The sequence below is a fragment of the Stenella coeruleoalba genome, assembly GCF_951394435.1.
Source record: "Stenella coeruleoalba genome assembly, chromosome: 2".
In the NCBI taxonomy this organism is placed as follows: Eukaryota; Metazoa; Chordata; class Mammalia; order Artiodactyla; family Delphinidae; genus Stenella; species Stenella coeruleoalba.
The window spans coordinates 8,292,724-8,436,902 of NC_137147.1; the positions used below are offsets into that span (position 1 = coordinate 8,292,724).

General features: G+C 46.7%; 1 protein-coding gene across 1 annotated transcript; it reads right to left on the reverse strand.

Moving 5' to 3' along the window:
* Window positions 1-58,143: 58,143 nt before the first annotated feature.
* LOC307181751 (uncharacterized protein C14orf132) lies at window positions 58,144-113,667 on the reverse strand. Its single transcript, XM_079912557.1, has 2 exons — window positions 113,429-113,667; window positions 58,144-65,219 (listed from the first exon to the last, which is right to left on the reverse strand). Exons 1-2 carry the CDS (start codon window positions 113,453-113,455, stop codon window positions 64,995-64,997), a joined length of 252 nt encoding a protein of 83 aa, XP_079768683.1. The 5' UTR covers window positions 113,456-113,667; the 3' UTR covers window positions 58,144-64,994.
* Window positions 113,668-144,179: the final 30,512 nt, after the last annotated feature.

A 144,179-nucleotide genomic window follows, 5' to 3' on the forward strand; every position in this document is an offset into this window, starting at 1 on the left:
CGTCCAGCAATGCCTCATTGTATAGAATTTCCATGGCAATGATAAAATAGACCGAAGGGCCTCAGAAACATAGGTAATAGTAAAATGTAGTAAAGTAATTAGGAAATCATGGCTTTTGAGTATTTTCTACCATTAAAAAAATGTAATTTACTTAATTATAAGCTTATATAGCTTAATGTTTGATTATATCCTGCAACACTTGTGAAAATTTAATAACCAGCTGTCATAGGCCAGTAAAAGCTAGTCATCATGTACCACTGGGTGGAAGCCCAGGCAGAGGGATTTTTCCTAAGCTTCCCAAGTGATTTTGATATCTAGCCATTGTTGAGAACCACTACCCAGGGCAGATGTCTTCAAACTTTTTTGCTGGTTGTTGGGAAGGGGAAATTTTCCCCATTACCTCCCTTGAGTTCTTGTGGCTGGACTAATAATAAAACTGACCACAGACAGATTAACAGGAGAAAAAGAAATACATTTTAATTTGTGCACATGGAGGTCTCACAGAAATGGTACCTAAGAAGTGGCCAAAGCTTTTATACTTTTTTAGACAAAGAAACAATAAATGTGTGAGGAACTGACAAGACAAAGAATCTTAGGCTTTGCCTGCTTAATTAGTGATAAATCTAAACAGAGTTTAGTCCTGGGGGAGTCAATGAAAGAGGTAACAAGGTTTGTTTATACGGGCTTCTCAGCTCCAAGTTTCCTGTCTCTGGTGATAAGGGTGCAGGTGACCGTAATTCTCTCTGAGCATGGGCATTAAGTGCTAGAGAAAGCCTTCTGAGTTACCATTATGACTATCACCAGTTCACAATTGATTCAGGAACAGAACATTTTGGTAAATTACGTTAGTTATTAAACAAAAAAGTAAAATGTTCTTGGAAATGCACCTCCATGTATAGAGATGTATAGAGATTTCTCTGTTAGTTCATGCTCACGAGTGTTTATTATTACAAGAATGCAGCAGGGGCCAGCATCAGTTCTATTTCTATCTTCCACTTTTATAGATGTAAGTTCTGAGAAGGCTTTCTCACATAAACAAGTAGGTGGGAATAGGAGAGGGTTTGCTTCAGACTTTACCCAATTCTTCGATTTGTTAAAGAGAAAAGCCACAGGCCCCAAATGGCCACTTGTTCTAAAGCCCATGATACTGATGCTGAAAACTCAACCTCTATGCACCAGTGCCAAAGCAAATCTTGGAGACAAAGTTGTGGGTGAAGTAGAAAAGAATAGCTTTATTGCTTTGCAGGCAAAGGGAGACACAGTGGGCTCATATCCCTCAAAACGGTATGTCCCAACCCAGGGGGATTTGGTGAGGAGTTTTATAGCAATGGTTCAAGGGTGGAGTTGCTGATAAGGATCAGGGTGTGTGCAGGGCCTGCACTCCTTTAATCTGGCCTCACATGGTCTCCTGATGAGCTTCTCTGGTTCTCCAGAAATGAAGAATGCTTTATCAAGTAGTTAAAATCTTCCATTTGCTGGGGGTTTTAGTTCTGTAGATGAGCTCAAAGATACTGTTATATGTATCCCCTGAGGCAGGACCAGGGCCTGCCCCAAGGCTGCATTATTGTTTCCTGACTGCTCCTGCGTTGTCTCCGCATAACCTCCCTTCCCTGACTAGCAACTGTATGAACCTGCCCTTTGGAACTCAGGGAAGGTCAAGAGATGGGGGACACAGAAAGGCTTTTGTGCCCAGGAGCCCCATAGGGTCTGCTCAGTTTCAATACCAAACCCGAATTTAATACCTGACCTAATTGCAGTTTCAACCTTCTCCTAGAAGGTAGTCTTAATTGGCCAGTCCAGAATTTTCTGGTCAGCTCTGATGAAGTTATCTGTCACAGGAGCCCTCTCTATCTCCCAACGGAAGAAGAGGTAATCTGCATGGTAGACCCTCACCCTTCCCCCAAAAGAAAGTGACCAGGTCTGAGACAATCTTTTCTTTTGTTAATAACTTCTTTGCCCCGTCCATCTTCTATGCAAACCCTCCATTTTGTACAGCTCCTGAAACACCTCTCCGGTTGCTAGGTAGGATGTTCCCTGATCTGTGAATCACTGAATAAAGCCAAATAGAGCCAATTTACTTGGTTGAATTTTTGGTTTTTAACAGATTGTTTTCCAAGTTGTGTGCCAAAATTCCCATAATTATCTCTCATCAAAAATGACTTTTAATACTCTATCAGAACAGTTAGGTCCATCTTCAATTTAGTTGGAAGAATGGAAACCCTCTGACTAACACAAAGGGTATTTAGACGTGGGTATTTCTAACTGTCCCTTTGTTTCGCATTCTGAGGTCTTTTACACCCCAAGTGTTGACTGAAAAAAAAAAAGCACAACCTAAAAGTTGAGCATTATGCTTCACTTGGCAGACAAAATTGAGGACATGAGCCCGGGACACAGCCTCTCAGATAGCTCTGAGGGACTGCTCTGAAGAGGTCAGCGGGGAGCCAGGATATATAGGAGTTTTTGCCGCAAAGACCAGGCAGTCAGAACATCAAAAGATGACTGTTAATTAAAGAAAACCAGACATCTCAAGTTAAGGAATTTAGCGCTTTTCTTTGTATGGGAAGTTGCAAGAGTCTGGGCTCATTGAAAGCATTCCTTTGAAATGTACCCCAGCTCTCTGGGGCCAGCGTCCTGTGCTTTCTCATCCCAAGTCTCTAGTCAGGGTGCACCGTTGGAGAGTGGCTGCAGTGGCTGACTGCTAGGTGGTGGGCATCCTGTTTCCATCCTGAGTTTCCTCAGGGCTCGCCGTGGGGGGTGGCTGTAAAGAGATGGCTTGATGGCGACATCTTTGTTCACGGATACGGCAGGCGACAATTTTTCATTGACACAAGGAATTCACCACAGGAAAGGGGTGAGAGGTCTGCCTGCCCTCGGTGAGGTGGGAGAAGGCTGGAGGAGAGAGGAGGAAGCTGCCTGCCTCTTGGACTGCAGGCTGGGCTCTGGGGCAGATGGGCTTTAAGTAAGAGTCAGCTGGAAATGGAGGAGCTGGAGGTTCATTGCCATAAATGACGCGCGTCTCAATATCCTTTTGGTGAGTCTTCCTGTGCCCCGATGGGCATGTGTGGCCCTGTTTGAAGACCATTGCTCTAGACTCTCCTAGAGAAACCAGGGGAGGCCCCCTGGAACTCCCCAAACCCAGCCACAGCTGCGCCCTGTGGTGCCAAGGATCCAGTGGTACCTGCAGCTGGGGAGGGGGTGGGCTGGCTGACGTTGCAGCATCTTCTGGGAGGACATTAGAGCTCCAGCTCTGCCCCAGTGACCGTGGCTTCCTGGACCATTTTCCATGGAAGGCAAGAAAACTCTGCTTCTAGCAGGAGCCGGAGCCATCAGGTCCCTGCGCCTCAGTTTTCCAATTTGAAAATGGAATTTGCAACACCAGCTTCCCAGAGTTGTCGTGGGATGAAATGAGGCAAAGAATAACTAATGCTTTGGAAGCATCAGGCATGAAACAGCTTAGGGAAGCGGTTCTCGCCTGGACAGAGCCCAGGAGCAGTGAGGATCCAGGGTCAGTGGGGGAAGAGACTCCACAGTTGTAGGAACTTGCTCTGCACTCTTCAGAAAAATTACCCCACACTTGAAAGTAAGGTAAGTTGTGGGGTTCGGCAGGTCTTTTCAACATCCTCCTGGGACCTCGATTAATAGGCTCGCCCAAGAAGAGCATACCTGTCTTCGACTTGACTAGCGCATGTACCGTTTGTGAAGTTACACACAGGTTTGTAGATTTCTGTCTGGCAGAAATGCCAATTTTTTGGTTCAGTAGAAAAGATAACTCCAAAGATTATGCCTTTATTGACATGGATCAGTTTTGTATCTAGTCCAGCAATTTTATTCTTATTCTAACTTAAATATTTATCTATATAAACTTATATATATTTATAGATTTAAATTATACAGTCCCTCAAATGCTCCTTGAATCTGTTCTATTACTTTAGTGGTTACCTCATTAATGAGTTGAACATTTCACGTGTTCATTCTATATATTTTTTCATTCTACATGAGAATCACGTTTTAAACTTCTTGACGGTTACACTTAGGGCTCAGGACTGGTTATATATATAGATCATTTATATATATAATTTCTTTGGATCTTGTTTAATTCTCTTGATAATCTTGGAAATAGACGTTATCATCCCCATTCTACAGTTGAAGAAATGGAGGCTTGCAGAGGCAATGGTGCTTGACCAAGCTGTCCCAGATGGTGAGAAGTAAAGGATGGATAGTGTGAGGGGGATGTGAAAACTAAACTTTTAAGGTCTTGGGGTCCTTTATTTACTTTTGGCTGAAAACAGGTGAATTTTTAATGCCAAACTCATGTCCCTCCCCCTCCACCCTACCATCCCCCCAGCCTGCCAGGCCCCAGGCTGTGTGAACTTGCCCTTCTCTGAGCTCCTCTGATTCTAGCTGTGGGATTAGTCCACCTACAGTCCTGCAAACTCTATTCCTCAGACCAGACCAGTGACGCAGTGGCCCCTGAGGTTGGCTCGCTGGCTCCAGAGCCCCTTTGAGTCCAATTCCTAGGGGCTGAGCCTTTAGGTGCATCAAATTACCTAGGAGGAGGTGAGGACCCCCTCTATGAGGTCCACCCCAATCCAGAATCCCCTAGTCTCCAACATCACAGGTGGCTGCCTGGCAGGGAGGACTGAGCTACTGAGCAGTGAGAGCTCCCTAGCCCACCCGTAGCCACTGCTCCCACTAGGGGGGCCCATCAGCCCTGGGGACCAGGGGCAACCAGAGCCCCTGATGGCACGTGTGGCAGAAATCTCCCTTTCCAGCCAGGGATCGAGGGGTGTGTGTGTGTGTGTGTGTGTGTGTGTGTGTGTGTGTGTTCATTTTTGACCAGTGATTAAGTGGAAACAAGTTGACAACCCACAGAATTTCCCTTCCCAGCCCTCACTTTCCAGGTTTACTTTTAGACCATTGTCCTGGTTACAGAAGACCCGAGAAGGATCCAGTAGTAGCTGAGAAAGAAGAACATTCAGCGTGTGGTCTCAGGACTGGTTAGGGTTTAAGAAGTAGAAAAGGTCTAATGCCTTAATCATGATGATGAGATGCTCTAACCAGCAAGATTACTTTGACAATGAAATTCATATCAAGAATAATTATAAAACTCTGATCCCTACAGAATGTTATTAAATAATTAAAAAATTTTAAATGGGATTGTATGAAATTTTAGATCCTGTCACCTGCTCTTTGCACTCAATAACAAAGTATAAATATCATTTCGTTTGATCACATTCCCTCATCTATTCATGCTGCATAACGTTCCATTGTTTGCATGGTCCACAATTTATGTAATAAATCCCTATTGATGGGCATCAAGGTGGCTTCCAGTGCTTTCCCCTCACTCCTTCTGCCTCCTGACTGCCCCTGGGGCTTCCCCCCCGTGACCCTACATGGCAGGACATGCCCCTTCCTCTTGTAAGTAATAAACTCTTCTTTCAAGGCTGTTGTCTTACCATACCTGATTAAAACAAAATCCTGGGTACATTTTAAAACAACAAGGAGGCCAACTGGGCTCTGGTTAAGGACATGGGCCGCCCACCCTAGCTTTTCCTTCTGGGCCTTCTGTCTGTTCCACCCATTCCCAGACATCTGCCTTTCTCTGCTGGACTGTCCAGTCTCCTCCCTGTTGGCCTGGCCAATTCCCCCAAGTCTGTCAAAGTCTAGACTATGATGCTTTGGGCTACATTTGTTCAGTTTCCAAAACACTGCTTCTGGGTGCCCTGGGATGCTTACTCTGTTGGTACTCACTTCCCATCTCTGAGAGTTTTACACAAAAACTCAGAGAAGGAGAACAATGGCGTTCCTCTTTAAGGCAGTAGGGAGCCTGAGTGGACTGCGCTGTCTGGAAGGAGCAGAAAAACCAAGTTCAGTTGCGAGGGAAGTATCTTTCAGGAAGCTGACTTATTGCAAGGTTCCATAGAGGACTTCCTTCCAACAGAGATTTCAGACGTTGAGAACACCAGACAGTGCATGGTTTCCTAAATTAGAATGTCAAAGGGCTTCCATGAGGCTTTATTTTGAAATCAATAGCCTCCGTAGCCTGTTGAGAATTTCTTGAGAGAAATTCTTTTTGTGAAATCTAGAGGGGGGAAAAAAAGTGCCAGGAAAAAAATGAAAACTCAAGATGCAAAAAGATTCAGGGTTTTTCCTCAAGGAAAAAACCAGACGGTCCTCGAGTTGAGTTTCAACAGGCTCCAAAAGCCTTGTGCACACCTGTAGACCAGGTGGCTCACATAGGGAGAGGCACAGTAGGAAAAACTAGAAAGGCGGAAACATTTAAGAGGTCCAAAATGGGGTTGGGGACCATTCTATGTTCTTTCTGGAAGCTTCATATACTTGGAGAGGGGGAGCAGTGTGCTGGAGATGGCTTGCCCTGGCTCACAACGCTGGTTATGCCTCTCTTCCCAACTCCGCGTTTGATAATGTCAGGCGGGCGGCTTGAAAGTGGCCATGGTGGGAATATTTACACCATGGCAATCAGCAGTTGCTACAAAGCAGGACCTCTTTTTTTTCCCACAGAGATGGCTGTTAAGCATGTATCAGCACATCACTGGCAACAGGTAAGGGTAGTGGGAAGGCATGTAGGAAAGAGGGAGACCCCTGAGCCAACTAAAAACCAATTGTAACCCTGGCCTGAAAGAGAGATTCCTGTTGTTTGTAAATGCAGTATCAAATCGTGGGAAGAGTATGGGCTTATGAGTCAGACAGGTCTGCCCGGGTTTGGACCCAAGCTCTGCTACCTATCAGCTTGTATCCTTAGGTACTTTGAGCTTCAATTTCATTTGTATGAAGAGGAGATGGCAGTGGTATCTGTCTCTTCAGGGGGTGCATCTGAAGGCAGCTCTTTTGCCCCTTTCTATTCCCGTCTAACCTTGAAAGAACCTAATTATAGGAATGAGATCACTAGGCAATTTACCCTAACTCCTGATTTATGTTCTCCTGAATACACACCATGCCTTGTTTAACCTGTTGATTCTTTTCCTACATAAAAAGAAGTAAGAATGAAGAATTAAGCAGTTAAAATAAAATGACTAGGTTTCTATCTCCAAGAGCCCCCTTAGCAATCCTGAAGGCAGATCACACAGGCAAGATAACATCTGAAGAAAGAGTCAGCCAGTCTGCACACAATGGAGAAAGATATAAAGTCTAACCTCCTTCCTTGATGATTCACTGGGATTCTTCCCCCTTTTTCACCTTTAAAAACTGTCATGGAGAAGGGCTTCCCTGGTGGCGCAGTGGTTGGGGGTCCGCCTGCCGATGCGGGGGACGCGGGTTCGTGCCCCGGTCCGGGAGGATCCCACATGCCGCGGAGCGGCTGGGCCCGTGGGCCATGGCCGCTGAGCCTGCGCGTCCGGAGCCTGTGCTCCACAGCGGGAGAGGCCACAACAGTGAGAGGCCTGCGTACTGCAGAAAAAAAAAAAAAAAACTGTCATGGCTGAAGAGAATCTTCAGATTTGGTCTCTGGACACGAGTCCACCTTCTCCCCAGATTGCCAACTTTCCTGATTAAAGCACCTTTCCTTTCTACTGACACCTGCCTCTCGAATTATGGGCTCTTCAGCAGTGAGCAGCTGAACCTGAGTTTGGTAACACATCTGGTGAGCCAGGTGCTTTGTACACACTCTCTATAATTCTTGCTTGCCTTCAATGAATGCAGAAAAGCATTTATTCACTTAGTTGGTAAGAATTTCTTGGGTACCTGCAAGGTCCCGTGTGCTGGTAATGTGATGTCCGATAGGCCAGCAGTGCACAGGAGGTGTAGACAGACTGCCAGAGTGTGCAAGACAGAGCATGACTTTGTTGTATGATGTGAGACCCAGCCCTCAACATGGCCCTCAGTGAGCCCCCCCACTGGGGTTCATACCTTTGTGTGGTTCTCTCCCACACTGAGTCAGTTATCCTGTGTGACCAATAGCAAGTGACAGAAGTGATGGTAGGTCACTTCCGGGATTAGGTTGTAAAGTGGCAGAAGTGATGGTAGGTCACCTCCGGGATTAGGTTGTAAAGTGGCAGAAGTGATGGTAGGTCACTTCCGAGATTAGGTTGTGGAAGCCCGTGGTCTTGGCCTGGGGCCCTCTCTCTCTCGAGTCTTTCACCTCGAGGGCAGCCAGCTGCCATGCTGTGAGCAGCCCTGTGTCGAGGCCCATGTAGTGGGGTGCTGATGCATTTCTCCAACAACACGGGAGCTTGGAAATGGCTTCTCCAGCCCAGTCGAGGCTTCCGATGACTGAGGCCCCGGCTAATGACCTGATTGCAGCCTCATGAGAGACCTTGAGTCAGAACCACCCAGCTAAGCCTCCTGTAGCTTCTGACTCTCCGAAACTATGTGAGACAATAAATATTTGTTATTTTAAGCTGTTAAACTTGGGGGTAATTTGTTATCTAGCAATAGATAACTAACACAGATAAGTCTAAAGATTTCTCACTAGAAAACGTCTATGTAATTTTATGGATGGGGAAAACATAAGTTGAAATATAGATATACAACCATAGATGCTAGAGAGAGAAGTCTTAGAAATCGTCAGTTCAACTGTATCATTTAAAAAGAGAAGTAAAAAGAATATTTGTTATTAACTAGGCTTACAGCATCAAAAAACATTGCACCCATAAGGCCATTCCCCCATCATGTCAACTGTTTGCATTTCTCCAGTCCCTTCCATGCTGGCTCTAAGCTGAATAATTACTATCTTATTTATTATCCTGGTCTGTATGCAATTTGTGGCCAGTTTCTCAAAAGTTGACATGGTTTCATTTACACATTTTCATCTTTCTACATAGATACCACATTGGTCATTTAAAATGTTAGTATTCCATGGTAACAACGAGTCATGTTTCTCGGGTCTTATAGTAAACATTTTTGTTGTGTATTATAAATAACATTATGAGAAACACTGATATACATGATCTTTCCATTTCCCCCCAGTCGTTTCCTTTGTATACAGTCTTGGGAAAGAATTAATGATATGTTTTCTGGCTCCTGATATATGGAGAAGGGAGTGCCAGAGGAGGTGCCTTAATTTTGTCCATCCTACACTCTGACATACTGGAGGTTCAGAGAGGGGTGCCCCCTCCAGATGTCTGACACATGATTGGCCTCTAGGAAAAACTCACGTTGACAGTGGGTGGAGGGCTGAGCCAGAGAACTAACAGCCACTATTTATTGACAACCTACTGTGTTCTAGGCATGTTACAGTCATGATTTCTTATCCCTACAACAACTCTTTTTTTTTTTGCGGTACGCAGGCCTCTCACTGTTGTGGCCTCTCCCGTTGCGGAGCACAGGCTCCAGACGCGCAGGCTCAGCGGCCATGGCTCACAGGCCCAGCCACTCCGCGGCTTGTGGGATCTTCCCGGACCGGGGCACAAACCCGCGTGCCCTGCATCGGCGGGCGGACTCTCAACCACTGCGGCACCAGGGAAGCCCTACAACAACTCTTGTAAGTATTGTGTGTGTGTGATACATATATATGTGATATATACGTGATACACGTGTGATACATATATCCTATTTTATAGATAGAGAAAGTAAGGCCAACCAACAAGGACCTACTGTATAGCACAGGGAACTCTGCTCAATATTCTGTAATAACCTAAATGGTTAAAGAATTTGACAAAGAATAGATACATGTATATGTATAACTGAATCACTTTGCTGTACACCTGAAACTAACACAGCACTGTAAGTCAACTATACTCCAATATAAAATAAAAATTTTAGATATTTTAAAAATTAGAAATTAAAAAAAAAAAAGAAAGAAAAAGAAAGGCCACATAACTGGTAAGTGATCAAACCAGTAATTCAAACCCAGATCTACTGGATTCCAGCGTTCTTTTCACTACCTCGTCTTGAAATCAACTTTAATTGCTCATTGGTGTTATATTTTGCAACTACATTGACCCCTGACGCCTTTCAGGGACACCCAGGTCACAGCATGTTACCCTTCCCAAGGACCACATCAGTTTCAGCATCAGCACTGATGCGTGACTGCATCTATTGACTGCACACTCATCTGCTCTGGGACCTACTAATTTCCTTCATTTTCTCTGTTTAAGGCAAAGCCCTCAAATTAAATTTGACGTGAAGGGTTTTGCTCAAGGTCACCCAGTGAGTTAGCTGTTCAATTCCGGCTCAGCCCCTCCCCCCATAAATTCCCTGTCCCTCCACCCGTCCTTCCCCGCCATCCAGCCTACCATCTGCATTCCAAGGAGGGGTTGAAATTAACCTTTTCTCCACCCACAGTTCTCCAGAAAAACTGGTTCAGAATCAGTTTGTTGATGGGTTTCCTCCTTTAGAAACCGAGCCAGAGTGTGATTAATTCCGCTCATCCAGGTCTTTTCTGGGAGACAAAGACAGGGACACGGACTTCTGAGGCCCTCCGCAGGCCCCAGGAAACCTGGACAGCAGCCCTGCCAACCTTTGACGTGTCGTTTCCTCAAAGCTGGGGCTCCAGGGCAGTGGTTCCAACTTCCACCTCTGGCGAATTGAATGCCTCCGTGGGAGAATGTCTCCCTATTTGGTGGTTGTTTTCCTGCGCTCCGGGCTCGTTCCCAAAATAGGTGTTTTACTCACTGAGGGAAGGGCGTCTTCCAGGAAGGAGGATGACATCCCGGGATGGAACTGGGGAAAGGGAAGGCAGAGGGACAATTAGACCTCTGGAGCTGGTCATTAAGGGAGGTGCTGTGGACTCGGGAGTCCGTGAATCAGATTTGGGGGAGGGGAGAGGAGGGGCCCGGAGGGCCGTGACTAGTTCCAGCAGAGTGGCTTGAATTAGCTGCAGAGGTTTTGTTCTGTCATGAAGAGATCCTGCAATATTTCTTCTTTTTTGAAATTAAGGTGAAATTCACAGTAATATAAAATCACCCATTTGAAAGTGTACAATATGGTGGCATTTAGTACCGTCACCCTGTTGTGCAACCATTATCCCTACCTAGCTCCAAAACATTTTCACCACCTCAGAAGAAAATCCTGTACCCATTGAGGAGCTCTTCCGCATTCCTCCCCCCCCCCCCCAGCCCTTGGCAACCTTTAGTATGCGTTCTGTGTCTATGTTAATTTTCCAGCTATTTTCTGTAAATGGAATTCTATAATATTTGACCTTTTGTGTTTGACTTTACCTAGCATTATGTTTTCAAGGTTCATCCATGTTGCAGCATGTGTCAGTACTCCATTAAAAAAAAAAAATCAAAAAAAAAATCAAGATATAATTGACAGCCTCATTGCGGGGAGTGACCTATGCAGTCCCATAGGGCCCTGCACTAGAAATGACCTCACGCTGGTTTAATGCTTTGTGGTGGCTGTCTTGAACTTCTTAATAGTTTTGTATTTGAACTTGTGCTCTGTAAGTGAAGTCTGATGGGACCCTGGAGTGCGTGAGTAAAGGAGATACACACAGTAAGTGTGTCTGTAGTCAGATAGGATGGGGGTCCCGGGAGAAAGAGAACCAGGCATGGCTTTCCTGACAGAAGAGAAGCCATTTTTCACCTAAGCCATTTCGTGATCTGAGCCTGGCCACAGTGCTTACCCTTGAACAGATCTCGGTAATTAATGATCTTAAGGGAACAAAAGAATGCAGAAAGAAACAACTGTTATCAGGCAAGAGGTGTAACTATAGAAAGATACTATATCAGTTGTAAAGACTCCGCATTCTGTTTCAATGGTAAAGATTAGCCTGAAACCTCAACCACCAGATCAAATGGAACCTAAAGGAGGATAAGGTTGACCTTTTCTGAACCTCACTTCAATCAACTACAGCTTGGACTCTGTCGACCACCCAAACCCCTTCCTGAACATGCATGTTCCCTGAGCTTAAAACTTCCCCGGACTTCCCTGGTGGCGCAGTGGTTAAGAATCCACCTGCCAATGCGGGGGACACGGGTTCGAGCCCTGGTCCAGGAAGATCCCACATGCCACGGGGTAACTAAGCCCGTGCACCACAACTACTGAGCCTGCGCTCTAGAGCCCGCGAGCCACAACTACTGAGCCCACGTGCCACAACTACTGAAAGGTGCGCCCCTAGAGCCCGCACACCACGACAAAGAGTAGGCCCCGCTCGTTACAACTAGAAAAAGCCTACATGCGGCAATGAAGACCCAACACAGCCAAAACTAAATAAATGAATAAATAAATTTATAAAAACAAAACCAAAACTTCCCCAGTTTTGTTGCTCAGGGGCACTGCTTTGGGAAAGATCCCCAGTGCTCTCTTTACTTGCTACAAGTAATAAATCCTTCTTCCTCCCATGCTTTGTCTTCATTGTGTCTTTTGACTCAACACCCACCAAGAGGCAAACCCAGTTGTCAGGTACCAGCTCCCTGTTCCTTGCACCCCGTTCACACATAGTGTTCTTACACTCACGAACCATGATAAGCACGAGTTCAGAGAGACTCAAAGTGAGTACAAGGTGAGCGTGTTACAGCTACAACTGGACAAGAGGGTGCTCTGACACCCCCAAGAGGTCACACGTTCCTTTCTAATCAGAACTTGCTTCAGAAGCAGAATGTAGGGTGATGGTGTTGTAAGAAAGAGGACCCAGGGAACCCTATTGTATCCTCTCGTATTCATGTTATTCCCCTGTACTAGACAGTCAGTTAAGGTGAAAACAATGATATAAGAAAAGGGAAAGATAGGGTACCTCATAGTTCCTTTTCCTTTCAGTCCTTCCTTACCCATCAGTGAGCTCAAAGTCAAGAGTGTAGGTAGAACGTGTGCATGTCGAGAAATAAAGTGAATCGATCCCTAATGTAAACTATGAACTTTAGTTAATAGCAATGTATCAATATTGGCTAATCAGTTCTAACAGATATGAGATAGGGAAGAACCTTTGTACTATATTACAAGTTAATCACTAAAGGGATTTTGCCTATAAACTTAAGTTATGCATAATGGCCCTCTCTGAACACCCTATCTCCCAGGTAATGAGTAAAGCTAAAATACCTTTGTTTAACACACCACTGTAAAGCAATTATACTCCAATAAAGATGTTAAAAAAAAAAATACCTTTGTTTAGCTCATGGGAAACATCCCAACCAGGCCCACCTGTGAATGACTGCAGGAAGGAAGAAATTAACACGTCCCTTCCAGAGGCTGACCAGAACCAGGAAGTGTTTGACTTTACTCCCTTCCCTTTTAGTATAAAAGAAGCCTGAATTCTAACTCAGGCAAGATGGTTCTCTGGGACACGAGTCCACCTTCTTTTTGGTCTGCTGCCTTTCTGAATAAATTCGCTATTCCTTGCCCAACAACTCGTCTCTCAATCTATTGGACTGTTGCCTATTAATTGGCAAGCAGTATGAGCTTGGACTGAGTAACAGATATACCACATAATGTAAGATGTTAATGATAGGAAACACTGGGGAAGGGAGAGGAGTTTTATGGGAACTCTCTGTACTTTCTGCTCAATATTTTGTAAACCTAAAAGCTGTTCTAAATAATTAATCTATTAATAAAATAAATAAATAAAGGGAATCTCCAGAGGAAAAAAAAAAAGAAATGAAGTGAAAACAGTTGAGTTAATTTTGTGTAGTGTTTCACCTGTTCTGGTAAAGAGAGAAGTACATATGTACCTACAAGCTATAAAATATGAATTGTGGCTTTTCAGTGATTCCACATATGAGTTCAATGTTCTTACATTTGCATTTAAGACTGGAAATGCACAGTGTAGGTGGAGGAGACAAGATGGCAGAGTAGAAAGACTCGAGCTCACCTCGTCTCACAAAAACACACTGAACAAAACTCGTGTCAATAAGCTAACATTTTAATTTTTCTTTACTTAGAAAAACATTAAACAGCAAGTAAAAACCACCATAACAAACCGAGACTGAAAGGAAAAGCTTTGTATTTCAGTATGTTACAAAGGCACTTTTCTGCTGTTTTTTTTTTGGGGGGGGATGGGGGTTGGAATAAGTTCTCACATTTTCATTTTGCACTAGATACTATAAATTATGTAGCCAGTCCTGAGAGTTGGCCGTGACTGAAGAGAGGTTGCTGGATCCTTTGGGCTCCAGATGACAGAATAAGGATCATTGAGCGGGGACAAAGGAGACAGATTTGGTGGAGATTCCAGAAGTCCTTTGAAGAGAAGAAGCGATTCACACTGGAATGAGTTTCCAGGACTTAAATAGTGAGGTCTCTGGTTCTGGAAGATTCCAAGCAGAAATTAGAAGATATCTATAGGGAATGTAGTAGAAGAGATTTCTGACAGGAGTGCAAGTGATCTCAGACACCTTCTTTAAGGCTAACAATTCTGTGACCTTTAGGACTTTAGTTGGGAGAAGACAGACTCAACGGTTCCTTCTCTGAAACTTCTGTGTGACAGAATAGGAAACAGACAGTTGGTCTTTAACTCTGGTTCCTGACACTAAGCTTCTAAAACCTTTGTAATTTCCTGAGTGATAGGAGTGTCTTTTGTTATCCATAACCTTACCAGACTTTATGCTAAGGAGGTGACCCTTGGTGGACACTTTGTAGCTGCAGCATGGGGCTGGTTGCCAGAGAAACTAACCATGTGATTAGAGGGTTGGACCTTTCAGCCTCACCCTTGGACCTCCTGTTAGGACAGTGGCTGGGAACTGAATTCAGTCACCCATGGCCAATGATTTTATGAATCATGCCAACAAAATGGAATCCCCATAAAACCTTTAAATGACGGATCGAGGAGGGGAGCTTCTGAGTTGGGGAGCTCATCTGCATGCTGGGAGGGTGGTGTACCCCAAACTCCATGGGGACAGAAACTCCTGTGCCCAGGGTCCTTTTAGACCTTGCCCTACATACATCTTCATGTGGGTGTTCATTTGTACCCTTTATAATATCGTTTATAATAAACAAGTAATAGTAAGTAAAGTATTTTCTGAAGTTTTGTGAGCTGTTTTAACGAACTGTCAAACCTCAAAGGGAGGGGAAGTTATTGGAACCCCTCGATTTTGTAGCCAAGATGGACAAAAGTGTAGGTAACTTGGGACTGGTATCGGAAGTGGGGGCAGTCCTGTGGGACCGTGCTCTTAAACTGTGGGTCTGAGGCTGATTCTGAGTCACTGGCGTCAGAATGGAACTGAATCGTAGGACACCCAGTTGGTATCTAGAGAGGTGGAGAATTGGTTGGTGTGGGGAAGAAAACCCACACATTTGGTGTCATAAGTGTTGTAAATCAGTACAGCTTACCCAGGGATCAGATGATTCCAGAACTCAGGACTTTCCAGATTTTTCGAAAGAAAACACTGTACGTAAAACATACATTGTGTAACACCTTTGGGGAGCTTGAGAAACCCCCTAAAATGAAACGATTGTATTTCTGGAACCAGCCGTATGATGATGATAAATAAACCATGAAGAGACTCATGTCAGGATTTGGAAAAGGAGCTCGAGCAGGTCAGATTGTCCCACAAAATATGGGACGTCTTTGGGAATTCAGGGCTTTGGGACTTGGGCGTTGCAGGTACGGGACTGTGGATGTGTGTGCTCTCAGAATATTTCAAAATGCCAAACAACATTTAAACAGAGGCACCTGAGACATTCTGAAATTTCATGACTGGGAGAGAGAAACCAGCACCTGTCCAAAGGTTTAGACCTGACAAAAGTGCCAGGCAGGGCCTCCACTGTGTGTTTGATACTCAAGACAACCTGATGAGGGCGACCCATCATCATCCTCCCTTAGCAGATGAGAAAGCTGAGGCCAGCGTCTCCTAGTTAGTACATGTTGGTGCCTACATGGGAATCCAAATGCCAAACTCTTTCCATAGCCTCAAAAACTCCCAAGGGAATGCATGTCAGGTAGTGCTGTTATCCAGCCAGATGCCCCGGTACAGCTGTGTTGAATGCAGAACTTCTTCCTCATAAGGTGACAATTAACAAAGACCCTATATGTCCCAAGGCCTCCTGCCTTATCCTGCTGCCCCAGCTCCTCCCCTGGAAGCCTTCAGACTGACAGTGCAGCAACCAAAGGGCAGACTTTGGCTGGAGCAGGGGTCCTCTAGCGTCCTGCTCCAGTCCTAGAGGACAGAGACTGTGCCCTATGGTAACTTCAGATTTGGCTAATCCCGCCTCTTAGAGAAGTGCTAAGATCCTAATTACCCAAGCCAGGGGCCCAGAGCCCCTGAGCATATCGTTTTCTGCCAGGAAAAATGCTCCCCTCTCGAGAAGGGTTGGGAAACTGCACAGCGCACCCTAGTTTAGTCCTCACTTGCCTGAACATCAAAATCATCTGGAGCTCTTTGTAAGAACACAGACTCTTGGACCCACCCTGACCTACTACAGAATCAGAAGCTCCAGGCAGCGGCCCAGGACCGACCGTGTATCCTGCACAAACTCTCAGGCAAGTCCCATGATCGGGCAAGTTTGGGGATCACTATGCCATTCCACTGATTTTGGTTAAGAAGGACTGGCTCATTCAGATTTGGGGGTGCAACAGTAAATAACTCTAATTCTCACACGTAAACAACTTTATAGACAAAAGCTCCTGGCTCTAACGATTTCCACTTCTCCACAGGCGCTTCCTCCCTTTGTCCATATATATGTTGTACCTTTCCAGACTTCCGGTCCCGCCCACTTCCTGCACTGGCCTGGGTGGCTACAGGGCATTAGGTGGAATTCAATTGAATTCAATAATTCAGTCTCTAATTGCTCTGCCTTTCCCTGTCCCATTGTTGGGATCTCAGAAACAGTGGGCTCCCCTGCTGGCATTCAACTCCAAATGTCTATTTGTTGAGCTCAATCCCAAATTGTCTTGTTTTGGCAACGATCCATCATTCCTAAACATGGGGAGATTTTCCATGTGTTCTCTTGGCTGAATCTTTAGATTGCTCCTCAGGAATGGGTAGCATAGTTACAGAGAGAAGGCTTCTTTCCCCCTCCTTCTCTCCTGACGCTGTAGCCACTCACAAACATTGTAGCCGCGCCCGTGGACACGTGCTCCTGTATCCCAAACAGCTCTTGGTAAATAGACTGCTTGGGTTTTTATGTTCCTCTTTTTCTAAAGGATGAGGAAATGTGGGGCTAAGTGGAATATTTTTGGGGACAATTCTTAGCTCCCGATGTTGCCAAAGGAAGTGAAATTCTTTTCTGTTTAGGTCTCAGGAAATAATCTGTCACATTTGAAATCATTTCAGAAATATTTACTGCACGTAAACTTCCTGCTCTTTTCTCTTCCAGTTGTTGATTCCATAACATTACAGAAGGAGGGAATAATGGTTTCGACAGCAGGAAATACTGTTAAGCTCCTTAAAATGACGACCCACATCTTGTTGTGGAAAAGTTTGGAACTGGAGCCTGGCAGCTCTGTCATTTCCTGGCTATGCGACTACAGAAAAGTTACTTAACTGTTCTGAAGCTTGATTTCGTTATATAAAAAGGAGATAATAACTGTGGTAGATTAACAAGTGATCACAGTCCTCCTCTCCCCGAATCTCACCCCTTGCAGTATGCTTTGCGTGTCCTCGGATCAAGAACTGGTATCTATTTCCCATCCCTCTGACTCCGGTTGGGCCTTTTAATTTGCTGTGGCCAAGAGAATGGTGGGTGCCAGTTCCAAGTCTAGGTTCGCGAAGGCTTGTACACTTCTGCTCCTTCACAGAACTCAGCTCAGCTGCCATGTGAGAAAATAGAAGATATCCTACTGGAAGATGAGAGACATATGGAGTAGAAATAAGCCACTCAGGTGCAGGCCATTCTAGATCAGCCAGCCTTCGGTCTACCCAGCCACTGAGTACAGAGGCATAAGTGAGCCTGATTTCTGCAGCGAGAGGACCTTGGTCCTTGACTTCTTTGAAGAAAGAATTCCACAAAGAGACAGAGATTATAAAGCAGGCACAGCATTTATTAGAAGCACAGTACATGTGGGAGAGCACACAGAGAAGCAGTTTACTGAGGGAAGAAGCAAGAGTTACACACTTGGAGAAGAAGAGCGTGGGCATCCTTGCTAGTGAGGAGTGTGCAACGGGGGCGGGCAGCATTTTGAATCTTTCCTGTGAGCCCCTAAGTGAAACCCATGGGTGGGGGGGGTGTCAAAACCTCAATGCTGATGATATTATAATGATATGACAATGTGGCCAAGGTTACTAGAAGACAGCTTGAGACCTCCTCTGCATGGGTGTCAGGCTGGGAAGTCTCCTTGACCACAAGAATAAGGAGGCTGAGGTGAGCTGCTTTGTCTTTCAGCCAATTACAGTAAGTCGCCTACATACAAAGCAAGTTCCATTCTGGGGGTGCGTTTGTACCAGTTTGTTCGTAAGTCCAACATGGTTAGCCTAGGTACCCAAGTAACACAGATGGCCATATAGGACGGTACTGTAATAGGTTTATAATACTTTTCACACAAATAATACATAAAAAACAAACACAAAAATTAAAGAAAACATTTTTAATCTTACAGTAGTCCAGTACAACAGCTGGCACACGGGCTGGCATCGAGTGAACAGGCAAGAAGGGTTACTGACTGGAGGAGGGAGAGGAGGTGGAAGATGGTAGAGCTAAAGGATCATCTGTGAAAGGAGACAGAGGGCCAGCTGCAATTTCACTCACGCCTGACATTGATGACACAGGTTCTGGTTCCTTGCTGGAACCAGATGCACGTTCACATCTTTGAAAGTTCGCAACTTGAAGGTTCATATTTAGGGAACTTAAATGTGTCAGCAGCCTGTGCATTTTTACTTGTTCACGTTCCAGGGTTTTCAAGGTCAGAGCTTCTTGCTCAGTGCTACATCATTTCTGTTTTTGATGCTATTCCTCCATGCATCCTCCATGCATCACGGCCTCATTAAGTACAAACCAAGGAGGTGGCCTTGCCTTCTGCCTGATGCCTATGCATGAGGAAGCTGTCCTTGGACCTGGCCCTGTCTTTCCTGCCTCAAACCCAGTTGAGGCTAGAAGAATCTCCCAGATGAGCCCAGCCCAAATTATCTACCTGCAGAACAGTGAGCTAAGTAAGTGGTTTTTTTTTTTTTAAGCCACTAGTTTTGGGGTAGTTTTGTTATGCGGTAAAAGCTGACATAACACACTTACATTTCAGTGCTGTTGTGTACATAAAATTAGACACTATACATAAAACACCTGTGTCAATACACACTGAGGAGCAGAATTGGTTTGGATGGGCTGCTAATCCAACTGGGTATAAATTTCATACCGCTTGGTTAGAATGTGTCAGCTTCAGTGTCCATAGCTTATATTTTTAAATAAATATATTTCCCTGAAAACGTCTGTCAACAATATAAATGTAATGTTTCAAAAAGAACCCATAAAACTTAGCTATCATACTACTGCCTCTAACATCGGGTGAAGTTCAAATAACTTAGCAGGACTTATAGGACTTGCAAAATCCACCAAGGTCACGATGCTGCCTGTGGGTTTTTTTTTTTTTTTTCTGCTTTGCTGCTGCTCCGTGTCATCTTCAGCAATTCACATACAGGCAGACCTCTTTTTACTGTACTTTACTGTGCTTCACAGATACTGCATTTTTTACAAATTGAGGTTTTGTGGCAGCCCTGCATCGAGCAAGGGTATTGGTGCTATTTTTCCAAGAGCATTTGTTCTCATTCTTGAAATATTTCAAACTTTTTCAGAATTATTATCTTTGTTATGGTGATCTGTGGTCAGTGATCTTTGATATTACTATTGCCAAAAGATTATGAGTCTCTGAAGGCTCAGATAATGGTTAGCATTTTTCAGCAATAAAGTATTTTTAAATTAAGCTTTGTACATTTTTTACACATAAGGCTATTGCACACTTAATAGACTTCACTATAGTGTAAGCATAACTTTTATATGCCCTGGGAAACCAAAAAAATTCATGTGACTCACTTTTATTGTGACATTCACTTTATCGTGGTGTTCTGGAACCAAAGTCACAATATCTCCAAGGTCTGCCTGTAAATGACATCCGAGACATTCATTATGTAAAGTGCCTACTAGTTTGGGTCCTTAAGGAAACAAAAAACTCACGGATGAAATCAGTTTTTAATCAACCTTATTGGGGTATAATTTACATACCACAAATATACAGTTTGATGAGTTTGATAATTGCATACACCGTACACCACGTCAGTCAGGATAACTGCATTTATAGCATCGCATAAGTTTTCTTTGTATCCCCTTCCAGTCATTCCACCCCATCAACCGTTCCAGGCTCCCACCGATCTGATTCCCATCACTACAGATTAACTGTGCCTGTTTTAAGAACTTCTTAGGAAGGCAACCATTCAATACACACCTTTTCTTGACTTGCTGCTTTCCCTTAAGATAATGTTTTTGAGATTCGTCTATGCTGTGGTGTGTATCAGTAGTTCATTCCTTTTTATTTCTGAGTAATATTCTATTATATGACTATACTGTAATTTGTTTATCCATGTATCTGTTGCTGGACATCTGTGCTGTTTCCAGTTTTTTAATGAATATGTTATGAATGAAGCTGGTAGGAACATTTGTGTATAAGTATTTTTTTGGTGTCTGTGTGCATATGGTTTCATCTTTCTTGGGTAAACACCTAAAAGTATAATTGCAGGATTATACGGTAAGTATGTATTTATAAGAACTGTCAAATTGTTTTCCAAATGTTTATACTATTTTACACTCCACCAGTAGTGAATGAGAGTTCCAGTTGCTTCTTATCCTCACTAACACTTGATATTATCAGTCTTTTAAATTTTAGCCATTCTATTAGGTGTGCAGTGGTATCTCATTGCAGTTTCAATTTGCACTTCCTTGATGACTAATTATGCTGAACATCTTCTCATGGACTTATTGGCCATTTATATATTTTCTTTTTGAACATCTCTCTTCACATCTTTTGCCATCTCTCCGTTAATTTTTTTTTTTACTTTTTCAAAATTTTTAAAATATGTTTATATTCACTTCTATGGAAAATATTATAGGAAAATTGCATAACAGGAATACAGGTTTTAAGAGAGTATGTGAAACATGTAGGTTATGGAACATGATAATGAAGTGAGTTTGTGACCCCACTACCCACCCAGGAATAACAGTGTTGGCCATAAAAGAACATCACCTGTATACTTTTTCCCTGTCTACCCCCTCCCTCTCAGAGGTAACAAATATTCAAAGTTGAAATTATATCACTATTTTACCTTTTTAAAAATAGGATTGTTGTGAATATGAATCTGTAAATGGTAATTGTTCATGTAATCTGTAAATGGTAATAATAATTGCATTATTTTGAGGTTTGTTAGAATGGCTGTACATCCTAGTTTTGTGACATATTTTTTGGTTCAATGTTATACGCCTAACGTTGATCCATATTGATGTATATAGTTGTTCTTCATTCAGTTTCGTTGCTGTATAGCCTGCTTAAAGAGTATTCATTCATGGCTTTGTCCAGGTATTTGGGAATAAAGGAATAGAGGTGGGGAAAAAGGAAAATCAGATTTTGAGACAAAATTTTCAGAGAGCCAAACTTTGCAAATAGGGACTTGTGGCATAATTTGACCAAGTCATGGTTGTTTTCTTTCCTCTTTCCCTCCCGGTTTGCGTATTTCCTCGCCTGCTCCCAGGACATGATTTCAGAGGGTTGCTTGCTCACTGGACCTGAGCCTGCCCAGCCCGGCTCCCATTTCAGGAGGACCCAAGGGCAGAGCCCCTGGACGGCTCAGAGCAGGGAGCAGACCTCACAGCGCAGCGAAACTCCGCTGCTTTCTTCGGAAGTGGTTAGGAAGGGTCTTTTATTTCTGGCATTTTGCTTCCTCTCTACATCTTTGGCCCCTGCAGTGACCTCAGTGTCTCCTAACTGTGGAGTCACATGCCCTTCTCTACTTTGAAGTTTGAGCTTTAAAGCCCCAACTCTTTGGCAGTAGGTAACGTGTGGGCCTGATGTCAGCAGTGGGGACAAGTCTTTCCACCATGCTCTATCCATCCACGTGAGCGCAGTGACTCCTGGGGCGCCCCAATTTGAGCCTCTCTAGAGGAACCCACAGGGCACATTGTCCTGAGACAGGCCCTGACCCGCTAATGACAGTCCTCACGTGGTGCTTTGGTTTACAAAGCTTCCCCAGACACACTCCCATATGATTCCTGCAGCAACTCTGCGGGCAGCCACTCCAAGTCCACCTGACTCTGGGGACAGTCCATTGTCAGGTGGGATAAATGGGGGGGGGGGGGAGTGGGACCTTACCCTGCACTGGGTGCTCTGTACACGCTTGACCCTTTAAACAAACTTGTGAGGCAAGTAGTATTTTCATGCTATTTTAAAAAAAAAAAAAGATAACTGTTATGTTCCTCCCTCCACCCCCCAAATTCATATGTTGAAGTCCATACCCCCAGTGGATGGTATTAGGTGGTGGGGTCTTTGGGAGATAATTAAGTTTATATAAAATTATGAGACTGAGGGCCCCGTGATGGGCTGAGTGTCCTCATAGGAGAAAGATCGGAGCTCTCTCTCCAGCACGTGAGGACACAGGGACAAGGCAGCTCTCACCCAGACATGGATCTGCTGGCACCTTGGTCTTGGGTTTCCAGCCTCCAGAAATATGAGAAGTAAATGTTGGGTAAGCTACCCAATCTATGGTATCCTTGTTATTGATTCTGAATGGACTAGGACGATAACCAGGCTCCAAGTGTAGAGTGACACAGAACCAGGGGAAGAGCAGGAACGGAAACTCAGCCCTGGGTCTCAGGCTTAGTGCTTCTGCCCATCGCCAACTACAGTATGAGCAACCGATTGCACCAAAACTTAGTACAGGCATACTTCAGGGTACTGTGGGTTTGGGTCCAGGCCACCACAATAGAGCGAATACTGTAATAAAGCGAGTCACGTGAATGTTTTTGTTTCCCGGTGCATATAAAGGTTACGTTTACGCTATACCGCAGTCTGTTTTGTGTGCAGCAGCATTAAGTCTAAAACAACGTACAGGGAATTCCCTGGGGGTCCAGTGGTTAGGACTCTGCGCTCTCACTGCCGGGGCCCTGGGTTCAATCCCTGGTTGGGGAACTAAGATCCCACAAGCTGTGTGGCTCAGCCAAAAAAGAAGATAATAATAATAAAATAAAACAATGTACATGGCTTCCCTGGTGGCGCACTGGTTGAGAGTCCGCCTGCCGATGCAGGGGACACAGGTTCGTGCCCCGGTCCAGGAAGATCCCACGTGCCGCGGAGCGGCTGGGCCCGTGAGCCATGGCCGCTGAGCCTGCGTGTCCAGAGCCTGTGCTCCGCAACGGGAGGGGCCACAGCAGTGAGAGAACCGCGTACCACAAAAAAACAAAAAAAACACAAAAAACAATGTACATACCCTAACTAAAAAAAATACTTTCTTGCTAAAAAATGCTAACCCTCATCTGAGCCTTCAACAAATCACAATCTTTTTGTTGTAGAGGGTCTCACCTCTATGTTGAAGGCTACTGACTGATCAGGGTGATGGGTGCTAAAGGCTGAGGTGGCCGTGACAATTTCTTAAAATAAGACAGCACTGAAGTTCGCTGCATCCATTGACTCTTTCTTTCATGAATGATTTCTCTGTAGCTTGCGATGCTGTTTGATAGCATTTTGCCCAAAGCAGGACTTTATTCAAAATCGGAGTCAGTCCTCTCAAACCCTGTCACTGCTTTATCGACTACGTTGATGTCATATCCTAAATCCTTTGTTGTTGTTTCAACAATCTTCACAGATTCCATTTCAAGAAACCACTTTCTTTGCTCATCTATGAGAAGCAAATCCTCATCCATTCAAGTTTTATCATGAGATTGTAGCAATTTAGTCACATCCTTAGGCTGCACTTCTAAATTCTAGTTCTCCTGCTGTTTCCACCACATCTGCAGGGACTTCCTCCACTGAAGTCTTGAACCCCTCCAAGTCATCCATAAGGACTGGACTCAGCTTCTTCCACTCTCCTGTTAATGTTGATATTTGGACCTCTTCCCATGAATCATGGATGTTCTTAATGGCATCTAGAATGGTGAATCCTTTCTGGAAGGTTTTCAGTGGACCTTGCCCAGTTCCATCAGAGGAATCTCTATCTATGGCAGCTATAGCCTTATGAAATGTATTTCTTAAATAGTAAGACTTGAAAGTTGAAAGGACTCCTTGATCCATAGTCTGCAGGCATTGTGTTAACAGGAATAAAAACAACATTAATGTCGCTGTATGTCTCCATCAGATGATGGGTGACCAGGTGCACTGTCAATGAGCAGTAATATTTTGAAAGGAATCTTTTATTCTGAAGAGTAGGTCTCAACAATGAGCTTAAAATAGTCAGTAAACCATGCTGTAAACAGATGTCATGTCATCCAGGCCTTGTCATTCCACTTATACAGCACAGGCAGGGTAGATTTAGCATAATTTTTAAGGGTCCTAGGACTTTGGGAATGGTAAATGAGCATTGGCTTCAACTAAAGTCACCAGCTGCATTAGCCTAAGGAGACAGTCTGCCTGTCCTTAGAATCTCTGAAGCCAGGCATTGACTTCTCCTCTCTAGCTATGAAAGTCCTAGATGGCGTCTTCTTCCAATATAAGGCATTTCGTCTACATTGAAAATCTGTTGTTTAGTGTAGCTGTTATGGAGTCCAAGCTCGCACTGCATTTAGGCCCCTACAGGACAATGACGGAAGGGAAATTGCCCTGCCCTGGGAGTGGCTCCTGGCCCAAACTGGGTGCCCTGTTGGGTCTTAGATGGCGATACCAGACCAGGTCCCTGTGTCCCAGGAACTAACACAGGATTTTACAATGAGGGGGAGCCAGTACCACAGCTTCCTGAGCCCCAGTGTCGGGAATTGGGGCTGGATGGGAACAAGAGGCAGTGGGAAGGGTGTGTATATTGGCATAACAGCTGGAGCAGCTGGGACAGCCAGCTTGGCCAGAGGTTGGAGCACCATATCCTAAACCTTGTTCCCTTTCCTTTCTTCCTGTGTGACAGATTTCCCCTTGGGTTTCTTTTACCATAAGCTGACAATTGTCTGACTTTTTCCCACCCTGATATAAGAGCAGAAATGCTTTCACATAGAGGATTTCATCATTCTTCCTCACGTCTTCACAGAACAGCTATAGAGCCACTCAAAGGCCACCGTGAAACCGTAAATAGCAATTGATCATCTCTAACCATTAAAAGGATGCCTTTTTGCCTTGGCATCAACCAACTGGGCTGTATTCTGGGTTGGAGCTTTTGGTGATTTTAGGAACCAAGTGGAAACTTTCTCTTCTCCCTGGGAATGTCCCACTTTTGGATCAGAGCAGACAGGTTTTTTGGTTCTTTTCCTCAATTTGACATCAGTCCTACTGTATTGAGCCCTTCAGCTCCCAGATGTCAATTCCATGCTCCACTTGCCAAGTGGCAGCCTGTGCGGCTTCAGGGAATTTTGAAGGGAAGAGTCTGAGGACAAGTGGTCCCAGCAGCTGCCCGGGCCTGACCCAAAAATTCCCCAATCTGGGGCCCGCAGGCTACAAGCAGCAAGGCTCCTAGCTGGCTTCAGAAGACTTGTGTAGACTGCTAGTGCTTTTTGTGCCTTAAATCTTTGCCTACTACAAGGTCATAAATATTTTATCTCCTATTTTCTTCTGGAAATTTTATGGTTTCAGCTTTTAGGTGTATGATCCATTTCAAATACATTTTTTGTATGCTGTGAGGTAGAGGTTGAGGGTTTTTAAAAAAAATCTGAATATCTAGTTGTTTCAGCACCATCGCTTGAAAAGATCATTCTTTCCCCATTGACTTATACTGTTGAAAGTCAATTGGCTATATATGTGTGGTTCTATTCTGGTTCACTATTGAATTAGTTTCCTGGGGCGGCTGCAATAAATGGTTATAAACTTGGTGGCTTCCAACAACAGAAACTTATTCTCTCACAGTTCTGGACACCAGAAGCCTGAGATCAAGTGCTGCAGCGCCAACCTCCTTACAAAGGCTCTAGGGGAGTATTTCTCCTTGTGTCTTCTGGATTCTGGTGGCTCCTGGCTTATGGCAGCTTCACTCCAATTTCTGTCTCCATCCATCTTAAAAGGCCTTCTAGGCATCCTCCTTGATACACTGAATTTCACTCAGCGCTTTGCATTTCTGTTCTCTTTCTAGTTCACAAAGATGCTTCCCTTGCTTTTGAGTCTCATTATGTTTTCGTTGGGTATCTCTTTCTTGTATTTTCTTTTCTCATTGCTACCCATTTGGGAGTGGTGTACAAGTATGAACTTCCCATCTCCACCCGTGGCCCAATGCCTAACCTGACCCAGGTAGAACTCATTCTTCCCCCGGGCTTGTATGCTATATCCCCACCCTGTCTTGGGCCCAAACCCAGGCCTTTTTCCCTGGAGCCGTTAGAACATGAAATGGTGATTGTTTGCACAGTCTGGCAAAATGCTAACTCAGGTCTGTGCTGCACTTTTGTTTCCATGTGGGATGACTTCAGTCAGTTGAAATCAAGAAATGTTTATTGTAGGCTGCTGTGTTTGGTTGGCAGGACTGAGGATTAAAACACAACAAAACATTCTTTTAAAGCATGCCAGACGGTTCCTAATAAGGAAAGGTAACAGTTACATGATTAATCTTCTCCAAATATAAGCAGCTCTTTGCAGGAAACTGCCTTCAGTAGAAAGCCCCTTTTCTTGTCATTTTAGCAAAGCTATATTGTAACTAAATTTTAAACTAGTTACCCCCATGCTCTAATCATCTCTGACCCAAGCACACCTTTCAAATCTTTTGATCATAAAATACCTTGCCTACCTCTCTGTGCTTCCTGTAGATCAAAGAAGTAGAAATGAAGAATAAGTAATTAAGAGATGGCCAGACCTCTTCCCTAGCTTCCCCTTCAGTAATCTCCCGAACAAACCGTGTGAACAAGATAACAACTAGAGGAAGATCATGGACAATAAGTCAACGAGCCTGCACAAAAGCCTGCACGCAATGGGGGATGGTGATGGCTCTGACCCTGTATCTCAATGATTAACTGAGATTGCTTCCCTTCTTCCCTTTAAAACTTTCATGCCCAAGCAGAATCTTTGGAGGTGGTTTTGGGGGGAGGTTGGGTCCACCATCTCCCCAGATTGCCAACATTCTGATTAAAGGCACCTTTCCTTTCTACCAATATCTGTGAGTATTGATTTTGTAAGTGGCAAGCAGCAGTACCCCAGTTGTTTGATCACACAAAAGGCACCTTGAAATCTTGGGTGGCCTCCAGAAAACCTACTGCTTCTTCGCACTTCACAATCTCCCTGCAACCTACTTGTCCAGACTTCTTTCTCTTTACTCTCTAATCTATCTACCCCTGTATCCTCCCAACATAGTCACTTCCTACCTCTGCACCTTGGCTCAAATTTGTGAGAGTTTTGCTTGTAGCTACAATGCAGGCTGTTGGATGTTCTGGTCTGGGGCTTAGGGCAGTCATGTGAGCTGGGGACGTGGATTTGGGATCTTCATCATAGAGATGTGTATAAGTTTGCTAGGGCTGCCATAATGGAATACCACAGACTGGGTGACTTAAACAACAGAAACTTTTTTGCTCATAGTTCTGAAGGTTGGAAGTCTAAAATCAAGGTGCCACTTGGTTAGTTTCCTCTGAGGCCTCTCTTCTTGGCTTGCAGACGGCCACCCTCTTGCTGCTTCTTCACATGATCATCTCTCTGTGAACATACACTCTTGTGAAACCAAGCAGGACCCTGTGGGGCTCCTGGGCACAAAAGCCTTTCTGTGTCCCCTATTTCTTGTTTGTAGGGAATAGACCCCAGCCTCCATGACCTTCCCTGAGTTCCAAAGGGCAGGTTCAAACAGTTGTTGATCAGGGAAGGGAGGGGATGCAGAAACAGGGGAGAAGCCACCAAGAAACAATAGGCAATACTCTAATAAAGATGTTAAAAAAAAAAAAAAGAAAAGAAAAAGAAAAAGGACGAATGTGTGACATTGAGCAAATGACCTCCCTTTTTTCTGGGTTTTACTTCCCCATGTGGAAAAGGAAGGGCTTGGGCCATTTCAGCCTTTAAAAAAAATTTAAAAAAAGGAACAATAGGCAACCTTGGGGCAGAGTCCTGGCTCTGCCTCAAGGTTTACACATAACAATATCTTTGAGAAGCTCATCAGGAGACCACATGAGACGTGAGCCCAGATCAAAGGAGCGCAGGCCCTGCACGCAACCTGATCCTTATCAGAAACCCCACCCTTGAACCATTGCTATAAAACACCTCACCAAATTTCCCCAGGTTGGGACACACAATTTTGAGGGGCACAAGCCTGCTGTGTCCCCCTTTGCCTGGCAAAGCAATAAAGCTATTCTTTTCTACTTCACCCAAAACTCTATCTCTGAGATTCGATTTGGCACCAATGCACAGAGGCCAAGCTTTCAGCATCACTTGGTATCGCTCTATATGTCCTAATCTCCTCTTCCTATACCGGATTCGAGCCCACACATATTACCTCATTTTAACGTAATCACCTCTTTAATGGTCCTGTCTCCAAATATAGTCACATTCTGCACTGGGGGGTTAGGGCTTCAACATGAATTTGGGGGGAACACAATTCAGTTCTTAACAAGATAGTAGCTGAAGTCATGGGAATGATATTATTGAGAGAGAGAGTAAACAGGTGTGAAAACTCAATGGCCTAGAAATTAATGAACAAACTGGGCTGGCAGAAAGCCAATAGCATCTGAAGTCATTTTCTTTTAACACAGATATGCTTTATTTGACTATTCTCATTAAAAAAATAAAAAGTCATTTTCACAAGAAAATGTTCTCTTTACTAATTTTCTTGAAACCAGCTTCCCCTTTGGTATATCTTTTGGTTTACAACTTTTGACGGAGGCCTTGGCACAGAGAACAATTTCTCTATGATGAGGAAAACAGCACAGCAAGTAGAGGCCTCTGAGTCCCAGTCTCAGATCTGGGGATACAGGAGGGTGTGGCAGGGACATGGAGACCCAGGAACACACACTGCTTCTAGGGTGTCGGCCACTAGTCAGATACTGTAGACTGCCACCCTGTGGAAGGGCTGACCCAGCACTGCTGGATTCCTGATTTTTCAAAAGAGTCTGGAAATATGCATGTTTAAAATGTGCGATACCCCCACATTAAAACATTGGCTCAACTGTTTAAAAAAACACTTTATTTTATTTTATTTTTATTTAAACATTTTATTTATTTATTGGCCACTCCTTGTGGCATATGGGATCTTAGTTCCCCAACCAGGGATTGAACCTGTGCCCCCTGCAGTGGAAGCGTGGAGTCTTAACTACTGGGCTGCCAGGGAAGTCCCAAAAAACACTTAATTTTAAATGAAATACATTTTCAGGCTGTATTCAGAGGGTGAGACACCGATGTCTAGCCTTATATACAAAGTTAGGCCCTGAGTCTCAGCTCAGAGCAATCCTGTCTTTTAAAGGTCAGCTGGAATTTTGCGACCTCTCACAACCTAGTTAAGAACGACCATTGGATGCTAATACCAACAGGTAAAAGGTTAATGAGGGATTTTATATGGGGAGACATAACCCCACTCAGATTATACGTTCCTGGTATGTGATGCAATCGGAAATACCCAGGACCACCGATGAATGCTTTCTGCCAAAATCATACAACCTGAATATAATCAAGCATCCAGATTGAATTTCTGGCTCACAGGGAATCCAAAGGTTAGAGGAACCCATTAAAGGACTTTACAAGGAGGTAGGAAATTCTCCTAGACAAATAACCTGATTTTTCCAAAGGAGAAAGGGGAGAAAGGGACTGTTACAGATTCAAAGAGGTTTAAGAGACATATCAACCAAATGCAATGACTATATTTGGATTCTAATTAGAACAAAATTGAGACAGTTGGAGAAATTTGGCCCTTGAAGGAATTACTTTTATTTTTATTACACGTGATAATAATTTTGTGGTTATATACTTTTAAAGGCCCTATCTGTTGGTAATACAAACAAATATTTATGGGTGAAATGATATGATATGGTGAAATATTTGCTTTAAAATATTCTGGGAAAAGAAAAGAGGGTGAAATTAGATGAACAAAATGTGGGTAGTTATTGAAGCCGGTGATGGATACATGGTTGGGGGGATGTTCATTATATGATTCTCCCTACTTCTATGTTTACTTTGAAAATTCTACGATAAAAAGAACAAAGAATCCCAGTACAAAGCCCAGGTAAGCAGGGAGCCGTTGTGGACAGATGGGAGGAGCCCCGGGAAGACTGCCTTTCCTGTCTGCTCCCGTCTCTGGCATCTGGACAATACTGTGCTTTGACTCTATGCCTTGACATGCAACTGTGGGCTGCCTTATTTTGTCTTTTCAATTTTTGTTTTAGCAAACTCATTGGGCCTGGCTATGTGGTAGGGCTGGGCAAGAACTGAGTCAAAAAAAAAAAAAAAAAAAAGATGTCATTTTAGGATTCTGCACCAATTCCAGTGTGTGGGTTTTTCCTCCTCACACCACCGAGCAAGTCTCCGACACCAGCTGGGTGTCCTATAGTTCAATTCAGTACTGACATTGGAGATAGCATCAGATCCCAAAGGATAAGGGCTCAGTTCTGCAATATTATCACACCCGCCCACCCCACCCCACCCCAAATTCATACACCACCTGCAATTCCAGGTTGTCATCTGTGCTTGTGGCCAACTGGCTATAGATCAGAGGTCCAAACTGTTACTGAACCAAACTTAGGTTCACTCACTTGCCTGCTATGCAGCAAAGTCAATGTACTGACACTGGGTTGTGGTGAGGGAAAGTACAGCATTTATTGCAGGGCCAAGCCAGGTAATGGGCAGCTAACGCTCCAAAGACCTGAACTCCCCCATGGCTTTCGGGGAAAAGCTTTTAAAGGCATCATGTGGAGTGAGGGCCGCAGGGTGCATAACGTTCCTCTGATTGGTGGGAGAGTGGGGTAACAGGGTAGTGTTTCAGGAATCTTGATCATCAACCTTCTGGTTGCAACCAGTCTGGGGTCTATGTGCTTGCGTTTGGCATGAAGTCACCATCCTCCACCTGGGCTGGTGGGGATGCCTTAGTTCCTGCAGAACAACTCAAAGATACACATCAGATTGTTGAGGATATCCCTTGAGGAGGAACTAGGAGTCTCTGTTTTATTTCCGAGCTATTGTTTCTCTTTTTTAAAATATTTATTTATTTTATTGTATTTATTTATTCAGCTGCTCCAGGTTTTAGTTGCGACATGCGGGATCTTCGTTGCCACATGTGGGATCTTTTAGTTGCGGCATGCAGGATCTAGTTCCCTGACCAGGGATTGAACCCAGGTCCCCTGCATTAGGAGCATTGGACCACCAGGGAAGTCCCTGAACTATTGTTTCTTGACCACTTTTCCTCTGTTTCTGCATTTCCTCACTTTCCTAATTAGTGACTGCTTGAGTCTTCTCTTTGGAACTCAGGGAAAGCCTAGGAGGCTATAAATAAAGCCTTTTTCTACAAACAAGAGATGAGGGGGCATGGAGAGGCCTTTGTACCCAGGAGGCCCTTCAGGGTCTTGCTGTTTTAGTGCGTTCTTTAGTTAGCCTACCTCATTAGTTTAAAATGGAGGTCAAGCTGGTCTGGGGCTTATTTATCCAAGAGCTGTAAAGACAAGCAGGAGATGACCATGCAGCCCAGTCTGGCTTTTGACAGGAGAGGGAGTGACTTTCTTCCTAAACTGAGGAAAGGGAGCAGAATATGCCACCCACAAAAAATGTCATTTTGGCATATTGATTATTTTGAATTATAGGTACTTGAGAAACAGCCAGTACAAAAGGGCACTCTGACCTTCCTTTGTGTCCCAAAAGCAGGAGGTAAATCTTCCTTGTGAAGGTACCCTTCCTATAGCAGGAGGGTAGGAGGCAACCTTATCACCAGATACAGGGAATTTACGGCCAAGAATGCTATATAAACAAAACGTGTCACTTATTTACCAGTTTACCACCCCAAGCCCAAACGCATCTGTCTTTTCAATTCATCACAAATTTATTGTTTCTTTGTCTAAAAGGTTTCTTGCTTTGGTCATTATTTTGAGTCTCATATATTTATGGGGCTCCTGTACATACAAAATTAAATTCGTTTTTCTCCTGTTAATCTGTCTTACATCAATTTAATTATTAGACCAGCCAAAGAAACTAGAAGGAAAATAGGGAAAATTTTCCACCCCTACACTGACATCCCTGACAGGGAGTGATTTCTCTAAGATGTTCTTGAATTAATAATGGCAATGGTTCTCCTGAGAGGAAGGCAGTTGTTTTCTTAAAAGGGTATCCAATATACTTCTTGGGCACCCATGTTTATAATGCTGGGATGTGCCTGTATATTTCCAGTGTCATGGCCTCTGCTCTGTCTGAAGTGAAGGGAAAAGAGAAGTAAGACTTGTGCACTAGTTAGATACCATGCCTAGTGCATAGTAGGCACTCAGTAAATATTTGTCAAATGGTTGGGTGAATCAGCATTTAGGTATCACCTATATGGTCCAATTTCAAAGATTTTGTGGAAGGTCCATTTCCCTCTCCCAAATTTTCCATTACCCTTACTGGGAAGCCTGGAATTCCTCCATGACTGCTTGTAGCTTAAAATGTTGCTCCTTTTCTCATGTTACTAGCACTCAGTGTGAAGGAAGGCTCTGGAGGACAGGTGGTAGGAGTAATTTTTCTGTGTTTGTTGTATTTCTTGCTGTCTGTACTTGGAACTATGGAATCCTTCAGGGTCAGGGATGAGGAGTTCCATCTTTGTGTCCACTGGGTCTTGCACTTGAAGGGTAGGAGAATATGCCACCCCAAAACAGCCCTCTTTGACATAAAGGTTATTCTGAGAAACAGAAGATACAGGAGAAGCTTTGAAAACAGAATAGTGGTCACCCTTTTGTAAGGGACATTCACATTTTAAAGGAAATCTCCATTTGTAAGCATGTCTCTCTCTGTACCAGACAAAGAAGAATTTCTTTAAATCTCTAGAAAATTTTATCAGTGAAGAAGGTTTGACTTCAATCTGCATGACAAACCTTACCCTTGTGCTTTTCCTGGTCACCTTCCATGACAGTCTCCACCCTACACCTTCCTTTGTCTTTTGCTGAAGATGATGGTGTTTAAACGGCTCACTCAGGTCACCTTGGGAAACCACTTATTTTTCTCTGGATATCTCCCATGGACATATGAAGTATACATGTTAATAAATTTCTGTTTATTTTTCTTTTATTCTTTTATTCATCTGTCTTTATTACAGGAGGTCTCGGCCAAGAGCTCACAAATGTAGAAGAAAAATGAATTTTTCAGTGCATAGTAGGCACTCAGGAAATGTCCTTTGAACAAATGAGAGAAAGCAGGCACTCTCATCTCTTTAGTGGTTAGTGCAGGGCTCGGTGCAGAGGAGGTGCTCAAGAAATGCTTATTCAATGGAAGGCTGAAAGAATGATTTTTCAGGATCTCTGGAAATTGAGAAGAATTTGACCTGGAAAGGTACAGAATTGGGCTGATAAAGAGGCTTTCAAATATCTTCCATCAGACCCACGGCAGACGCACTTGCTTCTAAAATGTTCATTTTCCCTCTTTGACTCAGTGCCTCTCAGAGCAGATTAAGACGTTTACCAGCAAATTCCTGGAGGAATCCCATAGTCAGCACCTGGGAGCTTGGGAGAGAGCCCAGAAACTGTGAAGTTTTTGGCCAGGGGCAGCTGGAGGCCCCATGACTTTGGGGTTCTTCTCCCCCTGATACCAAGCAGAATCCTGTGGGGTCTTCCTGGCTGCAAAAGCCCCTCTGAGATCCCCATTTCTTGTTTGTAGAAAAAGGCTTCAGTCTCCTAGGCCTTCCCTGAGTTCCAAAGAGCAGATTCAAGCTGTCACTAATTAGGGGAGTGAGGCAATGCAGAAACAGAGGGAAAGCAGTCAGGAAAAAATAGTTCAGCAATAAAACAGAGTCCTAGTTCTTCCTCAAGGGATATACTTAACAATAGGATGCATGTCTTTGAGTTGTTCTGCAGAAACTAAGGTCCCCAACCAGGTGGTAGATGGTGACTACATGCTGAACACAAGCACACAGACCCCAGACAGGCTGGAACCAGAAGCTTGCTGATCAAGATTCCTGAAACATTACCCTGTTACCTCACTCCCCCACCAATCAGAGGAAAGTCATGCACCCTGCAGCCCTCACCCCAAATGTTGCCTTTAAAAACTCTTCCCTGAAGACCACCAGGGAGTTCAGGGTCTTTCGAGCATGAGCTGCCCATACTCCTTGCTGGGTCCTGCCATAAATGCTGTATTTTCCTTCACCACAATGTAGTGTCAGTACATTGGTGGGCGAGTGGACCCAAGTTCTGTTTGGTACCACCACCTTCTGTGTCCATCAGGGGAGAAGAACACTAGATTCTGCTAAGCACTTACTACATAAGGATTATTACCTGCAGTATCTAATTTAATCCACATGTACAGGTGGAAAACTTTTCCCTTCCTCCCTTCTACGTTCTTTGGCTGCTGTAATAATTAAATTGATATAAGACAGATGAACAGGAGAAAAACACACAAAAGTTTAATAACAGGTATACCTCCTGTGTACCCAGGATGTATCCAGAAAAACTGAGGTAACTCTCCCACCTGGCCCAAGCCTTCACCTTAAATACCATCTTCAGCTAAAGACAAAAGAAGATGTCAGGTGGGGAGTCAGTCATGGGAGGTGACCAGGAACACACAGTAAACAAGGGCAAGGTTGTGATGCAGATGTAGCTCATGGCCCTTTCCCTTGATAAGAGTTTCTAGAGACTTAGAGTCATCCTGATTTTCCTGGTACAGAGAGGGAGACACCCTTACAAATGGAGATTTCCTTTACAAATGTCAATGTTTCTTACAAAAGTGTAACTCCTTCAGATCTTCTCCCAAGTCTGCTGCTTCTTTCCCTCTGGGTACATAGTTTTATCTTAGCTTAGGGGAGAAGGCATAAAAAATTTTTCCTAGGAAACTCTGAATATCAGCTTCTAATCTGGCCACCTTTTGACTTACAGAGCTACAAAAAAATTCTTTTAAATATATACCTTGTCAGTTTTCAGTTGGGACAAAGAGTAAATATTTCAGACAGTATTAAACAAGTCCATGGACCAAAGAGGCATCCTCAAAGAGGGTGTAAAAGTTATTAGCTTCCCAAGATCTGGAGACACCCTCAAAGATAGCCGAAAGAAAGAAACCACAGCCTGCAGGTCCCAGGAAGGTGGAAATCCAAGCCAAGCTCTTAGGACACAAAATGAGAAAAGCAAGAAGGCAATAGCTATCCCCAGGAGAGAAAGGATCAATAACCAATGGATCTGGATTTGGAAAGGAAGGGACAACATGAAATTTTATTTTCCTTTTCCGACTGGGCGCTACAGACAGAGATCTGGGAAAGTTAACTCTGGTAAGAATTCTCACCCTTAGCCAGGTTCTGCTAGCTCTCCCCGGATCCCATCTGCCTGCTCTGAGTGAGGTTTAAAGTGGAGAACACAGTTTCAATCAATTTCAGAATTTGGCAAGATTTTTAAAAATTTTAATTTTTGTTTCCCCTTGGCTGCTTAAAGGAATATTGTAGCAGTTTACTAGAAAATTCTTCAGAGTACTGTAAGCTCTGGGAGGGGCCCAAATGAAGGCCTTCCCTTAAAGGTAAAAAAAAAGGTAAAAATGGTGGTGCCATCAACTTGGTGGACTTTTGTTTATGGTCTTGTAGTCTCTAAATTTTCATTAACCTTTTGTAACAAACTTTTTAATGAAGCTATTTTGAAGACTTTTGGAAGCTTCTGTATATCAATAAAATAGATATTCCATTCTGTTTGTTTAATTTGGGAATTCTTACTTTTAAATGCACTTCTTATGACACAAATGAACTTATCTACAAAATAAATTCACAGTCGTAGAGAACAGACTTGTGGTTGTCAAGGGGGGTGTAGGAGGGATAGAGTGGGAGTTTGGGATTAGCAGATGCAAACTATTATATATAGAATGGATAAACAACAAGATTCTACTGTATAGCACAGGGAACTATATGCAATATCCTGTGATAAACCAGAACGGAAAAGAATATGAAAAAGACTGTGTGTGTGTGTATGTCTGTGTGTGTGTTTGTGTGTGTGTAGTGTGTATACATATGTATAGAACTGAATCACTTTGCTGTACAGTAGAAATTAACACAACATTGTAAATCAACTATACTTTAATGTAAGTATATATATATATAAAATGTACTTCTCATGTGATCTTATCTAATTGGAACATTCCTTCTAATGGCCATTGTAATTCCAGGTTGTTTTTAGTAAGATTTGGCCATTTTTGTAGATATTTACAGCTTCCAGGATTATAGTTCTTAGACATAATATAAGAAGTGTGCCAGAAATCTTATGTACTTGACTCTAGAAATTAAATATCTCATCTCTTTCAGTTAGACTTTATCTGCACAAAACAAAACAAAACAAACATGTGCGCCCTAACCCCCAGCAGTGACCAATCACTGTGGCCTGGCCAAGAAAAAGGCCCTGTGCGCACCAGCCCCAATTCCCTAGTTCCCAGTGGAACTCGGGACGGGGGAAAGGATTGAACAAGGGGACCTCAAATGAGGCACCACAGCTGTCACCAGAGGTGCCCAATGTAGTACCTGGGAACAGAACCAAAGCCTGAGCTTTCTAATCAAATGGGAAATTGTGGTCTGAACTAGCAGCAGCCCCCAACGTGGAATGAGTGATTCCAGACAAATGGTGAACTGGCTGGAAAGCCAATTATATCAGGAGCTCAATGCAAAGGGAGCCGAGCTCAGAACCAAGAGGAACTTACCTACAGCCCTCAGAAATGGTGAGAAATACAGTGAACTCAAAAAAGGCTTTGTGGGTACCATGCCTGTGTTTCTCATTGTCCCTGAACGCCATCAGAAGTTTGCTTTGGATGCCTCCATCACTGCCACCAATCTGTTAAAAAACAAAATTCAACTGAGTAAATTTTAAAGATCTAATTGGCTTTATTGAATGATTCATGATTCAGGCAGCATCCCATCTAGAAAACAGAAGGGAGTTCCAAAGGGCTACAGAAAGGGAAAGGTTTTTAAAGGCAATACAAGGACGTCATAAACAAAGAAGATTATTTCGGGCTTGGGTAACATACCCATGGGGGACGGATGAGGTTTATGTGGTAGATGACCTCATCTTCCTTTGGGAGATGGAAAGGATGACCTCATTGGTGCTGCCCAGAAAATTCCACACTGACTGGTTAGGATTACATTCCTGGGGAGGGTTATTTGTAACCACAATAAGGTCAAATATTAAGTCTTGGTTTTAGCACAAATACCTCTACCTTGGGCTTGTCACTTACTTTTTTTTTTTTTTTTTTTTGCCACGGCTCAGCTGCTCCGTGGCATGCGGGATCTTCCCAGACCGGGGCACGAACCTGTGTCCCCTGCATCGGCAGGCGGATTCTCAACCACTGTGCCACCAGGGAAGCCCCATTCTCACTTATTTTTTAACAGCTTGTTTAATCTATGCATTTTACAGCTGAGGAATGGTGGCTCAGAAAGGCTAAGTGACTTACCTAAATCATAGGTGGTGGGGCCTGAATTCAAACCCAGGTCTGCCTGCTTTTCCTCATTGCAAGCGCTAGGAAGGGCATGCATGGAGGTAGGTTCTAAATGGGAACACGGGGTCAGGTGACTCTGGGGGACCTTCCAGCATCCATCCCTCTCATCCAAAGTGTGCTAAGATGTTCCTGGAGGTCAGAAACAGAGTGGGGAATCTGGTGTTTGCTCACCAGGTGTGTAATGTAGGGCGAGATGCTGAATTTTCTTAGCCTTATTTTTCCACCTGTTAACACGGGTCCCCACACCTTCCTCTGAGCACTGCTGTGAAGGTGAAGGAGTAGGATGTGTGTGAAGCCCACACACATGGTCTGCGCCCTTGTGCAGGAGAGTTCCTTCAGGAGCCCCAGGGAGGGGCAGGGAGGCAAGCGCCTTCCCCTCCAGCCCTTCCCTCCAGGGTATATACCGTGGTTACACTGTGACTAATATGTGTTGGCTCTTCCTGTGGCCCAGAGGTTGCCCTGAGAGCTCGATGGGCATTAACCCATTTAATGCTGTCAGCCACCCCATGAGGAAGGGTACTGTTATCTCTATTGTACAGGTGGGGAAACTGAGGGCTGGAGAGGTTGGGAGATGTGCCCAAAGGTACAGCTAAAACCTGAGAGATGGGATGTGAGTTCGGGTGGTCTGGTGTCGGCATCACTGCCCTTGACCTTCATGCTCAGTGCCAGGGCTTGAGCCCTGTGGGGGGCGGGGGAGTGTCGGAATGGGGGGGGGCCTGTGCACTGCCAGGTGGAGCTCTGTTCTTCCTTTATTCTCATTATCCTTGGAAAGTTTACAACAGATACTCACTAACAGCTGAGGTGCCTTCAGACCCATTTCTATTCCTGAGATGTTCTCTTTCGACTCAGGACACACCTGTTGGGTTCAAGCAGTCATTGCCAAACCTGTGTCTTCCAAGCAGAAAAAGAATTTTAAAAAGCAGAGAAAAAGGGGGGTTGGACTAGTTCTACACAGAAACACGGTGTTCTGGGGGATTTCACCTTGAAGTCTGTCTCACTGGGAAGGAGAGCAGAACAACAAACTGCACGTGCCTCTGAGGAATTACAGAGGGGGTCTGGCCGTCAGCTCAAGGGGTGCTATATCTTAGAAGGGGGCAGAGAGTGTCTTAGCTCAGGCCACCATCATAGAAATGCCACAGACTGGGTGACTTACACAGCAGAAACGCATTCCTCACTGTTCTGGAGTCTGAGAAGTCTAAGATCAAAGTGTTAGCTCCATGCCCTGTGAGGTCCCTCTTCCTGGCTTGCAGATGGCCACCTTCTCACTGTGTCCTCATGTGGTGGAGAGAGAGAGGATGATTTCTGGAGTCTCCTCTTACAGGGACACTAATCCTATCAGATCATGGCCCCACCCTTATGACTTCATTTCACCTTAATTACTTCCTAATGCCAAATACAGCCACACTGGGAGTTAGGGATTTGCAATAAGAGTCTTGGGGGTGGGGGTCATAATTCAGCTCATAGCAGAAGAGAACTAGGAATGGTGGCATTTTAAACATCTGCAGGGGAGAATTTGTGGGTGGGTTAAAGGCTTCCTGGAGTCTTGCATGGTAACTATCAGCAGATAATGAGAAAATATACCCGCAGTGCTAAGCACAGGGCCTGGCACACAGTAGTGGTTCCTGTTATTAGCCAGGCGGAGTGGAGTCTATTTCCCAAGACTTTACATGGGTTGGTTTCAGGATTTGCTTTGACCAGTGGAAGGTGGTGGAAGTGACACTGTGAATTTCAGAGCCTCCAGGGGCATTGCAGATTTCACTGTGATTCTGTTGGACCTCTGACACCACCACATGAATAAGCCTGAGTTAGCCTGTTGGAGGATGAGAGCCAGGCCAAGGAGAAGAGAGTGTCACATTCTAGATACATGAGTTAGATTATTCTAGACTGTCTGGCTGCCCGCTGACCACGGACTCGTGGGCGAACCCAGCAAGCGTGAGCCTTGCTGGCCCAGATCCAGTCATCACTCAGCTGACCCACAGATGTGTGAGCCGAATAAAATGATTGTGCTTTTAAGCACGACATTTTCGAGTGGTTGTTTTTTTAAACGCAATAAAACAAAAGCTAAGTAATAGCGCTGTTATCCCATCTGAGTGAAGTGTGCGGGTGTGTATTCTGTAAACAGCAATCAGGGCATTTGTTTTTATTGTCAAACTAGACAATGACATCTGAGCTGGCACTGAGGTGTGGAACTTGGGAATTGTTCTATCACCTTGTTTTCCTTTCCTTCAAATGTTTAATTATACAGATGTAAAAATTATGCAGACAATCTACACATAATTCTCTGTGTAAAAACTGGAGTATTTGAGTCGAACCTGTAGGCTTTGACCACACCCTCCCTCTAGCCTTCTTTGCAGAGGTAACCATGGTTACTATCCTCCGTGCATTTACGTTCATTACCATGGACCCAAGAAGGCTGAACTAATGCCGTTATGTTACACTTATTTTTCTACAACTTGTTCTTTCACCCAATGATCATATCTTGGAGAATCTTCCCTTCAGTGCAGCTAAATCCTCTTCCTCCTTTTAAACTGCTCTTCCTATATTATGGATCAGTAGACATCGTTCCCAGTTTATAGCTACTTCAAACAATGCTATAATAAAGTCTTTGTACGTATCTTCTGTGTGTAAGTGTAGAGATTTTTTCCAGAGTAGATATACCTTGAGGTGGAATTTCTGGGTGATAGGGCTATACACGTGTTTAAAAGTTTCATAGCTCTTTCAAATCTCACCTCAAAGGTGACTCTCTAATTATACTCACATCTCATTCTCCATTTACAATATATGATATTATCCCTAATCTTTGATTAGTCACCCTTTTGGCTCAAATCCGAGGCATGGGAGGAAGCCTTGGGGAACGATGGGGGAAATGGGCCTGCTATCTCCCTGGTCTACCGAGTGGCAAAAGTGGACCAGTCTTGCTTTTCTCTTCTTCATCACACCCCCGGCAAGGTGAGCTTCTTTCTTTGTGTGCTGCCCATCTCCCCGGCTAGGGCCCGGCACACGGCGCATGCTCAGTAAGTCTTTGCGGACGGGACTCCCGTGGCATCTTCATCCCGGCCTGAATTGCACCTGCTCAGGCTGCCTCCCATGTGCTCACATCTGCAAGGTGAGCCCCGCCGAGAGCTCCTGACAGGAGTCCTCTGCACACAGCCCTGGCATCTCATGGGAGAATGGGAAGAAGGACTTTGAAGCCCACGGTCATTGCCATGGACACGAGGATGAACGTGCTTGCACAGGGTAGGGGAGCGGAAGGACAGCTTCAGCACTCGGGGGAGGGGACTCTGGGATGGCGGGGAGCTCGCTTTCGGAGGATCAAAGCTTTGTTCTGCCTTGTCCAGGTCTGGGCTGGGGACATCTCAGCTGCTCTGGTTTAGGTCCACACGTAGGTGGGGCCTGATACAGTTTTGAGGACCAGATGATGTCTATCTGACCTGAAACCAGGCAGCCTGTACTCCTGTGAGCACTTGGTGAGTCCCACCTCTTCCACCTGTTCTTCAGCAGTTAGAAGATTCACACAGCAACTGGCCACTCTCCATCCACACCAGTTAAACACCACGTAGCCTGTCTTCTGCCTGGAGTGTGTTTTTGTGAATCAGTCATCTTGAGGGTTGTGAATCTGAAGGACATAGACTCCTTGGGGGTTCTTCTTTCTCTCCTTCCCTTTACCCTCCTTCTCTTTTTCCTCCCTTCCTCCCTCCATCCTTCAAAAAGTATTTATTGAGTGCCAGCTGTATGTCAGATACTAGGGTGGGTACTGAGGATTCAGGTGGATAAAGCGGAAATCTAGTGCGGGAGACAAGCATCGTATATAGTTGTGGTCCTCGGCCTGTGACAGAAAAGGCACAGGAGTGGTGACACCTACAGAGCAGGCCTGTTACAGAAGAGGTGGTCAGGGTCCCTGAACAGGGCCAGCCGTGATACACCAGAAGGAAGAAGATTCTGGATAAAACCGGAAGGAAAAAGATTCTGGGCAGAGGGATAGCGTGGGGAGGGCCTGAGGCCAGGCAGACCCTCTGCATTCACAGGACTCCCCACTGCCCCCAAACAAAGCCATCCTGCTGGAGGAGGGGTGGAGCCCTGTGGAAGCCACCCTGGGTGGTGGGGGGCTGTCTTGTTGCTGAGGGCTGAGTCGGGTGACCAGTTGTCCCATCCTTAAAACCACGTCTGAGACAGGTGCCTGTGTGAGTCTCCTCTGCTGCCTGTGACAGATGGCCATGTGTTTCATGGCTGAAAGCAACACAAATTTATTCTCTTTCAGTTCTGGAACTAGAAGTCCAAAGCCAGTTCTGGAACTAAAAGTCCAAAGCCAGTCTCGCTGGGCTAAAGTCAAGGTGTTGGCAGGGCTGGTTCCTTCTGGAGGTTCCAAAGAAAAGTCCTTTTCTTTGCCTTTTTGAGCTTCTAGAGGCAGCCCACATTCCTTGGCTTGTCTCCCCTTCCTGGCATCCCTCCCTCCTCTTGCTTCCTTCTTCAAATCTCTTACTACTCACCCTGACCCTCTGCCTTCCTTTTATAAGGACCCCTGAGATTATATTAGGCACCCTGGATAATTCAGGATCATCTCCCATCTCAAGATCTTTAATTTAATCACATCTACACAAGGTAACATAGTCATAGGTTTGAGCACATCCCTGAGGGGCCTTTATTCCACCTGTCATAGCACTACTCTTGTTGCCATTGACAGATGAGGACGCTGAGGTTTGGACAATTTGTGTCTCTTGTTCAAGGTCAGGGCCAGGTTTGGAATCAAACTCCAGGCTGCCACCAAAGCTGCCACACTAGCTCATTATGAGAATTAGGAGGTGCCCTCTTCTCTGGGCAGATGTAGCCCATGCCAGGCACATGGCTTGGTGAGTGGCATGAGCTGGATTTTAACCCACCAGGTGCCCCCTGGGTCAAATTCCTCAGTGTAATGATAACCTATGCAGCCTATGTGGCCACCAAGGCTGGCTCCATGTATGTCCCCTCTTAACCCAAGGGCTGATGGGTGGGCTATTGGGGGTAAAGATGGAGGAGATGGGAGCAGATGGATGTAGGTCTGCCTTCCCTGTGCCAGCTTGCACAGAACCGCTTCCTCCTAAGCTCTCAGTGTTACCAAACACAAGGTCATGTGCCCAACACAGTGAGGCCAAGCAAATGAAACATTGGAGTTTGGAGCAGAGAAAGGTTTATTTCAGGGCCACGCAAGGGGAATGGGTGGCTCTTGCCCCAAAACCCCCAAACTCCCCGAAGGGTTATAACAAAGCTTTTTTTTTTTGGCGATACACAGGCCTCTCACTGCTGTGGCTTCTCCCGCTACGGAGCACAGACTCCGGACACACAGGCTCAGCGGCCATGGCTCACGGGCCCAGCCACTCCGCGGCATGTGGGATCCTCCCGGACCGGGGCACGAACCCGTGTCCCCTGTATCGGCAGGCGGACTCTCAACAACTGCGCCACCAGGGAAGCCCTCAGCAAAGCATTTTTAAAGGCCAGGTGAGGGAGGGGCGTGGTTTGTTGTTACAAACTTCTTGGTGTCAGAATCCTTTGTTCTTGTAGCTGACCTCGTAGATCAGGTCACGATGTTCCTGTAAACCTCCAACAAGACAAATGTTATTCTCCGTTCTGCAGATTTTTATCTCTATATGGATGGAAAAGTGTTGTATCCTTAAAGGTCAATTAAAATAAAATAAAATAAAATAAATAATAAAATAGCACTTCCCTGTTCTCCTCTTCATGCCCTGTAGGACAAATGGTCCAAAGAGCCCAGAAGACACATCCATTTGGACCCCTCACCTTCCTTCCCCCTCCTAAACCACACTTCAGGCCCAAGACCCCAGAATTCTGTGCTTTCTGCTAGATCTGGGTGGTGAGTATTTCTAGTAACTGACTCCATAGATGTCTGCACACTTAGGGGCGGTGCCAAGGGCAACTGTTTGTGAGATGGAAAGAGGGGCATTGGATGGAACTCAGATGGGCAGGCTATGGGGGTGGCAGGAAATAGGTGCAGGCCCCAGACCAGAGTCCACTCTCCCTGGAGACCATGTTCCAGCACAGAGCCCCACAGGGTCTGTATTAGTCAGGGTTCTCTAGAGAAACAGAACCAAGGGTATACAGATAGATATAGAGAGAGATTTATTTTAAGGCATTGACTCATGCTGTTGCGAGGCTTGGCGGGTCTAAAATCTGTAGGGCAGGTCAGCAAGGCTGTAAACTCAGACAGAGTTTCTAGGCTTCAGTCTTGAGGATTCCTTTCTCTTCTGGGAATAGTATCTCTCAGGCTTTTCTCTTATGGCCTTCAACTGATTGGATGAGGCCCACCCACATTATGGAGAGCAATCTGCTTTCCTCAAAGTCTACTGATTTAAATGTTAATCACAGCTGCAAAACACCTGCATGGCCACATCGAGACTAGCGCTTGACTAAACAACTGGGCCACCGTCGCCTACCCAGGTTGACACAGAAATCTAACCAAAATAGAATCCAAGAAATCTATATCCGAATCCAGCTTGCTGTGACGGTGTATTTGTCAAGAAAGGAGAATAGGGGATAGCAGAATATTTCAATCAGTAGCTGATTTAGAACTTTTACACACATTTGGACACATGTTATGTGGGCCTCTGTTTGTACAAGTGCTCTGGCCTGGCACAGGTTAAAGGCAGCCCACCTATAACTCCAGATTGTCTTATAGCAGCCGGAATCAGTCCCACCTGACTCACCCGGCTCCTGTAGGAACGGGGTTTGCAACGCTGGATTTAAGAAGCATCAGTTTATACACCAGAAACTAACACAACCTTGTAAATCAACTATACTTCAATTAAAAATAAATTTAAAAAACCAAACAAAAAAAAAAAAAGAAAAAGAAACAAACAAACAAAACATCAGTTTGGAAAGGGGTGAGGAGGGTGGAATTAGCAGCCTGCCTGTTCATATCAGACTGGCTCTACTCCGTGAGGATGTGTGATCTTCCATAAAGGCCCCTCCCACCTCCCTGTTGTGTTGGGTGTTTCAGCCAGGGAAGTGAGATTGTTACAGTTCCATTTCCCGGGAATAGGATGCAGGAGTGTCCTAGGGACTTAATGAGATGAGGTCAGGAGCTGGCCTTATGCATGGCGTGTACTCCCAGACCTAGCCAGTAACACCACTTTGTGGGCTCACTGCTCAATGTATCCACCCAGCCTCCCCTTACCCCTTAAAACCTGTTCTCTCCTGGTTGGAAGAGTTGAGGCAGGGCCTGTTCTGCCTTAAAATTCATTGGGAAGCACCTGTCTGGTTGGTTAGTGTGCTGGGGGGAGGCAAGAGAAAAGAAATTGCTCTGGGGGTGGCAGGGGCCAAGTCCGGCCCACTGCTGGTTTTTGTAAATAAAGTTTTATTGGGACCCAGCGTGCCCACTCGCTTACATCTTGTCTAGAGCTGTTTAAGCACTACAAGAGCAGTTGAGCAGTTGTAGCAGAAACCACATGGCCAGGAAAGTTTAAAATGTTTACTATTTGGCCCTTTACAAAAAAGCTTGCCAACACTGACTGCCCTAGAAGGTAAGACTGAGTGTTAGCACTTCCTAAAGAGTAGATAGGGCCACCTGGCCAGCCAAACAGAAGTATAGTTGCTGTACAATGTTATATAAGTTATAGGAATACAATATAGTGATTCACAACTTTTAAAGGTTATACTCCATTTATAGTTATTATAAAATATTGGTATGTTCCCTGTGTTGTACAATATATCCCTGTAGGTTATTTTAAACTTAATTGTTTGTACCTCTTACTCCCCTACCCCTATATTGCCCCTTCTCCATCCCTCTCCCCACTGGTAACTAGTTTGTTCTCTATATTTATGAGTCTGTTTCTTTTTAGTTATATTCACTAATGTGTTGTATTTTTAAGATTCTACATATAAGTGATATCACATAGTATTTGTCTTTCTCTGTCTCACTTATTTCACTTAATGCCCTCCAAGTCCATCCATGTTGCTGCAAATGGCAACATTTTATTCTTTTTTATGGCTGAGTAATATTCCATTGTATATACGTACCACATCTTCTCTATCCATTCATCTGTTGTTGGACACTTAGGTTGTTTCTATATCTTGGCTATTCTAAATAGTGCTGCTTGAATATTGAGGTTCGCGTATCTTTTTGATTTAGAGTTTTCTCTGGATATATGCCCAGGAGTGGGATTGCTGGATCATACAGTCACTCTATTTTTAGTTTTTTAAGGAACCTTCATACTGTTTTCCACAGTGGCTTCACCAATTTACATTCCCACCAACAGTATATGAGGGTTCTCTTTTCTCCACTTCCTTACCAACATTTGTTATTTGTGTTCTTTTTGATGATAGCCATTCTGACAGGTATAAAGTAATATCTCATTATTTGTTTTTCTTTAATTTTATTTTTGGCTGTGTTGGGTCTCCATTGCTGTACATGAGCTTTCTCTAGTTGTGGCGAGTGGGGGCTACTCTTCGTTGTGGTGCGTGGCTTCTTACTGCGGTGGCTTCTCTTGTTGGGGAGCATGGGGTCTAGGGGCACGGGCTTCAGTAGTTGCAGCATGCAGGCTCAGTAGTTGTGGCTCACGGGCTCTAGAGCACGGGCTCAGTAGTTGTGGTGCACGGGCTTAGTTGCTCCGCGGCATGTGGGATCTTCCCGGACCAGGGATCGAACCCATGTCCACTGCATTGGCAGGCAGATTCTCAACCACTGTGCCACCAGGGAACCCCTCCTTATGGTTTTGATTTAGGGACGGGTCCTTTAAAATGTGGGCTCAGAGCTGGGTGCCCTCTTGCCTGGGCCGGGGGAGTGGGGCTGGCAAGAACGGATAAGCTCCCACCTCCTTTAAAGCTGGTAGCCAACCTCAGCTCCCTCTACCTGTGGGCAGGCAGCAGCAGACAAATCATTCCATTTTGTCAAGAAATTCAGATTTTCTATTGCTGTTGTCGTTGGCAACTAAGTAAAATGAACTTTACAGCATTGTACAGGCTGAAGGGGTTTCTGGATGAGCTGAGAACGTTTAGTGTATGGGACCAAAGTCCCTGATTTATGCTTGTGATAACCTTGAAAATTCATTGAACTATACGCCTAGGACATGTGCAGTTTCTGTCTGTGTGTCATACTTCAACATAAAGCTTTATCAAAACAGAGCCATGCCCAGGCCCATCAGAAGAGGTCTGAGGGCTGGGTTCGGCCCAGGGCCCACGAGTTTGGACCCCAGCTTTAATGTCCGCTTGGCATTTGTTTCGGAGGTCAGGGTCTCGGCACACAAGGTTTTGATCGGTTTCCTCCGTGTTTTAGGGTTACTCCCTGTGGGAACGTAATCTGCTGAAAGATACCATCTCAGAGCTTCTTCTGGTGCTTCCTGTAGGCACATTTCTCACACAGGTCTTACCCACTAAGTGGCAGACGTGGGCCTGGAACCCACCTGCCCAACTGGCCGTTTCCACCTGTTCGCATCCCTAGAGCCACACTGCCCCCTGCTGGTCCTGGCCTACTGTGGGTTTTTGTTTTGTTTTGTTTTGTTTTGTTTCTGTCTGTCTTTTCCTAGGCCCCGCAAGTCTTGGTGCCCTCTGGGGGCAAATTTGGATCAATTAAATGCACTGGAGTTTTCCGGGCAAGGCGGGATTTTGAATGGGTTTCTCGGGGGTTGAAAAGTGAGTATTAACATACGTACAGACACACACACATACTCCTTTCCTGTAGGAGAGTCCCACAAGTGGGGAAGGGGGGAGATGTAGTCATGGCTCTTGCCAAATGTCCCCAGGGCCCTCCAGCAGTGCCTGATGCCCCAGTGGAATCAACAAGGGTCATCACATAGTCATTCAAGTGTCCACAGCTGAACTCTCATTAGTCAAGCTGCACTTTCATTCTAATATTGCTGAGTAATGCCCCAGCTCTCCTTCCCCCACTCCAGCCGTAATAAAATAACCCTAAGGAGGGGGAAGTCTTGAGTGAACATAAAGAAATCTATGTAAGTGGCTTTGTGCCAAACATCTTCCCAGCGCCCCCCCCCCAAGTTAATGGAAACAAGTCTTTATTAAGTAATATTTAATATCAGAAAATCAAAACTCATACTAATTCTCTTTACAGCAAATATATATTATCAGTGCTTTGGCCATCTTACGTCAAAGGCCCTCTGTCATAAAATACATGGTTTTAAATTTTACTCAAATTTATAATCCCTTGACTTCCCTTCCTATACACAACAAAAGAGTGTAATAAAATTAGCAAATTCTAAACTACATTGACAATTTATTATTTTTAGTTTGCAGTTTTGGGAAATAGCTCATACACCTAATATATGTTGACTCCTTGGCTTTTTTTTTTTTTTTTTTTTGCGGTACGCGGGCCTCCCACTGCTGTGGCCTCTCCCGTTGCGGAGCACAGGCTCCGGACGCGCAGGCTCAGCGGCCATGGCTCACGGGCCCAGCCGCTCCGTGGCATGTGGGATCTTCCAGGACCGGGGCACGAACCCGCGTCCCCTGCATCAGCAGGCGGACTCTCAACCTGCGTCACCAGGGAAGCCCGACCCTTGGCTTTTTAGTTGCAGTGTACAACACAACAAAATATGTGCTTGGTGAACTTTGATTCATGCCTACAAGATGGCAGCTAAAGATTAGGTTTCAGTACTGACGTTTGTAGCAAGCATCTTTCTGACTGGAAAGCAGTCACAGCTGTGTTTGGATCTTGTAGGAACTTCTCCATATTGATCACCTTCAGGGCTACTAGGGATGGACAGGCGATGGCTTCCATCCTAGGATCGACACTATTGACTCACAAAGCACGAAAGAGGATGGACAAGGTTAAGGTGAGAGAGGGACCCAACTCGGGTCTGTGGCTGCATGGCCATGTTGAACGATGACTCCAGGCTGCAGAGAGCTCCCTAAGGTCCTGAACATGACGCTGGGGGTCAGCCAGCGCCTGCAGATCCAAAGCAGCACATGCCACGGTGTGAGAGGAGAGAGCGCGCTGAAGCCGGGCTTAGGTAGCCTGATTGCTGGTGGCAACCTTGGGTAGCTAACCAGTGGAGGAGGGGGCAGCTTGGGTTGTGGGGTCCGGGAGAACTGGATTTGAAGCCTACCCTGTCACTCACTGGCTGTGTGACATTGGACAAGTCACCTAACCTCTCTGAGCTTTAGCTTTTCCATCTGTAAAATGGAGATGAAGGGGTCTTAGCTCTCAGGGCAGTTAGGATGATTGCTTTAGATGTGTTCCTCAGAAACAGTCCTGAGACAAGGATCACGTGCAAGTGATTTATTAAGGAAGTGCTTCTGGTGATATTGGGAGATATCGGGGGAGCAGAGGAGGCAGGGGCAGGAGCAAAGCTGGGGGAGCAGTTAGGAAACGTCCTGCAGAAGGCAGCCTCAGCCTGATCCCGCAGGGAGCTCTGGAGTGTACATTGCGTCCCTTTGAGGGCAAAGGAGGGGCACCTGTCGATCACTGGTTAAGGGCCACCCCAGCGGTGGGAAGTGAGGAGCAAACCCAGGCATTTCTGGCTGTTCCTGCCACGTGGGCAAAGCTTCTGCTCCCACAGCCGCAGGGCAGTTCGCGGGCGTCAACGCTGGAGGCAAAAGCGCGCTGCAGCTGTGGCGGGGCAAGCCGAGATGTGCAAGTCCTCGGAGGGACTGTGGCAGAGCTCTGTAGGGGCTGCGACCCGATGAAGTTAGAAAACATAAGTGAAAGAACTTTGTAAAATATAAAGTGCCGTGCATGTGTTGGTTATGTTAGGCTCCCCAAAGCAACATAATTACACAGGTCTGTACCGGGGATGGGCCGTACCTGGGGCCGTCAGAGGCCAAAAAAAAGGCCGAGAGCAGGGGCTATGTATCAAGCCAGAAAAGCTGAACCTGTGGTCAGACTCAGGACAAGATGCTGGGGGCAGGGGGCGCTGGAGTGGGAGCAGGAACAGACTGAGGTGGCAGCCAGGTAAAGAGCCCGGGTTGGTTGATGATGCATGAGACAGGGCCCCTGGAGCTCCCACTGGGCCAGTTCTCATAGGGGTTAATGTCAGAGTGCATGGAGGGCGTGTCAATCAAGGTTCTCTGTGACAAGGGGAAGAAACCCAACTCAAACTGGTTCAGATGTACAGAGAATTTATTAGCTCAGACAGCTGAGGATCCCATGGGTAGGTCTTCAGGTGTGGCTTGATCCAGGAGTCCAGGCAGACCCATGAAGAAGCAACCTTTTTCTCTCCACCCCTGGGCTCTGCTTCCTCTGTGGCTCCATTCTTAGATGGTTCCTCTCTCACAGGGGCAAGATGGCATTCGGCCACCGCAGGCTCACATCAAACAGAAAGCGTCTCTTCGAGGTTTTCCTGTACAAGTCAGGGGACCATCCTGCCTGCACCCACTTGGTCATGTAATCAATCATCCCTGGCCCCATCACCGGTGCCAGGGGGATGGGATATCAGAGGCGGCTGGGCTAGGGCCACGTGCCTACCCTGCACATATCACTGTGACCACTGAGCCTGGGATGGACCGAGTACATAACTGAGGGGGTAGCTCGCCAATAGAAGATGGGTTCTGTAGCAAAAAGGGGGACAATGTGTGCTGGGCAGTCCAAGACCAACACACATCAGCCTCAGAGCCGGAAGTGAACTCTGACTGCTAGAGGCGCTGGATCCCAGGGGGCACCTGCAGGGGTGCCCTTTCCACTTAGAAAAAGGGACCAACAAGATAAAGGGCACCCCCCGGGCATGCCCCAAGGACAGAGTCCGCTGCTGGTGTCTCACCCACATGTACATTCCTGCTGGGAATAAGATGCCTTCAGGGGCTTCATCTCAGGGGAGAGCTGGATCATGTCATGTGATCATCTCTGAGTGGAACTTCGAGCCTCGACAGTGGCCCCCTCAGGAGCAGGATCCAGGCTGTATTCTTGTCTGTCCAGCTCAGAGTGGAAGCTCAGTGAATGCTTGTTGGTTGAATGAATGAATGAATGATGCTATTTCCAAAGGCACTTTTGGGACAAGACAACGCTTTGTAAGAACTGGATACAAAACTCTCCTCTCCACCCAGCTCCTCGGGGTGACTGGATCATCTCTTTGAGCTGTCATCCTGGGCTTGGCCAGCACTGCCACTTCTACCCTGGGAGCAGAAGTTTTGAGAACTGCAAAGGGCTCTCTTTGCATCTGCCAGCTCCGTCCAAACCCCGACCGTAAGACACCTGCGGGCTTCTAGCAGCCTGAGGCTGTGTCCCGGCACTGTCCCCGGCATGACACAGCCCCCTTCGAGTGAGCTCCTGTCTGGAAAATCTCCCGGCTCTCAGAAGAATTTACCATTTTTCTAGCTAACCCGACATAGTCCCCCGACCGCCTTTTCTTAGATTATTGACTAAAAAGCGGTTAACAATTGTGAATCCTCCCTGTGTCCCTTTGAGACATCTAGGGATCTCCTACAACTCAGGAGGGTCTTTCTCAAGGACCTGAAAGCCATTGCTTTGAACTGGGATCCTCGGGAAGGAGGGGGCCTCTGTCTTCCAGTCTCCTGGGTGGTGGGGGAGAGACTGTATTTATAGAATTGCCAGCTAGCAGACACAGCTGGCCTCAGCACATTTAACTGACCCATCCTTTGTGATTTCTCACTTCCCTGAGCTCCCCGCACTTGGCCCCTCGCCTCTCTTCCCTCCCTCATCCTCACTTTAGAAGCTGTCGTCTCTGCACAAATCAGCTGTCTGTTGTTACTGAATAAGCTCTGTTCTCACCGCTTCAACTCCCGCCCGCGTTGTCTTTGCCATTTTCCTGACAGCCCTCTCCAAACAGCGTGCCTCTTCATCCTAGCCCATCATGAGCTTTATTTTTGTTCCCGTAACACTTAGCACCGTTCGGTATTAAAAGGAAACTGTTCTTCTACTTATGATACTTCTGACACCAAAGATGAGGGACCATTTTCCCCATACGAACTGACTCTTGGACACCTACTGGGTGTCCAGTCTTGTCATTTAATTCCATTCTGACACTAATTACCTGGAGTTAGTGTCAGACGCCAGGTTTAACGGCTCAGCCCCAAAGACTGCCCCCACTGCAGACGCCGGTCACAAGTACCGGGTCCCCAGGGTCCCTACACTTCTGTCTGACAGGCTATCAATTGGCGGTTCCCACCAGCCCTTCCTCGGGTTTGATACTTTGCTAGAAGAGCTCACAGAATTCAGGGAAACACTTGATTTACGTTTACCGGTTTATCGTATTATAAGGGATACAGATGAATAGCCGGATGAAGGAGAACATAGAGTAAGGCCTGGAAGGGTCCCGAGTACAGGAGTTTCTGTCCCGGTGGAGTCTGGGGTGAGCTCCCCTCCTGGCACGTGGATGTGTCTATCACCCAGGAAGTTCTCGCGAAACCACAGTTTGGGGATGTTTATGGAGGCTTCATCGCGTAGGCAGGACGGATAATGAGCCCAGTCTTCAGCCCGCACGCCTCCCCAGAGGATGAGGGATGCGGCTGAAAGTTCCAATGTTCTGATCGTGACTTGGTCTTTCTGGTGACCAGCCCCCACCCAGGAGCCCCCTAACAGCCACCTCATTAGAACAAAAGATGCTCCTGTCACCCAGGAAGTCCCAAGGGATTTAGGAGCTCTCTGTGAGATGCTCTCATCACTCAGGAAAGGACAAGGGTCTTAGGGATCCCGCGTCGGAGACCGGGGCAGAGACCAAATATCTATTGCCTTCTTTAAAAAAAATACTTTATTGAGGTATGATTGATATGTAAAGAGCTGTACACCTTTAAGGTACAAAACTCGATGAGTTTGGAGCTAAGTGTCACCATCCCCATCATATAGGGAAACCATGGCCACCATCAAGGACGTAGACAAATCCATACCTCCCAAAGTTTCCTCCATCCCCCTTTCTTGTTGTTGTTGTTGTTCTTGTTGTTACTGTTAGAACAGTTAACGTAAGATCTACCCTGTTAGCAAATTTTAAGTATACAGTGCAGTATTGTTAGCAACAGACACTGTGATATAAATACTTCTTATGATGTCACAGCTATATTATTTAACTATTTCTTTATTTGCTTCTTATCTCCCATCACCATGAGACGAACAGAGTAGGTGCTCAATCATTAATTGTTGGATAAACAAGTACATGAACTTCATTTTTCCTTTCTAAAAACTGGAGGCTCGGCCTCTGGCCTGGGCTGCCAGCCTCGTTAAGAGGCCAGCCTCGTTAGGAGGCCCTCCTCTGGCCGCCCCAGGCTTCCCACTGTCCACACTTACACACTGTTGTCTTCAGCTGATCCTCTGTATCCGCATCCTCCCAAGACAGGTGGTGTGGCAGGGGCCAGGTAGGCGTTGGTTGGGAGGGGCCTGTCCAGAGGATCGAAGCTGGATTGGAAAGTGTTTTGCAAACCCTGAAGGCAGCACCTCCACCAGTGCTGGTTGCCGTGGTAGTTAATGTTATTTGTTTAGTTTGCAGAAACGGCCCCAGCAGCCTGGCTTGTATAAATATTAATCATGGGACCATTTCTGCTGCCCTAGTCAGGCCAGTGCCCTGCAGGACCCTGAACCAACAGGGGCCTGGCTGGGCCAAAGGGAAAGGTGCCCCCGGAGGGTGGGCTCTGGAGCTCTGTAAACAGGCTGGACGCATTTCAGACCATTAAAATATCGAAGATGATCCGTAGCAGGCAAGTAGAATGTGAACGTATGTATTTACAAACCAAATTTGTAAAGCCAACAATTTAGTATAAGGGCTAGCAGGGAGGGGGGCAGTGGGGGCATTTTTTGGTAAGGGCTGGCCTGGCTGCAGCCTCTTAAAATGGAAATATAGCAGCTTGGACTGCAGCTGTCTCCTTTGCTTGAAAAATCTTGCCACCTGCTTTCTTTGTTCTTTCAAAATGATGCCCATTGGTCTTGAGAACACAGTCTGTTGGGCTGTGTGACGGCCTCTGCCATCTTCTCATGCTGCATCATGGGGAGGAAGACCCAAGGCTATAGGTCCAAGCTGGGGGCAGGGGCAGCTGCCGGGAAGATGACCAGAGGGGCAGGTTTGAGAGGCAAAGTCAGGAGTCACTTCCTAGCTTCCTTGCTGCCTCCCTGTTCCAGACACTGTGCTCCTCCCTCTGAGGACCAGCCCTGCTTGTGTGCTGCTGATGGCAACCCACTACCTACCATGACCCTCACCCTGTCCTTCGGGGCCCCTTCAGGCTGGCCTGATCGGCTTAGCAGCCTTATCCCCATCGCTGCCTTGACCTCCGGGCTCCAGCCTGGCTTCCCACCACCCAGCGCCCATGCACCCCTCTGCTGTGCACCTGCTTCTCCAGATTTTATGCCAGGTTGAATTTTGCCTCCTCCAGGCAGCCTTCCATGATTTATTTAGCTTTACGTGGTGCCTCAGGAGCCCTGTGAAGCACTTACATTGTGGAAAACCTTCTTCACCTTGGCTCACTCACCTGTGGGGCAGTTGGCAGGCTGTGGGCTTGTGACAGAGGGGCAGCCAGGCCCTGGGCCCCCCTCCTCGGGACGGCTAGCCTCGGCTCCACAGGGTTCCAAGGTCATCGACAGAGGAAGCTGCAAGCCCTCCCAACACCCAGGACTGGCCCGTCGTCAGTCCTAGTAATCCCTCTGTGTGGACGCATGTTACAAAGCCAGTCCATAGAGTCAGATTCTGGGGAGACAGTCTCCCCCTCTGGGTGAGGGAGCTGCAAAGTCACATTGGGAAAGGAGTTTGCATGTAAGCATGGGAATATTTTCTAGCCCTTTCCACCTCTCCCACAGTCAACATGGACTTCCCTGAAGAGCAGCCTAGGGGAGCGAATTGCATGGTGTGGTGTGGAGTGAGTTAATCTGCCCCTTTCTTCCCCTGGCTGCACGGCTCAGAGCAGTGGCGGCCAGGGCTGGCTTAGTGGGCAGGTAACCTGGGCAGTCACACGGGGCCCCGTGCTCAGAGGGCCGCACACTTGTTTTAATGCCCTGTGGTCGCCATCTTGAAATTCTTTATAATTCTGAGCAAGAGCCCTGCATTTTCATTCTACAGTGGGACCTGCAAAGTAGGTAGCTGGACCTGAGAGTGGCAGATGTAGGTTATCTGCCCAGCCCAGAATGACCCTGCTCTAGGAGCCCTGAGCACCGGAATCTTCCTGCCTGACAAGGGACTAGAAGAGCTGGGACCAGTCCAAGCCTATAGTTGGGGGAGGGGAAAACCTTCACAGCCCAAGGCTTCCTGGTCATAAAAGCCTGGTACTCAACCCATGAATCTTCTGATTGGCCTGCCCCTCCTGCACCTGCCCCATGGGTAGACCTCCTCCTACCTTTTAGGATGACCAGGTTCTCAGCTGGGACCCGGAGCTCTGGGTCCAATCTCCCATTAGCTGTGAACTATTCTATAAGCCACTGATCCGATCACTCCCTTGCTTCTCTGTGGTCCTGGCCATCATGGCGGGCCTCCTTTAGGGCCTAAAATGGACCCTTCATAAGGGACCCTAGTGCAGAACCCAACACTCGGTCCCCTAGCATTTCAGTATGTGATACCTGACAGTGACATTATTTGTGCCTCTCTCCCCCTCAAAAATGTGTTCCAGGGCAGCATCCCTGCCCCCTGGCACGGGGCCTCGAACACAATCGATGCTCAGCAAACACTGAGAGGCATTTTAGAGCCTTTAGAAAAGGGGCCGTGAGCCAGTGCTGGGTTCCAGTCCTGGCTTTGCACTCACCGGCCACACAGCCTTGGGCAAGAAACTGTTCCACGCCTCGGTTTCCTCATTTGTAAAAACAGGAAGGAGAGTATGGATGAAAAATACTGCCTACCACGTCAGAAAACAAAGGGTATTGCGGCCGTCGAGCAGCAGCCGCTGCAGCTCCTCCCAACTGTGCACCCCAAGGGGAAGCATGATGGACAAAAACCAAGATACTGACCCTAGATAGTTAAGGTGTGGATCAAAGGAGCGACTCCGTGAGACCAGACTCTCGCATCTTGCTGTCCATAGAAAAGCTCTAAATTCATTTACTTCAGATGTTTGGTTTTCTCTAATTAACAGTAATCTTTTGATGTCCGACTACCTGTTTTTTGTTACAAAAACTCCTCTATATCCTGGCTTCTCCCTTATCTCTTTGGAGCAGTCCCTCAGAGCTATCTGAAAGGCTGTCTTCCAGGCTTGAGTCCTCAGTTTTTTCTGCCAAATAAAACATAATTCTCAACTTTTAGGCTGTGCTTTTTTTTTTTTTTAGTCGACAAGGTAACAACAGTACCTACTTTAGACAACTGCTGTGGAGATGAAGTGAGTTAATGCACATGTAAAGAGCTCACAAGTGCCCTGAACACCTAGTCAGTGCCATGTTTGCTGTTACCAGTGAGCGACTGAATAAAGCTATAACTGCACACTCACCATACCATGTAATGTTGAAATTCACTGGGCTGGTCCTTCAGATACTATTCATTCCATTCATTCCCTGAATGTCTGTTTTGTGTTTGCCATGAGCCTGGTACCGTGCTAGGTGCGTGGGATAAAACGTTGAGTAAGATAAATTCTGCTCAGAGATGACTCAGAGGGTGGGGAAAACTGATGGGTAAGTGAGTGTAGCTTCTGTGATTTGCTGCAGGCAGTGTGACGATGGGGCGGTGTGTGAGGGGCACAGCGGGGAGGGGATTGTTCTGCCTGGGACAGGGGGGCAGAAGTGACGCTGCAGAAATGCGTCTGGGGGAGGAGGTGCTCCAAGGAGCCCCGGTTCTTTGTCTCAGCACAGAAAGAAGTCAGCTAGAGGCAAAGTGATAGGTAAGAAGTGATTTATGAGAACAGGACGCTTGTGAGGTTCACACGCGGGCAGGCAAGGGAGTGCCGCCTTGAGAACTTTGTGGGCTCCAGTTTTATAATCGAAGGAAAAGTGGGGAGGAGAAGACAACCTTCGTCCTCATTTTTTTTTTTTTTTTTTTTTTTTTTTTTTTCAGTACGCGGGCCTCTCACTGTTGTGGCCTCTCCCGTTGCGGAGCACAGGCTCCGGACACGCAGGCTCAGCGGCCATGGCTCACGGGCCCAGCCGCTCCACGGCATGTGGGATCCTCCCGGACCGGGGCACGAACCCGTGTCCCCTGCATCGGCAGGCGGACTCTCAACCGCTGCGCCACCAGGGAAGCCCTTCTTCCTCGTTCTTGAGTAGATGTCATGCTTCCATGATCAGTTCCTCCTCCACGTTGGTGGGGCGGGGGGAGTTTTCTGGGCCTCTATATGGTCAGACCGGGACTGTCGTGGCACAATGGAAATGAGCAAAAAGGCGGTAACACATACTAAAATACGGTAAATCATACGGTTTCAGTATAATGTCACCTTTTCCTTATATTTTTGCTCTTAGTGTGCGCAGAGAAGCGTGTCCTAGGGATCATTAACTTACTGACCTCCCCGGGCAGGATGTGGGTCTCCTGCCACCACTGCTTTATTGTTTTGGGGGCAAGTCTCATACTTCTGTTGCATGGTGTTGTTGCTAAGAAAGCCTGCTTGGTTTTGTGGTTTAGCAAACCTGCTTTCTTGAGTGATCATTAACTTACAGGGATCTGTAAGTAAGTTTCCTTTACTTATGATCCTTTAGTGGGATGAACTATTTAATCACCTGCTTTGTCCCTTTATTCTGTCCCTATCGGAAGGAGCACAAGAATGGAGGGAACGCTGGCACCAAGCCTCACCGAGGTGAGTCAACAGCAACCTTTAGACAAAGCACAGCTTGGAGTCAGACACAAAGGAGTTAACGTTTTCTTTTCTTTTTTTAATTATCATAATAGAACATGACGACAACAGCAACAGTGCCATGAGTCAAAGGGACATGATTCCACACGGCCACATTTTTACATCCATTAAGGTTAGAGATTTTGAATCAAAAGAGCATGTTGAAACCCTATGTTAAGAAATAGCCTCATGCAGCTCGATAACAAAAAATCAAACAACCCAAACCAGAAATGGGCAGAAGCCCTAAATGGACATTTCTCCAGAGAAGATATACAGACTGCCAACACACACACGAAAGGATGCTCAACATCACTAATCATTAGAGAAATGCAAATCAAAACCACAATGAGGGATCACCTCACACCAGTCAGAATGGCCACCATCAAGAAATCTACAAACAATAAATGCTGGAGAGGGTGTGGAGAAAAGGGAACCCTCTTGCACTGTTGGTGGGGATGTAAATTGATACGGCCACTATGGAGAACAGTATGGAGGTTACTTAAAAAATTACAAATAGAACTACCATACGACCCCGCAATCCCACTCCTGGGCATATATACCCTGAGCAAACCATAATTCAAAAAGAGTCATGTGCCAATATGTTCACTGCAGCTCTATTTACAATAGGCAGGACATGGAAGCAACCTAAGTGTTCATCATCGGATGAATGGATAAAGAAGATGTGGCACATGTATACAATGGAATAAAGAGAATAAAAAGAAACGAAATTGAGTTATTTGTAGTGAGGTGGATGGACCTAGAGTGTGTCATACAGAGTGAAGTAAGTCAGAAAGAGAAAAAGAAATACTGTATGCTAACACATATATATGGACTCTAAGAAAAAAAAATGTCATGAAGAACCTAGGGGTAAGACAGGAATAAAGACACAGACCTACTAGAGAATGGACTTGAGGATATGGGGAGGGGGAAGGGGAAGCTGTGACAAAGCGAGAGAGTGGCATGGACATATATACACTACCAAATGTAAAATAGATAGCTAGTGGGAAGCAGCCGCATAGCACAGGGAGATCAGCTCGGTGGTTTGTGACCACCTAGAAGGGTGGGATAGGGAGGGTGGGAGGGAGGGAGACGTAAGAGGGAAGAGATATGGGGACATATGTATATGTATAACTGATTCACTTTGTTATACAGCAGAATCTAACACACCATTGTAAAGCAATTATACTCCAATAAAGATGTAAAAAAAAAAAAAGAAATAGCCTTTTCACTGTAGTAAAAGTTAGTGACCTCATCGCGAAAACTGGGGTCTTCAGTAGCAAAGGACTACATGAATAGTTAAAATACCTTTTTATTAAGAAAACTGCTTGCACTTACAAGTTGAATATGCAAACGTTAGTAAGACACAGAAACATTTCCGATTCTCTGGGCATGAAGAATTGGCATCTGGACTGCAGCTAGTTACAAGAATAAGGTTTAAAACTTTAAGTAGTAGAAAGTTTAAATAGTAGAAAGAGTGCTAGTATGCTTTCAACTGGGAGAAATAGGGCGGGAAAAGGTCAGAACAGGAGATGTAGATTTGCCCAAAGGCTGTGAACCAGCTCCCCTACCTCCACCCTATCTAAGATTTTCCCCAAGAAGCACCTCTCAGATATATTGTTGAGGAGCCAGGTCCCTCAAGGTCCCAGAGATCCACAGTTACTGGGTGGGAGGACGTGGGACAAGTTCATCCCCACTGTCACATCCACTTTGTACGGTTCTCCATCCAGGGCGACTCCCCATGAAAGCCCAATACGATGGAAAGGGAGAGGACTTGGATTTCCAAACAACTTGCTAGATTCCAGGTCACTGCCCTTGGCTGGAATTATTTGAACTTGAGGCAGCAACCGTGTTCACTTCTGTAGCTCAGGAGACTTTTGATTTATTAAGTGACTCACAAACGGGGAAAGGTGGAGATTTGGAAGATACCCATAGTTTTGGAGTCAGAGACGGCACAGCCTAAACCTGGGTTTCCCAACCTCGGCATTTGGGGAATGGATGGCATTTGGGGGATGGACAGCATTTGGGGGATGGACGGCATTTGGGGGATGGATGGCATTTGGGGGATGGATGATTCTTTGTCCTGGGGGCTCTTCAGCAGCATCCCTGGCTTCTATCTACTAGACGCCAGCAGAACACATCCCTCCAGTTCATGAAAACCAAAACTGTCTTCAGACATTGCCAAAGGTGCCCTGGGGGACAAAGTTGCCCCCAGTTGAGAACCACAGTCCTAGTGGTTCAGAAACTTCATTGATAGATGCCCTGGGCTCACTGCTCACCCAAACAGGACCTGGCAACTCTCCCGAAACTCTTGGAGACTCAGTTTCCTGGAGGAAAGTGTAAAAGTTTGGAAGCTCCCTTCCTGCCAGCTTACAGAGCCTAGGTCACAACCGTCTGGATTGCCGGGACAATGTTTTGAACTCTAAATGCAGTGATTCTCTGGTTCATTAGACACTGGGGGAGAGTCAGCTGCTGAGACTGACGCTGGGGCCACTGGCGGCTGCTCAACCGCGTGGAGAGGGCTCGGTGGGGAGGGAAGGCTCTGGATGCCCCAGTAGCTGTGGCACACAAATTTCCGCAAAGGTGACTCGTACATCTGTCAGGATTTATTCCCAAGGCAGCACGGGTCTCAAACCTCCTCCTGGGAATGCAGGAAGTCAGCTTGCAAAAGGACCCGGGAGCAGACGATGGACCTCATCAAACAGCTGGTTGGACAGGTCCAGGCAGGTGCAAGTGCACGATGGTCAAAAGGCAGGTGCCCCCCGCATCCCGGGAACTGTGCAGCCCAACCAACCCCTCCAAGGCCTTTCTCTGCTTTTATTCTCTATCTTGACAAAAAAAAAAAGTATGACTTTTACCAAGACTCAGAACAAGCCATGCAGACTTTTCCAAAATTTACATAGTCCTTTTCAGGTACTTTTGACAATTCCATGGCACTCCTGATAGTTGCTGTTTTCTCACTCTGGAGGGAACTTGCCCACCTTTAATCACCATGGTTTGCACTGTTTTGTCCCCTGTCTACCCCCAGCCTCCCATCCAAAAAAAAAAAGAAGGAAAGAAAATGCTCAACGTCTGAGCTCAGAAGTGACTCGCTGGGGACACCTGGCCACCACTGAATTCTGATTACCTGGGTTTCCTGGAGTGGCTTCTCTTTCCGCTTGGAGATTACAGACTCCACCCCTGTGGGCTCTCAGTGCCCAGCCACCCGGCCTCCCCTCCAGCCCTATCACGACGCTCTCACCACATGATTGAGGTCAGGGCCCTGTGGAGCAGGTGAGGCAGGAGAGGTGGGCCCGGCAAACACGGGACATTCAGGTTCCAGCTGCTCCCTTGCGCCAGAAGCACAGCTCCTTGGGCGTCTCCAGCACGGCAGCCCAGCCCACCCAGGATTTGCTCTGAAGGGGGCCAGATGACAACTGCCAGAGAACATGATGCCTGTCCCAAGGCTGGGACTGGCATCCGGGGCCCTGCTGTGTTCCCCAGTGAATGCACAGCGCCCTGGGCCAGGCATCCATCCGGGGATCTGTCAGCTCTCCACTAATCTATGATGTGACCCCGGCTGACCTCCCGAAAGTTACGGTCCTGATTAGATGCTCTCTAAAGCCTCTTGTTGCTGTGAGGTTCTACAACTGATAAATACCCGGGCAGTGCTGCCCGCCCCTTTCTAGGACGTCCACTCAAAATCCCTCTCCAGGACCAGAACAGCCGAGCCTCAGAGGCTCATCCTGGGCTGGTCCATCCCAGAGGGCTCATCGTGGAGGGTGCAGATGCAGGGAGACCGAGACGCAAGGTGACCGCCCAGCCTGCAGAGCCAGCAGACCTGGGTCTGAATCACAGCTCCTCGGCGATGGATTCTCACACACACAGCCTGGCCTCGGCTTTCTCAACAGAAAAATGGGACAGTAATTACTGTGCACCTCTCTGTACCCTCACTCCTGTCCCCGAGGGGTGATTTGAGAAGTAAATGAGATACATCAGCACAAGGAAGGTGTGTAACGACAGCACTAATCATTGTTAACAATATCACTACTAATAATGAGGGAAGGTCAAGTTCCTGCAGAAGGAGAGGACCGTTTGTCTGGAAGCAATCGGGCAGCAGTGTCGATGGCAGCCAAGTGTCTCCAGTCTCCAGGGAGGGATTCCGACAGATGCTAGTGGGTTGGCGGGCAGCGAGTCCTTCCGTTCAGAACAAGCTGGAAAATGGCCTGTTGTCTCTCGAGGCCCGTGGTAGTAGCCTGTCCTCCCTGCTTTTCTCCCTCAGATTCCGGGGGACCCCTGAAAGGAAGTATGAGCATCTTTCTCCGGGGGGTAGACGGGGTCAAGGGAGTCTCATTTGCCTCTTAATCCCATGGAAAGGGCAGGAAAGACAGAGCAGGGGCCGGCAGAGCGGTTGACTCTCCCAAGGCCTATAGGAGGCGGAATCCCCTTAGGACATGCCCGGCTAAAGCGTCCCCTGGCCTGGCCTCTCCTCCAAAGCTCCAAGGACTGCAACTCATGACCTCATAAAGCAAGTGCTGGTCTGTGCGGTGAAGCGCGAACACACACAGGTGCGCGACACCCACGCTGGCAGAGGGGAAATGCAGAAGCACGCAGAGGCGCATATTCCAGCAGTGGTAGGACCCCTTCTCTGAGGAACAGCTACTGAAGAGGCAACCCCTCCTTCCTCAGCACGGACCCATCAAGCCAGGGTGGGCTCAGGGGCCAGCCTCACATGGGAGAAGCCAGAACGGGAGCCCCAGGCTGGGGTCCGAGAGAGGAGCGGCCATCCCCAGCTGCTCGGGAGAGCCCTGGGGCTCCGCGGAAGACCTGAGTCTGGGCTGGGGCCCAGCCTGCAGCACAGACCATCCCATGACTCTCCTTCTCAATCCTGGCTGTGTGAGCCTCACTCCTCGTGTGGGTCCCTCTGTGGGGCTCCGGGTCTGGGTCAGGGCCTTCTTCATGGGTCCCTAGAAAGCTGGTCTCTGGGAACTTCTCTGGCCATGCAGAGAGACTTGAGTTCAACTTAAATGGGGGGGTGCAGGCAACAGGGACCACCCCCCCCAGAGCCTGGGCAGAGAAGGGGGGATGAACGTGCCCCATTCCAAGGATGGTCAGAGACTTCAACCTGCAGAGGCCACGTCATGACGTGGGAGCTCGGGAAACGGCCTCTGGAGACTCAGGGCCTGGTTTAAATGTGCCCTGGAGGCGCCGCCCAGCCACTGAAGGCAGCATGGCGTTGTTCCAGAAGGAGTCCGGCTTTAAGCCTCACTTTCCTGCCGTGTGGCCGCGGGCAAGTTATTCCGCTCCTCGGAGCTTCTGGTCCTTTAACTGTGTGTTGGAGCAATGATGCTCTAAGGTAAGCGTAGGGATTAAATCTGTGCCTGTGAATCTGGCACAAGGCTTGGACACAAGACTCAAGCGATGATGTCAGATCTCTTGGCCTTTACTTAACATCAAAGACAGAACCCCAACCGCAGCACGAGGGAAGGGGCAGTGCACTCTGGCTAGAAATCTAACATGTGCATCGATCCCTCCTGCTATCTGAGTGAAGGTGGAAAAAAAATTCACAGGAGATGGAAATGGGGTGACCCTGGGCAAGTCACTGTGATCCGTACGATGCATGGTTTAGACAAGAAGCTCTTTAAAGCTCTTGACCATCTATGGCCCTGACACTGAAAAGAAAGACCTGGAAGTTGAATTTAACTGCCAGCATGTCAGTTTTCATGTCAGGGAAAACAAAACCTTCAGAGGGGAGACCTCTGTGCCCAGAAATGCCCAGCGAACACAGGGCCCACCAGGGCTGCCCTGGGAGGCTGGCGGTCTCCTTAGAGCTAAAAGCCAACATTTCCTCTCTTCCCCACTCCTCCCCCTGTTATCAAACATAGAACCTTCTCTCCCATAGCCATCCCCACAGGCCATCTGAGAACGGGGAGCTGCCACCTGCCGCTTACAGGGCTGCAGGCTCCCTGGGGATGTGGGGTCAGAAGACAAAGAATCAGGGTATTGGGGCTGGACGGCCCCCATGAAGATACCTGTCTCCCCACCCTGGCTCTGGAGTCCCCCCCTTGGGTTCCCTCATAAAGCCGCATGTCTAAGAAAGACCTTGCTCACGGGGCAGATGCCAGGCCTTGATGGACAGGAGTTTGCTGGAGAAGCAGCTGGAATGATGTGCTCACAACGGCCGCCATCCAGCCCCGCCTCCAGGCTGGTCCTGCCTCCAGACAGCAGGGCGCGCTCAGCGATTCCAGAAGGAGTCCAGGCCAAAGGTACCACAGCCCTTCTCCCGCTCCACAAAGGTCACGCCAGCTCTCTGTGCTCACGACCTCCACTTGAACTGAAGCACTTGTGGATGGACGCCAGGCGGCAGTGACAGATGCGGCCAATAAGGGCTGGCGGCCGGCGCTGTCTGCAGCGTGGGCCGGTAATCCTGTTATCGTGGCAGCTCGGTGCCAACCTCCCACAGACGAGTGGCTGCCTCTGGACAATTAAGATGTCCCTTTGTCTATCAAAAACACTCATTTCTCCTGAGACCACAGTGACAAACTCAGCCTTTTTGCAATTGTCCCCAAGTATGCATGAGGGCTTCTGTACCGGTCTTCTAAGTCTCTCAACCACAGAGGAGGAGTTTATGCCTCTGTTTTCTTCTGTACAGAGCAGGGAGGAAGAAGAAAGCCACTGCTGGCTTGTAGGCAAGCAAGCCCGTGTCTCAGCTCGTCCCACTCGGGGGCACAGGGAGAGCTGTTTCAGGAAGGGGGGCACTGCGCCATGAAGAAAAGTGAGCCCTTTCCTATACTGATCCCCCCAGCACGTGGGTGCACCCAAAGGCCAGCAGCGCTCTGGCCCTGATGAGGGGCTCCCAGGTGTGCCAGCCCCCCAGCCGCTGCCATTTAAGCTTGTAAGGGAACTGACTCAGGAGAGCATATTTACACCTGCAAGGGTGCATGGGAGCCAAACCAAGGGTACAGTGTGGGTGTCTAACTCCCTGCCCGCCCTGCACACCGCTTCCAGACCCTCAGGATATTCTGCCCAGGGCAGCTGAGAAGGCAGGAATCTGCTCAAGACAGTGCTTAGATGGGGCAGAGACAGCCCAGAACTGATGGGCAGGAAATGTCCCTCTTGCTCTGACCCCTGCCTTTACGTGCCCTGGGACCACAGGCAAATCACGTCCCTCTCCCTCCCACCTGCCAAGCGATGAGGCACACACACCTCCTCCCTAAAATTCCGTGATTTCTCAGAGAGGAAAGAGCATCTTCAGTGGGTGATCTAAAGAGTTAACTGCCCGGCAGATCTAATTTTTAAAGGCACCTTCTCCTCTTTTCACAAAGAAGAGAAAGTCCACCCAGCAGATAAAAACCACCATCACTGCCACCCTTGAAATCCACGTCACCAGGAATCCCCCAACCTTGGGTTTCATAAGGGGCCAGGTGTCTGGTAACAAAGACGCCATTTGCAAGTCAAATGAGGAACGTTCTATGACCCTTCAAGTGACCACCACCAATATTCCGAGGGGCTGACTGGGAAACCAGATTGGGGTGGCAACACTCAAGTTCTGAGGGCTGCCCTTGCCCTCAGGTAAGCTGGCAGAAAAACGAGACACAGAAGTGATTATTCAGTGCCAGCAAAGGATCATCCAACCATGTCTGTATTTTAAACTGACTGGCTGCTCCGTCTGGTCTCGTGTTCGTGGAATGCAGTTTCAAGAATTCCCCAATCTACTCCTCGAAGGCTCTGCCCCGGCGTGCCTCCGGGGGCTGGAAGCCCAGGCTCCCATATTTTCTGGATCAGCTGGACCACAGCCTGGAGTATCTGAAATCAGGGCCGCTTGGGGAAATCCCAGACGCATGGTGACTCCCCTTGGAGAGACCGCGCACCTGGTCAGCACTCCTGGTTCTAGAACGCGGGCGCAGCCAAAGGCCAACAGCGACAGTGCCCCGCTGTGAGCCCGGCGCAGGGGGGGCCGTCCCGGAGCTCCCGCGGCTCAGAAGGTGAAGGCATACACCACCCCCACCACGACAATGTTCCCCAGCGTCGCTATGATGGCGATCCAGAGCAAGACGGCATCGTTGGACGACCTTGGCGGCTCCTCTGGCTGACCCTGGCCGTTGGAGGCCGCGTGCACGTTGGTGGAGGAGTTAAAGAGGGAGTACTCGGTGCTGAAGTCCTCGTTGGGCGAGTCCATGAAGGCGCCTCCCATCATGGGCAGCTGAGAAGAAGGAGAGAGAGAATTAACCAGAGCCCTCGGGAGCTGGGAGGCTGCCCGCAGAGGGGCAGCTGCCTGGTCAAGCAGGCCCCTCGAAGATACAGCACCGAACTGGGCTTTGCTTTGGGTCTTTTAAATAAATGACAGTGCATATTTTCATCTAGAAAAATTAGCATTCACAGCAACCTTTTGAGGCAGACACTCACGCCCACTTTGCAAATGAAGAGGTTAAGGCCCCGAGCAGCTCAGCAGACTATCTCAAGGCTAGCTGGCAACTCACTGGGACTTACAGACCCTCCCTCTCTAGATGCCAGGCCCTCCATGACAGCACACATCGTCAAATGTCTTTATTCTTCTAATTGTAAAAGTAATATCGGCTCAGCACAGAACATTAAGAAATACAAAAGAGGAGGAAAAGAAAGAGAATCATAATCTCACGACTTTGGGATAATCACTGTTCACATCTTCCTTTCTAATCTTTTTCTGTGTGTGTGTGTGTGTGTGTGTGTGTGAGAGAGAGAAGTTTTAAACATGTGGCTTTATATTCCTGTATTTAAAAGCCTATCAAGGGCTTCCCTAGTGGTGCAGTGGTTGGGGGTCCGCCTGCTGATGCAGGGAGCGCGGGTTCGTGCCCCGGTCCAGGAGGATCGTCTGTGAGCCGTGGCCGCTGGGCCTGCGCGTCTGGAGCCTGTGCTCCGCAGCGGGAGAGGCTGCAGCAGTGAGAGGCCCGCGTACCACAAAAAAAAAGCCTACCAAGATACAGTTTCACAGTTGTATAATATTCTATCATAAACACAAGCCATAATTTAACCGTTCCTCTAGAATTGGAGATTTAGGAATGTTGATGCTTTCCTATTATAAACAATGTACTGGTAAACATCCTTGTACATACGTTTGGGTACGCATACATGCTTGCACGTGCATTTTTTTTAATATCAGTTGCTTACCTTTATAGTTTTTATTACTTTATTTATTTTATTTTTGGCTGTGTTGGGCCTTCGTTGCTGCACGCGGGCTTTCTCTGGTTGTGGCGAGCGGGGGCTACTCTTCGTTGCGGTGTGCGGGCTTCACATTGCGGTGGCTTCTCTTGTTGTGGAGCATGGGATCTAGGTGCGCGGGCTTCAGTAGTTGTGGCACATGGGCTCAGCAGTTGTGGCGCACGGGCTTAGTTGCTCCATGGCATGTGGGATCTTCCTGGACCAGGGGTCGAACCCATGTCTCCCGCATTGGCAGGCGGATTCTTAACCACTGCACCACCAGGGAAACCCTGCATGTGCATTCTTATTTATTAGGCAGTCCCAGATACAGAGCTTCCCAGTCAGCGGGTATGATGCTTCAGAGCTTCTAATTCACAAGGACAAACTCCCCAGAAGAGTGACTAATTCCCAAGGCCTTGTTTGCTGTACAAGAAGCGGCTGGTTTGCACTCCAGGGATCAGGGCTTCCTCTTTGCGTTTGTAAAGCCCCTTATTCCTGAGACTCAGGTGTGCGGGTAGGGGTGAGTTGGGCTGCTCAAAGGGAGGGCCTGGACCTGGATGCAGTCCAGAAGACCAATGTCCAGGCCATCCGGGCCCTTCCAGACCCGTCCAGAGGCTGACACGACTTAAGCCCCAGGGTTGGCTCTGTCAAGTGTGAGGCCCACAATAAACGTGTTTTTTTAATGGTACATGAACGAATGAGCACTGAACAGTTAAGCCTTCCTTCGATACACGTTTATTGAGCTACTACTGCTACTACCAGCATGGAGGCCCAGCTACGGTCATGGAATGTGCTAGAGATTTTAAAATAGTCTTATTTAATCATTCAACTATCCTGCTGGAGCATATCACGGTACCCCCATTTCAGATGGGTAAGCAAAGGTCAAGGCCACTGTACTCGTCTGTGCTGGGGTCAGGGCTGAGAGTCCGGTGTGTCTGACTGTGGAGCCAGGGTGCTTCCCGTTCTGCCCACAGCCTCTCCGACTCCCAGGTCAGACTCAGTACTGGGCCCCGGAGATGTACCAGTCACTACCCCCAGGGGCCACGCTCCAGCCGGGCACATGTGCACTGCCCTGGGGGCTGGTGGGTGCAGAGTGGGGTCCACCTCACACAGCCACCCGTCTGACTTGTATTAGGGATGATTAATTAGGGGCCTCAGTCCTAGACTCTGCAGACAGTGGTGAGCCAGACAGGTGAGGGCCACGCTCCAGGTGGGGATGAGAGCAAGGAAGGAGAAGGAGGGAGAAAGAGGGGAGGGAGGGAAGGAAGGAGTAAAAAAGAAAGAATATCTGAAAGGAACACGAACCATCAGAGAATTCACAGAGAGAGGCTACTTCCAGGCAGCTCCATGTGTGGCCTGCTCTGAATCGCAATGGCCTCTTTTTAAAGGATGCCCATGACTGTGTCAATGGGTGCTTCCGAGCACCTGCTTGGGCTGAGAAGAGCAGCCTTTGACAGACTCGTGCTGAGAGGAGCTTGGCATTTCCTCAGTAACACAGCTTGGTCCTTTAGTTCGGTGGGGACCCGGCAGTTGTCAATCTGGGGCTGTAGTAACAGGAAGAGGCCAACAGGGGGCGCTGAGGATAGGCCACGTGCAGATCCTCGATGGGGCCGCTGGTTACAGGGATGAGCTCACTTTGTGAGACTTCATCCAGGGCTGCATTTATATATGCGTCCTTCTTATATGTGTATTATAGTAAACAGTATATTAACATATTTAGTGTATCTTGAGATATGATGACAAACACAGATGAGAATGACAATTAACATATATTCTATTAAAAATACAATTGAAAGTTTAAATAGGAGAACTGTGACCTCCTTTTGTCCCCCAGCTGGTGATGCAGATGAGATGGGTTACAGCTGAATCAGGCACATCCGTCCTAAGGGGGCAGCAGAGGCAGCGATGCTCTGGCCTGCAGGGAGGGGCCCGAGCTTTCCCATTAAACCTACTCATCCTTCGAATCCCAGCCAATGGTCCTGTCCACTATAGCCTTCCCTCCCAAGTACCCCCAAGACCACATCCTTCCCTTGGGGGCACCCACCCCAAGATGCAGTTCCCATCTGCGTCCCCCAGTGGCCGGGAAGCTCTGAGGGGGGAGCAGATGAGTTGATTCTCATCGTGGAACTCCTAGAGCCTTGCCCAGGTCGGGAGCACAGTCGTGCCTGAGAAATCCCTGTTGAGTGACGGATGAATGACACCCACCCTCAACTTGGACCAACAACATTGTTGGCTGATTCTGCCTCTCCGGCAGCCCCCCACTGACCCCACCCCTACCTGGCGGGTACCCTTTCCTCCTGCTGCCCTGAGATGGTACCACGCTTCTCTCGGGGAAATCGGCAGAACCTTCATCTGACCCACCCATGGCGAAAGCATCACTCAGGTGAGCTCATGCAGACTATATGCCAGAGAGTAGGGATCAGGCCAGACAGGAAGCTGCCCTTCTCCCTCCCCTGCGGGTTCCACAGCCCCCTCCCCTGGCGCCCCTGCTGCACTCCCCCTGCCCGGAATTAATCCCATGCCCGTTGTCCTCTGCCCAGCGACCCGCCTCAGCCTCTCCTCCTTCCCCAAGGGCACTGGGTTTTTGGACAGATGCCCCCGCCTCGACTCCGCTCTCCATCCTGTTGAGGTCTCTGGACGTAAGCCTGTGCATCTTCCCTCTCCTCTCTTCGGGACATGTGTGGGCTCGATGAGCATTTTCATCCAATTCACTGGGGGGAGAAAAAGGGGGCACTGGACGGAGCCTTTGGTGGGGGGAGGAGAGAGCAGCCCCCAGGCTGACACAGCCCTGCTGCCTACCTGCGCGGGGGCAGCTGCCCTTCCCTTGCGCCCCCCTCCTGCTCTCTGCTTCCCTGTGGGTAGGTAACGCCCTGTGTTAGTTTCCTGTAGCTGCTATAATAAATCGCCACGAACTCAGTGGCTTCAATGACACACATTTGTTATCTTACCGCTCTGGAGCTCAGACGTCTGACTGCGCTCATTATATTGGGCTCCCTTGGATCGTCTCCCATCCCAAGATCCTACACCTTCATCACGTCTGCAAGGTCTCTGGCCACGTAAGGTGACAACCACAGCCTCGGTTAACTGGAGGTAGGTCTCCCACCACACAGGGAACTCTTGAAGGCAAAGCCATGGCCCACTCATCTCATGCTCCCTCAACCCCATTTGTAACACAGAAAGAGTGACAAGTACAACCGTGTGGAATTAATGAACTTGAAACCAGCAGACAGCCCCCCCCCCATCGGCTGCACTTCATACACCCGCTCTCAGAGCTCCCCACGATGAGACAGCTCATTCTCCACGCTGAGCCCCCCTCTGCCCTGCACCTCATTGACGGACAGCTCAGCACTGCCAGAGGTCGCAGCCGGTGGCATCTGATTCTACTGCCTCAGAGTGTGAGGGATGGAGTGGGTTCTACTGTCAGAAAGACTCGGGGAGTGAATCCTGCTTCATTACAGATAGTACAGCCAAGCGAATTTAACCAACCGGCTTCCGTTTCCTTCCCTGTAAGTAATGAAGATGATACAGTGGAACCAGCAGGATTCTCGCAAGGAGGGAATCAGATCATATATGATAAATAAAACGTGGCACCAGTCGCTCAGTCATTCCTAACGTTCTTTCCTCTTGTTCGTGTAGTAATTCAAAACCGAGAGACGTGCATCTCTTATCCAATTGCTTAAGCTAAAGTGACGGAATCGGGAACCTGCCATTTCCAGTTGTGTGCTTTTGTGAAATCAATTAATCAGATACTCATCTGCATACAGGCGGCCCTCCACTCCCACCAAGTTCTGCTGAGTTCAGCCAGCACTGGCGCTCAATCCAACTCCTCAGCTGTGTTGGTTTTGATGTTTTTTCCTTTGTAAAACAGATTCTACTTCAAAGTGCCGGGTTACACATGAAAATAACTTTACACAGCAAAATCCCACGAACAGAAAACCAAAAAGGGTCAGCCTCAATTCTGCCATTTGGAAGTTGGGAAGATTTGATCAGAAACTGACTCATGGTAAGAACGAAGGAATGATGGCTGAAGTCACTTCAGAAGCAGGTGATGGCAGAAGCCTCTGGAAGGTCTTTCCGAAAGGCCCTCCGGCCGGTCAGGTCTAATTTTAAGCCATTTTTGGAAATGACCTCCGGGTGTCATGCCCTTACTGAGATGAGCAACTGGGCCTTCTCAACCCCGTGGGCAGGTGTAGTCACTGGCTTAAGGCTCAGAGATTTGAGGGTGATGACTCCTAACTTCAAACACTCAGAGGTCCACCATGCAGAAAAGAGTGTGACCCGAGGAGGCAGAACAAGAGAAGTCTCCTCTGGCTCAGTTAGACATTAACGATCAGAAGGACACAGGCCGGGGGGACTCGTCTCCTCATAAGAGATGATCTTGTCAAGAGCAGAAAAACTCTGGTTGGCTTGTTGAAGAGGGGATACCAGGACAGAGTGTCAAGGTCAATGGCCAGTGTTCAAGGTCAATGTTACCTCTACAAGCCTCCTGACTACAGCTGCCAGGAAGGCAGGGACCTTCCCTCTTTCCCACAGTATCCTCGAGCCTAGAAGAGAGCCAACACTCAAAACACACTTGGTGAATGAATGAATTCTTGAAACATCGGCCAAGAATCCTGAGGGTGAGCTGAGATTTGGGCCCGGAGCCAACACTTCCTTTCTGTGGGACCGAGACCCACTTCTTTACCTGAAGCTCAGGTGTTTCATTTAAAAATGGGGAAAATAATACAGACTGCTTCAGAGAAGAAGGGAGATGCTGGGAGACCCTTACACTACGTAAAAAACGCTTTCTGGGGAGAAAGGCGAGTCACAAAATAAACTCAGTTGCCATCCCTGAAATTAAAAACACGCCTAACAGTAACATTATATATTATGCGTGGATCCACATGTATGTAAACGTACAGACATGGACTGTGAATACATCAGCCAGATTTACAGCAGCAGCTGCCTCTGAGAAAGGGGGAGATGGGGGTAAGAGACTGATTTTGTTTGTAATATTTTCTTATAAGGAAAGATGAAGAAACATGGTAAAATATTCAAAAGTGTTCTCCTCTGGTTAGTGGGCACATGGATGTCTGTCACTTTTTGGTGTTTTACACTTCATAACGTTAAGAGCAATCCTTTGAACACTGGAGAGCATCACACGCAAGACGGTAGGACCAGCCACCCTCGGAAGCAAAGATGGTACCCAGAGCTCCAGGTCGCCATCCTTCAGTGCTGGGGTCACCGCGTGGCATGTGTGGCCTCCAGGAGGGCGTGGCTGTCATGGACACCGCGGCACCATCCTCCAGGGTGCCCACCCTGCCCCCCACAGAAGCGCAGCTCCGTGGAGGTGGGCCCTCCAGGTCTCCGTCTGTTCCCACTGAGGAGACGGAGGTTACATAAATCTCCCCTAAGCTGGGCCCCTCCAGGGAAAGGAACAGAAGATGCTTTCAAAAGGAAATCTTCAGAGCACGGTCACCAGAGGTGGCCCAGCCAGACACTTTCCTGAATAACGAGCACCTTTCAGAGGAGGGGAAATGAGAGAGAATGGCCACTTGTTGGCGGCGGCTCTGTGAAGGGGAGCTTTTTGGCTGTACCCTGGGCTCCACCAGACTCTTTTCCCTAGAAGGCCGTCCTCAGGTCCCTGGCACTGCAGGATCCTGGCCGAGCCACAGCTACATTCACTGCTCCTGGGCTGTGGATTTCAAAGTTGTTCCGCAGTAAAAACATTCGTATTGTCCCCTGTCCCTTTGGGGCCAGGAGACTTGGGTTCTGGCCCTGCTGGAGCCCTGCCTCTCTCTCTGAGCCTTACCTACCAGGGAGCAGCTCAGATGAGTGACCGCCAAGGTCAAGCCCAGTGCTCAGAAGTCTTGCCAGATACTAAGAAGGCCGGAGCCAGTTATTAATGGCCCTAAAGTGGGAGCCTGAGTGGTGAGGATTGTCAGATAAGCCCTTAGATAAAATCCTCAGAACTAATAAGGACCTACTGTACAGCACAGGGAACTCTACTATGTACTCTGTAATGGCCTATACGGGAAAAGAATCTAAAAAAGAGTGGATATATGTATAACTGATTCACTTTGCTGTACACCAGAAACTAACACAACATTGTAAATCAACTCTACTCCAATAAAAATTAAAAAACAAAATCCTCAGATGAAATACAGGACACCCAGTTAAATCTGAATTTCAGATAAACAACAAAATAATTTTTAGTATAATAATAGTAAAGTAATTTTATATAAGTATATCCCAAATATTGCATTGGACATACTTACGGCAAAAATTTATATTTGTATTAAAAAATTATCTGACATTCAAATTTAATTGGGCCTCTGTCTTGTGTTTTTATTTGCTAAATCTGGCGCCTCCATGCAATCAGAGAAAGAGCTGCAATTTCAGAATTTTTACAAAGAACCATCCCCTCGGTTTTGTCTCTGCAGAAGCCTGCCATCTGTGGCCCAGGATCCTGTGTGACCTGGTTCATCGGAAAGTTCCAGGGACGCCTCCAGCCACACTACAAACATTATCAAGATAATTTGTCTCATCTCTAAATTCCTGAGGGGGTCTCTGTGTTCCAAATATAAAGGCTGGATAGATACAGAGTGTCATTCACCCATTCATTATTCATTCAACAAACGCTGAAGGCCCACTCGGCTCCAGGAGGTGTGGGACAGACATGAGGGATGCCAAGGGGTAACCCGTGACCTCGGACCTTGCAGGGCTCACACTTTAGAGGAATACAGACTCAAACACACTGTCATAAAATGGAATTACCTGCACTTTGACAGAGATAAGAACAAGGCAAGTTGAGGTCAATTTCGTGGGCTGAAGAATCAGCCATGAGGTAGAGCCCCAGCGCTGTCCCTTCCTGGCTGTGTGACACACGCAAGCGGCTGACTCTCTCTGGACCTCAGTTTCTTTATCTGTAAAATGAGGCCAATAGTGGGACTCCTTACGCCCACCCCAGGGTGCTCGTGTCTGAAATATGCAATGTCCCAGCTGTCAGTACCCAATGCTCACGAGCCGTAACTGTTAGTGTCACCCTTGCTGTCATAGCTGGGTGCACCCCAAGGGCTCAGGGCAGAAAGCCGGGCCTGCTGTCCTCTCAAGCCCTCGCCACAGTGAATCTCTTTGGATTTTCTCCATTTTGTGCCTTTGGATCTGGTTAATTTCCAGTGCATTCCACTGGGAACATGTGAAATGGAATTCAAGGCCCACTGCAGGATAAACCAGGATCCCCTTACAATGCATTCTGAAGGTGAGGCTTGAAGGCCCATCAGGGCAGGAGAGAGAAAGGGGCCAAGTTTCCATTTCCTGCCTGTGGATATTACCAATCATAACGATTCCCAGGAGGTCTGGGTTGAAGGGTGCACCACACTGGCCGCAAGGGCGCTTTACCTCCAGACCCGGGGAGGGGAGTAACCACGCAGCCGTGACTGGGCCGAGATGCCTGGAGATGCCCCAGGAGGACATGCCATCCTGGCTCCAGGCCCAGCTGGGCCACTTCTACTGCTGGGTACATTTCCTGTCTGAACAATGAGGATTCTAGCCCCAGACCCAGGGAACCCTTATAAAAACATTAAACTACAATGAAAGGTTTCTGGTGCCGAGACACAGCGCAGCTAGGAACTCTGGGCCTGACTCTGCGAGGAGCACAGCAGGTGGGCTGGGCGGGGCGGGGGGGGGGGGACCCTGAAGCCAGACAGCAGGGGATGCTTTCTGGGGCTCTCCCTCCTTCCCTTCTGGCTTCCACAGAAAAGCCCTGGGAGAAACCCCTCTTTCTAGATGAAGAACTGAAAGGAGGGGGCTCCTGGGAGCGGGGGGTTCTGGTAGAATCTCCAATTTCTTTCTTTTTTTCTCTTTTCTCTCTCCTGGACTTGCCCCGGGGCTGGTCTCAGTCTCTGGACTGTGCTTGGATGGCAGTGATGGTGGCGGCTGTGACACGGGACCTAAAACACAAGAGAAAACCCTTCTTTCTGGCCAGCAGGACAGAGAAAAGGGCCCCCATAGTCTGAACAGTGTGGAGAGATCCCCTTATCTTTTCTTTCTCTTTTCTCACCTGCTTTGCAGAGCAGGCATCCTGGCTGTGCAGAGCTGGGTGACAGCACAGGAGGAGAAAGTTGACAGAAACATTGACTTTCTAGCTAGAGGGTTAGGAAACACCATTCCTGGAGCCAAAGAGCACCCCAGGGAGTAAATTTCAGGGGGGAGAGTGGAGAAGGGGTCCCCTAATTCCGTGTGTAAACCTCACACATTCTGGGCTCGCTCCAAGCTGTGCATGCACAGAAACGAACCAAGGAATAGTAATAAAGCCTTTGAGAACAGAACTAAGACCCCTGCCCAAGCCCAGACCCACCCCTGAGTCTGAACAACATTGCAAAGGTATCACAGTCAGAACTGATATCAGGACCACTGCTTACATAAAATGAGGCAAAATTTCCGAAAAAAGAAATCTCCAAATGGTTTCACTGACAAATTCTATCAAACGTGTAAGGAAGAATAACACCAGTTCTATACAATGTCTTCCGGAAAACAGAAGAGAAGACACTTTCCAGTTTATTTTATGGAACTCTTCCCAAATTATGTTTACGGTGCTAGCATTATCCTGCTACAAAAATCAAAGATATGACAAGAAGAGAAGATGGAAGATCAATTTCCTAATTGAACACAGACAAAAAGTAGACAACAGATATTAGCAAATTGAATCCAGCAACATATAAGAAAGGATAATGCAAGACTGGGTCAACATTCGAAAATCAATTAATGTAATTCACTATACTAACAGAAGTAAGAAGAAACAAAACATAATCATATCAATAGATGCAGGAAAAGCGTTTGACAAAACTAAACATATACTAGTGGTAAAAACTCTTAGCGAAATAGAAATAGAAGGGATCTCCCTAAATCTGATAAAGAGTACCTCCAAAAAAACAAACAAACAAATAATCTAGAGCTAATATCATACTTAATGGTGAGAAACTGAATGCTTTCCCTCTAAGGTCTAAGGAATAGGCAAGGATGTCATACTGGAAGTTCTAGGCAGTGCAATAAAGCAAGGAAAAGAAATAAAAGGTACATAGATGGGAAATGAAGAAATAAAATTGTCTCTAATTGCAGATGACATGATTGTCTACATAGAAAATCCCAAAGAATTTACAAAACGATCATATAACTCATAAGTGAGTTTAACAAGGTCACAGAATACAAGGTGAATATTAAAAATTAATTATATCCCTATATTCAAGCAATGAACAATTGGAATAGAAAATTTTTAAAGTTTCATTTACAAGAGCACCAGAAAACAGAACACTACTATAAATCTAACAAAATATATACATAATCTGGCACACAGGAAAGAAGGGAGGGAGGGATGGAGGAAGGAAGGAAGGAAGGGAGGAAGGAAGGAAGGAAGGAAGGAAACATAGGCTTTGATTCGAGAGCTGGCAAGTTTAACATCCAAATCCTGCCACCTTGGTCAGCACATGACATGGGTCAGGAGAACTTTCTGATCAAGGAAAGTGACAATCATGTGAAAAGTCATCAGAATGGGAACTGCTGCCCGTCACCCTCCCCCCAGGGCCCATCTTGGAGTACAGGATCCCAAGGTTGAGTGGTCCCATCCCCTGGGGCTACAGGGCTGGTCAACAGGCTTCCCCCAGACCCCATCAGGAGAGAGCGCTCAGTTGTGGTGATGAGTTGGCCAGAGGCTGGGGGTCCCTGCTGGGTAGTGTGGTGAGTGTTAGTGGCTTAACTGGAGTGATGCACCAGCCCTGATGGCAATCAGAACACCGGAGTTTATGCCACCGGGTCCAGGAGAAGGCTGAAGGGGGCAGGGGTTTAGCCAGGGCATTTCACCATATGAGGAAGTTCCCTTGTGATGGAGGCATGGAAGCCACATGGGGGCTGGCAGGAGAGGCAAAAAGACATCACAAAACAGACTATACACCTAACAGAAAGGTGTACATGTGCTCAACACCTGTACCCAAATGTCCATAGCGACACCATCTAGAACAGCCCCAAGATGGAAATAATCCAAGTGCCCATCAACAGTAGAAGGATACATACATTGCGACAATATTTACACAACGGAATTCTACACAGCAATGATTATGAACCACAGCTATACACAGCAGCATGGATGAATCTCACAAACGCAATGATGACAAAAACAAAACAAAATACCCAGACACAAATAAGAACACACAGTGTGATTCCATTTCTATCAGTGGTTCTCAACTGGGAGGGATTCTGTCCCTTAGGGGACTTCTGGTGATGTCTACAGACATTTTTGATGGTCACAGCTGGCGGACAGGGGGGTGCTCCTGGCACCTAGTGGGTTGTGGGCAGGGACGCTGCCCCATGCCCTACGGCGCACAGGACAGCCCCTGACAACACAGAATCATCCAGCCCTAAATGTCAATAGTGTCCAGGCTGGGAAATTGTGGTTTTTATTAAGGTCACAAACAGGCAAAACTAATATCCTGTGTCAGCGTGAGAACTGCTCCTGGGGTGGGGGGTGAGGGCTGGCTGTGCTCTGACCTGGGTGCTGGTCACAGGCGTGCGCTCACTTGGAGGAGATGCAGAAAGCCGTCTGTTTTCCTGCGTGTCTATCTTACTCCAAAAGTTGTCCTTTAAGAAGGTGGGAAGAGTGAAGTTTGTACACGAATCTTGAACTTGATTCAAATGACTTTTGAGATGGAACCTCTATTCAGACAATTCACACTTCATGGGATGTTGTTTCCCTCTCTCAACAGATCAGAGGACGCTCAGAATGAGCTCTCCTGTCCCTGCAAACCGCAGGCAAAGAGCATCGCAGGATGGCAGTCTTTCACCCACACCCATTCGGCTGCCTGCTAGGGACCCGCGGGCCGATGGAGAGACCAAGATGACACAGGGGCATCCTGAGGGTGGAGGCTAGAGCCGGGTGTGGGGTGTGTGGCCACTTCCCTGCACGCCTTCAGTCTGGATCTTCAAACTGCTAATGGGTCTGGCGCGGGTCACTTTTATTAAGGCCTTCAACAAAAACGAATACTGCCTCCGGAAAGGGTTAAGGAGTTTGCCTGAGGTTGGTCCCTTAGCTAGCAAGAGGCAGGAATCAGAAGTGTGTGTGTGTGTGTGTGTGTGTGTGTGTGTGTGTGTGTGAGACGGGGGCGGGGGGGATGGCTTCCAGGCCTCCAGACCACCAATCCTGAAGGCCTTCTCATGAAGTCACGTGATACCTGGGGATGATATCCTGGCAGAGAACTGGCCCCCAAACTTGGCTATTTTGTTGAAAAAGCACAAGGAGAAAAACAGTTCTGCCCTTTTATCAAACTTGACAGCACACAGCCGGCTGCCCACCTTCCCGTGTGTTTCTTCCACGGAGGCTGAAGTTAATGGCAATATTTGCTTCCTAACGTCAATACCTGCCACTCCTGTTGGCCAGTGTTTACACACTGAAGAGTTTTTAATTAAAAACAAAATGGAGGAAAGAAAAATAAAAGCTAATGTTTACTGAGAGCCTGCTCTACGCCAGGTATGCACTGGGCATCTATGCGCGCGGTATTTTGCCATGAACCATCCCTCGGGTCGGGTACCATCATCACAGCTGTTGGACAGGCGGGGAGAGGAAGCGGAGGCACGTGCTGAGAAGGGGAGAGCAGTGTGGTGAGGCATCGCCCCACAACCGTCTCCAGAGCCGCTCTATGCGGCGCACACATGGCTTCGTGTGCCAATGCTGTGCTGGACCAAGAGGAGAGATGCTTCATTCCCTCAAAGAGAGAGGTGGAGATCACACCTGCAGCACCCCCAAATGTGACAAGGCACAATGCCATCAGGACCAGTGCTGAGTGCACATGCAGAGCTGTTAGCACAGCTCCTGTGTTTGTTTTGGTACCTCCCTCGGTAGCATGGACCCACTGTGATATCAGTCTTGTGCAACGGTGACTCTCAAAAAGCTTCCTGATTGGGGGTGGTGACGGGTCAGGTCCCATCACCTGCATGGGCCACACTGCCCTTCTTACCTCCCCCTGAGCTCTACTCGCCAGGCATTTTCACAAAGCCACCTCCTGCCTCAGGCTGCTCACCTGCCCCTCTACTGCCTGTGGGTCCTCCACCTGTGTTCCTCTCCTGAGGCTCTCCTGAGCACCGAGGGGCCCAGCAGGATGAGCAGGAAGTCCCAAGGAAGAGCTGCTCTGGGCTGGGTGAGTGCTATTTCACCCTCACACCAGCCCAACACCAGGGGATGACAGGGGGCTCAGAGAGGGGCAGTCATTTCCCTAAGCTTGCACAGCTATAAGTAACTGATCAGAAATCAACATTCATGTCTGCCGGCTCCAACCCTTGTTGTCACGCTAGACTGAACGGATTTCTCCACTAATTTATTCCTACAACTGATGAAATATTTATTATGTTACATTACATTATATTTCTTAGGTTACATCCCATTATATTTATATCGCATTACATTATATTGTTACATCACCTCATATTACAGTTCACTATGTACTAACATTACGTCCTGCCATGTTACATTGTATTATAGTTAGCTATGTCCTAGTGTTCCATTAGAGTATATAATGTCATGTTGTTACATTATATCATATTGCATCATGACTAGCTGTGTACTTGTTTATCTTTTTTAGGGGCTGCGAGCTTTTTAAGGCTAAGAGCTGAGTTTAATTTCTCTTTGTATCCCTGATGCCTAGCACATCAACTCACACAAAGTAGAAGCTAAGTATAGATATATATTTTAAGTGTTTTCTCAATTACTTGCTGCACCTTGCACTCTTTGATACAATATCTACATGGTGGATGAAGTGGGCCTACTTGCTGTGGCAGAATATTTCTAGACCCACATAAGGCCCAGAAAAACAAGGATATTTTTGGAAAGCCTGAGAGCATTACAGAATGAAGAGGAAAAATCAAATTCACCATCTTTGAAACCGTTACCATAGGAACTCAGCAGGAGAAAATGCTGTCTCGTCAGAACACATCATCTTCGATTACCAGGAATAAAGGGAACACTGGCCTTGGAGAGAGAAAGGCCAGACATCAGTGTGGTGGTCCCGGGCTCCCAGGACCCTATCCTTCACAGGGCATCCACATGGACCGCAGTGAGAATTCAGGGGCCGTCACTTGCTTTTCGAGGACTGAGGCTGAGAACCTCAAGGAGAGACGGGATGATGCCGCCTCCATGGCTATTTGCAGTTGAGCAAACACAAAACAAAGGGGAATTCTGAAGTTCTTCCTTAGGGAATAGTTGGCAACGGTTGTCATAAATTAGTACCTATTCTGCCCCAATGAATTCAGTAGCGTCTTTGGAGTGATTCAATAGCATCACTGTAACCAAATGAGTGTCCCCTGTGGGGACCCGTGGCCTTAGGGTGATGGTGGGAAATTTGTTCCGCTGTTCACTCATCGGCTAAACAGGCATCTACTCCATTGGTGGGGCGGGGGGCGGGGGGACAGAGCCCGGGCGGTGTGGAAGCCAGAGATGCAAAGAGAAAAGCCATGTGATCTTTATTTTGGAGGAAGAGAGAAGGAGAAAGGGAAAGAGAGAGAAGGAGGGAGAGAGAGAGAGGAAGGGAGAGGGTGGGGACAGAATTTACCAATGAAATAAAATTAAAACAGTGCGTTTTACCTCTGCGAGTGTGTGCACCCCAGAGAGAAGGCAGGGTGGAGTGACGGCACACCCAGCATCTCTACCCCCTACGTGGATCCTTCTGGGTCATTTTTTCAATCTCCCCTCCTCTATAGGACGAAACGACAAAATCATTTTCAGTAGTAACCATGACACGAAACAAATAACAACACTGGAGGGAGACACTGGGATCTCCACGGAACGTTTTTAAGACACCAGTCTCCTCCAACCTACAAAGGTCCCAGTGAATCGCCACACCGCTCCTCCCCAGGGAAACCTGTGTGTGCAGGAAGAAGGGGAAGACACAGCACAAGGCAGGGTATGACTAGGAAGCTTCCAGGTTTCCACGAGGATGAGAAAGGGACTATTTCTTGCCATATCAGTAAACAAAGGATGTCACAGACATCAACGATTGCAGCCCTCCAAAGTAAGCCAGTAAGCCCAGGAAACCCAGGGCTGAAAAGAGAGCCTAGTGTGTTGTGAAGAAAACAGGGCACAGAGGAGACAGAAGGCCAGGTCCATATACGTAATCCCCGCCAGAGAGCATGGTGGCTCCAGAGACAGCCCGAACGGCATCTCAGCGCGCCCGGGAAGCAAATGAAGACCGGGCCGTGGCTTCTGTTCTTCCCCAAAGTCCCCACAGTCCTGTCCTTGGGTCAAGAGAACTTTTTAAGAAGGAACTGCTTACAAGGAGCCTTAATTCCTTTCCAGCTGGCATGGCCACTGAGAGCTACTCCTTCTTCTGTCCCCGAGGGTAACCAGCCACCGTCGGGGGTCTTGCAGGGACCAGGAGGGCTGAGACCTTGTCTGCAGCTGCAAATCAACAGCTGCTTAAGAACCTCTCTGGCCTCAGCTTACCAAACAAACATCTCCCACCTCCTCATCTCTGCCGCATCTACCTCCCAGGGTTTCTTCACGCATCAGATGAAAAGATTTTTCTTTTTATGCGGTAAGAGTCATGGTTTTACTGCGTACTGACACCCTCTTGTTTTGAGATTCAGGGCAGGGGCACTTGTGCTATTTTTGACGCTGAGTGTTTTGAAACACAGCAGGCACTCAATAAATGCTCACTGGCTTGTTTGGGCAAAATCACATCTGTATTATGCACCATAGGAAACCTGCCTGTTGGAGAGAAATCATCTTAGAAACAAGGTTGTAGTCTTCCCAAGAGTATTTAAAAACACTCGAGGACAAACGAGGCCCAGGGCACCCCAAGAGAGGGTGTGTTTGACAGCCAAGAGCAAAGAAAGCACTTCAATCCTCTGTGGAAAAACCCTGGTCCAGTTTAAGCTGAAAAGGAATCTGGGCCTGTTCCCTAAGGGGTCTGACAACATGCCACTCAGAGGATTGGTGTTAAGAGTATCTGATTGTTACCAGCAGCTGGAGGGAACACGGTGGGGATGGGGCAGGAGGAATTTGCTCTAAGAAGAGGCAGAAAACGCCTCCTTTCCAATCGAAAAAGACAGTCCTGTTGTTTCAAATAATTAATATAAAGACACACGTGGGTGGCTGTAAACTCCACGTCAGCTTTTGCAACATGCAGGCAAGAAAGAAGAGGGCTTCCCTGGTGGCGCAGTGGTTGAGAGTCCGCCTGCCGATGCAGGGGACGCGGGTTCGTGCCCCAGTCCGGGAGGATCACACACGCCGCGGAGCGGCTGGGCCCGTGAGCCATGGCCGCTGAGCCTGCGCGTCCGGAGCCTGTGCTCCGCAACGGGAGAGGCCACAACAGTGAGAGGCCCGCGTACCGCAAAAAAAAAAAAGAAAGAAAGAAAGAGAAAGAAAGAGCAGATAAATGAAAGGGTAAGACAAAGATCCATTGGTCCTCTCTGTCCTGATGAACTGGGAGCAATCAAAGACCATGATGCTCATCACATAAGTGAAGTGGAAAGAAGGGCTGGGGTTCAGGCCAGGGTGCAAATTCAGGCTCTGTCTCCCACGGATGGTGTGGCCACAGGCATGCCACTTCACCCCAAGCTCAGCTGCTTCACCTGATCTGTGGGGCAACACCCCGACTTCCAGACCCTGAGGAAGTTAGAGATGATGTGTACACAGCAGGCACTCAATAAGTGACGCTACTTGCTGGAGAAAAGCAGCCAGCAGATAAGAAAGCTGCCTGCGAGGGCTCTTGACTTCAGAACGCGCCGAAGGTCCAGGCCCCTTGGATAGAGGATTTGTCGTCAGGAATTCTGATTACCTCCTCATTAAGGTGGGATGTGGTGACCGAGAGAGAGACTCAGTATTAGAGGAATTCCCTCACTGAGAACTAGTGAGAAAGCTAGGGAATTAGGCTGAGGCGTTTCTTTCTTTAAATGTTGCTCACCCGCAGGCGTCATCTGTTACATACTGGTTCTACTGTGGCTAACAAGTTCTACTTAAAAGAAAACAGTAAATGAAACAGACACCCACAAACATCATATTCGCTACTGGAGCTTGGATGTTCATCACACCCAGCACCAGCAACCACTCTGGGCTCTCCTGGTGGCCCTGTTTGCTATTTGTCAAACACTTTTACCCAAAAAACAGGCAGCTCTTTGAGTAAATTTACGGACTGAAATCTGGGGCGACAAATACACATGCCCAACGGCAACAAGTTATACCAAACCCCAGCTCCTCCAACAGAGAGAAAGCGCAGGACAAGGAGTTGGGCCATCTGATGTCAACATCTGATTTGGCTACCAAGCAGCTGTGTGACCACGGACGAATCCCTCACCCTCTCTGAGCCTTACTTTTCTCACCTGTAAAATGGGACCAATGAGAGCACTTCCCTCCTTGGGGTGCTGTGAGGACTGCATGAGCCCACAGATATAAAGACCTGAGCTCAATGCTTGCAACAGGGTGTTAAGCACAGGGCCTGGCACTGCGTGGATCACCATTTAATATGCTACCATATTTCTAGTAACTAGTGCTACTACTATTATTATTAGCCGTAGTAGTTGGTGGTTCTTTGCACTTTATTTTTACTACTTTAAGGTGGTGCATCTCTGAAGAGAACCTTTTCAAACTCTGGAATTAGGAGCTCAGCATTCTCCTTCCAACTCAATAATCTGCAGCAAACAGTGAGCTGGGGAAATGGGCTGGAGGGGTGTGTAGGGGGTCAGGGAATCCTCTGCCCACCCCCTTCCCAGATGGCATCTTGGACCCTCTGATGTTTGGTGGGACGGATGGGATGTAGGGCTTATCCCTCTTTGGACAGATACGTGTTTGTTGATTGGCTGGTGGTGAGCAGAGGGAAGAGGCGCCTGGCCAAGGAGGAAAGCAAGTGAGTGGATGAGGCAAAAGGAGGGTGAGTCCCCAGCTAAGAGCAAGAGAAAGAGAGTGTGGGGAACGCAAACCATCTGCTGGGATAAGCTCAACCTACTGCTTATCCACGGGCCCAAGAAACATGCACGATGCTGGAAACTTCTACACCCTGCAGAGCACATCTCCACTGGCTCTGCTCTTTCAGCGCTCGCTGTGTACACAGGGCCACTATCTACCCATACCGGCCAAGAGACTGTGGCTCCGGGGGGGTGAGGACTTGCCTGAGGTCCCGCACCGAGTGTGGGGGTCCAGCTCAGACCTGGGCCTGCCACCCAGCCCCACCTGCCTTCATGACAGCCCCATGTTCCACGCTGGGGGAGGCTGGGAAGAATGACCCAGTTTGGGCCACAGGACCTGCACCTGACGTCCGTCTGCACCAATGCCAGCCCAGTGATGGGAGGGGGCAGCGCCGAGATACTGGTACAGAAGAAGAGCTGCCTGGAATGAGGGGTCTAAGATAAGGCACCTGGCTTCCCAGAGCGGGGGTTCTGAACCTGGCCTTGAAGGAGGGGAGAGAGCATTCCAGGGAAAGCATGGAGGATTCAGGCAGCATGAAGCGGGGACCAGGAAGGTGCACGTGGGGCCCCAGGTCTAGAGAGGACGCCTGGGTCTGCTCACGGGGATGGAGGGTCAGCCCAAGAATCGGGATGTTATCCCATGGGCCGGGGGGCAGGGGAGGGTCACTGAGGAACCTTAGCAGGATAAAGCTCCTCCGGCAGGGGTGAGGAAAGGAAAATGGATCAGGAAGGAACCAGACACAACCCACGAGTTGAGAGGCACCTGCAATGGTCCCGGGAGGAGAGGAGGCTTGGCCAAGAGCTGCAGCAGCCTCAAGGGAATTTGGGGATGAACGTTCCCATGTCAGGAAACATCCCACTCTGCTAGCGCCCCCTCAACAGAGGCCGCCCCCAGGCAGACAGTATCCTACAAGTTATGCTGCAGTTGACAGGTGAGGTTGGCACAGGGGTTGAGAGCTAGGAAATCCAACTGCAGACCTTCAAACCCCCTCTGCCACTCATTCGTTGTAGGACTTGGGCAAGTGATGTAACCTTTGAGTCTCAGTTTCCTCGCCCGCAGAATGGGAGTGATGGTAAAAGCACTTCCTGCTCCAGGGTGTTGTGAAGATTGACACATATAAAGTGTAGTACTGGGCACTTAGTAAGTGCTCAATAAACGCAGGCTGCATCCTTACTGCCACTGTTATACCTGCAAAGCTGTTTGCATACATTAGCGCATCAATGTTCAGAATAAAGTGGGATGGCAGGTAGTCCTGAGCCCATTTTCAGACATATGAATGGACTCAACTTGCTCAGGTACCCAAGGATCGTGGCTGAGCTGGGACTGTGGACTTGGGGCTCCTTGAGCGATCTGTGGCCACTCTGCATGGAGGACGAATGCTGCTAGCAACTCTGCGGCTGCATTCCAGAGGCGCCCAGAATTCTGGGAAGGCTGGTCCTTCCGGCTCCGTTTTATGTCCATTCTGTCTGATCCATCGTGTGTCTGGATGAGCCAGGTGGTTGCTGGTCCTCACCCCACAAAGCTCTCTGCCTGAGAGAACAGACTCACTTGGCATTTCCCAGGGTCGCACGTAAACCTCTGCAATGTGCTTGAGTGTCTGGCTGTGTGGGAAAACCCACAAAGTTAACTTCAATTAAAAACTGTTCTGATAAATCGTGCTCTGTTTTAAAATGTTCTCAGAGCAGGTGAAGGATTATAGCCTTTTAAGAAACCTCAAGCAAGAAGGCAAACTTTTAAAACCCCTGAGGACATTTTAATAAGGTGCGTCATTTTCAATAAACCAATATTCACAAGGTTTTTGTTTTTTTTTTTTTTCTTGCCGTACGCGGGCCTCTCACTGTTGTGGCCTCCCCTGCTGCGGAGCACAGGCTCTGGACGCGCAGGCTCAGGGGCCATGGCTCACGGGCCCAGCCGCTCCGCGGCATGTGGGATCTTCCCGGACCGGGGCACGAACCCGTGTCCCCTGCATCGGCAGGCGGACTCTCAACCACTGTGCCACCAGGGAAGCCCATTCACAAGGTTTTTAAAAGTCAGAAGGGGGAGTTAAGGGCTGGGGGTCAGAGGAGAGGCAGGCAGAAATGGTGTCATTAAGAAACATTCTTCCAGTGGATAATGGGACAGGGCACAGCTATTTCCAGGAGACAAAAGATGCGCCCCAAGAACTACTGGCGGGGATGGGGGGATGGCCAGAGCCGTGGATGACAAGGATCAAGTCCTCGAGGACGCTGGCTGGGGGACGACATAAGGAAACGTCCCACTTCTTGATCTGGGTGGTAGTTATCGGGGCATCTACACATGTATGTTGGGGTCCCCAAGACCTTGTAATGGCAGGCTTGAGGGGACACCTCCTCCAGGAAGGTCTCCTACAAAGCTTGCTGCTGCAAGCCGCTTGAGGTTCGGAGATTCTCTGGGAGGACTCATGCTTCCCACAGCACAGGACACAAAGCCGAACCAACGAAGGGAAAAGGCATGTGGGGTGAAGAGGCCACAGGACACCGAGGACAAGCTTGCAAGATCCCTCCCTGTGGAGTCCCACAGGATGCACTTAATTCCCCAGCAACAGGTTGTGATGCAGCGTCTAAGATGGCGCCAACTCAGGTTACGCAGCACCCAGGGTTTGTCCTGGGGGCTGGTCAGTAGGTCCCCTCTGCCCAGCACATACCCAATCCCGACTTCCAGAAGGAAAGCAGGTGCTCGACATAAACTGTACTGTGTGCATGAACAGTGTAGGCACAGAGAACCGTCCTTATCAGTCGGGATAGAGGGGACCCCAGCCAAGGGCCGACCTGGTCAGCAGGGCTCTTCCAGGAGAGCAGTCAGGCTTGTTATGTAAATTATCTGCACAATATGCAGATTCGCTGGGCTGGGCGCGTAAGACTTGTGCTCTGTATAGCCTGTTACGTTATCCTTTGATTAAAATAATAAACCCAGAAACAAACAATAAAATAAAATCCACAGCATGTCTGCGTGAAATCTGAGCCCCACTTGGGCTTTTTATCTTCGTTTAAACAGATAGAAGATGATTGAACCTTTACATAAGTTACCATAACATTTAAGTTAAAGCTGTACCAATTCTGCATCTTGTCCTCAAAAGGTCAAGCTCCCTTCTATTTGCCAAGAGAAGCCGCCAGCTTTGCTGTTATAATAACGACTACTTTGTTTTAACAATTCTAAGGGCTGCTGACTTATAACCTTGAGTCTATGAGTGTTTGTTATCATCTGTTAGAATATCTGCTGTAGAAAACTTTTTGGCCACCCAAGGTTATGAACTGTTTGCTTCAGAAGGATTTTCTCCATCACCCTGGCTGGAAGCAGCCTGATGATGGCCAATTCTCTAAACTGATGTGAATCAGCTCAATAGTGCTGGCGCTCATTTTCTTCAAAACCAGGATCACAGCTAAAGGCTTTTTGCTTCCTTGCACACAATCGTTTTGCAAGTAAAACAATGTGGCTGACGGATGAGCTTTTAAATGCAATGCGATTCTTCCCCTCTCACCCAGCACCACCTTTGACCTGCAGAAGGAGCTCAAAAAATGGGAACCGATCATCATATTTGAGAAGTCCTGGGAGAAGGGGCTGGCCTGAGTGAGGAGCCTTCACCAGCGGGCGCCGGGCTGGTCAGAGGGAGCACAGGGCAGTCAGCACATCCAAGTATGGGCGACAGGCAACCCCAATGCCATGGGCTTGTGGCCTTGAACCAGTGATGGCACTCAGCCTTTCCCCCCACTGGGCCTCCCTTCCTTGCATCTAGATACGGCTCAGGGCCAGGCCTGCGCCAGGCACTGTACGCCTGGTCTTTCCCATCTTCGCCCAATCTTCCAGACCAAGGTCATTCGTTCGGTTTTGCAGCCAAGGAAGCCGTTGTAGAGCGTCAGGTGGCTGGCTCAAGTCACGCACCAGCCTGGATGACGGAATTTGAAGGCAGGTATGTCTTCCTCCAAAGGCACAATCACAGCTGGGGCAGGGGTCACAGGTGAGCGGCTTGTTTCCCCGAAGTAGGAGGCTTTCTAGGGGATTGTGAGGATGGGACAGTTGCTGAAGCTGGTGAAAGGAAGGTAGCAAAGAGCAGGTGGCCTAGGAGGGCACCTCTTCTAGAGGCCAGCTCCAACCCAGGGTGCAGACCCTGCCCCCGGTTCATTCCTGCACCCCCAACGCTGTCGCACGCAGGACTTGCACTGGCTCTGTGCGGACGCAGACCCCAGCACCTCAGGCCAAGGCCCTCCTAAGGGCGGCAGGATGCAAGTGTGTGACTGGCGGTATGAGCCCGACTCGCTTTCCCTTGTAGCGTCTCCTGCCTGAATGGAGAACCAACGTTCCCAGGCGGCAAAAGCCCCAGGGCAGACGCCCGGAGACCAAGCATCGACACAGGGCCTCAGGGAGGAGCCAGGCCAATTCCAGAGTGAAGCTGGCAGGCATGGGGCCCCCTGGGCTCGAGGCTGGCCTCTGACAGTGGGCCTTGTATATTACAGGCGGTGGGGGGAACGAGGAGTGGGGTACAGGCAGGGGTTCTGAGCCTCACTGGGTGGGAAAAGATGGGAGAGACAACCCAGACTTCACTTCTGCCCTGCCCTGCCTTCCTTCCTGAGGGGCTCTCAGGGCCCCAATGTCAAAATTTGGGTGCCTCAAGCCAGACAGAACCTGGACTGGCTGGAACCCAGAATACAGAACTCAGGGACCTGCCAGCCTGTTCCCTCCAGAGCCCTGGCCACACCAGAGCTGCCGCGACACATGAGGAGGGCTCAAGTGTGCAGAAGCAGAGCAGCAGGAGAGGAAGCCTTGTAATGGCAGGCCTGAGGGGACACCTCCTCCAGGAAGGTCTCCTACAGAGCCTGCCCCTGCAAGCTGCTTGAGGTGCCCCCTCTGTGGCCCAGCCCCACCCTTCTCTCCGAGTATTGTCGGTTCTCTTGGTCCCTCTGCTATCCCTCCGGATGGCTGGCCCCTGGGCGGCAGGGACTGTCTTTGTCATTTCTTCTTCCAATACCCAGCACAGAGCCAGGCCCAGGGGACCACTGTTGAATAAATTAAGTGGCTTAAGGAATGAAAACAAGGCTTGGCAGGAAGCCCTGAGTGGCATGGTCGGCTCATGCTGTGGTCTAGGGGGCTCGTCCCCAGTGAGCCCTGAAGCCAAAGGATCCAGCACGTGTCCTGTGTTCTGTCCATCAGCGCAGCTCTCTCCCACCAGCCCCCGCTGCCCCTTCACCGCAGGGCTCTTCTCTGCAGGCAGAGAGCACCCTTCAGAAGCGGCTCAGGAACCTCCCTGAGCCACTCACCAGCCGTTTCCTCAGCTCCCGTGGAGCAGCTCCCTGCACATCCCACTTGCTTCCGTTTCTATCCCTGTCTGCCCCCTTCGGAATGGCCGGGATCCAGCCTGGCATGGAGGTGGCATCCCGTGTGGCTAGACGGTGCCCATTTCTCCCCTCTGCACCTTGGTCTCTGCTTTGAAAACGAAGGTGGTAACCCCTGCTCCCCTCTCAGACTCGCTGGACTCAAAGCTCTGTGTTGCAAATCACGGTGGGGATGTAAGGGTGGCCAATTATTGCCACTCTCCGATTCCCCACTCAGGCTGAGTTCAGGTCGAAAAACCAAGCAGCCCAACTGCAGAGCCACCGAGTCCAGAGAGGAAGCCATGAGAAAGAGCCCGTGGGTGCCTGGTGGCCGGTTCAAAACCCAACCGTGCTACTACCTCTTCGAGCCTCAGTTGCTTCATCTGAAAAATGGGCAGAATTGGAATTTCTCCTTCAGAGTGTGGTGGTGAGGCTTGGCTGTGTTGATCCAGGTAAAGCCCTCAGAAGAGAGCCTGGCACCCGGCAAATGGTGGGAGTTACCGTGGTCGGCACTGTCACAGTGACCCGAGGGACTGCCAGATCCTGGAAGGGCCATTCCTCCAGTCCACGTGACGTGAACTGAGAGACAGAAGGAGCCTCCTCTCTGCAATGGATCCGGGAACTGGAGCCTCATGCTCCTCCCCCCAGAGCACCCACGAGTGCCGCTTAATCTTCCTGACCAGAAGTATAAAAAATAGACTTCACTCCCTGAGAGCCCAGTAACGTCATTCATCAGGAGAAGGCGGAGCAGATTTTCCTTTTGCAAAAGACGCTGCTCCTATCCGTCTGCCCGTGGGATGGTCCGCCCTGCTTGCCGCTGGGGTGCCACGAGCTGCAGGGGCCATCAGCCTAAGCCACTCCAGTGGCCCCAAAAAACACCCCAAGGACTAATCCCTGGGTAGGGACAGAGCAACGGGCAGCTCCAGCCACTGGCACCTGCCTGTAGCCCACTTTAACAGCCCTGTGTGCTCCTCTGCCCCCCCCCCACACACATTGTCCCGTGTGTGTTTCCTTCCTGCTCGGTACATCCTGAATACACAGGGTGCTCTCTGAAGCTGGCAGCCTTGCAGATTGACAAGCTCAGAGCTGAGAGGGGCCCTGAGCACTGACCAGGGTCCCAGGCCAGGCATGGTGACTAGTGTTTTCACCATACATGGTGGAAGGAGACGTGATGAGCTGGACCCATGGGTGGTGCGGTGCAGAGACGTAAAGCGACTTGTTCAGGTCACAGACAACCAGGAAGAGGCTAAAGAGACTTTGGACCAGGATTCTTTGACCTTGATTCCAGGAGTCTTCCATTGCTCCAAGCAGTAAGAGATTCTGTGCGCCCACCCTCCCACTCCATTTTGTAGACCAAGAAACAGAAAAGAATGCAGCATCACAGTAGGCACCATCTCCTGGGCAAGCTCTGCACACGCATGGCCTTGTCCGATCCTCCCAACAGCTCTGCGAGGCGGCAAAGGTCATTATCCCACTTTAGAGATAAGGAAACTGAGGCTTAGGAAGCTGTATGACATGCTGGAGCCTTCCAGCTGGTTTCCAACTCAGGATTCAAAGCCAGTTCTGTCTGACTCTGCATCTCAAACATTTAACCATCAAGCTACACTGAGTTCCTAAATGGAGCCCGGAGAGGGTATATTAGTCACCCCCCCACAAGGTCAAACAATAAGTAAACAGTCATTGCCAAGGCCAGAGAGAAGATCTGTATTCCTGCAGAAGGCAGAACACAGGGTCCTGCCATCCGAACGCCCATAAACTGCTACTGAGTGCCCCCAGCATGCGGAGCGATCTGCAAGAAGCTTGCAAAACAAGCTCACACCCCACAGCCTTCTTTGTTTTGCTTTTCCTGATCAGCTCCCTCCGGGGAGCAGCTAGAATGGCCACTTTCCTCACCAGGCAGCAAAAGCTCCCGTCTTTAACCCCACACTGCGTTCAGGAGTCTTAGGCTACCGAAAGGAAAAGGCATAAAAGGCATCATAACGGCTTTGCTGAGCGCCTGTCACATGCGCTCCAAACAGCCCCTGTTTATCATCTCCTTTCATTCTTCCTTAAACCCTAGGAGGTGGGCTCTGTGTTACAGATGAGGAAGCTGAGGCTCAGAAACTAACTCATCCGGGAGCCCCGATGAACCAGCCTCTGCTCTCTCTGCTCTGGGCTTCCCGACACCAGCTTCCCAGGTCCTCGCCACTGGCTGGTGGGCTCGGGGCCAGGATGGCAACTCTACTCCATTTGACGGGAGCCACGAGGACTAGGTCTGGGAGGGATGTAGATAGACGGGAGAGAATCACGTATCGGAAGGATGACCTCCAGATCACGGTGACTGCGGTTCTGCTGCCTTACTGCTTGGAGCAATGGAAGACTCCTGGAATCAAGGTCTCTGTGGTCTGCTCTGTACCAGGCATAGTGAGGATGCTTCAAGGAGACTACTACAAAGAACTCCTTATAGCACTTTGGGCAAGTAGGAATTATGCCTTTTGCAGACTGTAGAAACTGAGGATCAGAGAGGCCAGGAGTTTGCCCAAGGTGGCACAGCTCTGGAATGGCCAAGGGAGATGCAAGCCCAGATCTGTGCAGTTTCGAAGGATAAGTATAAACACATTGTTGGGAGACAATTCTTCATGGGTCTTTGTGTTCTGCACGCCTTCTGAGTAAAGGCATAACAGCTCTTGTTCAGGACTATCTTTTCAATGTTTGTACAACAATGATGTTTGTACAGCAAACTGTGTCTCCTAAGAAAGAGACAGCGTCCCCTCTGGGCACATTTATTTCCCAACCAGGATGATTATCTCCCTCTGAGATAATATCTCCCTCTGAGACAAAGGTTGGGCAGGTTTGCTAGCAGCTCCCTTTGAAAGAGGGGAGTTTCCTAACTGTGGGGTTCCTCGCTGTTACACAAACCCACTGCACTCACAGAATCCACCTGGGCTGCTCTTCCTGGCCCCCGGGGACCTGCAGGGTCAGAGGCACTGATGTGAACATGAAGTTCATGCTGCTGACTGTGCTGTGAGCAATAAAGCCCTCTGTCTATGAGTCTAAGGTCTTTGGCCAGAAACTTTTACGTCACGGCAGGCTAGCTTGCAAGCAGGTAAAATGTCACACCCTTCACCGTTCTTGACGTATCTGTGCTAAGGTTCACAAAAATCAGCTGCACCAGTCCTGGAAGGGAGAACTGGTTGAACAGCTGCACTCAGGAAAGAGGGACCTCGCATTAGCACGAGGCAAAGGTACGGCATTACACAGGGCAAGATTCAGCTCCCAGTGGCCATATTAATGGGTATATCAGGGCTACATCCAAGGAGGTGACAGGTTCTTCTGGAGCGTCATGTCTTGCTCTGAGAAAACCCATTTATAAGAAGACTGACAGACCAGAGCCTGACCTGGTTCCAGAGAGAAGAGTCATTTGGAAAAATACTTGAAGGAAATGGCCACGTTTAATCCAAAACAAAAAGGGATGATGCGGGAAGATGCAGAATGGTGGTTCAAACATAATAACTCTTACTGGCGTTTGTGCAGTCCTGTACAGTGTGTACTTTTACAGCCATCATTTCATTTTATTCTCCTGCCCATGCTGTGAGCCAGGTGTCACTATTCCCATTTAACAGACAGAGAAACTGAGGCTCTAAAAAGTTAAGTATCTTGCTCCAAGTCATGAGGGGCAGAGCCAGGCCTGGGACTTGGGCATCCGGCTTCCCCATCTCAGGTGCTCTCTGCAGCCCCAGGCAATCACAGAACAGGCCACCACATGCAAGCAGGATTAGACTCGCTTCCGAGGACCAACGGGCAGAGTTAAAGGGAAGATGATTTTTGACTCAAGAGAGGAAGCTCCTAATGAGTAATTCCCATTTACTGACCCCTTACAAGGTGCCACGTTACCATATTTAAGCCTCAAAATCCTGACTTATCGTAAGTTACCACAACGACCATCATCCCACTGCACAGGTACGAATGCCGAGGCTTGGAGAGACGGAGTGATTTCCCCGGATGCACAGTGGCAGGGCCACGTCTGAGCCCAAGGCTACCTGCCTCTAGTGGAAGCCGCTGCCTTGCGAGGTGGTGTGAGCACCTGCTGAGGGGCAGGCTCTGTGCTGCACGACCCCCCTGTGAGGGCAGTGCTGTTACACACCCATTTTTCAGAGGAGAAAAGTGAGGCTCAGAGAGCCTGAGGGTCTGGCCCAAAGTTACCCAGGCAGGAAGGGCTAAGATAGGCTGTCTTGTGCTGAATGGAAAGGCCTAGTCCTGGGCCCACATGTGGCAGATACCCTGCAGAGGGCTAGGGAGGGCCCTGGGGCCTGGGAGTTTGAGGGACCGGATGTGGGGTCGCTGGCAGGACTCGGTGTAACTGGTGCCTTCGGGGAAGGTACGATGCCGGCCAAGGAGGAAGGGCCGGCCAGCTGACGTAGCCCGTGGTTTTCTACCCAGCTTTTCCCACGCTTTTATCGATTCCCTGCTCTCTTGTGATTCCTTTATTAATTATTTACCATGTCTGGCCCTGGACTGGGCAGCAGCAACGCTGGCATAAATGAGACATGAACCTTTGCCTTCGGGGAACCTCAGACACAGTGATGCTCTGAGACAGAGCAGGGCAGAGCGTCGGGGGCTCAGAGGAGGAGGGAGGGCCAATCACTTCCAGAGGGAGCAAGCTTCCACTCCCCCAGACCCCTCCCCGGTTCTTTCACCCTCCTGCGGGCTCTGCCTCTGCCGCTGGCGACAGCCTGTCTGAGCTCTGGAACAACCTGCTTCAGCCACAATTCACTCTGCCCATGCCGGCTACCAGAGGGCTGGGCCGCGGACGTTCGTGACACGGAATCACACCTGCTTGGGCTCAGGTCCCCCTCCACTCCCACTTCAGCGCTCTGCAATCTGTCAGCTGTTATTCAGCATTGGTGTCCGGGCCCTGGGCTCACACCCAGCCTGTCTTAGCCCTTCCTGCCTGGGCGACTTCGGGCCAGACCCTCAGGGTCTCCGAGCCTTGCTATCCTCTTCTCTAAAATGGGCGTGCGAGAGCACTGCCCTGGCAGGGGGCTCGTGCAGCACAGAGCCTGCCCCTCGGCAGGTGCTCAAGTTCATCCACACCATCCGCCCCCTTCTCCTTCCACCCGAGGATGTCTCCTGCCTCACCTGTGTGCTTGAGGTTGATATCCTGTATGTAATTTGTGCTCACATGACGTCGGTGGGGGCGACAAAGATGACGAAGGCTGGTGATAGCGTCTTTCTGGTTCCTTGACATCCCCCAACACAGCACAGGGGCCGTCCCATGGCATGCTGCCCCATGGCCCTCCCTGCCTGACTGATTTGGTTCCTGGGATACACAGCGGGGCCTAGGTGGGATCTCCAGTGGGAGTGAAGGAGGGTTGGCAGGATGTCAGCGAGGGGGCAGGAGACGCAGACAGCACAGCCACGAGAGGCGGGGGTGCAGGGGGCCCGGGGAGCGCATTAGTCACCCCCCTCAGGTCTCCCTCAAAGCTGCTGGAAGCCACGTCTTTTTTTTTTTTTTTTTTTTGCGGTACGCGGGCCTCTCACTGCTGTGGCCTCTCCCCTTGCGGAGCACAGGCTCCGGACGCGCAGGCCCAGCGGCCATGGCTCACGGGCCCAGCCGCTCCGCGGCACGTGGGATCTTCCCGGACCGGGGCACGAACCCGCGTCCCCCGCATCGGCAGGCGGACTCTCAACCACTGCGCCACCAGGGAAGCCCAAGCTAAGTCTTAATACATTTCTAATCAGCTCCCAGAGCTCCGTGCTGAGGAGATGGGTGAGGGGCTGTAATGGGGTCTGGAGAGGACAAACAGGGTCCCAGCTGTTGGCTGCCACCCTGGGTGGGCCTGAGGCTGGAGCAACCTGCTCCCCGCCCCCTCACTTTCATCCTCCTGGGGAATGAGGCTCCCCCGAGCCCCAGTGCCTGGGATGGAGGCCCAAGGAAACCAGCCCTGCTCAACAGGCTGCCCAACTTCTGGCTGCCAAACCTGACACCCGGATCACTCCCTGGCTCTCACGATGTCCCGCGGAGCAATCCTGTCACAAGACTCTCTGAAGGAACGCAAGTGACAATGGCAGCGCAGAAAGGAATTTGGGCAGTCCTTGCACCGTCTGGCTTTCTAAGTCTGGTATCAGAGACTCACCTGTGAGCTTCCATACATTACCCACATTTTATGACATTCAGAAGAGGCAGAGAAATGCCAGATCAAGGTTCCAGAGGGGAGGGAGAGGCAGTGGGCCAGGTTCAGACTCAACGTTACATTCCTTTTCCCACAACGGGAGGAGAGGAGTAGGGGTGGAAGCATACTTCTTAAAAACACAGGGTTAAGAAAATTCTGCTTCCGGCCAAGATGGAGTAACAAGGACTGGATCTACCCTCCCAAAGGAACCAATAAAAAAATGGACAAAACATAGGGAAATGGTTTTCAAGACGCTGGACATCAGGCAGTGAGGGACAGTGACCTTTGAGAGATGGGAAACAAGTAATTGACTCTGTTTACTGCCTGGGAAGAGTTTCCAGGCTGTGGAGCAGGAAAGGGGAACCCAGATAGAGCCCAGTGGACTCTGGGGTTGAGGAGATGGGACAGAGAGTCTGGGGAGACCAAGGCAGCTGGAGACCATGAGGGAGAGGATGCAGAGGAGAGATCTGCAGAAGGACCGCTCAAATATTTAGCAGAGGACGGGTGAGCACATGTGCGTGAGGAAAACACCTGAGGCAGCAAAGAATCACCCTAAAGGATGACAGGGGATAGTACCTGGCATCCATACAGGCCAGAAACAGTACCTGTTTCCACTGGCCATTTTGAAAAATCTCATAATTCACAGGGCATTGGGTAGAATCCTCAGAGCAGCCTTGCCTCGGCAGTGGGAAAATATTACTCTTAGACTAAAGATGGCTCTGGTCCTGCCTAACAGATCTTAAAAGCAAGACCCAAAAGGATCAAACTGTTTCCAAGTAACATAATTGCATCTCAGAACAAAGCTTGAGACTATTTATAAGAACAGAGAAATATCTAACATCCAACAAGGTAAAATTCACAATGTCTGGCATCCAATCAAAAATTATCAGGCATGAAAGCTGAGCCCCTGGGAGCTGTGAAAACAAAGAAGAGAAAGGGAAATCTCTCCCAGCAGCCTCAGGAGCAGGGCATTAAAGCTCCACAATCAACTTGATGTCCCTGCATCTGTGCAAGACATGAATAGACACCGAATCATCCCAAACTGAGGAGGTGGACTTTGAGAGCAAGATTTATGTTTTCCCCTTTTCCTCTTTTTGTGAGTGTATATGTGTATGCTTCTGTGTGAGACTTTGTCTGTATAGCTTTGCTTCCACCATTTGTCCTAAGGTTCTATCCGTCCGTTTTTTGTTTTATTTTTAATTTTTCTTCTTAATAATTATTTCTTAATTTAATAACTTTATTATATTTTACTCTATTTTATTTTACTTTATCTTCCTGCTTTCTTTCTTTTTTCCTTCCTTTCCTTTCTTCCTTCCTTCCTTCCTCCCACCATTCCTCCCTCCCTCCCTCCTTCCTTTCCTTCTTTCCTTCTTTCCTTTCTCCTTCCTTCCTTCCTTCCTTTCTTCCTTCCTTTCTTCCTACGTCTATTAATTCTTTCACTCTACTTTTTCTCCCTTTTATTCTGAGCCGTGTGGAGGGAAGGCTCTTGGTGCTGCAGCCAGGAGTCAGTGCTGTGCCTCTGAGGTGGGAGAGCCAACTTCAGGACACTGGTCCACAAGAGACCTCCCAGCTCCACATAATATCAAATGGCGAAAATCTCCCAGATATCTCCATCTCAACACCAACACCCAGCTTCACTCAACGACCAGCAAGCTACAGTGCTGGACACCCTATGCCAAAGAACTAGCAAGACAGGAACACAACCCCACCCATTAGCAGACAGACTGCCTAAAATCATAATAAGTCCACAGACACCCCAAACCACACCACCAGACGTAGACCTGCCCACCAGAAAGACAAGATCCAGCCTCTTCCACCAGAACACAGGCACTAGTCCCCTCCACCAGGAAGCCTACACAACCCACTGAACCAACTTTAGCCACTGGGGACAGACACCAAAAACAACGGGAACTACGAACCTGCAGCCTGCAAAAAGGAGACCCCAAACACAGTAAGATAAGCAAAATGAGAAGACAGAAAAACACACCGCAGATGAAGAAGCAAGATAAAAATGCACCAGACCTAACAAATGAAGAGGAAATAGGCAGTCTACCTGAAAAAGAATTCAGAATAATGATAGTAAGGATGATCCAAAATCCTGGAAACAGAATAGAGAAAATGCAAGAAACATTTAACAAGGACCTAGAAGAACTAAAGATGAAACAAGCAATGATGAACAACACAATAAATGAAATGAAAAATACTCTAGATGGGATCAATAGCAGAATAACTGAGGCAGAAGAACAGATAAGTAACCTGAAAGATAAAATAGTGGAAATAACTACTGCAGAGCAGAATAAAGAAAAAAGAATGAAAAGAACTGAGGACAGTCTCAGAGACCTCTGGGACAACATTAAATGCACCAACATTCGAATTATAGGGGTTCCAGAAGAAGAGAAAAAGAAGGGACTGAGAAAATATTGGAAGAGATTATAGTTGAAAACTTCCCTAATATGGGAAAGGAAATAGTTAATCAAGTCCAGGAAGCACAGAGAGTCCCATACAGGATAAATACAAGGAGAAATACGCCAAGACACATATTAATCAAACTGTCAAAAATTAAATACAAAGAAAACATATTAAAAGCAGCAAGGGAAAAACAACAAATAACACACAAGGGAATCCCCATAAGGTTAACAGCTGATCTTTCAGCAGAAACTCTGCAAGCCAGAAGGGACTGGAAGGACATATTTAAAGTGATGAAGGAGAAAAACCTGCAACCAAGATTACTCTACCCAGCAAGGATCTCATTCAGATTGGATAGAGAAATTAAAACCTTTACAGACAAGCAAAAGTTGAGAGAGTTCAGCACCACCAAACTAGCTTTACAACAAATGCTAAAGGAATTCTCTAGGCACAAAACACAAGAGAAGGAAAAGACCTACAATAACAAACCCCAAACAATTTAGAAAATGGGAATAGGAACATAAATATCGATAATTACCTTAAATGTAAATGGACTAAACGCTCCCACCAAAAGACACAGATTGGCTGAATGGATACAAAAACAAGACCCATATATATGCTGTCTACAAGAAACCCACTTCAGACCTAGAGACACATACAGACTGAAAGTAAGGGGATGGAAAAAGATATTCCATGCAAATGGAAACCAAAAGAAAGCTGGAGTAGCAATTCTCATATCAGACAAAATAGACTTTAAAATAAAGACTATTAGAAGAGACAAAGAAGGACACTACATAATGATCAAGGGATCGATCCAAGAAGAAGATATAACAACTGTAAATATTTATGCACCCAACATAGGAGCACCTCAATACATAAGGCAAATACTAACAGCCATAAAAGGGGAAATCGACAGTAACACACTCATAGTAGGGAACTTTAACACCCCACTTTCACCAATGGACAGATCATCCAAAATGAAAATAAATAAGGAAACACAAACTTTAAATGATACATTAAACAAGATGGACTTAATTGATATTTATAGGACACACCATCCAAAAACAACAGAATACACATTTTTCACAAGTGCTCATGGAACATTTTCCAGGATAGATCATATCTTGGGTCACAAATCAAGTCTTGGTAAATTTAAGAAAATTGAAATTGTATCAAGTATCTTTTCCGACCACAACGCTATGAGACTAGATATCAATTACAGGAAAAGATCTGTAAAAAATACAAACACATGTCGGCTAAACAATACACTACTTAATAACGAAGTGATCACTGAAGAAACCAAAGAAGAAATTAAAAAATACCTAGAAACAAATGACAACGGAGACACGATGACCCAAAAGCTATGGGATGCAGCAAAAGCAGTTCTAAGAGGGAAGTTTATAGCAATACAATCCTACCTTAAGAAACAGGAAACATCTCGAATAAACAACCTAACCTTGCACCTAAAGCAATTAGAGAAAGAAGAACAAAAAACCCCAAAGTTAGCAGAAGGAAAGAAATCATAAAAATCAGATCAGAAATAAATGAAAAAGAAATGAAGGATACGATAGCAAAGATCAATAAAACTAAAAGCTGGTTCTTTGAGAAGATAAACAAAATTGATAAACCATTAGCCAGACTCATCAAAAAACAAGGGAGAAGACTCAAATCAATAGAATTAGAAATGAAAAAGGAGAAGTAAGAACTGACACTGCAGAAATACAAAAGATCATGAGAGATTACTACAAGCAACTCTATGCCAATAAAATGGACAACCTGGAAGAAATGGACAAATTCTTACAGAAGCACAACCTTCCTAGACGGAACCAGGAAGAAACAGAAAATATAAACAGACCAATCACAAGCACTGAAATTGAAACTGTGATTAAAAATCTTCCAACAAACAAAATCCCAGGACCAGATGGCTTCACAGGCAAATTCTATCAAACATTTAGAGAAGAGCTAACACCTATCCTTCTCAAACTCTTCCAAAATATAGCAGAGGGAGGAATACTCCCAAATTCATTCTACGAGGCCACCATCACCTTGATACCAAAACCAGACAAGGCTGTCACAAAGAAAGAAAACACAGGCCAATATCACTGATGAACATAGATGCAAAAATCCTCAACAAAATACTAGCAAACAGATTCCAACAGCACATTAAAAGGATCATATACCATGATCAAGTGGGGTTTATTCCAGAAATGCAAGGATTCTTCAGTATAGGCAAATCAATCAATGTGATAAACCATATTGACAAATTGAAGGAGAAAAACCATATGATCATTTCAATAGATGCAGAGAAAGCTTTTGACAAAATTCAACACCCATTTATGATAAAAACCCTGCAGAAAGTAGGCACAGAGGGAACTTTCCTCAACATAATAAAGGCCATATATGACAAACCCACAGCCAACATCATCCTCAATGGTGAAAAGCTGAAAGGATTTCCACTAAGATCAGGAACAAGACAAGGTTGCCCACTCTCACCACTCTTATTCAACATAGTTTTGGAAGTTTTAGCCACAGCAATCAGAGAAGAAAAGGAAATAAAAGGAATCCAAATTGGAAAAGAGGAAGTAAAGCTGTCACTGTTTGCAGATGACATGATACTATACATAGAGAATCCTAAAGATGTTACCAGAAAACTACTAGAGCTAATCAATGAATTTGGTAAAGTTGCAGGATACAAAATTAATGCACAGAAATCTTTGGCATTCCTATACACTAATGATGAAAAATCTGAAAGTGAAATCAAGAAAACACTCGCATTTACCATTGCAACAAAAAGAATAAAATATCTAGGAATAAACCTACCTAAGGAGACAAAACACCTGTACGCAGGAAATTATAAGAAACTGATGAAAGGAATTAAAGATGATACAAATAGATGGAGAGATATACCATGTTCTTGGATTGGAAGAATCAACATTGTGAAAATGACTCTACTACCCAAAGCAATCTACAGATTCAATGCAATCCCTATCAAACTACCACTGGCATTTTTCACAGAACTAGAACAAAAAATTTCACAATTTGTATGGAAACACAAAAGACCCCGAGAGCCAAAGCAATCTTGAGAATGAAAAACAGAGCTGGAGGAATCAGGCTCCCTGACTTCAGACTATACTACAAAGCTACAGTAATCAAGCCAGTATGGTACTGGCACAGAAACAGAAAGATAGATCACTGGAACAGGAAAGAAAGCCCAGAGATAAACCCATGCACATATGGTCACCTTATCTTTGATAAAGGAGGCAGGAATGTACAGTGGAGAAAGGACAGCCTCTTCAATAAGTGGTGCTGGGAAAGCTGGACAGGTATATGTAAAAAGTATGAGATTAGATCACTCCCTAACACCATATACAAAAATAAGCTCAAAATGGATTAAAGATCTAAATGTAAGGCCAGAAACTATCAAACTCTTAGAGGAAAACATAGGCAGAACATTCTATGACATAAATCACAGCAAGATCCTTTTTGACCCACCTCCTAGAGAAATGGAAATAAAAACAAAAATAAACAAATGGGACCTAATGAAACTTCAAAGCTTTTGCACAGCAAAGGAAACCATAAAGAAGACCAAAAGAGAGCCCTCAGAATGGGAGAAAATATTTGCAAATGAAGCAACTGACAAAGGATTAATTTCCAAAATTTACAAACAGCTCATGCAGCTCAATAACAAAAAAACAAACCCAATCCAAAAATGGGCAGAAGACCTAAATAGACATTTCTCCAAATAAGATATACAGACTGCCAACACTCACACGAAAGAATGCTCAAAATCATTAATCATTAGAGAAATGCAAATCAAAACTACAATGAGGGATCACCTCACACCAGTCAGAATGGCCATCATCAAAAAATCTAGAAACAATAAATGCTGGAGAGGGTGTGGAGAAAAGGGAACACTCCTGCACTGCTGGTGGGAATGTGAATTGGTACAGCCACTATGGAGAACAGTAGGGAGGTTCCTTAAAAAACTAAAAATAGAACTACCATATGACCCAGCAATCCCACTACTGGGCATATACTCTGAGAAAACCATAATTCAAAAACAGTCATGTACCAAAATGTTCATTGCAGCTCTATTTACAATAGTCCGAAGATGGAAACAACCAAAGTGCCCATCTTCAGAAGAGTAGATAAAGAAGATGTGGCACATATATACAATGGAATATTACTCAGCCATAAAAAGAAACGAAATTGAGCTATTTGTAATGAGGTGGATAGACCTAGAGTCTGTCATACAGAGTGAAGTAAGTCAGAAAGAGAAAGACAAATACCGTATGCTAACACATATATATATGGAATTTAAGAAAAAAAAATGTCATGAAGAACCTAGGAGGGTAAGACAGGAATAAAGACACAGACCTACTAGAGAACAGACTTGAGGCTATGGGGAGGGGGAAGGGTGAGCTGTGACAAAGCGAGAGAGAGACATGGGCATATATACACTACCAAACGTAAGGTAGATAGCTAGTGGGAAGCAGCCGCACAGCACAGGGAGATCAGCTCGGTGCTTTGTGACCGCCTGGAGGGGTGGGATAGGGAGGGTGGGAGGGAGGGAGACGCAAGAGGGAAGAGATATGGGAACATATGTATATGTATAACTGATTCACTTTGTTATAAAGCAGAAACTAACACACCATTGTAAAGCGTTTATACTCCAATAAAGATGTTAAAAAAATAAACTTAAATAAAAATAAAAATTATCAGGCATGCAAAGCAGCAGGAAAATATGATTCATAATGAGGAGAAAAAGCAATCAATCAAAACCAGCCCAGAGCTGATGCACATTTAGAATTAGTATATGAGGACTTTTGAACAGTTAACTGTATTCCATATATTAAAAAGCTAGAGGAAGGGTTTCCCTGGTGGCGCAGTGGTTGAGAGTCCGCCTGCCGATGCAGGGGACGCAGGTTCATGCCCCAGTCCGGGAGGATCCCACATGCCGTGGAGCGGCTGGGCCCATGAGCCATGGCCGCTGGGCCTGTGCGTCCGGAGCCTGTGCTCCGCAACGGGAGAGGCCACAACAATGAGAGGCCCGCGTACCGCAAAAAAAAAAAAAAGCTAGAGGAAACACTGAACATGTTAAGGAGAAGACTGAAAGTATAAGAAAGACCCAAATTAAACTTCTGATATGAAAACTACAATGTCTGAGGTCGAAAATATACTGGATAGGATTAGCAGAGATTAGACATTCAAAAAAATATTGCTGAGCTTGAAGATATGTAAATAATAATTATCCAAAATGAAACACAAACAGAAAAAAAAAGCCTCAAAAAAATGAACAAGCATCAGGAAGCAGTGAGACAATGTCAGGCAGCCTGATATACGTGCTAGAATCTCCAAAGGAGCGGAGAGAGACAGGGGAAGAGAGAATCTGTAAGAAATAATGGAAAACTCATAGAACTCAACAATAAAAAATAATCTAATTAAAAATGGGCAGAGGACCCGAATAGGCATTTTTCCAAAGAAGATATTCAAATGGCCAACAGGTACATGAAAAGGTGCTCAACATCACAAGTCATCAGGGAAAAATACAAATCAGAACCACAGGGAGATATCACCTCATGCCTGTTAGAATGGCTACTATCAAAAAGACAGAGATAACAAGTGTTGGAGAAGATGTGGAGAAAAAGGATCCCTTGTGCATTGTTGATGGGAATGTAAATTGGTGTAGCCAATATGGAAAACCGTAGGGGGGTTCAAAAATTAAATTAAATAATTAAAAACAGAACTACCGTATGATCCAGCAATTCCACTTCTGGGTATGTATCTGAAGGAAATGAAATTACTGTCCTGAAGAGACATCCACACACACAGTACAATAACCAGGACACTGAAACAAACTAAGTGTCTATTAACAGATGAATACTTAAGGAAAATGTGGTATATTAATATCTACATACATGTATATGTGTGTATATATGTGTATATATAAAATTCAGTCATGAAAAAGAAGGAAATCTTGTCATATGAGACATACTGGATGGATCTGGAGGGCATAATGCTAGGTGAAATAAGTCAGAGAAAGATACTCTCACTTAAACGTGGAATCTAAAAAAAATAAACTCATAGGGACAGACCAGATTGGTGTTTTCCAGAGGCAGGAGGTGGGGAACTGGGTGAAAGTAGTCAATTTTTTTTTTTTCTTTTTTTTTGCTGTACATGGCCCTCTCACTGTTGTGGCCTCTCCCGCTGCGGAGCACAGGCTCCAGACGCACAGGCTCAGCGGCCATGGCTCACGGGCCCAGCCGCTCTGTAGCAAGTGGGATCTTCCCGGACCGGGGCACGAACCCGTGTCCCCTGCATCGGCAGGTAGACTCTCAACCACTGCGCCACCAGGGAAGCCCAGTAGTCAATCTTATAACCTCCAGTTATAAGATAAATGAGTTCTGGGGATATAATGTACAGCATGGTGATTATAGCTAAATACCGTATTGTATATATGAAAGTTGCTCAGACAGTACATCTTAAAAGTTCTCATCCCAATAAAAAAAGTATTGTAACTATGTGAGGTGACAGATGTCAACTAAACTTATTGTGGTAATTTTTTTGCAGTATATACATGTATGAAATTACTGTGTTGTACACCTTACACTTATACAATGTTATATGTCAACTATATCTCAATAAAACTGGAGGGAGGAAAAAGAATGGCAGAGAATTTTCCAAATGTGATGAAAAGTATAAACCCACAGATACAGGATGCTCCCAAACCCTAAGGACAAGAAGCAGGAAGAAAACTACACTAAGGTACATTATAATCTAAGTGCTCAAAAATCAATAAGGAAAAAACTGTAAACACAGCCAAAGGAAAAAAAAGACACATTATGTTCGAACAAACAAGATAAGGATGGCAGCAGATTTCTCAGTAGAAACAAGGGAAGCAGGAAGATGGCTGAATAATATCTTTAAAGTATTGAAAAAGTCAATCTAGAATTCTATGCCAAGTAAAAAATAAACATTCAAAAATGAAAGCCAAAAAAAATAAAGACCTTTTTCCTCAGACATACAAAAACTGAAAGAATTCATCACCAGCACTTTTGAACTACTAGAAATGTTAAAGTCCTTTGGACAGAAAGAAAATGATAACACACAGAAATATGGACCTACACAAAGGAATAAAGAGCACTGGAAATAGTGCCCATATGGGAAAATATTTAAGTTCTTCCCTTACTATTTAAATCTCTTTAAAAGTTAGTTAACTTCTAACAAAAATGACAACGATACAATGTGAGGTTTAAAACACACATAGAAGTGAAATGTGCAACAATAATGGCAAAAAAGTTTAGAGGGGAGAAATAGAAGTGTATTGTTATAAGGTTCTTACACTGAATGTGAAGCGGCATAATATCACTTGTAGATAGGCTGTGCTAAGCTAAAGATATACACTCTAAATCTTAAAGCAACCACTAAAATAACAAAACGATTATAGCCAATAAACCAAGAGAGGAGACAACATGAGATAATAAAAAATTCTCAATGAATCCAAAAGAAGGCAGAAAAAGAAGAAAAGGGGAACAAAGAACAGGTGGGACCAATAGGAAACAAACAGTGAGATAGTAAATTTAAACCCAACTATAGAAAAACACATTAAACGTAAATGGTTTAAACACTCCTGTCAGAAGGCAGAGATTGTAAAATTGGATTTAAAAAATAAGCTGAAGAGGCACAGAGACCTGGGTTTGAATCGAAGCCTGTGTGCCCTGGGGCAAGTGACTTTGCCTCTCTAAGCCTCAGTTTTTTCATCTATAAAATGGATCTTGGGCTTCCCTGGTGGTGCAGTGGTTGAGAGTCCACCTGCTGATGCAGGGGACACGGGTTCGTGCCCCGGTTCAGGAGGATCCCACATGCCGCGGAGCGGCTGTGCCCGTGAGCCATGGCCGCTGAGCCTGTGCTCTGCAATGGGAGAGGCCACAGCAGTGAGAGGCCCACGTGCCACAAAAAAAAAAAAAAAAAAAAAAAATTGGATCTTAAAATTGCCTATTCCATGGGGGTGTCATAAGATTTAGAAGTGAGATTCTATGTATTACTCAATCCAGGGCCTGCCTGTTACCTCCTAAACGTTTGATAAAAGGCAGCTATGATGGGAAGGTACAAGGACATCTTGAGGGGACAGAACCGGGAGGGAGTAAACAGAGATGGGCTTCCATCATCTCAGAGTAGAGAAGCTGGGGTTTGGATCCCCAAAGTTGGGCTGAGTTCACAGCAGGTGCTCCACAAACACTCAAGTGTTCAATTGCAGATTTGTAATCCACTTCCAGACGACCTGGTTCTCTTAGCTCTGTGAGATATAATTGTCTCAAGTCAGATGGAATGCCTTGACCCTTAAAACACTATCTAGAAATTTGGTCTACAAAATGGACCACAGATTTTCACTTCTTCTTTAACGTCTCATTACACCCTTGCAAAAATGTAGCACTATATGCTCTCCCGAGGCAGGTCTAATTAGAATGATAAAATATTTACATCTTTAAAATCGGAATTCAAAGTTCAAGACAAGCCCTTTGGTTGAAAACATACGAGATAATAGACAGTTTGTATTTTAATAATTCTTGCTTAAAGAAAAAGGAGCAGTAGCTGGCTGGGGAACACATTCTCTAAGTAGCAGATTGCCAGAGTCCCTAGAATTCTCTTTCTCTGGGAAACGCTGTGTTCCTCTGGGGAGGGAAAACTGCTGCTGGTTTCTTGCAAATCTTTGGGAATGCTCCCACTGGCCCCTGAGAATAGCTACGACCATTTCAAGAGATAACAGAATCGCCTCTTCAACTTAACCAGAAGTCGTTTGTGGTTTTTCCCCCTCCATGAAAAATGATAAAATGCAAATTAACCGTGAGACTGCCAAGGCCCAGGGGGAGGGAGGGTGGGAGAAGGAGGCCTAGCAGTGGATGTTATCAGCATCTCAGCTATGATTAGACCATGCATCTTATCTTCCAGAAAGACCCACTCAGTGGGACATAATGTTCCAGGTGTGACTGTGTCCTCCCACCAGCAAGGCCAAGGTTCTAAGAGCTGGGCTGAGGGGGGAAAGTCAGGGGAGGGCCCTGCTCCTCAAACCACGAAGCCTCCTCAGCTCTCCCCCCAGCAGGTAGTGATCCCCCTTCCCACGTCTCCTCACTCCATCCCGTGTCCCACAGCTCTTCTTCCCTCCATAACTCAAGGAACCTACTGTCTTTCTAGTTAGTACCTACTAGGCTGAACTATATGAAATTGTCATTTTGTAGGTCAAAATGGTCAAGCATCAGCAACTTCATATGGTTCAGTCTAGTAGTTACGGTGTAGCTCCTTAGTAATAATTTACTTCTCTCCTGGGCCTGGAAATTTTTTACAAGGTTTTGTCAAGCTCCACACACATCTGTCTAGTCTAGAGATACTTATCGCAATGGCAGTTCCAGGATGAATCCAGTCCACATACCTATTCTGTTTGGACCAGGCGCAGCCTGTCTCCAAAGATGTTTGCCATTCACCCTTCCCTCCCCCTTGGACATGCATGCTGTTTCCTGCATCAAGAGGTAGAATCTGGTTCCCTTGTCCTTAGATCTGGGCTGGCCTTCAGATTTCCTTGACCAAACAAATGTGGAGTTAGTGACATTCTGGGACTTCCCAGTCTGGTTCATAAGAAGCTTCGCAGTGTCCACCTAGGAACGCTGATTCGAGAGGGGAGGCAGTGCTACACAAGAAGTTCGATGACCCTGATACCACCATGCTGGAAGGAGGCCCCACTTGCCTAAAGAAACACTTGCAGGATGAAAGACCAAGTGGAGAGAAGGGTCAGGCTGCACAGAGGTGTCAGACACGTGTGTGAAGCTGTGAGACTCCAGCCCCGAGGCCCCAGCTGATGCCATCAGGGCAGAAACAAACTGCCTAGCCCACTTCTTCCTAAATTCTCATCCCACAAAAGAAATGATTGCTACCACGGTGTAACTGAAATGGTAAGCAATAAGTAATTATTAAAACAGCCCACATCGTGGTTGGTCAGTTAGTTAAAAATTTTTAATTAGTTGTCAACATTTGAAAATCCAGACTGCTTATAAGCATCGGAGATTTCAGTTTTCTTAAAAACCCACAAGCACCCGCAGCCCTGGGCCTGTGAGTTTGTACAGCATGGGCAAGTCGCTGGAGCTCAGTGCCGCTGTCTGTGCCCCCTCCAGGCCACAGCCCTGCTCTCCGGGTCACCGCAGCCCCCCACCCCACCCTGCTCCACTCCATGAGGCCACCTGCCTGGCCCTGGTCCCTCCGGCTTCATCTCTGCTCCCTCCCACATGCCCCTCGGCCCAACCAGATGGTCACTTGCAACCGTCATTCCCAGTAAGAGACACTATTCAAGCCCCTTCCATTTCAAGCCATTTCATGTCATTCCCCCCACCTGGAGTGTCCTCCTTCATCTACATAACAGCTATGCATCCTTCAAACTCAGCTCAATTCAAACCTCCTCCGGAAGCCTTCCCCCGGTCTCCAGAGCTGGGTGAGGTGCCTCTTCTGCCGTACCAGGGCGCCTTTGTTTACCTCCACCCTGTCACATATCACACGGCAGGGCCTGTGACCCTCTGCCCCCCAGCACTCCACGTAGGGAGGGCCTAGCACACAGGAAATGATTGTTGAATGACTAGATGAACAGTTCCACGAGGTAGGCCATTTGTCCCCATTTCACAGATGATGAAACTGAGGCTTAGAGAAGTGATCTCTCCACTGCCTCTCAAAGACCAGTGGCCACCAACACAAGAATCAAGATCCTTATTCTTCAGGGATCTTCAGACCTAATAAAGGTTGAGCTGTTGTCTCCCCAAAAGATATACTGAAGTCCTAATCCCCAGTACCTGTGAATGTGTCCTTATTTGAAAATAAGATCTCTGCAGATGTCATCAAAACAAGATGAGGTCAGTAGGGTGGGCCCTAATCCGATATGACTGGTGTCCTGATAGGAAGGGAAGAACAGACAAGCTACGGAACACCAGTGATTGCAGCCCACACCCATGAGGCCGAGGGAGTCGCAGGCTTATCCTCCCCAGACCCTTCAGAGAGACCACAGCCCTGTCGACTTTGGACTTGGAGCCTCCAGAACTGGGAGAGATTACATTTCTGCTGTTTTAAGTCACCCAGTTTTTGGTAATTTGTTACAGCAGCCGTAGGAAATGAAGAGAGATTTCTTTAAAAACTTGTTTCAAAATGCACATAAACATGCTACTTTGCGTACCTCGGGGGCTCAACGATTCCCTGAAGCTGGTCCATGGAAGGATCCCGGGGCCTCCCACCGTCCCCCAGCACCTGGACTGCTCTGGGAGGTGGTACGATTATGGGAAGGATGCTCCTGTGTCAGCCCCACTCATGGCTCCCAGCCTGTGAGCCGAACCACCTGGGCTCTCCATTCTCTCCCTGTCTGTACCATGACAGTAATATAGGCACCCATTCCAACTCTAGGTTTCCCACCTGTGCCAGGTGTGGTCTGGAGGAAGGGAGAACCTCAATCTTCTTTCTTTTTTTTTAAATTTATTTTATCGATGTGTATAGTTGATTTACGATGTTGCGTAGTTTCTGGTGTACAGCAAAGTGATTCAGTTATACACACACACACACACACACACACACACACACACACACATATTTTGTCACATTCTTTTCCATTATGGTTTATCACAATATATTGAATATAGTTCCCGGCGTTATGTAGTAGGACCTCATTGTTTAGCCATTCCATATTATATATTATAGTTTGCATCTGCTAATCCCAGACAAGAACCTCAATTTTGGAGCAAGCTCCCAGGTTACATTATTTTGGGCCTGAATATTTCAATTTGCTGAATTGATAATGGAGTGACTTCCAGGGACGACATGACTTTTTATGACCTAAAAGGGACCAAGGACTTGCTCCATCTAAAGATGGGGGAGGGGAACAGCCCCACAGTGCGGGTTTGGGGTCCGGGCCTCAACCTTGATCGCACACTGGAATCAATTACGGGATGAAAAGAAAACACTGATGCTGGCTCCCAGCTCCAGACTCAGATGGGAGTGTCTGGGGCCGGACCTGGGCAGCAAGACCCTTAAAAGCTCCCAGGTGATTGTAGTGGCAGCAACATTTGGGAACTACTGGGTTTAAACTAGTCACTGTAAGGACAATGCAAGACAAAAATAAGAGCGAGCTCTTATGTCATAGGCATGCTTGTTCTACAGGGAGGTACAACCTAGAAACATGGAAACGGGGCTCCTTGTCCCTCTAGTTCATTCCATGCGCTGGCCCAGCACACAGTAGGTCTCTTAAATGTTCATTCCCTTCCCGAGGTCTCAGGGTCTCTGAATTTCACGCATGATGCTGGGCTTGCCCCAGAGCAAGAGCTCCAAGGGTCCCAGGTGGAAGCTGCAGGCTTCTTACAAACCAATCTCACGTTGTTAAGCTAATCTCACAATGTCACTCACACTGCATTGTCTTGGTCAGAAAAATCACTAAGGCCAGCTCACATTAAGGGGAGGGGAATCAGATCTTAAACTCCCTCACGGGGGGCCAACATGTACCTCCAGGAGGTAGGGAAGGAACAGACGGGGCCGTCTTTGGAGACAGGCTACCCCACCGACAACAAAGGGATTTGAGGATCAGTCTTCAACATCTGCGATTCTCCCCTCCCCTCCAGCTCCTAGGGGGTCTGGGTAGCCTTGCCCTCCTGGCTGGCCGTAGGGAAATGCATGCCCCTGTTTACTATTCAACCCTCCAGAATCTCCAGGGACTCAGGGACTGTGTAGAGTGGGGCTGGGGTGTTTCCAGGGTGGGGGAAAGAGAGGCTGAGTGCCTCCAGGGCTCAGGGTCGAGCTGAGTCTTTACATCCTCAGCGACCACAGCCTCTTCTAAGCCCAAACCCACAGCCCGGTGTACCCGCACCAGGGAGGGCACATCTGCACAAGAGGATTTGTTGGATAACTGATGTCCACTCTGTACATCCAAGAAGTGTCTTTTTTTTTTTTTTTTTTTTTGCGGTACGCAGGCCTCTCACTGTTGTGGCCTCTCACTGTTGTGGCCTCTCACTGTTGTGGCCTCTCCCATTGCAGAGCACAGGCTCCGGACGCGCAGGCTCAGGGGCCATGGCTCACGGGAGCAGCCGCTCCGCGGCATGTGGGATCTTCCCGGACCGGGGCACGAACCCGTGTCCCCTGCATCGGCAGGCGGACTCTCAACCACTGCGCCACCAGGGAAGCCCAAGAGTGTCTTTCTGAGGCTTAGTTTTTGAGCGGGAAATCTCTCTAAAATGGCATATATCCTCCAGGTCTTTTTAAGCCATGAAGAGGTCATATTTCACAGCTTGGATTTTGGAGCCACAAGAATATGGTTTCTTTTACTCCATCAGTGAATCAAACAGGTGTGCACTTCCGACTCCATCCATCCCTCCAGCTGTGGCCTCTACGGGCGGCTGGGGTTTTCCCAGGGCACTGCTTCAATGATAAGCTATTCCTGCTCAGTCACCTACAGTGGCTCCCACTGTCTACTGATTAAATGTGAACTTCTCATCCTGGGCAGTTAGCACCTTCTACAACCTGGCCCTGGCCTCTGTCTCCCAGTTCTACTGTGCTCCCTACCCTCCAGTTTCCTGAAGGATTCTGTAAGTATATTCTGGGCTTTCCTACCTCCATGCCTCTCTGATTATTTTTTATTTTTTTGGCCGCTCTGCGTGGCTTTCGGGATCTTAGCTCGCCAACCGGGAATTGACCCCGGGGCCATGGCAGTGAAAGCGCCAAGTCCCAACCACTGGACCGCCAGGGAAGTTCCATACCTCTCTGCTTAGAATGCCCTTATTCCCAGGCCCGCCAGGGGAAATCTGCCTCTAGTTCCCATCCATCAGAACTCCCAGCCTCGAGTACCGATGAACAGGTGTTTGGCGCAGGGGCATGTGACACCTCAAACTCACTATCTTTTCCGGTTAACGGCTTTTCCTGCACATACATCTTGTCTTACCCTCATCCAATCATCTAACAGATGCTTGCGGAGGGCCTATTTTATACCAGGCATTTTGGTCGCCCTTTCAAGGAATGGCCTGGTCCATCATTTCTCCACTACTCTCCAAGCATCCAGAAAGAAAATCTACATCCCATTCAACTTTGTCCCCCAGCATCCCTGTCCCAGTGCCTGACACAGAGCTTGGCACAAGGCAGGCACTCAACGTTAGCTGAACAAGTGGACGGAGGCCTTCACATGTCTCTATCAAACTGCCCTCTGCTGACGTGTGGGGATATCGACTTGGTCGCGTGCAGCAGTCACTGTACACCCACAGCATATCCTGCGCGCTCACCGTACCAAGCACTGCTAAGTGCTACAGACGAAGTAAGCGTTCCCACCCTCGTGGGGATAAGAGGGACAGAGAAACACCAGAATGAAATCCATTCGATCACAACGCGCCACGAGGAGAGCACTTCCCGGGGGGAGGAGGAGAGATGAGTCATCTTTAAATATGTCCTTCCTGTCCCTTATTTTGTGTCTTTCTCAGGGGGAAGCGATACGGTGGAAACCCAGCAGCTTTGCAGATCCTCAGACCCAGATTTGAAACCCATTTTCCTCCTTGCTAATGGTGTGTCCTGGGCAAATCGTTTCATTTCGCTGAAGTTTGGTATCCTGATCTGTAATATGGGGATAACAGTGCCAATGTCACAGACGTGTAAGGATTTACTGTAATCAGGTGTGTAAGAGCCCGCGTCTGGCACATAGCAGATGCTCAGCAAAACGTCAGCATCTCTCCCCGTTTGGTGATGCTTCACGTTTCTGTCCCTGCAGCTAACCCAGGACTGAGTGTGTAATCAATGCCCAAACATCTGTCCACAGTAATAAACTGACCACATTAAACTTGAATTGTAAAAAAAAAAGAAAAAAAAAAAACCAGAACTCCACCTCTGCGCAGGCTCTGCCTATATAGATATGCTGAAAAGCCCTATGTTTATTTTGTCAAGTTACCATAGCAACTCCTGATGCTCCAGCCAGCCCCAGGATTAGCAGTTATCAATTTATCTTGTAACCATGGAAATGTCAGCTGTTTGGTGGGATCCAGAGCTGGGAGGCAGAGGTAGATATCGTGTGAGCTCTTCTCCCCTCTAGAAATAAATCCGGTGAAGCCTCCTCCGTCCACGCAGTTAACAGTCAGCACTATCTAAAATGATGTCCATATGACAATATTTATAAACATGGGTTTAGGAACAGGAGACAGAAAATTAGGCAAAAAAGAAGACCAGCATGGCTCATGGGAGCAATTAGCATGACGGAAAACCTGTTAAGAGACTGCCAAGAGCTGGAATCTGGGTTCCCTTGAGCCAACCTGGGGATTCTGCACCCATTCGTGCTTGCGTTGGGAGCTCGCTGTCCCTACTGCCTAGATTTTGCTGTTACTTTTTAAACAGATTTCCACCATGGTGAAGTTTGGGGGAAAAGGAAAGTGTGCCCTGAAACTCCATTCCCTGGAAAAGTAAACAGCAACCAGTGGAGCCCCTGCCACATGCCCAGGGGACAGAGGGAACCTGGGGGGCCTTCCTACCCCTGGGCTCCCAACATAACCAACTCGATAGAAGGTGCAAGGTCTGAATTTGGTACTTGGGGATTTACTCTCCTAGCCCAAATGCGGTGGCCCTTCCCTGGAGCCAGACTGTAACTCCAAAAGGCCACAGACAGCTCCAGCTCCGGAAAGCAGGCGTTTGCCTTTGTTCTGGCTCCAGAGTTAAGGCACCAAACATAAAGATCGCTCCACGCTCAGAGCTTCCGGGGATTCCCCTGGAGAAAAAAATCCCTGCGATGAGAGGTCATCTGTTTTGTCTGCCACTGGGAAACTGTTTTGTGTCGAGAGAAGAGTTATGGTCGCGCCGGGCACTGATGGCTACAGAGTCAGCACAAAGCAGAAAAAGGAGAAAACGAATGCTGTGCTCTGGCGCTTGGCTGGTCACAGAGCGGGTCTCGCCGCCTTCCTCGGGCTACAGAGTCTGGTCTCCACCAAACGGGAGAAAATTGAGGTGGGAGGCGTCCGAGGTCAGCAGCAAGTGACAGATTACCCGGCGCCTCGGGAAGATACAGAATGGGGAAGAGCGAGGCTGCCTGCCCACCCGGGTACGCACGGATCTGGGCTGCCCCGCCTTGGAGAGCTGCGAGGCAACGGAGGGAGGACAGCAGGTGGGGGATGGGCAGGGACGGGACCCCTGCCGAGGCCCCTCGCACAGGTCGATCCGGGGAACACTGGGCGCACAGCCTGCCCCGCCCCCGGGAGTCATGCTCGCGGCCCCAGACGCGCGCACCCAGTGGGGATGCCAGCTCCGGACAAAGGACCCGCGCTCGGATCGCCGGCGGGCGCCACCGCCCGGCCTGAACCCTCCCGGTGCGCTCAGCCCCGGCGGGGAGGGCGAGACCGTGGCCCCGAACCTGCCCAAACTTGGCGGGCCGGGGCGCGCGTGGAAGGAGCCCCATTACCTGTGCGGCCATAAAAGACAGATCCATGGTGTCGCTGCTGCCGCCGGCGCTCGAGTTCTCCCTGCTGCTGCTGCTGGTCCAGCCGCCCGCACAGCTGGCCGGGAGAAGGCCACGCAGCGCGCAGGCCTCCCCGAAACCCCACGGCGGCGACGCCGACCTCGGCAACCGGGTGGGGGCGGCAGGTCCCGAGCCCGCGCGGAGCCTTCAGCTCCCTCTGCGCTCACTGGGTGGAGGGCTTGGAGCCTGGGGGCGGGGCGGGGCGGGGCGGGGCGGGGCTCGGGGGTAGGGAGGGGGCAAGACGCCCCTTCACGTGACCACTCCCTGCCCCACCCCCGAGGGCGGGGCTCGGTAGAACCCCGGACGGCTCACCGTCGCTTACCTCCTCGTGCTGGAGGGAGGAGCAGAAGCACGAGGTCGCTTATCTGGTCGGTGCAAGCAGCAGCCCAGAACCCAAGTCCAGTGCTGTTGGCGTCCTGCCCCGTGCTGTTGAGCCCAGTTCCCTAGGGGGCCAGCGGTGCTTTCGTGGGGCTGGCTTGCCAGGGTCAGGGTTAACAGGCTTTTTGTACCGACACTGCGCCCAGAGTCCGGTGTCCTCGGGGCTCTCGAACTGGGCAGAAGAAGGTTTAAATCCTAGCTCTGCTCTTGCGGCTTGGGCAAGGTAGTGGCTCTCTGAGCCTGGGTTTTGTCATCTGTAAAATGAAGAAAACAGAACCAGAGAATTTAATGAGATCATGAATCTGGTACACAGTGTCTTCAATAAGTGAGAGCTCTAACATGGCTAATAACATAACAGACTAAACTGTGAATGGTGCCTTCTAGAATTGCACAGTGCACAACTTGCACAACTGGTACCTTATGGCCCTGTTTTAATCTCTCCCTACCTCCAGCAGGTATCCCAAACGTGCGGCTGCAATAGCTAAAATGCGGACAATGGCAGAGATGCCGGAAGGAGCCTATTCCCATGTGTGCATGTATGTGTGTGACGCCCCAGACCTGGTGACTGGCCCACAGGAGAGCAGGTGGGAGCTTTGTCCATCTTGAAGGGCTCACTGGTAGGGACTGGGTTGTGCGTTACCTGTGCAGCCTTAAAGGACAGATCCATATATGTCCCTACTGCTGCCTGTGCTCGAAACCTCGCTGCCGCTGCTCGCCCAGCAGCCTGCACAGCTGACGGGGAGAAGGCCATGCAGCGAGCAGGCGTCCCCGAACCCCACTGTGGTGGCAGCACTGACCTCAGCAAATGGGACCAGTGCCTTACTGACAATGTTTGTGTCCCCTCAAAATTCATATGTTGAAACCAGTCTGATAGTATTTGGAGGTGGGACCTTGGAGAAGTAATTAGGTCACTAGGTCATGAGGGTGGAGCTCTGGTAAGGGGATTAATGCCCTTTTAAGAAGAGACACCAGAGCAGAAGTTCATTTTAATTGAGTCAAAGTTTATTAATATTTAACTATACACTTAGCCCTTGTTGAAGAAATCCTTTCTCAACTTGAGACCATGGAGATAGTCTCCTGTAGTTTTTAATTTTTGTTTTATTTTTTCATATTTCAGCCCTTTTCTTACTGATTATTTTTTTGGTACGGGTTAAGGAAGAAATTTCATCTTTTCCATATTAATAATCCATTATCCCATCCCTTTTATTGACCAGTCCAGCCCTTTTTGTTTGGTGTTGATTAGCAGCACCAAATTTGTCAAGTTTCAATCTAGGTGTGGGCCTGTTGATGGGTTGTCTATTCTAGTCCATTGATTGTTCCTCTGTTTCTGCAGTAATGCTATTCTGACTTAGTTACCATGGTGGTTAACTTTATCTGTCAAGTTGACTGGGCCACAGGATGCCCAGATAGCTGGTTAAACATTATTCTGTATCAAACTGGGGAGAAATTACATCTTTACTATGTTGAGTCTTCCAATCCAGTATGTTCAGAGACATACTGAAGACAATACGTTCCTCCATTTATTTAGATCTTTTTCGATTTTTTTTTTTTTAATCAGTGTTGTGTAGTTTACAGCATACAAGGCCTGGACATGTTTGTTAAATGCTCACCTAAACATTTCTTTCTTTTCTTTTCCTTTTTTTTTAGTGACTATAAATTTTTAGGTATTACACTTTAATTTTGATGTCCATGTGTTCATTACTAGTATATAAAAATATCATTGATTTTGTATGTTTGTCTTGCATTCTATGACCTAGAACTTATTAGTTCTTGGAATTTTTTGGTAGATTCCTCGGGATTTTCTATGTGGGAAATCATGTCATCTTCAAAGAGGGACCATTTTATTTATTCCTTTCTGATCTGGTTTTTCATTACATCCTTGCTTTGCCTTACATCCTCGCTTTGCAGTGACCAGACGTCTAGGTTCAGTAAGAGCGCTGAGAGCAGCCATGCATGTTTTCATGTTCCCACATGGACCCTGGGAGGCAGGGAGGGCAATGATGAAGGTGGGGAGAGCAGCACGTGGTGGTATCAGCTGAACAGCAGGGCTCACAGTCCTGTACCCTCACTGCTTCCTGATGACGGTGTTCTCGGATCGGGTGGCTCTTCTCTGCAGAAGAGCAGAGAAGAAGAAGATGGTCTGCAGACAAGGTTTGTGCAGTTACCAGCCTGTAGACCTGGCGTTCCGCAGGGGAATCCGGACCTCTCCCAGAACTCGGCTCTGAAGAGAAAGAGAGACGGGACCAATGCAAACTGTCTGATGGCTTGTTTTGTTTTTATGTTTTAAACCCAAACGTCCCCAAGCGACACCTTGTAGTCAAAACCTATATAACGCTATGTGTCCTTGGATGAGTCTCTTCTGCTCTCTGAGCCCCAGTTCCCTCATCTCTAAATAAAGGGGACCCAGCCAATCTTTTTTTTTTCCTTTGGCTGTGTTGAGTCTTCGTTGCTGCATGCAGGCTTTCTCTAGTTGTGGTGAGTGGGGGCCACTTTTTGTTGTGGTGTGCAGGCTTCACATTACAGTGGCTTCTCTTGTTGTGGAGCACCGGCTGTAGGTGCGAGGGCTTCAGTAGTTGTAGCACACAAGCTCAGTAGTTGTGGCTCACAGGCTCAGTAGTTGTGGCGCACGGGCTTAGTTGCTCCGCAGCATATGGGATCTTCCCGGACCAGAGATCGCACCCACGTCCCCTGCATTGGCAGGCGGATTCTTAACCACTTCACCACCAGGGAAATCCCGACCCGCCAATCTTGAGTCCATTTTTTTTTTATAAGTATGTGACTTTATTTATTTTGACTGTGCTGGGTCTTAGTTGCGGCACACGGGATCTTCATTGCTGCATTGCCGCGTGCGAGATCATTGCAGTGTGTGGAACCTTTAGCTGCGGCACGTGAGCTCTTAGTTTTGGCATTCAGGATCTAGTTCCCTGACCAGGGATCGAACCCGGGCCCCTTCATTGGGAGCGGAGTCTTAACTGCTGGACTACCAGGGAAGTCCCCTGAGTCCACTTTTTAACACCCACCATGTCCTGCAGGTGGACAGAACTATTTAGTCATCACGTCCTGAAGAAAGAAAACATTCTTACATTACCGCACTCAGCGTGACAAGGAGACCAGAGGACTAGTTGTCAGCTAAAGCCTGAACTGAGGTATTTTTAAGTCACTCTGTGGATGCATAATTTACATAAATGTACCCATTTTACATATACAGGTTGATGAGTCTTGATACACATGGACACCTGTGTAACCAAAACTATAATCAAGGTATAGAACATTCCACTCACTCATAAAAGTTCTCTTTTATCACTTTGCAGTCAACCCCCAGCCCCCAGCCTCAGGCAAACAATGATCACGTTTCCGTGACTACAGATTACATTCGTGTTTTCTAGATTTTTCTATAGATGGAATCATACAGATTGTACTTTTTTCTTTGTCCAGCTTCCTTCAGCATGATAGTTTGGAGAATCATCCATATTGTTGCATGTGTCTGTAGTTCCATTTTTATTGCTGAAAAGCATTGATGTCTGGACGTACCCCAGTGTGTGTATCCATTCTCCAGTTGATGGGCACTCGGCTGTTTCTAAGTTTTGGGCTGTTATGGATAAAGCGCCTGTGAACATTTGTGTACAAGTCTCTGTATAGACGTTTTGTTTTCATTTTCTTGGGTAAAAACCTAAGAGTGGAACTGCTTAGTTGTCTGTTTATAATAAACTGCAGACTGTTTTATAAAGTGTTTGCACATTTTACATTTCCAACAGCAGTGTTTGAGAATTCCAGTTGCTTCATATTCTCACCAGTCCTTGGTAGTTTCATCGGTTTTAATTTAAGCCGTTCGAGCGGTTATAAAGTGGTACTTTTTTACGGTTTAAACTTGCACTTCCCCGATGAATGTTGATGCTGAACCTCTCTTTTACTTGCTCATTACTGGCCATTGGTGTATTTTCTTTTGTGAAGGGCCTATTCCAATCTTTCTCCATTTAAAAAGAATTGGATCAATTGTCTTTTTATTACTGAGTTGTAAGAGTTCCTTGTGTGTTTGGGGTACAAGTTCTATGTCAGATATATGTACTGCACCTATTTTCTCTCAATCTGTGATTTGTTAAATTTTCTTAATGATGTTTTTCAAAGCAAAGTTCCTAGTTTTGATAAAATCTACTTGATCTTTCTTTTCTTTTATGGTTCTTGCTTTTTGTGTCCTATTTAAGGACATCTCAAGGTCATGAAGATTTTCTCTGTTTTTCTTTCCCCCAAAGTTTTATAGTTATAGCTTCTGTGTTTAGGTCTGTGATCTATTTTTATTTTTATATATGATGTGAAATAAAGGTTGAGCTTCTTTTTTTTTCTTTCCCAAATGAATTTTCAATTGTGCCAGCACCACTGACTCTCCCTTCTCCATTGAATTACCCCAGACCAGGACTAGATTTAAGAAGACACAAAATTTAAGATGGCATGTTCTCTCAGGTGCCAGCTTTGCACTTGTGTCACCTTGAGAGTGCCTCCTTAAATTTTAATTCCTAGGCACCTTGCTGGCCTCACCCACTGACTAAGTACTTCACAGGCAGATCTGCATGTTAGAAATATCACTCTATAGCTCTCCCTGGGCGACCGCATCCCGGCATGTAATGATCCAGTGAGGACACCCAGACTTCTGTCCTGAGCTCCAGACAGGCCTGTCCAACTGTCTATTCAGCAACTTCTCCTGGGTGGCTAATGGCATCTCGAATTGAACCTAGCCAGCGCTGAGCTATGATTTCCACCCTGCTGCATCACAAGCAGATAGTGGCTCTGCCCAGGTCCTCCATGTACAGTTCTGCATGTTGCACACTGCACAGGGGTGCCTGGCGGGGAGTCAGGTGGGGTTAAAATCCAGCCATGCTCCTCTTGTGGAATCCTGTACGTGAGTTAAAGGTCGTGTATGTCCAGAGGAAGGTGTGCCTTTGCCAATTCTCCCAAAGGCCTCCCAGTAGACCCAGGAGTCGTCCTTCAGTCCTCTCTCCCTTACACCCCACTCTCAGCTCACCAACCCGCTCGTTCACTATGCTCTGGCCACACAGGCTTTTTTTTCTGTCTCAGCACCACACCCAGTACTTTTCCCTGCAGGGACGTAGACTTTGCTATTCCTTCGGCTTGGAACTCTTTTACTCCAGATCTTTCTTTTGATGGTTCAGGTTTCACTTCAAAAACCACCTCCTCTAGGAAGCTGTTCCGACCTTAAGTAACCCATCCTTAAAATATAAACAGCTTATTTTATTTTTCAGTAGCATCTTTCCCTTTTTGAATGCATTTACTTGTTAGGAGAGGCAATCTGCCATGCGCTCTGAGTGTCCTTGGCCTCAGGCCACCTGCATGCTCTCGCTCCTGGCAGCTTGGTGTGGGGACAGGGCAAGGGAATGCGTCTTTGCACTGCAAACTTAGAGGATTCGGGTTCCAGGGACAGTCTCCAGACTGCTGTCCTGCTAAGTATTGGATGCATAATTCACGTGCGCAGAGAACTTGGGATCCTGTGAAGAGGAACATTCCGTTCCCTAAAAGGCTCTCAGCCTGTAGGCTACAGCAGGGGGGACCTGACCCTCTCATTTCACCTCATCTGGGACCCAGATGGAGAGGGCAGGGGACCACTGAGACCCTGGAGCAGATGCCCTCTCTTCCTGGGATCGCTTTAAAAAGGGTTTAAGAATTCATGAGCGGGCTTCCCTGGTGGCACAGTGGTTGAGAGTCCGCCTGCCGATGCAGGGGCCGCGGGTTCGTGCCCCGGTCCACAAGGATCCCACATGCTGCGGAGCGGCTGGGCCCGTGAGTCATGGCCACTGAGCCTGCGCGTCCGGAGCCTGTGCTCCGCGACGGAAAAGGCCACAGCAGTGAGAGGCCCGCGTACAGCTAAAAAAAAAGAATTCATGAGCTTCTCACTAAGCCACTTGGTATATTATTTACAGCACATCACAGGGTGGAGGTGGGCCAAGACCCACCCCTCTTTTTAGGAGGCAGAAAAAATGGAAAGCAGCAGTGGGGACAGCAAAATGCCCAGGAAACTCCTTTGAAGTCAGGCCCCAACACTCCCTCCCCTGTCAATTCTCACAGCGAGATATGTTTCTTTTGACCCGTCAGCAAATAGGGGCTGATCCAGGATTTGAACCCAGATCCATCTGATTCCAGAATCCACATGTCTTCACTATGGTTCCAGCCCGTAAGGAACCTATATGTTAGACCAATGCAAAACCAAATCACTATAAAGTGAGGAAGAATTCATCCATTCATTAGTTCTTTAATTCAACAAGTATTCCACCCATCCATCCATTCAGTACGTGTTTCCTGAGCATCTCCTGCGTGCTGGGCACTGCATGTCTGGAAAGGGTGGCGAGAGCTGTGTAGAGCTTCAACAGCATGACAAGGGGTCCAAAGCTCCCTGTGAGGGGAGGCTGAAGAGTCGGGTTTGCATCTTGTCTATGCCACTTGCTAGCTGGGTGACATTAGGCAAGCTACTTAACCTCTCTGAGCCAGAGTTTTTTCTTCTCTAAAAGTGGAGGATTGAGTGAGATGATGGAAAGAGTACCTAGCACTGAACCTGCACATAGTAGGTGTGCTGTCCATGGAAGGAGAGAAGGAAAATTAAAGTCTATGGGGAGAGGGGAGGGTGTTAGTTCGATACAGAGATTACTCGTTTGCTTATGTTTATTCTAGTTAAACACATGTTCTGCTAGAACAAGTACTCCAGGGGATTACAGAGCGAGAGTTAGGATGGTTTCTTACTTATCCATGAAACACACCAGCACCTAGCAAATGCCTGTCTTAAATAAAGTGCTTTGGGAATGTTTCCCGAATGAACAAACTAATGAGTTAATAAGCATTTTATGGTTCAATAAATGAATGGATGAAATTAAGTAGGAGGATGCAGGAAGTTAAACGTCTCCCTCCGTCCCCTCACCTGCTTTCTTTTGCCTGTGCACACACATCAGGTCTGATGTTCAAAGTGAGTGATCGCCAGATACTAGAAGCTCAGCTGCCCAGCCCTCCTCTGTTTCCTCGTTGGTGTGGAGCTCCTACAGCATGGGAAGGCAAACCTGCAGCAGGATTCCTGGGCCATTGCCACACCCAGAGGGAGCTAGAGACCCACATCTCCTAACATCACTTGTAGAATTTTTTTTTTTTTGGCCATGTTTCGCACCTTGCGGGATTTCGTTCTCAGACCGGGGATTGAACCCGGGGCGTCGAGTCTCGGCCTCGTCGAGTCCTAACCACTGGACTGCCAAGGAATTCCTCTAGCATCCCTTCTTAATACAAAGGGAAAGAGACCCCTCCTACAATCATGCATTCACTCCAAAACAATTACTAAGTTCCTCGCAAGAGCCAGGCCTGTGCAGGGCTCCCTGGAGGGGTGAATACAGCCTCGCTGGACCATAGTTCCACGGGAGGGAAATGTACCGAGTTGTTAAATGGAGACAAGGCCATCACCCAATGTCAACACAATACAGACCCGCACTATCTAATACAGTAACCAGTGACCACATGTGGCTACTGAGCATTTGAAATATGGCCAGTCCGAATTGAGATTTAAGAATAAAATACAGGACCTGGGGGGAACTTAGTATAAAAAGACTAATGATTTTTGACATTGATTACATGTTGAAATGACAATATAGTGGCTATATTGGCTATATTATTTAAATCAATTACATCTGTTTCTTTTGGATTTTTTTCATGTGCTACTAGAAAAATGTAAGTTGCTTGCATTGCGGCTTTTTAAATTTTAAGTTGTATGTGGCTTGCATTCTATTTCTATTGAAGAGCACTGGCAGAGACAAGTCAGAGCAAAAAGCTCATCTGTGGTGCAGGGGGTGGGATACAGGAGCGCCGGAGGGGTCTAGACCAGCTTTGTGGCCTTCAGGGATGGGCTGGTTTAGGGCAGGCGAGCAGAAAGGGGGACAGACAAGGTGCTCCAGCCAGGGGACAATTTTAAATAATTCTCCTGTTTCCCAAGTAGAAAAACAGAGAGGCATTTCATGATTGGAGAAGATAACAGCCTGCTCCACCCTGGCATCACAGGGCCAGACCAGGGACTTTGACAGGGAGCTGGGGTGTGGATGACACAGCCTCAGAAATCCCCTGTGCCCTGCCCCCAGAAATCCACACACATCTGCCTGTGTCTCCCATACAGAGAGAAAAGTGTCTGCCTCTCCCCCAACACCCAGGTGAATTCTTCCACGCCACTCAACACTTGCTTCTCTTTGTAGGAAACTTCCAAAGCTCCAGGCACCATCCCCAGGAGGTAATTGTCGTTTTTGCCTCCTTTGTTGGGTGCGCCTCCAGAGTCTGATGAACTCATTTTAATTAAAGCTCTGATTGCGTTGGGAGGAAAGAGGTGGGAATGTGCGGGTTTGCTGGGGAGGGCAGCAGGGCTGTGTGCAGGAAGAGGCTTCTTCCTGCAGCTCTGCCTGCCCAAGGCAGCCACATCCACGAGTCTGCCAGGAACAACCACAACCAGAATGATGATGATGAGTGTAGTCTTGTGGTTGCCAGGCTGCTCCCGTTTTCCTGCAGGTGGATTTCCCAGGTCCTTTCGGTCACGGCCGATAGCAGCCCTGCCAGGATGAAGTGTCTGCGTGTTAGAGTCACTGTGCAGAGAGAAGCAACTTCCCTAAAGTCTTGAGCTAATGAGCAGAAGGGCAGGACTTGAGCTCAACGCTCCGGTGATCTGTCCACTGTCACCACCTCATATCCCAAGTCCCAGGGGTAAGAGGATCCTCAGAGCTTGGCCACATTCTGCCTCCGCCTCTACATAGCCCACTTGATCTCTGGGAGTCTCAATTTCTATGTTGTATAAAATGGGGTTCACGTGACCGACTTCACAAGACAGTGAGGATTCAGTTAAAATTGGCCCGTCCATTGGAACCCCGCGCTTGTCCTCGCACGGCTCCCTGGGGATGCCCGGGACAGGGTGTGGGCTCCGCAGCATGACCCACCCGCCCTCCCAGTTCTGCCCCCACCGGTCTCTTCAGCTTCCTCTTCCAACTTCCCTCCTGACTTCTCTGCCCTGGCCATGCCGAACTCTTTGGACAGATCCAAGCAAGCCCCATTCCCTCTCTCCCCCAGCCTCTGCCCATGATTTCCTTCTGCCTGGAACACACCCATCCCAGCCCCCCTGCTTGCATTCTGCTCATCCCTCACGGCCCCATGCAGTCATCCCCCCAGCTGGGAACCTGCCTGGGACAGAGTAGTGTCAGTTTCCGTGACCACGCTCATCAGCACCTTCATTGCTCGCTACATAGACAGTGTCTCCTTAGAGTGCAAAAGCCCCTGAGAGGTACACACTCGGCTTTCCCGCTGCTGTGACCCCAGGAGCTGTGTCCTAGACTTGAGGCTAGAGGCAAGCAGGGACTCTGGAGCCAGGCCTGGCTTGGATGTTGTTGTGGGTTGAATTGTGTCCCTTCCAAAGATATGCTGAGGTCCTAACCCCCAATACCAGTGATGCAACCTTACTTGAAAGTAGAGTCTTGCAGATGTAATTAAATTAAAATAAAGTCAATGGGCCCTAGTCCAATATGATTGGTGTCCTTATAAGAAGAAGCGAAGAGACAAAAGAAAAACACGTGGGAAGAGAATGGTCATGTGATAATGGCGGCAAAGATTGGAGGGATGCAGCTGGAAGCCAAGGAAAGCCAAGGATTACCGACCACACCAGAAGCCAGGAAGAAACAAGGAAGATTCTCTCCTGAGTCTCAAGGGAGCAGGGCCCTCCTGACACCTTGATTTCAGACTTCTAGCATCTAGAACTAACAATAAATTTCTGTTGTGTTAAGCCACCCAGTTTGGGGTTCATCGTGACAGTAGCCCTAGGAAACTAATACAGATGCCCAGCTCTACAACTAACTAAATAATTTGCTCTCTGCTTCAGTTTCTTGTAAAATGGGGCTATAATTACAGTACTTACCTTGCAGAGCTGTGAGGTTTAAATGAATTAAGTGTGAACCCTAGTAAACAATAGATGCTATATAAGAATTAGCTGTTATTATTTATCATAATAGGTGTTCAAAAATTTATGTTGAAAAACTAAGCAGTTAAAAGACACACAGTAGGGGGCTTCCCTGGTGGCGCAGTGGTTGGGAGTCCGCCTGCTGATGCAGGAGACACGGGTTCGTGCCCCGGTCTGGGAGGATCCCACATGCCATGAAGCGTCTGGGCCCATGAGCCGTGGCCGCTGAGCCTGTGCGTCCAGAGCCTGTGCTCGGCAACGGGAGAGGCCACAGCAGTGAGAGGCCTGCGTACCGCAAAAAAAAAAAAAAAAGACACACAGTAGGTATTCCAGAATTGTTCATTCCCTTTTTCTTTGTACTCTCCAGGAAGCTGCCATTTAATTCTGGAAACTTACAGTGCATGCGTGTTCTTTGTGCCTTGCCAGCATTCCTTCTCTTTCTTCCAGTGACTGTGCCCCAATTTTCCTTGGACAACCCCCAGTCTCAGTTGGGGGTTGGACAACTCCCAGTCCATGTGGCTCAGCTGGGGCTGTTCCTACCTCCCACTACCAAGGAATTTGATTCGGGGGAGGACATGTAATCCCAGGCTGGTTCAGTGAGAGTTAGCCCTGGAATTTTAACTGGAAAGGGCAGCTGTCTATCTGTGAAGTTGCTAAACTGGTAGAACGTAAATCTGGAGTTGCTAGTAGCCATCTTCCTACCAAAGTTAACCCACAGGGAAGCAGAGACGAGAGAACAAAGAAAGAAAGTACCCAATACCATCACGTGAGCACCTGGATCCAATGGTGCCTGAAGGCACATCTACCTCTGGACTTTTCAGTCACTGGAGGAAATAAATTGGAGTTCTATCTCCTGAAGGCAAAATATCGGACTCAATATTGAAATTAGCAGCAGAAATGGGGTGTTGCGACAGAACCTAAAATGAGGGATCAGTTGAATGGTGAATGGCATGGAGCAATGAGGGAAGCTGGCAGCCCTGTGACACAGGAAAACACCAGCTGGCTGAGAGTCACTTGCTTGTCTTGAGACTGGGTCCATGTTCCCATGGGTACTGGACTTTAGGACACATGGCAGGAAAAAGGATATTAGAGTATGTTGGCTGCTTCTTGTGGATTTCAGTAAGTTCTTACAAGAAAGAGACAAACTTTGATGGAAACTGGCCTGTTCAAATGATAAGTGAGAATAAAATCTGACTTTCCTAAAAGAGGTTTATACTGCCTGTGGTCAATAATCCAAGTTGACTGAGTCAGATAAGCTTCCCCCTCATAGGATTAGAAAAGCCAGATCTGCCTCCAAAGCAAGTTCATTTGGGGGAAAGAAACAGAGCGAGCCATGTAGGGATCCTAAAAATGGGTGACACTCACCTTCCTTGGGGTCCCTCCCAAGGACCACCTTCATGTCCTCTGTATGCCACTGACAAGGGTGAGCCTTGCCCTGGGATAAAGAGATATCCCTGGGATGCAGCCTGAGTACAGAGCAGATGAGCACACCTGTCTGCCTAAGCTTTGCTGGCAAGGTTACCTGGCCAAATGGGGTACACAGAGAATGGAGGGAGACTTGCTTCTGATCTGTAGAACTTCCCAAGCCACAGCCTGGCTGCAAGGACCCCGCTTCAAGCAGAGTTCCGGCTTTGGATGCTGGTCCAAAAAGTTGTCCTGAAACAAGCAGGATCTTTTTTTAAAAAAATTGAGATATAATTGATATATAACACTGTATCAGTTTCAAGCATACAATATAACGATTTGATATTTATATATGTTGCCAAATGAGCAACACAATACATCTAGCTAACATCCATGACTCTACATAGTTACAGAATTGTTTTTCTTGTGATGAGAACATTTAAGATCTAGTCTCTTAACTTTCAAATACAAAACACAGTATCTTTAACCATAGTCACATGCTGTACATTATATTCTCATGACATTTATTTTGTAACTGGAAGTTCGTACCTCTTGAGCCCCTTCACTCATATTGTCCTACCCCACCCCCTGCCTCTGGCAACCACTACTTTGTTCTTTGTATCTATGAGTTCGGGGTTTTTTTAGATCTCACATATAAGTGAGATCCTATGGTGTTTGTCTTTCTCTGTCTGACTTATTTCACTTAGCCTTAATGACCTCAAGGTCCATTCGTGTTATTGCAAATGGCAACGTTTCCTTCTTTTCTATGGCTGGAGACTATTCGTATGTATATACACCACATTTTCCTTATCCATTTATCCACCAATGGACACTTAGGTTGCTTCCATGTCTTGGCTATTATAAATAATGCTGCAATGAACATAGGGGTGCATATATTTTTTTTCAAGTCAGTGTTTTCATTTTCTTCAGATAAATACCCAAAGTGGAATTGCAGGATCATATGGTAGTTCTATTTTTAATATCTCATTGTGGTGTTGATTTGCATTTCCCTGATGATTAGTGAACATGTTTTCATGTACCTGTTGGCCATTTGTCTTCTTTGGAAAAATGTATATTCAGATCTCCTGTCCATTTTTTAATCAAATTGTTTGGGGTTTTTTGCTATTGAGTTGACTAGAATCTTAATGAGATTGTAATGTCATTGAATTTCTAGAGAAACACCAATCCGGGAAACTAAAAGCCTGAGTTGCTCAACCCTCAAGGGAATCATGAAGCCTTGTACCTACACCAGCAGAAACTGGATTGCCAAAGACATATAGTTTCCAAAGGCGCTTTCTTCACAATCCAGTAGGGAAGATAAGCAGATGGGGGGGGAGGTCTTCTCAGATAGTAGAAGCAGGGCAGCCCAAAGTGGCTGACCAAGGAACTCGTGCATCAGCAGGAGAGAGTCCTTGCTATTATCCATAAGCTAAACACCATGGACAGTGAGTCTTATATTGTTTCTCCTTATCTTCTTTCCCAAAGGGAGTTTTGTTGTTATTTTTCTTTTCCTTTCTCCACTGTTGTATAAGAGATGTGTTAAGACAGGGAGTTAATTTATCATTCAACCATATGTTGCTGCACCTCTAGAAACTATACTCAGATCTAATTGAGATTAATGAAATTTACCCAGAAACAATGGATTCAGGTCTAGATAAAGACAGACCTTTAAGTTGTCTCTATTTTGGGGTGAGACAGAGGACAGTGTTTGATTGTACATGATTTTGTTGCATTTTGGTAGGTGGAGGCATTTTTGAAGGGGTGGTATGTGGAAGTGGGTAGTCAAAACACAGGATATAATTGACATCTATTATTTTATTTGCCCAACATCCACCCTTGCCTTTTTTACTCTCAAAACCCTGTTTTCACCTTGGGGAACAGACTTTCCCAACTGTCACACAGAATGATTAGACCAGGTCTACAACTCCTCCACTTTCCAATTTCTCTGCCTTAAGGATTACTCTATGACCCAAACCTGGACGATCAGTTATCCTAATAGATCCCACAATCTATTAGGGATAGACATGTTATTCCAATAAGAGTCAAGCAAATATATTTTCTGGAAATACCAGGAAAGAAGAGATTCCCTCTCCTCTGAGGCTATGAAGGTGGTAGAAGGCAAGTCTGGAATTGCTGGTAGCATCTCAGTCCTATGAAGGGAAATCCTGCCTGGAAACAGAAGTCACAGAATTGGAAGACCGAGTGAGACAGACTTATGACAACACCATCTGGACTCCTGGCACTCTGGAGCCCTAGAACTTGCTGTTAAGTGAGCCAGTAAATCTCTCCTGCTAAGCAAGTTTGAACTGAGTTTCTGCTATTTGCAGTTGAAAGAGTCTTGACAAAGAAGAACTCAACTTGATTCTTGGAGTGGGAGTGGTTGGCATAGAAGAGCACTGGGAATTTTTGTAAGACTTTGGTTTTCAGCATTTGCCTCCAACTGCATGTAAATGACTTGGGAAACTCCCCATCGCCAACTGTAGTATTTCCACAGCTGTGTGAACCCAACAGAAATGTGGACCTATTTAGCTTCTGAGGTGTGGAAATCTTTAGTTTGACTGAATTTAGCTTTTTTTCCCTTACATGTTGGAGGTGTATAGGTGAATATAGTTAACTTTGGACTTTATTGGTAGCTCTCTATTCTGATATGTATTTTCAAACACCAAAAATTTGCAATATACCAAAAACTCCCTATATATGCTTCACCCAGATTCACCAATTACTAATATTTTGTTGCATTTGCTTTATCATTCTCTTTCTGTATATAAATATACAAATTTTATTTTTTTCTGAGCCATTTGAGACTAAGGTTGCAGATACCATGCATCTTTACTCATAAATAGTTATTGTGTGCTTTTAAGAACAAGAATATTCATCTTACAGTACAATGATCAAAATCAGATAATTTAACATTAATATAATACTATTATTTAATCTCTAGGACTTATTCAAATTTCACCAATTGTCCCATAATAATGCCCGTTATGATCATTTGTATTCTCATCCAGGATTCAGTTTTGGGATTAAGCATTGCATTTAATTTTTGTTGCTTTTTAGTCTCCTTTAGTATGGAATGGTTCATTCGTTTATTTTTGTTTTTCTTTTCTTTCTTTTTTTTGGGGGGGAGTTAAGGTTTATTTGGGGTAAAATGAGGACTATAGCCCAGGAGACAGCATTTCAGATAGCTCTGAGAAACTGCTCCAGAGAGATATGGGGGAAGGTCAGTTATCTTTGTTTTTCTTGACATTGACTTTTTTTTGTTTTTTTGTTTTGTTTTGTTTTGTTTTGTTGTTTTTGCGGTACACGGGCCTCTCACTGCTGTGGCCTCTCCCATCACGGAGCACAGGCTCCAGACGTGCAGGCTCAGTGGCCATGGCCCACGGGCCCAGCCGCTCTGCGGCATGTGGGATCTTCCCGGACCGGGGCACGAACCCGTGTCCCCTGCATCGGCAGGCAGACTCTCAACCACTGCGCCACCAGGGAAGCCCGGCTTTTTTTTTTATAGTGTAGAATATTTGTTAGTTAGTGTCTCAGTTCTTTTGAGCTGCTATAACAAAATGCCATGGAATGGGTGACTTATAAATAACAGAAATTTTTTTCTCACAGTTCTAGAGGCTGGAAAGTCCAAGAGTAAGGTGGCAACATATTCTGTGGCCAGTGAAGGCCTGCTTTCTGGCTCATAGATGGCTGCCTTATTACAGTGGAAAAGAGAGCAAGCTCTTTCTGGTGTCTCTTCTTATAAGGATACTAATCCCATCATGAAGGCCTCACCCTTATGACCTCATCTAACCCTAATTACTTTCCAAAGGAGCCACCTCCAAATACCATTACATTGGGGTTTAGGGCTGCAACATATGGATTTGGGGAGACACAACTTAATCCAAAGCAACTACATTATTTTGATGTTCACCTTGTCTCAGATTTGGTCATTAGGAGCCCCTCCCCTTCAGGTTAGTTCAAGTTGGTTTCTGTGTCCTTTTTACATGTTCTCATTTTTTTCTTTTTAGCACTCACTTACTTTTAAGATACAATTTGATGTTATGCACCCATCTCATACGTTTTTGGACCAGCTTGGGGACCAGACATTTCTCAAAGAAGGCTTGGTTTCCTTCACTGGGACTGATGTTTAAATCAAGATCTAGCAATTATTGGGCTTTTGAACCTAAAGTGGGACAACACTGGAAACTCTGATGAACTTCTCTGGAGCTCAGAGATCTTGGGGAAACGCTTGGTCTCTCGTATGTAAAATGCAGACAATTTCCAGTTGTTTTAACCATTTTATTTCTAGCATGGTACGTTGCTCAAAAAAAAAAAAAAAAAAACCCAATGGGTAAAACATTTGTAACAGAGTGACTGTTTGAGAAATCAGTTGGTGTCTGGCTTCTTTGGTTGCCGAGGACACTTCAGGAAGAGTGAAAAGGGATTTGTCCCCTCCGCTGTCCCAATATTTTTCCTTTATTGCTTATGCTTTTGGTGTCATATCTAAGAAACTATTGTCTAATCCAAGACCACAAAGACTTAGACCTGTGTCAATTTCATCTAGGTTGTCTATTTCGTTAGCATACAGTTGTTCATAGTATTCCCTTATAATTCTTTTTATTTCTCAGAGGTCAGCAATAATGTTCCCTCTCTTTCCATTTCTGATTTTAATAATTCAAGTCTTCTTTTTTCTTGATAAGTTTAGCTAAAAGTTTGTCAACTTTGTTAATCTCATCAAAAAAACTTTTTTTTAAAAAAAACAACTTTTCATTTCATTAATTTTCTCTATTGTTTTTCTATTCTTTATTAACTTCCACTCTAATTTTTATTCCTTTTTCTTTTTGCTTTGGGTTTAGTTTGCTTTACATCTAGGCATTTAGAGCTACAAATTTCCCTCTAGCACCATTTAGCTGCATCCTGCAAATCTTGGTATATTATGTTTCCATTTTCATTCATCTCAAAATAATTGTTAATTTCCCTTGTGATTTATTCTTTACTCCATTACTTATTTAGGAGTATGTTGTTTAATTTCCACATATATGAATTTCCCAAATTTCCATCTTTTATTGACTTTTAATTTCATTCCATTTTAGTCAGAGAAAATACTTTGTATGATTTTGATTCTTTTAAATTTGTCAAGATTTATTTTATGGCCTAAACTTATGATTTATTCTGAAAAATGTTACATGGAACATTTGTCTTTCTCAGGGACAGACCCAATAGAGCTTATAGTATTATTCAAGTCTTCTATTTCCTTGTTGGTCTTCTGTATAGTTGTTCTATTATTGAATGTTAGATACTGAAGTCTTCAACTATTATTGCTGAATTAATTATTTCTGTCTTCAATTCTGTCATTTCTTGGTTTATGTATTTTGGGATTCTGCTCTTAGGTGCATATACGCTTTTAATTTTTATGTCTCTTTGATGGATTGACCCTCTTACATAATGTCCTTCTTTGTCTCAAGTTACAATTTCTTGTCTTAAAGTCTATTTTGTCTAGTATAGCCACTTCAGCTCTCTTTTGGTTACTCTTTGCATATTATATCATTTTCCATCCTTTTATTTTTATCCTGTTTGTGTCTTTGAATCTAAAGTGTATTGTTTGTGGATAGAATGTACTTGGACCAAGTTTTTTATTCATTTTCCAATGTCTGCCTTTTGTTTGGAGTGTTTACTCCATTTACAATATAATTACTGATAGGGTAGAATTATGTCTGCCATTTTGGTATTGGTTTTCTATATGTCTTAGGTCTTTTTTATTCCTCCATTATTTTGTAACAAATAGATATTTTCTGTCCTGGAAATTATAACTAAAATCTTAATTTATAATAATCTAGTTCAAATTAATATCAATTGAATTTTAATAGTGCACCTATTTGGCCTGTTCATCCCCCACTTTTGTGTTATTATTATACAAATTACATCTTTATACATTTTACTACCATAAACACAGATTTATAATTTTGACTCTTCTGCAGTTTCTTTAATCAGATAGAAGGGGAAAAAAGAGTTATTATAAAAAAATTAATTTATACCATCTTTTTACTTACTATGCATTTACCTATATCATTGCTCTTTACTTCTTCATGTGGACTTGAATTACTGCTTAAAATGTCCTTTCCTTTCAGCTGGTGGGATTCCCTTTAGTAGTCTCATAAGGAAGTGCTGCTACTGACTGATTGTCTAAGTCTTTGTTTATCTGATAATATCTTAACTTTCATATCCATAGTTTTGGATTTTATAGCAAATTATATCCATAGTTTTGCTGGATACAGAATTCTTGGTTGACAGTTTTTTGCTTTCATCACTTTCAGTGTATCATCCCATTGCCTTTAGGGCTCCATGATTTCTGATGAGGAATCAGCTGCTAATATTGAGAATTACCTGTACGTGATGTGTCACTTCTTTTTGCTGCTTTCAAGATTCTCTCTTAGTTTTTGGATGTTGAAAGTTGGATTATAATGGGTCCAGGTGTGGAAAGTTTTGAGTTTATCCAATGTGGAGTTTGTTAAGTTTCTTGCATGGGCATATTAATGTTTTTCATCAAATTTTAGCAGCAAGTGTTAGTCCATTATGTCTTCAAATACACTTTCTGTCCTCTTCTTTCTTTTCTCTTCTTCTAATACCCCAGGATGTGCATTTTGGCACACTCGATGATGTTTCATAAGTCTCTGAAACTCTGTTCATTTACCTCATTCTTTTTTTAAACTCTTTTTCCTTTCTGTTCCTCAGAATGGATAATGCCTATGAAACTATCTTGAAGTTTACTGTTTCTTCTGCCAGTTACTTGATACTTGACACTTGGTGGCAGGATCAACTACACAATTTGAAGGGTCCAGTGAAAAATAAAAATGTGGAGCACCCCAGTCAAAAACTATCAAAAATTTTAAGATGGCAACAGCAAAGTGTTAAACAAAGTGCAGGACACTCTGAGCATGGGCTCCATGTGACTATACAGGTCACATGCCCATAAAGTCACCCCTGCCTCTGCTGGGGATTCGGGGGGCATTAGTTCTTGTTCTGCCTAAGCCTCAGTTTTAGGCAAGAGCTCCGTCCCTTGGGAATGGAGATATGGCCTTTTCAGTCATCCCACCCACCTCCAACTGTAGGTCTGGTCAATGGACAGTCACCATGCGCCTTCCCCAAAAGTAGAGGGCATTTTTTGGTCCCCTTCCCTTAGCGATGATGGGTTTTCACCAGTGCCCTGAGGGTGACAGGGTTTATTGCCCTGTGGCACTAAAGGGTCACCCTCTGACCTCAGTTCTCTGAGGGCTCAAGAAAAGTTATGAATTTACAGATTGTTTTACATTTTTTTTGTTCTTGTTAGGGTGGAAGCAGTGCTCTTTCCATTCTCCCACATCCTAAGTGGAGCCTGAAAGTTTATGAGTATATAAAAAATTTTTAGCATGATAAACTGCAGTACAGTGAACCTCATCACCCAACTACAACAATTATCAACTCAAGACCCCTCTTGTGTCATCTCATTTCTTTCCACTCCAGTGGATTATTTTGCAGCAAATCCTATAAATCATCAAATTTCAAATATAATATGTCAGTATAAGACACACTTTAAATCAATAAAAATACCACATCAGTGAAATAACAATTCAGTGTGAACTCATTTGTGTTCAAATAAATATCTCTATATTTTCAAATGCATGAACAGGATTCTGGAAAGGGACACAACAAACTGATATAAGCATTTATCCTTGAGAGAGGAGTGGGACTGGGGGGGAGTCAAGGGTGACATATGTTTTATCTTGAACATCTTTGTTAACAATGAGAATGTCTTTTTGTATTATTTGTGTAATCTACAAAGTGTAAAAAGGAGAAAGGAAAGAAAGGAAAGGAAAGGAATAAAAACAGACTTTGGAATCCAACATGGGTTTGAAGCTCAACTCCCCTGCAGACCATATGTGTGACTTTAGACAAGTCACATCACCCCTGAGGCTGAAGGGTATGTAGGGATGGGGAGGGAATTGGGGGTCGAAGGCACAGATAAGAATCCCTTACAGGATTAGTTGCACTAGATGATTAACTGTAAACTTTCTGGCACATAGTAGGCACTCAATAATGTGAGGGACCTAACTTCCTTCCATGTCTTTACCCGATGTAGAAGCGTGAACAGCAACAAACTCATTGAGGATTAAATCCTAATTCTAATGAGCTTCTTCTGCCCCTGTGTGGTGTGTTTAAGTTACTGCTAGGATTTTCCTAACTCGGAGGGAAATGAAAGTGAACATTATTTTCCCTTTTACCTCTTGATCTACAAGACCCATTCTGCAGTATCTTATTTAGGCTTCTATTACTATTAAGTGTTATCATATCTCTTTGCCCCACTAGTTTGTAAACCCCTTGAGGGCAGGAACTTCTTTAATTTAACTTCTTTAATTCTCTCTCTCTCTCTTTCTCTCTCCCCTGTCCCCATCCCTGCACTCTCTTTCTGTCTCTCAACTTCTTTATTTCCAAACAAAAAAATGGGATAACACAGTATCAAGCCTGCATGTCTGTTTTAATGACTAAATCACTTCAACTCTGTGAAAACATTTTGTAAATACTAACTGCTTTCCAAATCTCTTCATGTGCCCATTCACAAACTTGTGTTAACAATGTCTACAGCTTCCCACCGCACAACTTGGAGGGCACAACTCATTCCCTTGAAGAATCTGTAGGCTCATAGATGGTGGGAAAGAACAACTGTCAAAAACTTCAGAAAGACTGTGGTCAGCGTTGGACAAAGTACCGCAGAAACCTAGAGAAGGAAGAGGAACTTTGCTGGGGACAGAGGGCGAGACAACAGTTTACACAGAAAGAGGATCTGAGCTGCAGTCTGAGATCTCAGAAGTAGTTCACTGTGTAGAGAAAGAGGATATGAGAGGGAACCTCATCCACAATTATGGAGGATGGGAGACAGGGAGCCACGTCTGGGACCATATCAGGGTCCTCTGCGGCTGCACTTTAGGGGGCATGGTGGGTGTGGCTGGAGAAAAGTCTAGAATGGTAGGCTGTGCAGGAGCATGGAAGGTCCTTGGTTGCTGCATAGAGGAATGTGGGCATAAAGCACCCAGACTTAGCCAGGTGCCTTCCAGATGGCAGAGACTCAGGCAGTCACTTGTGGAATTGAATTAAATTGCTGTGACAACAGGAAGTGTCATTGTTTCTATCTTGAATTGTCTATTGTTCTTTCTGAGAGAGGTGACTTTCAAAGTTTTAACTTCACCAAGCCTATTTTAACAAGAGCGCTTCTCAAAACACTTTTACTATTCCAACATGTGAAATTTACACTCATTATAAAGAAAAGTCTCATGTCTTGACAATGTGATGATCTTTTTTGCTCAGAAGGTAAGCCTTTTTAAAAAAAACAACTTTTTTTTTTAAGAGGCTAGTACACACATACAATTTTGGGGGATACGAAAGTTTGGTAATCAAATCTAGATTTTGGAATATCCCAAAGGAGCTAAGTGCCTTTTTGCTATAAGATAAGTTTCTCTCAAAAGATCTTGATTATCATTTTAGCAGTTGACAGCCAGGATTCATCAAAGTTGTTGCCTTTGGGCTTTTAACAAAAAGGAAGAGAATAGGATCAAAATGAAATACAGCTGGTTGGAATGGAGGGTAAGAATAAATGTGGACGTAAATTTTTTCTGTTCTTAAGAATACACTTAAAGCTTTACAATAAATGATGACGGAAGATGACATGCCTTCTTCCACTCATAGTTTGCTCTCACGTTACCTCTGTTGATTGGTTATTCCACTTTATAGGGAAGCCACGTTTAGTAGAAAAAGGAGCAAGGCATTTGACTAGGCATGTCACATCAGATGGGGAAAATCAGTAAATATAGGAACAAGAAGATGATGTAAATTAAAACACTCTTCAATTTCTTACCCATGAATGATTTCATGGGTAAGAATGACAATGATTTCAAAATATCCATTGTTAATGTCGCCAAGGGTAGGATGAGAGGGGCAAGTCAAATACTGGTGTATTGGACGCTGTAGTGTGCCACCCAGATTCTCAAGGCAGGATAGAGGCACTCATTTCCCCAGCTGCTAGGACGGCTGCTGATGGATGGCTCACAGCTCTGTCCCACCTGGGAACTGACTCCCTAGGGCATCTCACATCCAATGACTGGTCCATATGGGAGCACAAAAGCCTGAGCCCTTTGCCTGGATTCAGGACAGCTGGAGGCTCTCTCCTAGTTCTAGAATTCCCTTTGTGGTCATCTCTGTTGCAATTACACTGCAGTTCAGCCTTTCTTTCTGCCAGTCTTGCTTGTCTCACTCCTTCCCTGACATGTGAGCCCTTCGCGATAAACCAAATCTCTGTCCTATGTCTGTTTCAACCCAAGACAACAGCCACGAGGAAATGAACATAGTCCTCCTTGTCAAATCTATTAATATTTTCCTCTGTGAAATCTTATTTTGGTTCTGTATTTATAAAGCATTTTCCACCATGAATCAAACAATGTGCATATTTTCTCCTAGTTCTTTTAGTAGTCCATATTTTTATATGTCACTCTTTAATTCATCTGGAATTCATGCCAGTGTAGTGTGGAATCTAATGACATCCTCTCCACCACTCCCCTCCATACTGTTCACCCTCAGCACTCATTATGGAATAAACCACCTTCTTCTCCATGGATTTTGAGTGGCGTGTGGTTTGATTTCACAAGTAAAAAGTCTGAACATCTTAAACTGGGAGCTTTCTAACTTAGAATGTTCAAGGACCAGCAAGATTCATATGTAGCCAGCAGGGAGCTCTAGTGCCTAAGAAATGGGCCTCTGCTAACCAGCTAAATTTCCCCAATAAAGAGTTTGCTTTCTGTGAAAAAAATGAACTCTGATGAAGAAAGAGCTAGACTCTTCTAGCTCCTGGCTGGGGCCCAGGGAAAGAGGCCTCTTTCTGCTGTCCGGGGTATAAAGACCAGGCCCTAAAGAGTCTGGTGGAGAAGGAGATGGAACTCCACCCCCAGGCATCCTTATACAGAATAGTCTGTGTTAAATAGTGAGTTTCCTGTTATTGGAAGGGCTCAGGCAGAGGTTCCAGAAATGTTTCCATGAGCGTTTCAGAGACCCGAAGTCCAAACATCAGTGTCACTCCAGTGTGCCTTTATATAGGCTACTGTTCTTGAGTTTATAAAATGCAAAGCACTCAATGACATTGTTTGATGACATTTTCTCAGCCGTGACCCAGTAATTCGACGCTTGGCAGAAGGACCTTACCCGCCCCCAACTCTCTTATTGTAGCACCTGCCTTGACGTCACCATGGATTTATTCTACTGGCTCCCAAGGGTGCTTTATTCAGTTAAAATGCTCTGCAGGAAGAACAGCTGGGGTTCCACCAGCTGACCAGTCCTGGGCCTTGAAGGTCAGCTTAGAGGTTAGAGCCAGAGATGGCTTTTCTGCCGTCACACTTTTGTAGATAAATGGCCATGGCCGTGGCAGTGTGGGGAGGGAAGGAGTGTGGATTCTAACCCCAGTTCTTCCACTGGCAGACCCAAGCTGCAACTGCAGGCAAGTGGAAATGGGAAGCTGAAATGGGAAGGGCACACTGACCATCTTGGCCTTTATCTCACATTCAACTGAGATCTTCTTTGGCAATTTGGATGGTGCAAATTTCAGGAAGTTCGTCTTCTTGCCCTTTGTCGCTCATGCCTTGGTCGTCCCAGATTTTTGATGGTACACAGTGCCTGGTACACAGGAGGCAGTGGGGTAATGGCTGAGTGAGTAGGGAAATTAGAATATTGTGGAGCTGTCTTTAACAGGGAGGGGACAAAGCAGCAGGTGCAAAGCGAAACTGGAAATAGAAATAGCATAAGCTTTGGAATCCGACAAACCTGGGTTCAAATCCCAGCTCTGCTATTTGCTGTGGATCTCAGGCCAGTCACTTAACCTCTCTGAGCTTCAGATTTGTCCTCCAAAATCAGAGCTGGGGACCTCAACCATTGCTGGAATGATTGGAATATGTTTATGAAGTGCCTGGCACAGAGTAGGTGCTCAGTAAATGGCAGCCATTAGTATGTGAAGAGCCTCCTTTGTCTGTGTGGATGTAAGGGAGAAACACACGAGATGGCCATAGCTCAGTATACGTCCAAGCTCTGTTTTCATATTGGTTTTAGTAAGAGCTTTTGGGAGAAAGATATCGTCACATGTCAGGAAAGGCATTCCAGATAGAGGAAATAGTGCAGCAAAAGTTTAGAAATAAGACAACCTGGTTGCCTTCACCCTTGAATATTGGAGCTTGCATAAGACCAAGCCCCTGCTCTTGAATTCCTGAGCTGAGACCACAAGAAATTCCAAAGGTTTCATTGAATGTCGAGGGGCAACAACAGGGAACAACTCGAGTATAAATCTAGTTTGCCCACCATATTCAGATGTCTAACCTTGGCAGAATTAGTGTCTTCCAGGGCCTGTCCTATTCCATGAGGATTTCCAAAGAGAGAGCTCATTCAGGAAATCCTCCCTTTTTAGCTCTTAGGTTTCTTTCCCCCAACTTTCTTTCTAGGCTCCCTTACTTGTGAATGTTGAACCAGACTTTCATACCCGGGATAAATCTCACTTGGTTGTGGAGTGTAATTCTTGTTCTATAGTAATAGATTCAACTTGTTAATATTTTGTTGAGGATTTTTGCATCCACATTCATGAGAGATATTAGTCTGTAGTTTTCTTGTAATGTCTCTGTCTGGTTGGGTAATAGGGTAATGCTGGTCTCATAGAATGAGTTAGGAAATAGTTCCTCTGTTTCCATCCTCTGAAAGAGATTGTAGAAAGAGATTGTAATTTCTTCCTTGAATGTTTGGTAGAACTCACCAGTGAACCCATCTGGATCTGATGCTGTCTGTTTTGGAAGATTATTATTATTGATTGAATTCCTATAATATATATATGGCTATTCAGATAGTCTATTTCTTCTTGTGTGAATTCTGTCAGATTGTATATTTGAAGGAATTGGTCCATTTCATCTTGGTTATCAGAGTGGTTAGCATTGAGTTATTCATGGTATTCGTTTATTATCCTTTTAATATGTGTGGGATCTGTAGTGATGTCCCCTCTTCCATTTCAGATATTAGTAACTTGTGTCTTCTCTCTGTCTCTGTTTTTTAGTTAGGCTGACTAGAGGCTTATCAATTTTATTGATCTTTTCAAAGAACCAGCTCTCGGTTTCATTGATTTTCTCAGTTGATTTCCTGTTCTCAAATTCATTGATTTCTGCTCTAATTCTTATCATTTCTTTTCTTCCACTTACTTTGGACTTAATTTGGTCTTCTTTTTTAAGTTTCCTTAAGTGGAAACATAAATTATTGATTTTAGATATTTCTTCTTTTTTAACATTTGCATGCAATCTATAAATTTCTCTCTCAGTGCTGATTTTCCTGCATCCCATAAATTTGATAAGTTTAATTCAAAATATTTTAAAATAATATATTAATATTTAATTCATTTAATCCAAAATATTAAAAAATTTCTTTTGAGATTCATTTTTGACCTATGTTAGAAGTGTGCAGTTTAGGCTTCCTTACTTTTAAGAACAAGACTCCCTGAGAGCAAGGAATTGCAGCAGGGTGTGGTTGGTTGCCCAGACCTGAGGACCAGTGTAGCCCCAGCTGCCCACTTCGCATGGTCTCTCAACATACCAGGAATCTTCAAGTATAAAGGGCTCTTCTTCCTAAATCCAAAGTCACACAAGCCAAGGCTCATGAATAACTCAAAATGATATATATTCTAGTTCAGGGGATACAGAAACAATGAAACACGGATCTTGGGCTCAGAGAGCTCACAGCTGAGAAGGCAAGGCAGTACTTATGAGAAGCTGATGGACAGAAGGCTCCATGGGCTCAGGGTAGAGGTGGTCTATTCTATCTGGAAGCGAAGAGAAAGCCCCATTTGTAAAAATGGACTCATGTGCATCAGGTGAGTTTGGGGGATGGAGAGGCAGGGAAGCAAGCACATGTCAGGAAAGGCATTCCAGATAGAGGAAATAGTGCAGCAAAAGTTTAGAAATGAGACAACCTGGTTTCACAGGAAACTTCAAACCTGACTGTAACCCAGTGTGGGAGTAGAGAGTGCAATGAAAACTAGGTTGGGTTTGTCTTTGAAGATAGTACTATTTATAAATACATTTATAAACGTATTTATATATTAACAAATATTGTTTATAATAAATAAAACAAAGTAGACCTAAAAAATAAGGCTTACTTTATCCTAGAACCCAGTCTGAGCCTCAGTTTCTCCATTAGTAAGTTGAAGGTCATTTAAATGAGATCAGTAATTTAATTGCTGAGCAGCTAAACTATATTTTCACCCCCGTCTCTAGAGAACCTTATGTGGTCCTCCGTAATATAAAAGAGATCAAAATGAATCAGTTGTTTGAAATAATTAGAAGATGAGGCTCCCGGCATACTTAGTACTTTGTTATGGCTTTGAGGTCACTGCAACTCCTTCAGACACTCCCCTGTTTCAGAGATAGTTGATCCCTAAGAGCATCTCTACTGCTGAAACGCTACGATTCCAAGTTTAATGGACTGAAATTGTGTACTTAATAATAAAGAAGGTCCAAATTGGCATCATTAAGAAAGTCTTTGGAGGACCTTTTATATATTTAACAAAAAGACTAAAATATGAGTATTTTTTTTCCTCTCTAGGTAAAACCTTTTAATCCCTAAGAGGCCCATGATAGGGCTTTAGGGAACCTTTGAACATCCTGAAACTAAAGGCAGGTTTACACGCAGGTTAAGAACTACTGCATAAGTTAGATGATTCTGTACTTTCAAAAGCCAAAGTTTATTCAGGGAGGAATGAGAAAGTCTTGTTTAAACCACATGCCAGTTGATGGCTGGCTTCAGGGGGAAACTGTCTTTCGCAGAAATGGATAAGGCTTCTCAATCCAGATATGGCAGGTATCTGCAGAGCCTGGATCCTGACCTGGACACTTTCTGGAGCTGAGCCTGGATCATTCCCCCGTACTTTCCACACTCCTAAATATCAGAGTTGGGAAGAAGAAATGCCTTCAGGCTTTCATGTTTAAGGCTCTAAATCCTGAGATTCTTAACTTTAGGTAAAGAGATCCTTAAAATGGGGAACAGATGCTCCTCAAAGGGCTCTATGTCCCAAAAAGTTTCAGAGTCTCTTGGTCTAAATGCACTGGAACAAAGCTATAACAGTGTGGAGAGAAATGCCCTAAGAAGGCTGGCTCTGGGTGGGGCTGCAGACCCAAAGAGTGGGCTCTTGCCTAGACTGACTATCTTCAGAAAGGGTAATGATCATTGTCTGGGAACCTGTCACTCTTTTCTGGTGAGACAAACAGTGGGAGAGGGGCCTTCATAGGGAAGTCTGGGCCACACAGTTTGTGGAAGGGCTGGAGTCAGAAAGAGGAGAGAGGGTATCAGCTGAAGGGTATCCTCCAGCCCCCCTCACTCCTCAGAAATAACAACAGAGAAAATGAATCCAACCAAACCTGTGGACTGGTTCAGAAGAGGTTCCAGAAGTCCAGGGACCAGCAGCATCAGATTTTGGGAATTTCTTAACTACTTAAATGCATTACCTTTTTATCTACTGTTACTGCTCAGTGACTTGAGGAAAATAGCACATTGTAGGAATATTAGTCAGGACAGCCTAGGCTCTGCTGCAGAAACAAATAAACCTAGGAATCTCTATGACTTAATGCAATAAAGTTCTATTTATTTCTTGTGTGAAGTTCAATGTGCTCAGGGGGCCCCTCTTGCACCTTGTAGCTATGTCATTTGGTGCATACTCCCCTGCAAGAAAGACACACGTCACTTCTTTCACCAACCATTGGCTAGAACTTGTCACATGGCCCCAGTCTAACTGCAAAGAAAGCTGGGGAGTGTAGGAAAGCACACAGAACACTTGGTGAGCACTGTCTCTACTGAGTATTCACTCTGGGCTCCAAATACCCCTTTGATCTCTTCCCCTCCTACACACAACCCGCTTAACCCCTCCTCCAAAATCTCTTCCAGTTGCTACATCCAGTTTTAAGTCCAGGATTTGCTGAAAATGTTCAGCCATTTTCCCAACAGGTCTACATGTTTCCTCTTGGTCCAGGGATCTCTGAACTGAAAAAACCAGTCACTTGCCAATCCCACACCCAGGATATAATGTTGGAACTGGGACAATATGACCTCAATAAGCACTTCCATTGGAAGACAGGGAGGATGGGAGGTACCCAGGAGTCTCTGTCCATCATGGCTCTGAAATCCCACAGGGAAGACCCATCAAAGCCCCTATTTTAACGACTCTGCTCTTTGGGAGATATTCCCTTGTTCATTGTTCTCTCTTAGTCCTAGAAGAGCCTTCTAGGAGGCTCCTTTCTTATGAGACTTCTTGGTAGCATGTGAAGTGGTCATTGAGAAATAAGCCCTCTCTGGGGACTGCTTGGCTCCTTGGCCCACTTGGTGTTTTGGAAGTTTTGGCATAAGGATTGTTTTAAGACTTGAACAGTGAAAGGCTTCCTCAGCCTGGCTGTGTGAGTTCTTTGGTAATATGATCCTCAAAGACAGTACATTACTGATATATTTGCTTCCAGCTGGGTCCATGACTCAGCAACTGCACCTAGAGCTTGTTTTGAAACTAGTTCCCAATCTGCATTATTCCTTTGCTCCCTTGCCCCATGCTACACCCAACTTAATAGAGGCCCCATTGAGGTTATCTGGAGCAGCAGGTGGGCAACCCACAGCCTTACTCTGATCTTTGCTGTGGATTGATCTTTCCTGGGACGTTTGGCTGGACTTTGTACCTTAAAGGCTCTTTTGATCCCATCTCTTCCTGTTTTGGATCTAGAAACAGTTGGCTTTTTCATCCCTGAAAGGCCCCAATTTTCTGGACTCTCTATTGCCCTCTTTTTGGCTGAGCTCATCTCTTCTTATAATATCTTGTCAAATCCAGTCAATAGCAACCAACATGTATCACTAATGATATTTTTCCAATCCTTGCCCTGGAGTTGCCATTTCAGTAAGCCCATGGTCTGCCTCCCAGGTAACTGCAAGCAACAGTTTGACCCTATGTTGTGCTGTTTTATAATACAATGAATTGATATATTTCCATCCTAAGCCTTAATTTTCCGCAATGCCCGTCACACTACCACTAAGGAAGAGTCACACATTTTAGGTTTGTTGCTCCAACAGAAGTCTACTTCCTGTCCCAATTTCTGTTGTAGTTAGGATAATTAGTGCCAGTTGCCACAACAAACCAACCCTGAGGTTGCTCCATTTACATGACCATTATAAAGTCTTGGGCAGCAAAGACCAATGTCTTAGGTTGAGTTCCCTGGAAACAGGCTCTGAGAAGGAGTTGTATGTGAGATTCCATTGGAGAGTGTTTTGGGGAGATACTCCTGTAAGGAAGTGAGGAAGGAAGGGTCAGGTGGAGGGAGAAGTTGACTTGTAATGAGGTTACCTGGAGGCCTCAGCCTGTCTTATGGGGAGCTCTGGAGCTGGGATGGCCCTTCATTGTCCCAAACTGGAGCAAGAGAGTAGGGCCTATGTATCTAGGCACTGACCATCCGTTGGAGAGGACATAAACTTGGGTATGGCTTTACCCAACTTGGAGGGCAGTTCCCAGTGAGGGACACAGCTGTAAGCCATCCGAATCCAGGAGATGTGTTTATCATCCTTGAAGAGGGGACATGCGGGGGACACCATAGTGTCCATCTGAGATAATATGAAGGTTCTGGCATTACAGGGGAGGCACCATCCCTGATTCTAGCTGCTTGTAGCACTGGAGCAGGCTGACTCCAGTGGACACCTGAAATGAAGAATATTTGGTACTGATGATCCCAACTGTATCAAATACTAATGGATTCTTCTCTTTTCCCTTTCATTCTCAAGAGGACCTCTGTTTTGCAGAAACTAAATAGGAATCATCTTGGAAGAGGATTCTGGGAATATTGGTTGTGTGCATTTCCCCTGAGATGCAGTGGAGAAGCCAGAAGAAGATGTTGCCAAGCTGAAATAGATCACCTGATGGTGCAGAGGTGCTCCATAAATGGTCCAAGAAATAAATGATCCAAAAATTGGGAAAACCTCCATGCCCAAAGATATTAATCTTAGAATCATTTACAAAAGGGGAAATCTGAATGAACCCAAGCATCCAATATCAGGGAATATTTGAGTAAGTGTGGGCATGAAATTGTAAAATCAGGCTGCACGCTCCCTGGAAGCTGAGATGGACCTGGCATGGTGCCCACCTCTGACACTCTGAGTGTGGATACGCAGTCCAATCAGCCCTCATGCCAGGGGATTTGTTGGTATTAGAAATAACATGCAGCAAATAAACCCAAGCGATGATGTTAAATGGACATGATGTTAGTGGAAAAGCAGAACTCAAACTCTTAAGCTCACGGTAATTCAATAATTAAAGTATATATGCAGGTGAAACCATGCAGAAAGGGAAATGTTTTAAAAAGCCATTATAAAAATGTGAGTGCTGTCTTTGGAAGCTGAGGAGCTGGTGGAAGCAGAGAAAGAATTGGGGGGGGTGACATCTCAGAGGCAAGGAGTCTGAGGGGAAGTCAGGGGAGGCAGGGAGGTGACACCAGACACAAGCTTGTGAGGTGTAGGAGCAGGGCAGACCTCTCAACCCACATCAGCTCAAGGTCAGTCAAGTCAGCTTAGCTCAGGAAAGAAGTTCACTGGGTGTAGGTGACTGTTGGCCTTCTTCATGTAGCTGGTCAGAAAGCCTTCTCTGTCTGCTTCTTCTCTGAGCCAAAATTTTCTTCAAAGGTTTCCTGGGGAGTCGCAGCCAGTCAGGGGCAGAATTTGACTATCCCTTGGGTCTTTGGGGAAATCTTGTCTAAATATCTTGGATGAATGAGGCTCAGGTAGGTTAAACTACTCGCTATAATGTGATAGAACAGGGATGAGAACTCAGACATGATCACATCAAGTTTGTATCCTGTCACGGACCATCTTTTCCTCTGTCCAAACTGGGTATTATTAGAGCAGCATCCATGG

What these genes read in the sequence shown, in the direction of transcription:
- LOC307181751 (XM_079912557.1), bottom strand. Translation starts at nt 113,455, where the DNA reads ATGGATCTGTCTTTTATGGCCGCACAG. An exon ending in TGTCTTTTATGGCCGCACAG is followed by an intron (nt 65,220 to 113,428) that starts GTAATGGGGCTC and finishes CCTTCTTCTCAG; the next exon opens with CTGCCCATGATGGGAGGCGC.